This window comes from Melopsittacus undulatus, chromosome 2 (assembly GCF_012275295.1).
Source record: "Melopsittacus undulatus isolate bMelUnd1 chromosome 2, bMelUnd1.mat.Z, whole genome shotgun sequence".
In the NCBI taxonomy this organism is placed as follows: domain Eukaryota; kingdom Metazoa; phylum Chordata; class Aves; order Psittaciformes; family Psittaculidae; genus Melopsittacus; species Melopsittacus undulatus.
Window position 1 is genome coordinate 62,301,396 of NC_047528.1, and position 123,781 is coordinate 62,425,176.

The 123,781-nt window shown below is 42.3% G+C and overlaps 2 protein-coding genes across 5 annotated transcripts; one reads left to right on the plus strand and one right to left on the minus strand.

Annotated features, from left to right (window-relative positions):
* The first annotated feature begins 2,076 nt into the window (after positions 1–2,076).
* On the plus strand, positions 2,077–64,400 carry UXS1 (UDP-glucuronate decarboxylase 1). 4 transcript variants are annotated; one of them, XM_034059990.1, is made up of 15 exons: positions 2,077–2,235; positions 16,955–16,982; positions 20,507–20,555; positions 22,002–22,045; positions 26,010–26,070; positions 30,907–31,087; positions 39,207–39,311; positions 40,663–40,722; positions 42,745–42,866; positions 52,913–53,032; positions 54,965–55,008; positions 56,351–56,411; positions 57,701–57,758; positions 61,448–61,551; positions 63,550–64,400. In XM_034059990.1, exons 1-15 carry the CDS (start codon positions 2,139–2,141, stop codon positions 63,679–63,681), a joined length of 1,266 nt encoding a protein of 421 aa, XP_033915881.1. In that variant the 5' UTR covers positions 2,077–2,138; the 3' UTR covers positions 63,682–64,400. The 4 variants fall into 4 exon arrangements, with proteins under 4 accessions (XP_033915881.1, XP_033915882.1, XP_030907021.1 ...); XM_034059991.1 differs by lacking the exon at positions 26,010–26,070 and having other exon boundaries at positions 31,005–31,087; XM_034059992.1 differs by lacking the exons at positions 2,077–2,235; positions 16,955–16,982; positions 20,507–20,555; positions 22,002–22,045 and having other exon boundaries at positions 26,036–26,070; positions 30,848–31,087.
* A 5,993-nt stretch (positions 64,401–70,393) lies between these two features.
* ECRG4 (ECRG4 augurin precursor) lies at positions 70,394–90,243 on the minus strand. The gene is made up of 5 exons (XM_005151357.3): positions 89,855–90,243; positions 76,733–76,836; positions 75,965–76,012; positions 73,014–73,171; positions 70,394–70,768 (listed from the first exon to the last, which is right to left on the minus strand). Exons 2-5 carry the CDS (start codon positions 76,818–76,820, stop codon positions 70,607–70,609), a joined length of 456 nt encoding a protein of 151 aa, XP_005151414.1. The 5' UTR covers positions 76,821–76,836; positions 89,855–90,243; the 3' UTR covers positions 70,394–70,606.
* Positions 90,244–123,781: the final 33,538 nt, after the last annotated feature.

Genomic DNA, 123,781 nt, shown 5'->3' on the forward strand with positions numbered 1-123,781 from the left:
AGCTTAGGGCAGGGCAACAGTTAAAAGTGTCTTGCCTACCCCTAAAGGCTTATGGAATTAGTATTGTGCATGCAGATACCAGAATGGAAAATCCTAACTGAAAACAATGGGAGTTAGAGGTGCAGGGTGGGAATAATACTCTTGTAATACTGTCTAGCTTTCCTGCAATGCTGTTCAGCTATAGCTTTTTGAAGGCCAAATTTACTCCTTCTGTAAAAACTCTTACTATTTGAGTGATTACTACACAGACAAATTTGGTGCTAGACTGTGTTTATTCCCTTTTCTCCACATAGCTACAAGCAGTGGAATTAACAGGCAAGTAAAGTATATCAAATACAAAGCGAAGGAAACAAAAGTCAAGAGGAAAGGAGTGGCCTTATAATCAAAGCACATGGGTAGGAGTGAGGAAACTTCAGTTCTTAAGGCTTCCTGAATAAAGTCACTTCGCCTCGCTGGGCCACAGGGGGATATTCTTAATCACTCCGAACAGCACCTTCCTGCACTTACCCTTCTGAGACTCACACATTTGACTGACTTTACTCCTCCTAATGAGGGTGGGTTAACTTTTATCCACTGGATGAGTCTCTGTTTGGCCAATGTCATAGTTTCTGTGGTGTAAACAAGCTGTGTTTCTATACTGAAATTAAATGATTAAATCTAGTAATTTAACTCAAACACTTGTTCTTGCAGTCGTCTCCTGTGGGAGATGAGTGTGAGACAGAATACCCCATAGAAACTGTGTCAAGGCCATACAACTCAGGGGGAAGGTTGGGTTGTGGAGGAAAGATCTCTCTTCAGATTAAGTGGGTGTATTTTTCTGGCACAGGAACATGCTTTGACACGTGAAGAAGGTGCCTACTGTTCCAGGCAAATATGAGTCTGCAGTTTGCAACAGGCCACAGGGACTTTGGGTGAAAGTTGCCGTAGAAATCTAAAGCATTTTAAAGTAACTGCAATCTTGTTATCCTAAACAGAGGCAAGTTCATGAACTTTAGGGGGAAAAAAAATCTCAAATTCTTCATTTCAAATTCAAGATTTCCATTTCATTAGGGCTACACAGATGATTACAGGTCTGGAGCACCACTCTTAGGAGGAGAGACTGTGGGAGCTGGGTCTGTTTAGTCTAGAGAAGAGTGAGAGGGGATCTCATTAATGCATATAAATATCTCAAAGGTGGGTGCCAGGAGGATGGTGCCCAGGACAGGACGAGGAGAAATAGCCATCAACTAAAACACAAGAAGTTTCACCTCAACATGAGGAAGAACTTCTTTACATTGAGGATGGCAGAGCACTGGAACATGCAGACAAGAGGGGTTGTGGAATCTCGCTCTTTGGAGACATTCAAAAACCACCTGGATACATTCCTGTGTAGCCTGCTCTAGGCAGCCCTGCCTTGCAAGGGGGTCGGACTGGGTGATCTGCAGAAGTCTCTTTCAACCCCAACAATTATAAAGTCATTTGAAAGTAGCTGCAATCTTGTTATACAAAACACAGGCAAATTCATGAACTTTAGTGGACAAAATAACCCTGTTCTTTATTTATAATGGCAAAGAATGATATGCGTGCAGCATGGAAAGCACATTTAGGACGTGGCAAATGCTGCTTTCAACATACCGGCCGCAGAAGGTGACACCGTGACACACGCTGTACCCACGCTTGTACCCCTGCCTGCGTCTCCGTCCCTGTAGGTCACCACCCTGGGAGTGATGAGCATGCCGGGAGGCAACAGGTGACCAAGCTCTCCGAAGCACCCCGAAAGACGAGGCCAGGGTCAGGGAGAGGCAACGGGCCAGCTTCCCTATCCTCAGACACGCTCTGTGGGAAGCCTCCAGCCGAAAGCCCAGCACAACAGACACACCCCCCACCGCCTCATCCCACCCCGCGCACCGCTGCCCAGTGGGGCTCACACCACCCACCGGTACCGTCCCGCGCATGCGCCGCCGGCCGCATCCACCGTGGGGGGGAAGGCGGTGGAGGAGGAGGAGAGAGGGAGAGCGGGTGGATGCTGCTGCGCCTGCGCGGGTGGTTCCCGGGCAGCCCGGGCGGGGGGAGGCGAGCCGAGCGGTGGGTGGCCGCTCGCGTGCGCGCGCGAGCCCGGTGGCGCGTCCGGCGGGCGGTGCGTGCCGCTGCGGCGGGGCATGGTGAGCAAGGGGCCGGTGCTACGCCTGTTGACCGCCATCAACCGCAGGAGGATGAAGCTGCTCATGGGGCTCGCCTTCGTCGCCTATGTCGCTTGTGAGTGAGCACCGGGGGTTGGGGACGGGTATGGCTCCGCCATTCATTGCCCGTTGGCCGGGTACCCTCCGCTCCCCGTGCCCTCCGCCGCTCGCCGGGAAGAGGAGGAGGTGGTGGTTCCCCGTTGAGTTGCCCGGTTGCGAGGCGCCGCAGCGTGGCTGCTCTGACCCCGGTGGGGAAGGGGGCTCCCCCCGCTCTGGGCTGCCGGCTCCCTTCCTCCCGCCGCTTCCCCGCCCTGCTCAAACTTTCCCGAGTGCAGCGGGCAGCCGGCTAGGCCGTGGCGGAGGGCAGCCGGGTCGGCCGGGCACCCTGCCAGGCATCTTTCGTCTGCCCCGGCCCGATAGCTTGTGAGAGGAAGACCTACATCCCCCTCCTGCCCCCTCGGCGGCCGTTGCGGGAAGCGGTGGCTTTTGCGCTGCGGGCGGCCTCCTCCGGCTTCCCCTCTGTGCCCCGTGGGCAGGGGCGGCCGGGGCCCGCCGGCTTCGTGCGGCTGGCAGCCGGCCTTCGGGCTGAGCCCCGGGCGGTGAGGCCAGGGGGAGCGGTGTCAGCGAGACGTGGCTCAAGGAGTCAGTGTTTCCGCAGCCGCTCCCCAGAGCACTCGTAGCCCGCGTTAATCGTAACCAGGTAGCTGCGTGAGGTGAGCCGGCGAGGAAGTTTTCCAGGGCAGGCCTCGTGTCTGGTTATTGCAAAAAAAGAAAAGAAAAAAAAGATATCTTTCGGTGTCCTTCGGGGGCTAAATAAATAGTGGTTTGTTTTGTTTATTAGCTCAGCACGTAGCTGGAGTCTTAAGAGGCTGAAGAGAGGCACAAAGGTGTTTGTGAAGAATAACCACTGACAGGGATGTTTATGACTTCAATTATTAGGTATGAGTCAGATGGAGTCTAGGATTTACAATGCCATTCTGTCACCTCTCTTCCCTTTCTTGGCCAGGTTTTTCTGTTAGATTTTTTCATATTTAGTTTATGTTAGCCTGTCTTATTTTTAGGCTTGGATAGATTTTATGTAGATGACACATCATGAGGAAGGATCTTAGATGTTTTGTCAGCTTAGCTATGGACAAGTGATTCTCTGGATGCTTCACAACACATATAGGTGAGCTGGCTTTGGTGATGGGTGCATGCATCAGATTTAGGATCCTCTCTTTGCATTTGGGAGGTACAGCCGAAGAAATTGGCAGAAGGGGTGGTGTTTCCTACCCCACAAACACAACATAGGAATTCCCTTTACTACCATATGTTACTGCATTTGCAGGACCTCATTACTAGGTACTGCTGTTATCATTGAAGTTGTGTGCCAGCTCTGACTCTTAGGGTAGTTTGTCCAGGTGACTTCAGCTTCCATGTGTATGGAAGCAGGGCAGCTTAATGTGTGTTCTTATTTTGAAAGGTTTTTCTGTTTTGCCAAAAATAATACTTAATTTTGAAAATAAAGTTAATAGGCTGCTGTGGAAATATGGGAATTGAGTAGCAATTGACATGCTCATTAGGACCTGGCTATTTGTTAGATTCGGTGGACAGTAGTTGGTGCTTGTTTTCTAGCTTTATAAGTTAGCCTTAAGAAAGGAAAGGAAAAAAAAAAGCCATGTGATTTTTGTTGTCTGGGCTGTAAGTCATAGGAGTCTTCTCACTGCTTATTCCTGGTTGTTCTTTGGGATTCAGAAAAAAGAAATGGAGGAGAGGGACTGCAGAGCAATGTGGCAAAAAGCATCTTGAAAAGGGAATAGCTTGGTGTCTGATGTAAGGTTTTTGCAAATCTAATGTGTCAGATTGCTGTGCTTTTCAATCTTTTGACTAGAGGCAAAAGTAATGGAACCATTAGTTATGGCTCTGGCATCTTCAATAAGTTATGATATGCTAGCAGATGCTGATGATATAATAGATTCTAGAGAGACTGGGTTTTGTTTTTTGTGGAAGAGATTATGATCCCATCCCCCTATCCTGAAAGTGTACTCCTTGCAATATTACTGAATCATCACCGTGCTCTGGTTGCAGTCAGATAATGCCAGACTAAAATAGCACAGCATCTGAGAAAACTGAGCTGCTGCTGTAGGTGTATGTGCTGGCACTTCTTAACATGCCTTCTATCTCAAATACTCTCCAAGTGACTAAGTGTTTTCAGACTGTACACCTTCTTTCCATGAATTTCCGTTCAGTGTTAGTGCAGGAGGAATTGAGTTTGGAGCACATTATATTGCAGGGAATGAAATACTCGGCAAGTACATTACTTTTTTATGAACTAGAAGATAGGACTTTTTTGATAGTGCCATTTTGTCAGATTGTCTGTGAAACCCTGAGAGAATGTTTAGGGAGTATATTTGTAGAAAAAGTGCTTTATTTCATAAAAAGCTTCTGCCTTTGAATACAAATTTGTTACAAATGTGCCTAAAGAACCTCTCTGTGAGAGTCTGCAAACTAAAGGAAGAGCTTACAGGCAGTTGAAAGGCTCTCAGCTCTCACGCACTCTTAAGACTCCTTGAGTGGCTCTCTTGGTAGTTTCACAGTGTGAGGTGTTGGCCAGGCTGGTTTAGATATTCCTACTTCATATCTCCTGTTTCCCACCAGCATCCAGCATGTACAAAGACTTATATCACAGAAATTTGTAAAGGAACTGATGTGGACTAATGTTATAATTTAGGTTATAACAATTTGACAGTGTGGGCATTCAGAAAGATGTTTTGGTGCAACTGAGGAGGTGGTGCAGTGGTGAAATGACGAGCTGCAAGTGCTGTTGGCAACATCCTGTCGTGTGCTTTGCAGGTCTACAGTGTTAGTCTCTCACCTAAGGAGTCTTGTTGACTTGGGTTAAAGTACCATCCTGACATGAGGTGCACAGTCAGGTTCATGGTAAAGATAATTATAACTCCTTTTATGGATTTACTGGTTTCTCTAGTGGCACTGGGAGTAAGAAGGATCCTTACTTTACATCTAGGTTTGAGATAAAGTAATATTTCTTATTTCTTCAAGTATTATTATTAATAATATTTACTTAATTATTAAGTAAAAAAATTCACTTGAAGCTGTGTACTATGCATAGTTTGTGTGTATAAAAATAGAACTCAAAAAAAGCATTTCTATGCAGGAGGCAGTTAAAAGCTGTTATAACTTTAGCAATTGTTCCCTGGCAAAATTGAAGTGAACAGAGTTTATCTGTAGGCCCTGAGTGAAAGGGGTGATTTTGTTCCCCATCACCTGAATCAATTAGTCTAGAGATAATACAGATAGCAAGCTGTCTGAATTGCTCTGAATCTAGTGTGGTAGAATGCTACTTTATTTTATTCTCCTCAGAATGAGCTTGGTTGATTCACTTGCATTGCTATATCCTTCTGTGGACATTACATGGCTGTACTGTGCCACCTAAACTGGGAAGCCCTGGCCAAAGGTTGAATTTTTGTTGTGCTTTTTAAAGGGACAGAGTCTTCTGCTGCAGCTTTTTTTCTGATTTAACCACCAGCAAGGTACTGCAGGAGTGCTAGTGCTATAAAAAGGAGGTGGGGGTTACGTGGAGGTGGATTGAAACAAATCCTTTCAGTCATGGGCTGTACTTGAATCATCTGGAAGCCGTTGTGAAACCACAGCTTAAGAACGTGAGGTGATTATAAATACAAGTGAAGTAGATTTAATTGATTTTTGTTGTCTGTAGTGAGAAATGTGGACATATCATAACATCAATCAATTAAATAGATATTATTAAAAAAAATCAGTGTCACTGCAGTATGAGTAACATAGATGCAGGGTGAAAGTTCTGTTTTTAAAAGCCCACCTGTTTGTTCCTTGGTATAATAGACAACTTAAACTCATTCCCTTTGAAGATTTAAATGTTTATTCAGCTTTATGTGGATATACTGAGATGTTTCAGTGCAGCTGTCATTGTAGAATCAGGACTTTATTGAACTTGGAAAGAGCACTGTAAAATCTTGTAGCTGGGATTTAAAAACCAGAGCTCATCAATCTGCATAGTTTGCTTTAATCTCGATGCTACTGTAAATAATCGACTGATGTCCTGGTATAACAAGGGAGTTGCATGTTCTTAATGAAAATAAAGAGCTGGTAAAGTAGAATAGTTCTCTTTGCTCATATGTAGATCCCAGCATAGAAACATTGAATGGTTTTGGTTGGAAAGGACCTTAAGATCAGCTAGCTCCAGCCCATCTGCCATGGGCAGGGACACCTTCTACTAGATGAGGTTGCTCAAAGCCCTGTCCAACCTGGCCTTGAAACACTGCCAGGGATGGAACATTTACCACTTGTTTGGGCAACCTGTTCCAGCGTCTCACCACCCTCACAGTAAAGAACTTCTTCTTTATATCTAACCTGAACTTCCCGTGTTTAAGTTTTAACTCATTATCCCTTGTCCTATCACTACAGTCTCTGATGAGGAGACACTCCTGAGCATCCTTGTAGGCCCCCTTCAGATACTGGAAGGCCCCTATGAGGTCTCCACGCAGCCTTCTCTTCTCCAGGCTCAACAGCCACAATTTTCTCATCCTGTCTTCATACAGCAGGTGCTCCAGTCCCCTGATCATCCTCGTGGCCTCCTCTGGACTTGTTCTAACAGTTCCATGTCCTTTTTATGTTGAGGACACCAGAACTGCACACAATACTGCAAATGAGGTCTCACGAGAGCAGAGTAGAGGGGCAGCATCACCTCCTTGGACCTGCTGGTCACGCTCCTTTTGATGCAGCCCAGGATACGGTTGGCTTTCTGGGCTGTGAGTGCACACTGAAGCTGGCTCATGTTCATTTTCTCATTGACTAACACCCCCAAGTCCTTCTCCGCAGGGCTGCTCTGAATCTCTTCTCTGCCCAACCTGCACATGTGCCTGGGATTTCCCCAGCCCAGGTGTAGGATCTTGCCCTTGGCTTAGTTAAACTTCATGAGGTTGGCATCAGCCCTCCTCACAAGAGTGTCAAGGTCCCTGTGGGTAGCATTCGTTCCCTCCAGTATGTTGACAGCACCACACAGCTTGATGTCATCGGCAGACTTGCTGAGGGTGCACTCAATCCCACTATCCACGTGCTCATATGACAAAGATATTGAACAGGATCAGTCCCAAGACTGACCTGTTAGGAACACTGCTTGTCAGTGGCCTCCACATTGACATGGAGCCATTGACTGCAACTCTGTGGGCAGCCATCCAGCCATTTTTTTTATCCGCTGGGAGATCTGTCTATCAAGTACATGTGTCTCCAATTTAGAGACAAGGGTGTCATGTGGGGCAGTGTCAGACGCTTTGCACAAATCCAGATAGATGATGTCAGCTGCTCTTCCTCTATCCATCAGTTCTGTAGTCCCATCATAGAAGGCCACTAAATTAGTCAGGCATGAGTTGTCCTTAGTGAAGCCATGCTGGCTGTCACCAATCACCTAATTTTTCATAGTTCTCTGGAAGTATGTCAGTAATCTCGTTCCTTTTCCAAGGCAAGAAAGAAGGAGTGTTGTCAGGAGATCTGGGATTAAGACCTTGGTACCTTGTTATGATAAACTGCAGCACAGCTACTGAAACAACTTAAAATGTCAATATAATGTGAGGGAAATACATCCTGCAGTGTACTGGTTTGACTTATCCCAGAATTATTGGTTTCCATGGCTTTTATCCTTTGTTTTACAAGGTTAGCCATTTGTTTTTGTCAAATTTCCATCAGGTAGGAACAATGTAATCTGTTCTTCTCAGAATGTGTAGGTGTGAGTAAGCTTTTCAGTTTGAATCTTACCAGCCCCTTGCATGTTGCTTGTCTTGCATGTGCTCAAAGGCTACATGCTACTTAAAGTTGTGTTCTGATAAGGTTTTACTTTCACTTTTTATAATAGGAAAATAAATGCAAATTTGTTCCTGTCCTATTGATTCAGGCTAGCTGTCTGAAAGTTATTCAGCACTGTTGTGGAGGATACCAGTAGTCTTTCTTCTGCAGCTGTTTTCCAACTTGACAGAAGGATTGACTGACCATAGAGGAGTTAGAAGTGGTCTGATGTGACATCAGGCTTGCCTGCTTTTTGTATCAGCATGCCATGGGTTCTCCACAAAAAAAACCAAAACCAAACCTGAAAACATTTGCTTGTTGGCTTCATGTCCTGCAGAGCTGCCTTTCATCTGTGGTTTATGCAAATAGGTTTACTGTCTTCAGCAGCTTCCAGTTCTCTGCTTGTCAGACTTCCAACTTGCCGTAGCCTGGTAGCTTATGAAAATCTGTTCAAGATTCAGTTGAGCTTGTCAGTAGATGGTCTCCAGCTCTGCTTTGCTAGCCATTTCCACCCTTACAGTTCCCAGCTTATCTCCATTTAATATTTGTCTTTGGTATTTGTCTTTAATATTTTATATCCACTTAGTATTTGTATTCTCTTTTGCATGTGCAGGAGCTAGTGCTGTCATCAGTCTACTCAAGCACAAAAAGACTCTTAGAGCTTTCTTCTTCTTTCCCCTCTGTTTTTACAAAGTTGGAAATGCTTCTCCATCATTTCTATTGTTGTTACTTTTCTGTAAAAAAATTTGTTCAACTAACTCTACCGAACTACGGGAAAATCCTGCCTGACCAATTTGGTGGCCTTTTATGACGGGGCTACAAAAGTGATGGACAGGGGTGGAGCAGTTGACGTCATCTACCTGGACTTGTGCAAAGCGTTCGACACTGTCCCACATGACATCCTTGTCTCTAAATTGGAGTGTCATCAATTTGATAGGTGGACCACTCGGTGGATAAAGAACTGGCTGGATGGTCACACGCAAAGAGTTGTGGTCAATGGTTCAATGTCCTCCAGTGTAGGAGGACAGGCAGCTGCTGCACATGGAGCTACTGCCACTCTCGCTCCCCAAAATCCCACCAAATCCATGCAGTCATGACAGCTCTCCGTATTCTTACAGCTCCAGCAGTAGCCAGGAGACAAGAGCTGCAGATTTTCCTGTATTTCAAAGAACTGTCTTTACATTTTTAATTAGTTACACAAAGGAACAGAAGAGAGAATGAAATCCCTCCCGAGATGGAGCTGCCAACAGCAGCCTTCCAGTGTCTGAAGGGGGCCTATAGGGATGCTGGGGAGGCACTATTCATTAGGGACTGTAGTGATAGGACAAGGGGTAATGGGTTGAAACTTAAACAGCAGAGGTTTAGATTGGATATAAGGAAGAAATTCTTTACTATGAGGGTGGTGAGGTACTGGAATGGGTTGCCCAGGGAGGTAGTGAATGCTCCATCCCTGGCAGTGTTCAAGACCAGGTTGGATGAAGCCTTGGGTGATATGGTTTAGTGTGAGGTGTCCCTGCCCATGGGAGGGGGGTTGGAACTAGATGATCTTGAGGTCCTTTCCAATCCTAACTATTCTATGATTCTATGAAGTAGAGTTTAGTTGCAGCTGGTGGTTTTCAACTTCTCATTTGTGGATCCTGGGGAGAGAGAAGTGGATTGCATTCTGGGGTATTTTTTGTGTTGTAAATACTGTTTGGTTTTTTTCATTTTGTTTTCTTTGTAGCAATTAACAATTGGAATGCATTACTTGTATGTGGCAAAATATGATGAATAGAGAAAAATGGATGAGTAGTGGTAGAGGATGATGTGCTAAAGATATGAGATGTGAAGGAGTAGAAACACTGAACAGAGAACTGGAAAAAAATACTTAACAGTAGATTTGGAAAAAAATTGCCATTTGGGAAACGAAGAAAAGAGTTCTGTCATGAAGTGATGATGCTGTCTGAAATTTTAAAGTATTCATGATTAGCTCCCCATCCAGTATGAAGCTCCATTAAGCCTCGTAAAGAAAGAAAATTTGCATAATGTTATATCTCACAGCTGTAGGAGTGTATCAGTTTGCCAGAGCTTAAGTGTTCCTTCTTCAGAGAAGGTACAAAAGCATCCTGGTAACTATACTGCCTCTGCTTTGCTAGTTGATGACTAGCTGAGGTATTGACATAGAGTGATGTTCTTCAAGTTGAAGAGTGACCATCTTCCCCTTCAGAAAACCATGTATCCTGGTGTCTAGGGTACTTTCCATGTAGGAAAAGCTACAGTTCCTATCTGTTGTTTCTGATTTGGAGCAGGAACCTTACTTTTGAAGCCATCAGTTCAGGAAATACAACAGGAAGAACTACTTGCCATACAGAAATCTGTATAGACATAGCAAAGAAGTAGATTTTTTTAAATATTCAGATTATTGTACATTCCCCAAAGGCATAATCATAAGCTTCACCCAGGAAGGTGGCAGTTTGTAATGTAAAGTTATGATTAGTAGTTGTATGTTTTTACCTCCACTAATATTGCAACATGCTGTCATCAGTATAATAATTTTCTGAAGCAAATTAACAAATTACTGGAAGTACTAATAGTATACAGTTGAGGGTTTTTTTATTATTATTATGGAATCTAGACTATAAAATACAGTTTGAAATTCATTGGCAAAGTCACAGAATGGGTTGGATTGTAAGGGACCTTCAATTACCATCTAGTTCCAACGCCCTGCCTTGGACAGGAACATCTTTCACAAGATGAGGTTGTTCCCTGAACACGCTGACGGATGGGGCATTCACAACTTCTCTGGGCAACTTATGCCATGTCTCACCACCCTGGTAGTAAAGAATTGCTTTCTTGTATATAATTTAAGTCTGCTGTCTTTCAACACTGTTACTCCTTGTGCTATCCCTACAGGCCCTGGTAAAAAGTTTCTCTTTCTTGGTCTTATAAACCCTGTTTAAGTACTGAAAGGCTGCAGTAAGGTCTCCTGAGAGCCTTGTCTTCTCTAGGCTGAACAACCCTACTTCTCTCAGCTTGTCCCCGTAGCAGAGATGATCCAGCCATCTGACAATCTTTGTGTCTTCCCTTTGGATCCAGGTCCATGTTCTTGTACTGGGTTCCTTAGAGCTGAACACAATACTGCATGTAGGGTCTCACGAGAAGGGGGTGTCGGAATCGCCTCCTGTGGTCAGGTGGCCATGCTTCTGTTGATGCAGCTCAGGCTGTGATTGGCTTTCTAGGCTATAAACACACATTGCCACTTAGTGTTTAATTTTTCCTCCACCAGTATCTCCAGGTCCTTCTCTGAAAGGTGCCCACAGTCCATTTGTAACCTAGTCTGTATTGATATGATTGCCCTGACCTGGATGCAGAATCTTGCACTTGGCCTTGTTGAACTTCATGAGGTTCATATTTGCTCACTCAGCTCAGTATCATCTGCAAATTTACTGAGGGTGTACTTAATCCTACTGGGTAATTAATAAAGATACTGAACAGTACCAGTCATGGTACAGACCCCTGAGGCATACCACTTATGACTGATCTGCCTTTGGACATTGAACCAATAACTACAACTCTTTGCATGCAGCCACTCTGCCAGTTCCTTACCCAATTTAGCAACAAGGATGTTGTTTGGAAAATAATAGCTTCTTAAAGAAAACTTTTTTTTTCTTTGTATTAATTACAGATCTGATTGAGATCTGCAAATCAGATTAAGACTTTAATGTATCTGTAGTAATAAGCATTCTGAGTACTCTTTGCCTACTTTTCTTTTGTCAAGTTTTCCTCTGGAGACGAAAAGCTTATTTCTGCTAGGAGATTGAAGCTGCTGAGTGACAGTGGAGAGTCAGATTTAAGGAAAAAGCTTTGTTTTGAATTATATTGCATCTCTGAAATAGGAAGTTTGGCTGAAGCAATTCACTTTGGACATTCAGAGCTTACAATTTTGCTCTAGAAATTCAGGTTACAATTGCATTTCAGTTCATGCTGTTTCTGTTGATAGTCAGCTCTGTTTGAAATGAGTATCATCTTGTATTCTTTTTATTCTTATGATCAGCAGGGTAAGGAGGGTGATACAAGGAAAAAAATCCCGTGTTTTCAGCTGTATTTACTTAGACAAAAGTTTGTATAAAAATTTCTTTAACAGAATGTCTTGAAAATGCAAACAACAAAGCCATTGGGAAAGAAAATTAGTTGAAAAGAGATTGCATTGATTTTTGGTACAGTTGTATTTCAGTGGGCATCATGAGCTCTTTCTAAAACATCTGTTTTAAAATGTATGTGATGCTGAAACTAATATTGTCACTAATAATTTCAGATCATGACTGTTTATTATTGTCACTGCCATAAAGTCTGTGACTTTATCTTAATGTCATTTAAAGAGACCTAGAAAAAATGACTTCTCCTTTGAAATTCTCTTTTTTTTTTCCTCTGCCTTCAGATTGTGATAGTGTCATTTTTTCTGGTTCCCCAGCCCATTGTGGATTGCTTAATTACAGCATGCGAGGTTCTCAAAGTAGTAATCCGTGTTTTATAGAAAACTATGCAGTAAGTATTATTGCAGATTACAGACTCAAAAGACATCCAGGTAAAAACATGCATCTTGTCCTTATATTCTGAAGAAGAATAACTCTTGCCTGCTATTAAGTGCAGCTGATCAGAGCTTATGGTCTGGCTATGATAGATAGGGAAGTGTCCATTTAACAGCACATCTGCAACAGGAAACTGCTTGTGATTTCTGTTGTACCTTTTTGAGTATGATTTAACAGACTGGGGGTCAGTGTTTGGGTTCTTTTCTTAGACTTCATATAGGCAGGGTTGACTTGTGTCCAAAGGCTAACTCTTGGGATATTGCTTTCCTGAAAATAGCCTATCATTGTACTGCTCTGCATCCAGCGTGATCTCAGAAAGGGTCTTCTCTAGAAAAATTGAACAGACCTTTCTGTTTCTAGGAATATAAATGTATTCATTAGAAAGAAATCCATTCATCTGTGACTGACCGACTCTTGCTTAAGGTTGTTTTGAGAAGTCTTGGAAGTCTTCAACAATTCTGCTGTAAGGTTGTGCTTGCCAAATAGTTACAGCTTTATCTCTCAGAGGCTGGAGGGGAAAGAAAACAAGCAACAAACCAAACAAAAAAAGACAATTGGGGTTTTCTGAAAACCATGTGTGATTAATGTTAGTTGGCAAAATGTAAATACCTCTTTAATAATACTTTGATTAAGGCTTTAAGAAATATCGTCTTCTAAAAGTACAGCTCTTTATCGCTTCATCCAAGGCATGTCATTCTTTCTGGAAGCTGTCACTTTAAAGTGTAACATCTGTGGGAGTGTTTAATGTCTCTGATGTATCTTCACTGTACTTGCAATTAATCCTTGCAAAAATGCTACAATAAAAATGATTGCTCCCATTATTTTATGGAAGTGATGCAGAGGAAAAAAAACAACCCAGAACACAGACTCAAAATAGGACTATACCTTTTCCTACAAGTCATTAAACCAGGCTTTCATGTGTCTTAAAACAACCCAGATAATTCTGATATCTTACCTAATGACAACTTACCACTGCCTTAGTCACTGGGTAAGGTTTACAAATAGTCTTTGACAGAATAAACAGAACCTCTGTGTCTTCTCTCTTGTTAGGTGAGTGTCTTGTTTGGTTACAAGTCATCCTTCTGCCTCTCTAGTCCCAGTAAATCATGGGTTCTTCCCCTGCAGTAGATGGCAGGAAGACTCTCTGCTCAGAAATGCTCTCTAGTTGAATGACTAGAAAGTTCTTCGTGGACTATGTACTTTGTGTGGCCATGGAAGATGAGGGTATTAAATCTCTACTATTTGAGACTTGGCATAGGGCTGTTATCCTGGATGAATACCTCTTGCTTACAAGGTTTGGCTTTGGAATTTTTTTTTAATTGTATTTTTTTTTCTTTGCTCATTTTTTTTGAGACTGGCTTTTGTAGTGAGGTACTCAATTATATTAGTGTTTGCTCAAACTGGGTCTATGAGGAGTCTGATGCTTTTAAAAACTGGGTTCATGTGTAGTGCCTGATCATTGACCTTGCTGGCATGGAAGCTTTATTTAACCATTCACATCTGCAGCTTTTGGTACCTGAACTTGGTGCCTGTGAGGGTTTTCAGATCAGATTTAGGCTTGTAATTCTCATTCTGCTTGTGGATTCGGGCCCACTTGCTTTAATGTGTTTTCATCATTCTTGCCTGAATGTCACAGTGGCCTTGGCATAACCTTTAGGGCAAGGAAGTGACAAATGAAGGAAATCCTCCTTAAGCCATAGAGTCATCATACTGCTGGCTTTGCAGCTGTGTAAGCCCATTATTTAAACAATTGTGATGTGCATTTAGGGGGAAAAAAAGACCAAAGCAAACTAACAAAAACTTAATTACACCTTGCCTTAGGTGCAAAACCTTACCTCATTCCTTTAACCTTGACATAAACTGTATGTGAACACATAGTAATATTAGAGATCCTCCTTTGCATTGTGCATTCAGAATCCTTTGTGAGGGCAATATGTTCCAAGAGTTTCTGCAGCTATCTCTTCATGTGAGAGAGACTTCAGGGTTCTTCAGATCCCTCCATGTTTTATTTCCTATGTACTTTATTTTGCAGTTTCGTTCTTTTTTTGCAATGGTACAAAAATATGCTTCCTGGAAGCTTAATGGAAGGTCCTTTACTCTGGCAGAACTGGAATATCAAGCACAGTGTTTCTGGAAGTACACAGATGCCTTTCTGACCTCCCCTTCCCTGCTGCGGATTCTAGGCACACACAATTAAGGTGCTTTCTTTAGGAAGCCAGTTTCTTGCATGCAATGTAGCTGCACTGTCTTTGCAACAAAACTGTCAGGGTAGAATTTGTGGTGTAGCTGGCAGCCCATTTTTCATCAATTCCTGTTTCACCACCTAAGCCCAGATGTTTCCTGCCACCTTGTAAACAATACACTGCTATTTGTAGGGGTTTCTGCAGCCCTGAAAAATAACTGATTGTAAGGATAGTTGAGTAATATTTAACTTGAGAATTCTGTACCTGTAGTTGCCAGATGGTCATTACTGCCTGAAAAAAAAAATTTCCATTAATGTTATCAGAAATAAATCTAAAATCCTATCCGGAGGGTAAATAACTTGAATCCAGCTCAGTGCTCAACACTGTATCCTTTCTTCCTAAAGAATTCACTTTATCTACTTAGCATAAAATCCACAGTGTTCTTTAAATTCAGTTGGATTTTATTGATCATCTGTTCTAACATAAAGCTTCCTTATCTTGTCCTGGAAGATCACAGAAGTTTTATGATAAACCCACAAATATCACAGTGCCCTCCTACAGTTTGTTTAATAGTCTGTCATGGGTTCATTTAAGTTACTCCTTGAATAAGTCAGTAGTTAAAGACAGTTCATTAGCTTTGCCATCCCCTAAAGAGTGGGACAGTGACAGCATTACTGCATCCTTGCTCATCTTACCTGGGTACATTTCCTTTCTTGTCTTGTTTGGGAGGTGCCAGTGGATGTAGCAGCATTTTTTTGTTCTGTTGTTTCTGTAACACATCATCTGTCTGCTTGAGTTCAATAATAATCATGAAAGGGTATGTGCAAAGCCTGAATCTAGACACAGTACTTCATTAGCTGCTACTTGGGACCTGAAGCACAGCTTACAAAAACTGAGAACACTTCAGAATTTTTCTATATGTATGTTAGTACTGTGTATAAGTTACTTATCCTCCTTAAGACTCAGGGTAGTTTGGATCCTCAGGTTGGGCCTTATCTCTTAAAAAGCAATTACAGAATGATTTTTCTGGAGATATTTGGGGTATATTTTCTGTATCAGTTACTGTTGCACAGTCCTGTTCCATATTAACCTTGTTCGTCTTCAAAGTCTGAAGTTGTTAACTCTGGAATGTAGACTCATTTGTCTCATTTTTCCACTTTAAACCACGTTCTGTGTCCTAGTTGAAAGTTAAAAGGAAAATCAGTGTTCTCATGGTCTGTATAATCACTGAACTCCTGTACAGTTTCAAAAGAGGGTTTTTTTTTCTAGCAGAAAATAAATTACAGAGTCAGAGAATACCAGATTGGAAGGGACCTCAAAGATCATCTGTTCCAACATTTCCAGGCAAAGTATGACCTAGACTAGATGTCCCAGCACCTGTTCAGCTGAATCTTAAAAGTGTCTACATGGATCTTATAAGTATCCGAAATTGGGCAGAGGAAGTTTTTTTATGAGCACATATAAACCAGTGATACAAGTTTGCTGCTTAAAATTTTATACTGCAGTTTGTCTTCCTTAACATTCTTTTTCTATGCAAGCAGTTTAATGAGTGAGCTTGTCTTAGTGAGGCCTTTTGTGTCTGCATCATAATACATACATATTTAGAGAGAGAATGCATATGTACACAAACCTTTGCTACATTTAGTGCAGGACTCTTGTGGCACCTCTTGAGACTGGTTCTGCTATTGCCTGTAGCATGCAGTCATTTACTTGTCAGTCTGTAGTTTCCAGCTTGTGTAATTCAGGTCTATAGGACTCTTTTCTTGCTCTTACCAGTTTTGGGGTGGGTTTTTTTTTCAATAGCCCTAATAAACAAGTTCAAAGTTCTGGTTTGTTTAATCTGTGTGCAGTGGCAAACTGTATTTCAGAGAAGTCTTGTGTGTTTTGTGTATGTAATATACTGTGGGGATAATTATCAGAGAAGTGTATCTACTGTTTTGCTGTGGTAAGATAATTCCAGGTGTGTACTAGAATAGTCTAGTTCTTTTTGTATTTAATTATTGTATCCTCATACGATTTTATAATCTCATGTAATTTCATCAGAATTCCTCATATACTCTTAAACTGTGTTCTAGTCACTTCCTGTCTATGCATATTTATCTAACTTGCTTAGATAATTTGTGATTAGCATACTTATTATTGTTTTAAATTCCTTCTAATGATGATAGAAAAAAATTACCTCATGTACTGTTTTATGATATTCTAATGTTCTTTCTCTTCTTATTTCCAGCTGTATGGGGAAACTTTGTCAATATGAGGTAATGTATATCACTTTTGTATTGTATTTCCTTGTCTAAAAAAAGTAAAAATCCTGAACAACTAACTTACCATCAATATGTATCACTGTATGTCAAATAGGGGAAACAGAACAGCCGCTCACAGTGTTGTTTGGATGGTTGCTAAGCAGCTGATACCATTTTTAAAATATAAGGTGTTCAGTCTCAAAAAGGGCTTGTTTATCTGACACAGATATTGACGAGGATCTTCCTTGCACTTCGGCATCTGCCTTTCTTTACACAAATTTATGTTCTGATCTTTTGAGTTTTCAGACAAGGTGGTTGGCAGAGCTGGGCCACATAGGTTTGGATTCTGCTTTTCCTCAGTACAGATCTGGCCATGTCTCAGTAACAAAATAGGCTTAAATATTAAACAGAAGCAGATTCTCCACTGCTTGTCATAACTGTGTTTCTGTATCTAGATTTAGAAATGCAGTTTTGAGGGTTTTTCCTCTTCCACAATTAATTGGGAAAGAATCTGATAGTTTAACTGCTGAAAAGCAAAAAATATTCTGAACTGTCCCCCTAGAATTTTGCCTTTAGAAATAGGAAGGCATAATATATGCATGCAAACCATGTAGATTTTCACATTTCTTTTTGCATGTGAGTGTTTGTCTTCTGGGAAAATTCATCAGGAAGGAGCAACTAAAAAGAAAGTGAAGAGAAAACTGGGACAGTCTGTTCCCTACAACGAAGTCTTTGTGCATAGAGGACAAAATATTTCATGACGTTGTTTTGCTAGTAAAGGGTTTTGCTAATGTGTTGTCATGCTTAGCAGCACAGAGTAAAGAATGTTTGAAGCAAAGCAAGAAAAATATTGCCTTTTGTGTGAGTTCTGATTCACCCAGGACAGCTTACCCTGGAATCTGTTCCTGTCCCAAGCTGTCCACCTTACTCCTCTTGGAGTTTCCCAGCCTTGCTGCAGAGTGTGTTCAGCTGTTAGACAAACAGCTGTTGAGCTGCTGCAGCTTGCAGATGGAGGTATCATTTAGATAAAGTGCGTTACCGTGACCAGCAAGCTATGGCAGCTTAACATCTGATATGTGAGCAGCTGAGCACATCCAAAGGAAGGATGAGAAACTCAGTAGATTGGGCAACGTGTTCATTCCCTCATAAGCTGTCCTTCCAAATCTTGCCATTAGCTGTATCTGATGTCATGTTTGAGATGGTCAGTATAAAGCTATCAAGGGGGAAAACTTTGTTTCTGAAATTCTGATGTTGGTTCTAAGCCATTAAGATTGTTAGGAGGAAGAATGAGCTTATGAAAAACTAGACTGCAGAGTGCCAGTCTTTAAGTTCCCAGGATTTGTGAATAAACAATGCTAAGAACCATTTCTGAGGAGACTTCTTAATATTTTGAGGGGTTTTCCAAATTCTTTGCTCATTTAACAGAGAGGAAAGTCTATGTGTTCCACAGATTGTTCACATAGCTTCTTGTAAAGTTCTGTTATTTGGGAAAACCTTTTCAAAATTCACATGAATTATTTCATATTGTTTCCTTGTAGTATACTGTATAAACTGGAGGTGTTTTGTTTGCCACTGTTACAATCAATTACAATTTGTTTTGAAGAGATAGTTCAGGATCTGTATATTTTAGTGTAGGAATTTACTGTACTGATACAACAAGGTGAATCTGTTCAATAAGGTTTTTGCCCCAGCAGTAGTCTGAACTGACTTTTTAGTAAGAGAGCTTTACAGAGGAATATGAAGGGAATCATTGCTCTAACTTCTACTAGTATGGCATATATATATCTGCTGAACAAAGGATCTTCTGTTTCCCTAGGTGTAATGACTTCAGATCCCAAGTAAAGGAGCTCTGTTTTATTTGAAAGAGCTCCATTTTATGTTGGATACCCTTGAATCCTCTAGTATGCAAAAACATACTTCTGTAAGAGAAATAATTCCCCTTTCAGAAGGTTTTTTTTTTAAAAAGGCAAATTGAAGGAAAATTGTGTAGATTAGGTGTAAGAGAAAAATTTAAAAATATATATATTCTCCACTTTCAGAAGTTAAAGAATGAACAGAACTAGTAGAGGTAATTTACACAATTAAGTGGTAGGTAAGACTACAGAGATTTGTGCAAAACACCAACTTCTTGAGACAGTGCTCTATTTTCACCTTCATCCTTTGCTTCATTTCAAATGAGTAGCATTTGTGTGAGAAGTCAGTATGACCATCATATGGTCACTTAGGACAAGTTTTAGGTTTTCATTTGGGTTTTTTTTCTCCGTTTTTTCCCTTGGGTTTGGAGAAGTTCAAATTCAAAGCTAGATACGTATGCCCTTCTCTCTTTTTGATTGATACTACAGATACAGTTGTGGCATTAAGGGAAAATGTTTTGTTAGTATGCTTGTAGCATACAGTAAACAGAGACCCTGAAAGAGGAAACAGAATCATAGAATCATAGAATAGTTAGGATTGGAAAGGACCTCAAGATCATCTAGTTCCAACCCCCCTCCCATGGGCAGGGACACCTCACACTAAACCATATCACCCAAGGCTTCATCCAACCTGGTCTTGCACACTGCCAGGGATGGAGCATTCACTACCTCCCTGGGCAACCCATTCCAGTACCTCACCACCCTAACAGTAAAGAATTTCTTCCTTATATCAAGTCTAAACCTCTGCTGTTTAAGTTTCAACCCATTACCCCTTGTCCTATCACTACAGTGCCTAATGAATAGTCCCTTCCCACCATCCCTGTAGGCCCCCTTCAGATACTGGAAGGCTGCTATGAGGTCTCCATGCAGCCTTCTCTTCTCCAGGCTGAACAGCCCCAACTTTCTCAGCCTGTCTTCATCTGGGAGGTGCTCCAGTCCCCTGATCATCCTCGTGGCCCTCCTCTGGACTTGTTCTAACAGTTCCATGTCCTTTTTATGTTGAGGACACCAGAACTGCACACAATACTCCAAGTGAGGTCTCACGAGAGCAGAGTAGAGGGGCAGGATCACCTCCTTCGACCTGCTGGTCACGCTCCTTTTGATGCAGCCCAGGATACGGTTGGCTTTCTGGGCTGTGAGCGCACACTGAAGCTGGCTCATGTTCATTTTCTCATTGACTAACACCCCCAAGTTCTTCTCCGCAGGGCTGCACTGAATCTCTTCTCTGCATCTTAGGTTCTTATTGAACAGATTCACCTCGTTGTATCAGTAGAGTACAGTAAATTCATTTGCATAGTAAAGCTGCACTCAGAAACATTTCTGCTGACCGTACTTTAGTGCCGTGATTAGACACTTTTCTACAGTTGATTTTCTCTGTTAAATGAATGTAATTTTCATTACTCTTTTATGTGGCTTTTGTTCAGCTTCTGCCAAACTCAGTGACAAGACCAGTTGATTTCAGTGGAAATTGGGACATCTGCTTCCATTTGCCCTGTATGTCTTTGAAATAATACTAGCTAGGGATGCTCTGAAGATACTGTTTTAACAGGAAAAGCATGGTGCAAATGCAGTGGAACAACTGTTGCTTAGGTGTGGATTATGTGTTTTTTCTTTTCTTGCCAACAGGTCTCTTCAAGAAAATGGGGATCAAAAGGTGGAAAGTAAAATAGAGGAGGTTAGTTTGCTAGTAGTTGCAGTCTGTCTTGTTTTGAGGACCCCATCTCACTTATGCTTTTTAGTATTTAGTCCTATTTCATTATTCACAATTCCACTAAAACCATTCAAAGCCCTGGATTTGTGCCTGGTCACAAGTTTCTGAACTGTCCTTCACAAAGGTGGAGTCTAAGATAGATCTGTAGGGTTTCTTTTGTTTTATCTTTTCCCCTCTAAATGTTTCTGAAAGTAATGGCTCTACCATCTCATTTGCTGCAGAGGTTGTGGCACAGTTATCCTGAGAACTGCTTTTTGTTACAGAATGAAGGATATACATAGGTTCTTCCCTCTGTCACGCTTACAAAATGTTAAGCGCATTTATATTTCATTAAAAATTATAAACCTTCCAAAAATGCTTTGTTCTTAACTAATAGGTGTCTGTGGTCGGGATGGTGTGCAGTAGCAATGCTTTAAGCACAAGTCCTGCTATTTCTGGAGTTGATATGTATTGAACATGCTGGTGGTACTGTACTTCTGTACCCATACCTCTGAATTTCCATTTCAGCCTCAGTTTGTTGTGAAATATTAAGAATGTGTACAACAGATCTTTGTCCAAATGTTTTTAGAGTTCCAGTCTAATAACTATAAAGCTAATAATAGATACAAACGTCTTTAAGGTTGTACAATTTCAAGTGGTAACTATGATAGTAACAGTTTTAGTAAACTTAAAAATGAGTTCAGGGACTTGTTGAAATCTGGCACAACTGTTAGAAATTTGGGTCATCTGATAAAGTACCTGAAATTGATGCAGACTTCAGTGATTCTGTCCTTCAAGACATTGAAAATGCAAATAGAAGTCTTGGTCGATGAATTATCTTTTCTAACAAAACTTCCACTGTTTTTTTAAAGCTTTATAAATACCCTCAAATTATGATGTAAAACACATCTTGGATTTTTTAACATGGTGTTTCTTTAAATTCACATACCATGTTCTGAGGGAATTGTAGCCTTTGCACTGGAGCTAATGCCTCTGTGTAGTCTTAGGTATGTGTTTCAGCTGTGTACTTAAGTAGTTGAGGTTTTACTGATTGTCCTGTTGTGCTTTTGCTCAATATAGATTGCCTTTAACAAACTCAGACAAGTCACTTGTGACTTCACTTTGCCAGATACAAATTATAACATTGGGTATTCTTATCACCAAGGCTATGGTACTCAGCCTTGAAGTGTTTTCAGTAATTAGGGATTTCGCATTGTAATGGGTGATATGTTTTTTGGTGAAAAAGTTTCAAGAATTTTTTTGACATAAAGGATGCTTTAAGATGCAAGTTTCTTGGGGTATCTTCAGTGAAACTCTTCATAGGAGACTGTTTACCATTATTTTTGCTCTAAAGTAACTTCCTATATGCATGTTTTATGATACAAATCTTGTTCTATTCTTCAAAGATTAAAAGTTATTCCTTTATTTTAGGCGGTTGCACCGCTAAGGGAGAAAATCAAAGATCTAGAAAAAAGGTATGTATTGCTAAATTTGGGAAGCAGTTGAAAAGCACAGTCTCTGCTCTGTAGTGCTCAACTCTATTGTTGTAGGCTTGAGAAATGTTTTGTGTATACCCTTAGTACTCTTGGATTTTTATCATATTTGAGGATGGGACCTTGGATGCTGTAAAACATTAATACATTAAGGTGTTTAGGTTGATTAATTCCAGTAAAATAAACCAGAAGTGCTGGATTTTTGAGAAGTTCAAATCACTTGAATTTGCCAGTTTGAGTCCAAGCTGATGAACAGATTAGTTGGAACAGAACATGGTGTAGTAAAGCCAACACAGGTGTGTGCTAAAACATATTGGTTTCAACTTTGAGACTGAAAATACATTTTCCCACTTTTCCCACCCTTTTCATGAGTTACTACAGCTAATGTACAGATTTGCTTGTGAATCTTTGTGCATGTGTTTTGGATGAGCCTGACTGACTTGCTCTTCTCAGGATTTGCAAGTGAACATGTTATTGCAGATTAAACTAGATGATGCAATTGAGGAAAAGCAGACAACCTTTTGATAAACTGCAGCTACTGAATATGTATTGTAGTTCCACAAGCACCTTCAATTCTTTAAAAATAAAAATCCAAGCCTGTTCCATTTCTCCCTGGATTCTTGTGTGCTCCCTACAGCATGGTTTCTTCACTTTTATGCCAGCAGAATCATGTGAGTGCTGATAGTAACCTAGATGGGAAAACCAGACATTTCAATCTCTTTGATTTTTCTCCCTTCCCAACCTGGTTGCCTTTCCACCAGATCACTTCTCCCATCTGAGTGTCCTCATGGACAGATGCTTTTCATTACCAAATAAGCTCTGGAATAGGGGTAGAAATTTTCCATACTGGCAAGGACACTTGCTTTTGACAGTGACGCTTTCACAGGTGGCACTGTTGATGTTCCAAGTGAATAGCTAGCCAACAAAGCCACAGTACAAAGAGCTGAGTCTGGACTTATCCAGGCAGTACCAGTAAGCCTGGATCAGTATGTATGGCTTACTGGTGGTTGTATGGTGACCTAGTGGAGAGGGGGACAGAATCCCATTGCTCTTGGTCAGAGGTATGTTCAATGCCTGCGGTGTTTTGAGTTTTGTTTGTCAGCTAGCAGTTGCCCCTCCTTCTCCCACCTCCTGTGCTATAAAAAGAGGAAAAACACAGTTGTGAATTCTGTGGGGTTTTTCTGGGTTTAGTGTTTTTCTGTGTTTTTTTTTCCATTGATTTGAATGATTCAGTGACCTGCCACGTGCAATTTATTGCAGTGAAAATACCAATCTGATGTTCATCCCTTTCTAAGCATGTAAACTTCATGGGTTGAACTAGGTGATGTGTTTGCAACACAAACCAAATTGCAGACTGCATCACCTGTAGTATTTGCACATGATGCTACCATACCGATTATAGCAGTCAAATTATAAAGATTTAATGTTCAAATGAAAGTTTTGATGTACTATCTGTTCAGTTGATTGACTTAATCTTTTTTGACAGGCCAGTATGTCTTCAGCTTAAGTTAGCAATTTGGGTTATTTCCTTCTGCCATTCACAAAGGGCCTTTGTGGGAAGGTATCCTGAGTGGCTCTTTTTTTTTATAGTTATTTTTTTCCAAATGAGCAATGAGTTGTTGGGTGGAACCACAAAGTTGAAACTTCTCCCAGGAGCCATCTAACTGCTCTTTTCTTTTTGAATAGTGTTTGCACTGCATTGATGAATCTTTTTTCAGGTATCAATAAGAAGAAAGAATCAAAATATTTTTCTACCTCTGTATGAGCCAATCTGGGAATTACGCTTTCACAAAACGTAGGCTTTGGACTCTTTTGGCCCATACCAAAATATGGGCTCTTGCTGGCTTTGTTGTGTTTGGTTTGTTTGGTTTTTTTCAAATAGTGTAGGCATTTACCTGTGCTGGTTCAACTGCATATGGGTTGTTGCAGTTAGTAATTTTTGAATTTATATCTGAGTAAAGTGACAAAAAATACCTACTCGCTGTCAGGTGCCTGAAGGCTGATCCAGCTTGCAAGGCTTATTCTCTTGTGTCAATATTTTTTTCTTACCTCGTAAGCTGATAAAACCTGAAAGAAAGCCATCACTATGCCCTTGGGAAGCAAGAAAGACAAGAATTCCTTAATGTGAGTCTCATGACAAGAGACTGGTTAACTGAAGCTGAAATTTTAATTTTTATTAATGCTTTTGCTGTGCAAATTATTGTGTTGTAGTCGTCAAAGCAAGCATTAGGTCAGGATAAACTCAGTGTTGTTGCCAGATGAACGTTCAGCTGCATCAGTTCCAGACTCCTACCCAAGCTCTAACCTAGTACTGGTGTAATGGTAGGAACAAAAATGATGTCTCTTTGGCGGCAGTATGGTACCATGCTGGGTTAATGTGATCTTAAAATAGTGGTCTTAAAAATGGAAAAGACTGACTTTTACCTTGCTTCAAGTTATTTGGCACTTAATTTTTTGTTTTTCTCTCATAAGTCCATAAACCTCATTATTGGTGGATTTGCCTTTCTGTCATTGGAAAGTTGTTTGTTGCATGTCTGCATTACACTTGCACGCTGCTGTTTCTTATTGGTTTACCTTAAGTCAAAGAAATAGGGTTACTGTTAGTGACCCAGGTAGCAATATAAGGCAAATGTAGGTAAATTCTTATTTCACTCTTCCTGCATGGGTAACACTGGGAGATTCTGCTGCCATATTTCTCCTGTCCAGGAAACTGAAAATGGCTTTTGCTCTGGGATTAAAAGTTGGCACAAGTAAGGAAGCATTTGTACTTTGCCTCTGAAGAATTCCTGTTGAGCCAGTACTGCAGGTTGGAAGCAGAGGTGGTGCTTCAAGGTCACAAGTGTAGGGGTCAGTTTTGTCAGTCTGAATAAATCAAAAAGTAATCTCAGTGTGAACTCTTGGCATGTATGCCTCCAGCATGCTACATCAAATTGCATCTCTGGCATGTGGACTTACTGGAGGAGAAGAGCAACCATAGTTTGATTTCTGTCCAGTGTTGCACTGATATTTAGTTAAGAAAAACCTGAACTATTATCACAAAGACTACAGTGCTGCATTCTGAGATAAATAAAACTAAATTCACACCTTCCACATCTTCCTTTGAGGGAGTTTGTTGCTGTACACAGAATGCATTCCGGTAGGGGGAAAAAGAAGTGATATAATTCCATGTCCATAAAATCATCTAAGGTTCTCAGCGTCAAGAGCTTCAGAGGGCACCTAAGATCCATATATCACAATTTTATTTTAGGATGGTTTAGTTTTTTAAGTTCCTCTAAAGAATACAATGCAAAAAAAAAAAAAAGTGAAAGTAGCTTAAAGACCATCAAAACAGTGGTAGTCTAGCTATTTCTGAGAAGAAAAATTAAGATTAGCTTTCATACTGAATAAGCTTTCTGGTAAAAGTTGTTGAATATCTTAAGAGTTTCCTCAACATTCTGATTGTAAACTTCCCAATTACTGATTGATGTGAAACTTTAAGAAGAATTTAAACTTTGTATTGTAAACTTCACATTGAAATATTGAAAAGTGTTTGAAGTCAATGTGGAAAGTCAACACAAGATGCTTTCTTTTCTCGTATTTTTAAGAAGGTGGTTTACTTTTTAAAACATAAACAAATAAATAATTCCAGTGACTTGTGATGCCATTCCTGCTCTCAGAGTATAGAAGTTGGTTGATCCATTCTAGAAAATCTGTTAAGCAGAAATACTAAAAGCACTTTTTGCAGATCAATTTTGATATTTCTCATGGAGCTTTTACTAAACATAAACACTTTCTTATGTTGGCCCAGATCCTTCTTTACAAAAAGAGACTAAACATACCTGTAGCAGAACTTTAAGAATGGGAAGTTGTCAGAGTAGGTTTTCGTATTTTGAAGATAGATACGTGAAAGAAGCAGCAAGACTGAAACTTACGTAGTTCCTCTTCTTTGTCTTGAAATGTTCTGTAGTTTCACCCAGAAATACCCACCGGTGAAATTTTTGTCAGAAAAGGATCGTAAAAGAATCCTGGTAAGTTGGTATTTATTCAAGGGCTGTTTTGGGGAAATAAAAAATAAAAGTCTGTGGAATGTAATTAGTTCTGTAGGATTAATTAAAGACATGAGTAAATAAATAAAGTAAATTACCTTGTATATTCTATGTTGCACAGGGTTAAGAGTAATGCTTCACTTAATCTGTGTTGATGCTCTCAAGCTCAGCATATGGATAATAGACTTGGCTCTGGTTTGGAGATTTGACATGCCAATTAAGCTACTGCTCTCTGCTTGCAACATCTCAGGATTGTGTTGCCAAAAGGCCTTTGTGTGTGCTCACAGCTGGCTTAAACTTGCAGAGAAACTGGGAGACTTTTTAGGCACTTCTTGACCCAAAGCTTGGGCAAAATCAGGTCATAAGGCTAGAAGAGCAGCTGCTCTGCAGCTCCGTTAAGAAGGACCAGTTAACTAGACCAAGGGAATGTTCATCTCTTATCTTCTCTGTTGTTTCTGATATTTTGAAACTTCATAGGCATTTTGGGGTGGAAGAGGAGGGCAGGTTAAATCAGGACAAGTACTTATCCAGCGCATTCTTATACTCGGCAAATTGTGCTGTAACATCAGCTTTACAGTTTTGTCTACAAACACTTTTAAAATTAGTTGTGTCCTAAATTCTCCCTTGTTTCTGTCTGTGCTGGAGGAAAAAAAAAAAAAAAAGTCTTCCTAAATGTTGAAGAAGCAGAAAATGTATAGCTACTTGAGATGTGCAAATGTATATTATGAACTTCTGCCTCTGTAGTAGAAGGCAAAGACTGGGACAAATCCCTGCTAAAGTGCCTAACTTATCTGGTGTTCTTTTTTGCTTAGATTTCAAAATTTTGAAGAAAACCACTAAAAAGATGCAAATGAAAACAAATTTTGGTTTTACTGCTTTATTAAACAGTAGTCTTTATTTCTATTGCAAAACTTCATAAAGAATGTGCTCTTGAATTAATTTAGTTCTGCAATGTTTTTCTGTTGTGACAGTCTGAAGGAGATAGACCTGTAGGCTCTCTATTCCCTTGTTGAGTATGGAAGATACGCTGAGGAAAATAGCAGAGAGAAGCTTAAGTCTAAAAATTCCTAAATCATGCTCAGGTGTGCAAGGGTAATGAAGTTACCTTAGTGTCATGTTTTCTGTGTAAGCGAGAAGATGCTTTCAACTAAAGTATCTATGCAACTTGTTAATAGGCTATTGAGCTCTTAATAATAAGTTTTAGGCTTTTCTGCTGAAAAATACTTGATTTTGTTGAAATCTATTGCTTCAACAGAGATAGCAAGTAGTTGGGAGTAGGAGTATTTTCTGCTCACGTGTAGGTCTGTAGTTTTTTGTGGCCATGCATTTTTTGGAGTCTAATAAAAGAAAAGCTGGCCAAAAGAATGAGGGAATTGTTCAGTTTTTTCTTCTCTGTCATGGCTGGGGACTAGTTCAGTGTGAACTCAGATGAGCATTCACAAGCCTTCTGCCAGTGTGGGCAAATCGTAATATGACAGTGTTGTGGTCATAATCCTACAGGAAATAACAATCCATGTTCTTTTCAGTAGCTGAAGGCAGCATGTAAAAACCTCCTGTAGACCTTGCATGACACTTGGAAATGTCTCAAGAATTGGCAGGCCAAGTGAGCTTTGGTAGATAATTAACTTCTTATTTTGTTGATATTGCATCTTTTCCTAGAATCCATTCTGAATTCTGATATTTTTTTCCTCTGTGCACAGTTTCCAGCTAAAACCCAGAGATACCCACAGCATTGACCTGACCAGAGACAGTTTTAGCAATTTTTTTTCTATTACACTGCATCTGTTTTGAGGTGACTGCTAGTAGGGGTGGTGTTTCAGCTGAGACTAGATACTCTGGCATTCTCATTCAGAGGAGCTCAGGTCTTCAGCCTGTTGTGCATGATTTCTCTATTTTCTCAGTTCTCTGAAGTGGCTAGGCCACAGGTTTTTGTATGCAAGAGAAGAAATTCTGTTAATATTATGGAAGATACTGTTGATATTGGTTCAGTCTGTGGGTTTTTTTTTTCTTGAATTCAATATGGTAGACAGGTAAAACCATAAAATAAAAAAAAATATTTCCTCATTACACAATGGATGTCTTGAATCTGACTGCAGACAACAGAAATCAATCTGTGTAATGAATACACAAACTTTTCAGTGCCTCTAGTGGAGGAAATGGTCAGTAATACTTGTGACTTTTAGTAGATGCTAAAGTTACCATGCATATTGACACTACTAAGAAATATTTTTATTAGCAGTGGCTTATCAAATAATGCCTAGTTAAACCTCAGGTGCTGGTACTTCGGTTCTGATATGAAAATGATTCATGTGCAGTATATGATTTTGTAGATTAATATGTCATTGTGATTTGCAGGAAGTCATTTAGAAATGAAGTATATTGACCTTGCATTGAGTGATTACAGGAAGGTTATACAGAGAGCTTCAGTGATAAATCATCTTTTCTTTTTTAATGTAGCCTCCAGTAATGATAAAAACATAATTTACAGTTGTTTACTATTCCAGGGGAAATTCAGCTCCTTTTCCAAGTAGATCTTTATGTAACACCTATGGAAGTGATATGTTAATAAAGCTAGATCTATCATAAAAACTATTTATGGATTTAAAGTAATGAGAAACTTCTTTCCAAACAAAATTGGTTTGTGCTTTTTTTTGCATTCTTTGCTTGCATATAGCATAGAAGTGTGCTGTAAGCAGTGCTTGGTTTTGTTTGGTGTTTTCCAAAAGGGAGATCAGGAAGAAGAAACTTCATCACAGTGCACCAAAGGCATATTACAGGCATTGAGTTTCTCTTCTCTGGAATCTTGGACATAGAAATAGCAAGAGATTTCCTTGGGCCTCGGCTGAAGGAATAGGTTCAAAAAACTTTTGTCCTGGTTACCACAAAAAAGCAAACCCCTTGTACCATTCAGCAAGTCTGCAGCTTGCTTCCAGGTCAGAATAAGCTTATGGTAATAGGTTTTCCATGCATATTATTTTTCCCTTGGTAAGTAGTGGCACCTGGCAGAGGGCTGTTCTCCCTCAGTTACTGCTCTTCTTTCCTTGTTTACAGCATTCTGTGAGAAACCTGCTCTTCTCTCCTTTCTGTTCCAGGGTAGTAGGAGCCATGAAATTCTTTCTGTCTTTCAAAGAGGGTTCTCCTAAATCCTTTCTTCAGGTTTGTCAAGGAACTGAATCACATACCGAATCTGCTACAAGGAACCCCTGACAAATCCAGAAGAATACTAAATAGGCCAACTAAATGATTCTTTTATTAGCTGGTACTTACAATGTCTTTGACACAGTGGTGGCCCTGAATTTTTAATAAGAAAAGCGAGTGTGAGAATGCAAGATGTGGACATTCAAGTTTTTACAGAAGAAAACAGATGTATTTTTCTCTTTTTTTCCCCCTTTTTTGATAGCTTTCTCTTTGACTTTGTGTCTTTTCTGGTTTGGGGGTTTTTTGTTGGTGTGTTTTTGTTTCATCTAGTAATGAATCTAGTAAATAAATCTAGTAATCTGACTTTTTCCAGTAGTAGATGATGGAGGGGTGGACAGGATAAATGTTCAGGGTTTGGCTAGCCCAAAGTGCATCTTCAGACATCCACATCCTTTGCAACACAGCACTTTGTCATTGTAGCACACTGTCTATTCCTGGTTGACAGTCATGTCCTTTTGTTGTTTGGTTAGTTGTCACTGCATGTCATTGCAGTTGAAGAATGGAGATCAACAGCTGAATTACTTTCAAAATATGAATTTGATCATGCAGTCACATAATATAACTGATGCCACACGGGGCTTTTACAAGTCCATTTATTCTTTGAGAGTGGTGATCTGTCATGAGTGCGTTCTTGAAAACAGCCTGTGAAATGCAGAGAGAATAATTATTTCTGTGGATATGTCTGGCTGGATGTGTCGCACAGCTTTCAGTTCCACTTAGTTCACTGCTTCAATACAGAGGTAGTGATTTGTGGTTTTGTTTTTTATTTTGCTGTTAGAAGTCTGAGGTGCAGAAAGGGATAAACATAATGAACTTGCGGCTTCTACATCTGCAGTGGAACAAGAGTACAAGGTTTTATATATTTAATTTCTGCTTATTTCTTTGCAGTAAAACATCCTAAAGCTCCAAGATAGGCAGATGCTGGAGTGCAGAGCTAATGGTATAGAATAGGATATTTTCATTTTGAGAGGATCTGCTACGATCATCTAGACCAACTGCCTGACCACTTCAGGCCAGAATGATGGTGGGATATGGATGCATTAGAGCATAAAAAGAGGAATTTTGGTTTTAGCAGGTATCTCAAATGAGAGGTCTTCAAAGAATATACTTCCTTTCATTTTTTTTCTGAAAGGTGAAAGAATTTGTAGCACTTGGAACAACCAATGTTCTTCCATTTAAACTGGATAAAAGCTGGATTTGACATGTCTGATATTATAAATCTTGCATGAAAATGATGTGGTGTTCTGTCATCTTTTTTCTGAGAAATAAGAATTGCAGAAAATTCTCTTTTGGGGACTTGTTAGGCCTTGGTCCTGCATAAAAGGGCACAATCCAATTTGTAGGAAAAAAGAAAAATAATCTGAAAAAGAGATATATGGCTTTTTTTAGGTGAATGGTTAGCTGAACTTCTAGTCCAACAGTTGTGAAACATGTCAAGCATGTCTCTTGAAATTTTAAATGCTGTAAATATCAGGGAAAAAAAAAGCATGGAAATGGAGTTATTTCCCCTGGAGTAAGCAAAGATCTGAAAGCTACTGTTCTTCTGTCTTCATGTTTGTAGACTTTGTCTGGTATTTCTGTAAAAAGAAAAAGAAATTTATACCAACTGTCCTAACGCAGATAACTGGAGGAGCAGGGTTTGTGGGTTCTCATCTTACTGACAAACTAATGATGGATGGCCATGAGGTTACAGTTGTGGACAACTTCTTTACGGGCAGGAAAAGAAATGTGGAGCACTGGATTGGTCATGAGAACTTCGAACTGATAAATCATGATGTTGTTGAGCCCCTGTACATTGAGGGTGAGTAGTCTCTGTTTGGTATATGCACTTTATGGTGCTTTATCCTCCTAAGTACGTATGTCTATAAAGAAATGAAATTTATGCGCTGACTTTGGAATTCACCTAATACCAATACGCTTTGGGTTTTGTTAGCCTATTTTCTGTGACTGATGTGGAGTGGGAGGTTCAGAGCACTTTCGTCTTTGAAATTCTTTTCTGAGTGGACAGGAGAAAGAGAATCTTTAAAACTTCCTAATGTGACTGGTTCTGAGATGGCAAAATGGCAATCAGTCAGTCTATCCCATCCATTGTGCTGAGTGCCTGCATGGGCTTACACAGTCTGTGGTCTTGATGCATCATGAGCTGAGAAATTTAATTGAGGGCTGCAACTGTGTGTGGTCAGCTGAGGAGACAGCTCTTTCAGAAGGCAAATCAGCTCACTTTGCTTAGTTGCCTTAAGTGTCTTCTGTGAGAAACATTGCTCCTACTTTAGGTACAGGAATTGCACAGCCTCTAGAATAGAAAAACAGCAGCATTGAATTTCCCCAGTTTTCAACAACAAAAAAAAAAGACCAAAAAAAACCCCACACCAAACCAAGAACTCAGACTGTTATGCCAGGTTGTAAGACAGCATAACATAGATGCATTTGAAAGAGACATGCATTTATAAGCTTCTTTGAGACTATGTAGTGAATCAATAAAGATGTTACTCAAATTACACTGCAGTTCTGGTGGGTTTGCTCCATTGCTTTAAAACTTCGTTGCGATGTAGGTGTTGGATTTTTTAAACAAACAAAAAAGTACCTGGGGTTGTATTTTGGAGGGATTTTTGGTTTTGGTTTTGTTTTTTCTTAATTTTTGCTGACTTCTAATAGGTGAAATTTCACATGGAAAACCTCTAGCAATTGCATCTCTTGTATTACAGTGCTTGTGATGAATTGCTGACAACAGTACTGAAACAGTCCTGCAAACACATCCTCCTTTGCTCTGACAGTGCACTGGTTCAGTTATTGCATGCTATTTTGCTTCAGATTTGTTCCTTCACTGACAGGATAATGGGGCTAGGATCTTATTAATTGCCTTCAGCTCCTGGTAGCTTATACCTCAGTCAGTTCATTTTGTCAGCTTTCCTAATCTTTCCCCTGCGTTATCTTCTTGCTGACTGATCACACCTGGGACCTTCTCAGGGAATTATCATCATTGCTAATTCTGTTGCCCAGTTATTAGGCACTAATGAATGGGAATTCTGATATCCTTCAGCTGCCTCTCCCATGTTCTATGTAATTAAGACACCACTTCCCCATTTTGTACTGACAACAATTTATGTTATTCAGTGGGTAGTTTATTGAATGTCTTCTCATACTCCAGCAGTGTAAATTAAAGCTGACACAGCTAAATGTTAAAACAAAATTAACTTTGATATGCTAGTGCATATGTACATTATAAAACTTCATTTCATTGCAGAGTTTATAGTCCATGATGGGGGCGGCAGAAATTAGGCAGTGAGACATGGTTATTGTAACAGATTAAGAATTTGGCATACGCATCAATACCTTTTAGTCCCAGTTTCTCCTTTTTACTTCTAAATAGAAGTTGGAATGACTGTTGTGACAAAAGGTTTGTATCTAAAGAATTCCTGTTTATTTGCTGTCCTGTTTAAAGAAGGTCGTATAAGGTTGTTTGACACTTAAATTCCAGAGAAAGTAATTGGTGCTTTAGTTGTGAGAGACTTCATTTCTGATTTAGAAAAAAACAGTGCTTGCACTTTTGATATGGAAAATGAGTTTAGGCTCATGACACATAGATTTCACTAAATCTCTCGATGTATTTTTCTTTTTAGCTTCACTGTGATGCCTACGCACAATCTGCCTTGTCTGAGTCATTATCTTTGATCCATTACATGAAATGGCACTCAGCATTCTTGGATCTTAATCTAGATTGGCCAGAGACAGTATTAAATCACCTAAACACACATATACTAGCCCTGTGATAACTGTAGTGCTGAATGACTTTCTCCTCCATCACCAGGATTTCTTTGCTTCAGCATTTGTAGATGATGTCAGTAGAAATTGCACAGGAACATAGCTTTCACTTAAGTTTTTTTCAAGTGGAAAAACAAAGATCCTAAATTCTTTAATGGAATGAAAGTAATTTAGGAGTCTTGAAAGACAGAAAATAGGGGGGGAAGTAGTTTGCATAATAGTTGTATTAACCCTAATAACTAATAATTAACCCAGTGGTGTGTAAAATAATCTTTTATTACTCTATATTATCAATGAAAAGTATAGAAATACACCTTACCTTATTTTTGGCCCCATTCTCTACATTCAAGATTACAAACTCCTTGAGATAGTTACTTCAGAACACTGTGGCTCATGTTGCTGCAAACCACAGTATAAAGACTCAAAGATGCTAGTTGGAGAACAAATGAGAGTGAATACTCAATCTGTTGTTACTGTGATTTCAGGGTAATAGATATGATTGCATCTGAATTTTAAAGCCACCAAATTATGAATTTCTATTGTGAAATATGTTTATGCTTGAATATGTGTGGGTATAAAAAACAAAACAAACAACACAACAAAAAAAAAACCCGAACAAAACCTAACACCAATCCCCTCCTCCCAAAAAAACCTTTTTTTTTTGTTTGTTTGTACTACTCCTGTCATGAATTTGAAACAAAAACAGGCCTGAAGATGCTGCAGATTTCCAGTGAACAGAGGAAACAGTTGGCTCAGTTGTACTGAGTTAATTTTCCTAATCAGAAATGTGCAGGATGTTCTGAATACTTTTGTCATTTTATAAAAAATGTAGTTTAAAGATTTTCTTCTCTTGGAAAGATGTTCATTGTAGTCCTCAAGAATATGCTTTTAGACATAAGGCTTCACTCTAGAGATTATCCTTTTTCTTTCCAATTTAATTAGATCACACTGTCCACTTTGGTTTTGAACCAAAGGAGCACGGTTGCAGGAATTTTGTTGATGGCCTCCAATGTTTCATTTTTTAAACAGGAGCTCTTGGTAAAATATCAGTACAGTATTTCTAAACCTGCAGTCAGTGGCAGCTGGAGGCAAAATAGGGAATTTCTTTTTGTAAAGAACAGTTCCATTTTCATGCTCGAAGACTGATTTGTTAAAACAAAAGCAAGTACACTGCTGAATTAATGTAAGATGATGTGAAAGAAGAAGTGTTTGTAAGTAGTAGGTAAGGTTGACCCCTTCCGTCTCTTATGTCTTGAGATTAATTGTAATAATTGATGTGAAGGTCAGTCAAAGCTGTTTGGTTTTGGTTTTTCTTTATTAATACTAGCAGTCCAGTTTCTGGCAAAACATTCCTTAAATGCTGGCTCTATTTCCAGTGGCTGTTGTGAATGCAAAGGTAGTTTAGGATTTCCTGACTTTCACTGAAAAGCTTACAAAATGGTAGAATAAAGACATTTTGCAAATTGAGAGAAGTGCTGTGAGCTTGTGGCATGCATAGTCACAAGGAGATGGGCTTTCAGAGTTTTCAAAAGGTATGAAGTAAGTAGCAGGCATATAAGTATATGAAATAACATTATTTATAGAACTTTTAATAGATCATTGGCTTGACTGGAACTGAAAATGCTGGGGTTTTTTTTAAGGATTTTACTGGGTTTGGGTCTGATTTGCCTTTAAGGCTAAAACCAACAGTCTGACAAAATTGGCCAAAAGAATAGGCTATAGCCTTCTTGTGTATAACAGCCTTCCAGAAGTCAAAATTATAACATTTTATTAAACACTGCTTTACAATATCACAGAATTGTTCAGTCTCCAAGTCATTTCACAGGTAATTTAAGGCACATACAAATACAGCTTCTATTTTTTTTATGTGAGTGCCTTGGAGTACATTGCTTTTCTTTTGCTTCAGTACTTCCATCCCAGATTTTTATCCCCCTAGTCTTCATTCCCTCCGCCAGATACTTAATACATTCACCTTGAAGGATTTAAACTGTACGTTTAAGCAAAGTCACGGTAGGGCAGAAGATGCCACTTAATTTTGTTTTTCTGGAGCCAACTGCAGTGGTGCCTAGGTCTCTGCTGAAGCTCTTCAAAACCGCTCCAGTACAATCAGTATGGTAAACCTTCATAATTTTTTCGTAGTTTGCCTGAAGTTACAGGCAACACTTTTAACATAAGGAAATGAATTTGGATTTGTAGTCTTTTTTTTAGCTCAGTGCAATAGAAATGTCTCGCTCCACTGTGTCACCTTCTCTGGCCTGACCTACAGTAATGAAATTGGCATAGCTGTTTGTCACAAGAAAGGTCTGTATTTTTAAGCTGTAGAAACTTGTTTGTATGCTTTTGATCAAAGCTTTTCTGCTTGGTACTTCCTGACTAGTAAGTACAGTGATGGATGCAGGTGCTTAGTGGACTTAGTGACCCATTTAGTCTTCTGTGGTACCATGACACATGTTAAAGGCCGAAATTGAAGATGAAGGCCATTCCTTCACAGAAAGGAATGCAATTTCCTGTTGTAGGAAAGGTGATAGACTCAGCTCTTATTATTCACTTCGGAAGCATGCAGGACCCATGCAGTGATATAGTTGGAAATCAGAGATGAATGACATGAAGGAAGGTAGTTTTATTGCAGTGTTTTGTAAAAGCGAGGTGTTACATTGAACATATTTGTTTAGCATTAAGGAAAACACAAGACCTAGGATTTAGGTAATGCACATTCCATTACAGGGATTTTTGGTTTTGGGGGTTTTTGTTTGATTGGAGTTTTTTTAGCTTTTCACATAGAAAAGGGTGCAATTGACAAATTTTAGTTGCTCTTGATCCTGCAATATGTTACTAAAACTTTATGTTGATCATATATTTCCTGATGGCTTGAATGGTCATGCCATGTCTGTGCTATTTTGAAATTAATTACTTTTCTTCTTTCAGCAAAATTGTAACCTGAAAAAACTATTTCTTGTTTATTCTATCACTAGTCTGCCATCCTGTGCTTGATAAACTACTTGCTGCTGCGTTCACAGTGGCTTACAGAGTTCTAGCCCCTGATGTGCGTTACATACAGAGCTTGCAGAACTTTACTATCGTTTGTTCTTTTCTGGTCCTTACCTATCTACTTTGCGCAACCTTTCGCACGGTTATTTTTCAACCAATTGCACACAAAGTTGTCAGCCAAACAAGGTAGATGGCTTTGTCTGGGATGCCTGGTTGCCCTGCTGAATTCGTGAGACAAAAAAAATAAGCGTTTTTTAGGCCTGACAGTTAAAAGAGGGAAGATGTAAGGGAGAAGTAATTGTGCTTCCCTTGACATCTTCAGCTTGATAGCTCAAATGTGACCAATCTGGGGTAGAAACTTGTCTTTCCACCCTTATGAAATATCTGGTCTCTAAATATTTTTGAAAACCAGTGATGTTTTTAGTTGGCCTAAGGCTTGATATGCTAAAGACTCCTGCCTGGACAAGAGGGTACGGTCCTGGAGCTGCCTGGCTCCCTGTCTTTTTGACCCAGAAAATGTCCATCTGATACTTGCCAAATGCCCCATCTTCTGTCTGTCTGATAGTTCTGCTCTGGCTGAACCTTTTATCACAGAGGTCCATTTTTGCCTTTGTGCATATGAGAAAAAGTACACTGAGGCAAACCACAAAGGCAAGACTGTAGTTCTTGCTGCAGGCAAGGAAAACCACCTTCTTCACCCAGCTCCTCCTCTTGGCTTCATTAAAAAGCAATTGCCAGGTGGTAAACAAAAGGAGGAAGGACTAGGAGGAGGAGGAGAGTGCTTTCTGTTTGTGTTTTTGCTTTCTTTTTTTGGTTTTTTTTTTTTTTGAGGGCTCTCCATTACGCTTGGCTTCTTATTAATAAAAAATTAATTTGAACGTCATAAAGAACCTCTGGTGTTCTGTATTTTGTTTGCCTTTGTTTCTATCTAACAATTAATTATACCACCACTTGGATAAACACAGGCCTAACTATATTCAACAAAAAGGAAAGAGGTTTTGTGTGTATGCCGTGTGCCATTAGGGGAGCTGCTTCTCTAGGAGCTGCTGTGTGTAAAATTCAGCAGATACTTAAAACCCAACAAAACCCAAGTGGGTGCAGAGGGAGGAAGGAAAATGTTCACTTTGCTTTGACAGACTAGGTTTCACAGAATCCCAAGGGTTGGAAGGGACCTCAAAAGATCATCTAGTCCAACCCCCCTGCAAGAGCAGGGTAACCTAGAGTACATTACACTTGTCCAGGTGGGCCTTGAATATCTCCAGTGTAGGAGACTCCACAACCTCCCTGGGCAACCTGTTCCAGTGCTCTGTCACTCTTACAGAGTAAAGAAGTTCTTCCTGATGTTAACGTGGAACCTCCTATGCCCCAGTTCACACCCATTGCCCCTTGTCCTATCACTGGATATCACTGAAAAAAGCCCAGCTCCATCATCCTGACACCCACCCTTTACATATTTGTAAACACTGATGAGGTCAGCCCTCAGTCTCCTCCAAGCTAAAGAGACCCAGCTCCCTCAGCCTCTCCTCATAAGGGAGGTGTTCCACTCCCTTCATCATCTTTGTGGCTCTGCGCTGGACTCTTTCAAGCAATTCCCTGTCCTTCTTGAACTGAGGGGCCCAGAACTGGATGCAATATTCCAGATGTGGCCTCACCAAAGCAGAGTAGAGGGGGAGGAGAACCTCTCTTGCCCTACTAACCACACCCTTTCTAATGCACCCTAGGATGCCATTTGCCTTCTTGGCCACAAGGGCACATTTCTGGCTCATGGTCATCCTCCTATCCACCAGGACCCCCAGGTCCCTTTCCCCTTCACTACTTTCCAGCAGGTTTGGGCAACAAATACTGACAGACCACAATGCTTTTGACGCAACATTTTTCACTCTGCAAAAATTCCACCACAGCTTGTTGAAAATTAGATTTAGAAAGGGTTGTGAAGGAATAGGTAGAAAGAAACAGCATAAAGCTTAGGTCAGAGTTCAACTCTGAGTTGGCTGCAGGTGACTTCAGCTATTGCTTTGTTCATTTTTCTGAGCTACTGTGCTTGAATTACCTGTTACCTGCAAGCAGCAGTCAGCAGCTTCTCTGAATGTTTCTTTCATCAGCTTACAGTCTACCCCTTTTCTTTGATTTCATGACAGTATCATGCTATGATTAGGGGCCTCTCATGTTCAGAGGCATAACATGAGGCAGTCAGGGCTTATCTGTAAGAGGCATGTCAAAGTTCATTAGCCAAATTAAACTGTACCCCATGCTGTGTCTTTGCATTATTGCTGCAATGCAAGAAATCCTTTAAAGTAATGCATTAAATTTTTTTCACTGCTTAAGTCTGCAGTGACCAAAGCAAGAAGAAATTATTCCATGTCACGCATAACAATTAACTATCTTCACATTGCAGATGAAATCCTAAAAGTTGCAGTTGCATTAGCAATGCAGGCAGGGCTTTGGGTCCAGCTTGAGCTGGGAGCTCGCTTCCTCCAGCACTTGCTGTGTGAGGCTGTCACAGCACCCAGCAGGGGGCTGTTCTTGCTGTCATTTGCAACTGCTTGTTACTTTAAAAACACCTCAGAAGCTAGTTTAAAATGTTTGTTTGAGTGTACCATTTGAACAATGGTTCCTGTTCTAGGGCAAGACAGCCTTATGCCATGCAGTATTGTGTTCTGTCAGAATAGCAGCTAGCCTTGACTTCTCCAAGTTCTTTCTGGTTTTGGTGCCAAGTCTGTTTAAAAAAACAAACTTCCCTTTGTAAGACAAAGAAGGAATTTCCCTTTCTTCCATCCTGTGATTCTGATTCTTACCTCACCTTTTCACTAATTTTTTTGGGTTGACCTTGGTGCAGGGGATTTGTTCTTTCTTACGCATCACACTCTTTCATTGGATCTTAGGTGTAAATTTTTTGGTATTTGCTTATGCATGGGTTGGGGTTCGTCTGGTGTTTTTTGTTTGGGGTTTGTTTGTGGTTTTGGTGGGTTTTTTTTGTTTTTGTTTTTTTTTTTAAGTAGTTCTTTCTAACATTGATTCATGTTACATCCATAGGTAGCAATACAGGAAGTTCTGAGTTTTGACGTTAGGAAATGCAGGAGGAAGTACTTGTTTTTCAATTATAATACTTTCTCATTTAATGTATTACATGGGATAATAATAACACTTTCTTCCCCCCTGGTTTTCTGTAGTGGATCAGATCTATCATCTAGCATCTCCTGCTTCTCCTCCAAATTATATGTATAATCCTATAAAAACATTGAAGACCAACACTATTGGAACATTAAATATGTTGGGTAAGTGGAAATCTTTTTTTCTTACTTAACTTGATTAGACATAATATGACCTGGACAGAGTTACTGGGGAGAGGGGAGGATAGCACATGAGAGTTGTACATTTCAGAGAATTGGTTCTTTAAGAAATATAAGGTAGGGGGTGTCCTGCTTTGTAGACTTTCATACTTTAAATATATCTACAGATGAACTCTGACAACATGCAAGCTTGGCTGTCAAAGAAAAAGAACTTCATGCCTGTAACTTGGCTATGGACTGTGCTGTAATTATAGAAGTCATAGGAACAAGTAAAGGCATGGGATTTTTATAGCAAAGTTGTGTTCATGACAGCACTTTTCACTTCAGTAAAGTGGAACATTCCCACATTTACCATGAGTGACTCTTTCTGTCCATCACAGCAAACACTGAACTAGGCCAAACATCATTGGCTCTGTAAACCCTGAACATCAAGAGTACTGTACCCTCTTGTACATGCCCTGGCTAGCAAATTCTGCAAGAATGTTTAATGTCTGGCTTTGTGTTAGATAAATTCAAGGCAGCATTTTCAGCTTTGTCTGTTGGTTTGAATGCTGGGGGTGGGCCTATGAAAAGAACTCCTCAAGTCTTCACTACTTTTTTCTCCTATCTTTGAGCCATTTGGCATATCCTGAAATTGAACTGGCTGTCAGTGATCCTAAGAGTTGTTATGAGGCAAAAAAATGCCTAGACATTCAGTCAGCTGGGTTTCTCGTTTGAGTGGTACTCTACTGAGTACAATTCAGAGAATTAAGTGAGTTAGAAGCTATTGAGGTACCAGACGGTTGTACAGCATACGTGAGAGATTTCTTTGCTTGGCCATGCCAACTTGAAGTCCAGAAATGGAGTGCAGAATAATCTTGAGTAATGGGGTAGGATTATCCAGGCAATTTAAAGGGGCATAAGAAAGGGAAAATAATTAATTTTTGTCCTATAACGTGTTATTCTGTATAAATTTCTTATGTAGCTTATCTTTAAGCATTGGTTAGCATAATATATTGTGGTGTTTTTAAGATCCTGATTTCCTAACTGGAATGATTTATGCTTCCTTGTCCTTTATTTATGGTGTAATATATTAAGTCCTTGGATCTTGGTTCACTGTAACTTAGTTCCCGAAGTAAACACGTCTCATGCTGGGTGCTGCTCTGCTGTTTCTCAAGCTTCCTAGCTTTGGAGTGGGAGCTATGGATATGATTTACCGGTAGATTTATCCAGTGAGAGAAATTAAATTATCTTTTAAAATATGTGAAATAGAATTGCACTAAAGCAGTTAACATGACTGAAAAATTCCTGCACTTGTTCTAATTATGTTGTTCTTTCCCTGTTGCCCAAAATTTAGGGTTAGCTAAACGTGTTGGAGCACGACTGCTGCTGGCCTCTACATCAGAGGTATATGGAGGTAAGAAGGATAAAAAAGTGTTCAGAGTTCCTGAAATGTGACTGTGTAAAAGGGTATTTACAAACCATTTGTCAGATGATAGAATGATAAATTTTCATCACTGTCTTAGCATGATTTCTTTATCAGGTGTACTTTGACAGTTTAAAATGTAGACATTAGTACTTGCATTAAATCTCTAGTCAGAGTGGTAGAAGTAGACTTGGACTGTTGTCTATAACTGTGTTTTTTTCAAAGGGCTTGTTGGGGATTTTGAGTGTTGAACTCTTAATTAAAATCAGTATGCCATAATTGAAACCTGTGAAGAAAGAGAATTTCGTTAGTAAATCTGCATCTCTCTTTCCATTCATTTATGAACTGTATTGTTAGAATTTAGCAATCACTCTGGTGTGTAAAGGGATAAGGACATCACCTCCAAGCCAAGAAAGTAATGATTATGCATGCAGGCTCTTGTGGTGTCTTTTAAAATGTAATATTCAGCAATACTACCATATCTTTACATCTTTCACTGTTAGTAAGAAGTGAAGTAGTGAGAAAATGACTGATAGAACTGCTAAGCTGGGTGCAGGAAGAATCTGAAGAACTTCCTTGGGGCATGTAGCAGACCATGTGCCTACTAGAGAAACTTCCTGCTCTTGTGAACTTTTCCCTAATCGATAACAGCAGTGTTACAAGATTAATGGAGGTATGCAGGCAGAGTCCACCAGCTCAGCATCAGTAGTTGTGAGGGTCTAGTCTTTAAACAGCATCCAAACAAACAAGAAAATACTGATCTTTGTAACAAAACACAAAGCTTTGTGAGGAGAAAGTGGGGAAGGGCAAAGAACGTACCTCAAGGAATATATTTTTGGTGGATTAATTTCAGTCAAGAAGATTGAAAGCAAATACCCAAGCAAAAGATCACCAAGATGACCACCCAACCAAATAAGCAGCTTGAACCTGTGCAGCATTCCTACTGCCTTTGCCTTTGATTATCTATAGTCAGCCTCCACAGAATAAGGTGGAATACCCAAGAACTCTCTCTGTGAGCAAACTCTGTTCTGGAACAGGGGACCAACAGGCAAAAAAGAGCTTGAGTTCTGGAGTCTTGTTGCTCTGCTGCAATCTGTCTGCTGAAGTAAAAACCTGGAAATTTCCATTATCAGGCTTTGTTGTGTCAATAAATCCAGTGTATCAGGGCAAGTCTACTTACATTATACTCTGACTAAAAGGGCAAAGCAATTTTGCTGAGAAATGAAGGGCAGAAAATAGTCAGAAAATACGTTAGCTGTTTCCACAGGACTTCTCAAAGCAGTGTTGCATAGAGTTTCCATGTGCTTCGTAGAGCTGCCTGTGCCAGAAAGGAGACAGAAACTGAAGTGGCTTCCAGATTACAACAGCTTTTGGGGACCTATTAGGAATGTCATATGCTTTTATAATCACATAAAACTTCTCTGCATTTACCATTGCTCTGACTCTCAGCCAGAATTCCTATGTAATCATGTCTCTAAGCAGCATATGCTTAGGATAAACCAGAAGAAATATAGCAAGTACATTGTGGTACATTGCGTTATTCTTTAAGAAATGCAGTACTTTTTTCCCATTTTTCTTTCCCTGTTTCTTGTTTTATAAAACTTGAAAATGCTTTACAGTTTTTTCCAAATACAGTAAAAAATGCTGCCTACAAAACCTGTAATATCTCTTCTGGATTACATTAGATAAGAGTCGTATTTGCGTCCTCGAAATTGTCTGGTTTTTCAGAGGAGTTGAATTTAATCATCTGTTCACACACTCTTTTGGGGAAAGCAGATGATGGCTGTTGTTTGCTTGTATTCAGTTATCTTGCTTGCTGCATCTTCCTTAAGTGTCACTTTCATGCTTCCAGTGACTATGCTTAAAAGGAATGGTGTTCAAACATATTGTTTTTTAAATACATAGCTCAGAGATAAACTGTTGAATTATATAGCACTGATGATCTACTGGAAGATGATATATAGTCACCTTTTTACTAGAAGGTAATTTAAGGTGTTTTATTTTTTCCCATAGATCCTGAAGTTCACCCTCAAAATGAGGATTACTGGGGCCATGTGAATCCAATAGGTCCCAGAGCCTGCTATGATGAAGGAAAGAGGGTTGCAGAGACCATGTGCTATGCATACATGAAGCAGGTATTGAACTTGTATGAGATTCAATGGATTTTCTGTAATTAATGAAGGCTAAATGTATGGTAAAACTGGAATATGTGCACTTCAGGTGTAAGAGGGGAAATAATATCTTGAGTAGGAGCACTCATACTGTAGTTGCAAAATCTGTTTAATGCAAAAGTTTTATAGCATCCATCTATTGTGGTTTTTTTTTCAGATGAGCAGTGTTCTACAAGAAAATATGCTTTAGTCTTATTAGATGTGTTTTTCAGTATCGTAAATAGTTTTTAGACAGGTTAAACTGGGGTGAACTTCCTAATTTTGGGAGCTAGAGAAGAGTTGTTTCAAGTTGGACCTGTGCTGAGAAGTGCTTTGCTGAATAGGGCTATTACTGATAAATGTAGAATGCTTAATGGCATAATTGAAATCAGAATATACAGGTAACAATTAAGAACTTCTTCAGTGAGTATCTATATAGGAGCAAAATATTTTAAATCACCTTAGAAATGTTTTTAAATTGTGTAAGGATAAATACAGACCTTAATAGGAGATACGGATACTTAACTATATAATGCACTTTTCCAAAGAAATACAGTAACCTAAGATAGAAATACAATTTAAAACATTTTTGAAATTATACATGCCAGTTTCTCTGGGTTTAATAATCAGCGAGTAGAATCTTGTCATTAATTAACCCGCTCTTTACCTGTATGTTAGTCTTATGTAATTGCTGTCTCTGATAGACTGTGTGTCACACTAAAGAGTCATATCACTGTTTCTCAGTGTTTCTAACCTTAATGTACAAAGATACTAATCAAATGTAGTATATTCTGTAGAGTAGAAATTATGAAATAATAAGTACTTTTAAAAACCTTGACTATAGAATGATATTTAACTGTTAAAGACTGTAGGGATAGTGCTTTAGTACAAAGGTGGTAGTAAATTTTCTCTTCTGCCAGGCAGAGAAGGCAAAAGTTTGTGTCTCCTTTGCTCTCTTTCAAATCGATTAAGGTCCAGCATGGTGGCACTGCTTTTGTTCAAGATGATGTCTTCAGTACTTCACTGTAGCAAAATACTCCTCATAGGTCTGAATATTGTGGGGTTTATGAGATACTATTGTGCTGTAGGGTGTATTTTTTTGCAAGTTAATGGTACACACTGCAATATTATTTTAGAAAGACAAGACTGTAGGTCATTTTGAAAATCATGGGCTGTATCTTAAAGCCACAAGATGAGTCATGATACTATACCATAAATCTTATGCAGGATTTACAGAGGACAGTAAAGGTTTGTAAGGCAGAACTGTAGTGCACACATACGTTAAGTGAAAACTCATGATGCAAATGAGCTATCTGTCTTAGGGGCATCTCTAGGAGATATTTCTTGTACTTCATTATGGGTTGGTGAAGTTTGCCCAAGCATGTCCCATGTTCATATATATTCTGAAACACTGTTGAGCTGTTTTGGGGCTTTTTTTTTTTCAGTTTAGATGATACACTGTTATTAATGGAGGAAACTTTAGGAGGAAAGGTGTGACTTCTTTGAAAATAAGTATTACGCTTTTAAGAGGATTTTCAGATAGGAGTGACCTAGCCCAAACTATCTGGATTTACATGATTTCAGGCTAAAATATTTCCAGGATCTTCTCAGCTTCAAAAACAGTACAAGCAAATTTCTCTCTGCTTTTTGTTGTCATTTCTTCAAAAGATTTCAATCATCACACACATTCCTAGCTACCTTAAATACCTAATCATCTTCATAGCAGCCTTCCAGTATTTGAAGGGGGCCTACAGGGATGCTGGGGAGGGACTATTCATTAGGGACTGTAGTGATAGGACAAGGGGTAACGGGTTGAAACTTAAACAGCAGAGGTTTAGACTGGATATAAGGAAGAAATTCTTTACTGTGAGGGTGGTGAGGCACTGGAATGGGTTGCCCAGGGAGGCTGTGAATGCTCCATCCCTGGCAGTGTTCAAGGCCAGGTTGGACAAAGCCTTGGGTGATATGGTTTAGTGTGAGGTGTCCCTGCCCATGGCAGGGGTGTTGGAACTAGATGATCTTAAGGTCCTTTCCAACCCTAACTGTTCTATGATTCTATGATTCACAAAAAAATATAAAATAAAAATTGACTTCTGTATTATATTTCCAGGCAGGCTGTTTGAATCAGGATAGTTCTTGAATCTAGTCAAAGGTGACTCTTTTTTCACAGTTGTTAGAATTCCTCCATAGCTTTTCTGACCAAGATCTTTCTGGTGCACTCTTTTGTGCTGGCAGCATTGTTCTGTTCACTTATTTTGACCCTATGAATTATTTCTTGACTTCATCTCCTCTTTACCCTGCTGTCTTTAAACAAGCCCAGCAGTACTTCCTTATCAAAGAGTCCAAGGGCAGTAGTAGTGTTCAGTACTATATAGATGTCTGTTTGAAATAAGAGGTGGGGAGTGAAATATTTGCTGAAGAAAAGCAGGGCTCATAAATTCAAAGCATGTACACAAGTTCACCTCATCCCATGTGAGGCACCTGAGTGTGTGGGTTGAGAGATATTTGCTATAGGCTGCTGGGAACAGTTCTTCCATAAATTCACTGGGGAGCATAGGTAAGCATGTTCCTTAATGTGCATGGAAGTACCTCTTTCTGGAGCTTTTCTCAAGCTGCAGGCTGCTTTAGTTCCTTGCCCTGTTCATCTAGGAACAGACTTGCATCCTCTGGTTCAGACCTATTCGTAATTCCCTTCTCTTCATCTCTTTTTCAGTGCTTGCTAAGCACTCTCTCCTGGAAAGCCATTTTCAGTTCACTCAGTGCCTTAATTCAAATGCAAAACTTTGCCACTCAGTGCAAAACTATAGTTTAACAAGATGGAAGGTGTAGTTTTGAAACTCTCTTATAATAACAGCTTGTCAATCTGTTTGCTTTCTTCTTTCAATACTCTTATCTTTATTACTATTCTGCCTATCTTTCCCTGTCCTCCTGAAGGATATTTTTTGCATAAACTTCATATATAGATATGTGAGTGACTTGCTAAAGTTGTGATACCATCACACAGTTAGTAATTTTTCTCCTTCATAGAACTTCTGTTTTACTAGATAAGGTAATACCATCATTTTCCAAAATGAACAGTATTTTCCAAATGCAAGTAAAGTCCTCCTGGACATATCCAGGTGGAGAAAATGGGGTGTGCGTGGTGGAGAAAATAAAAGGTAGGAGGGGAGTTTCAGCACATAGTTTTGCATTGTGAATTTTGTGCCTTGTTCATGAGTTGCCATTCAGTATACATTTAACTTTTTTAATTGTGATTGGAATTGTGGAGCTACCTGGAAATCAGAATATTCATGTACCCTCCATCTCTGGCTTGATTTAAATACTAGTCAGAATCTGACACTTCCTTCATGGCAGGGATCTGGTAGGTTTACTTAGGTGTGTTGTAAATACAAATACACAGCACTTTAAACACTTAGCATATAAAGAATGTTTTGTGAACTAGTTTTAATTTCTTATACCATTGATCTGTAAGGAAATTCCCCAGAGCTGAAGGAACACTTCAGGTCACCGTAGAATGTTGCAGGGAAATTGTTCATCTCCTTCCACTTTCTTCATCTTTTTCTGATACCATCTGTGTGACTCTGCAAGTGTCAGTGGTAGCAAATGGGCTTAGTTGTACATGTGATAGTTTTCAAATTGCCTTAGAATGGCTTAGATCTTCCAATTAAGTATCCACTGTACACAAGCATATAGAAGTAACTCGAGGTATCACAATCAAATATTAATTATAACCTTCTTTTAGTGGACAAATGTTATGGTCTGCATTATAGAATGTTTTGTAACCAGGACTGTGGAGGTTCGAGGTGCCAAAAAATCTTAATAGGCAAGAACCTCTAACATGTTAGAAATGAAGTATATTATATTAGTGTGAGAGATTAACACATGCAAATTGATGCTGAATTTTGTTAAATATTGGAGTGCATTGCAACTGCAACACAAGGGTGATTTTCTGTTCTATATTAACTTGTGCTTTCCCCCTAATCTTTAATTCACAAATTGAGCTGGTTTCAGCAATCATAAAAAGCCTTGATGTAAATGTGGGGGTAATGAAAACTGTTGATTAAATTGCAACTGAAAAGGCATTGAATAGTGAATAACAAGATAGATGTTGAGTAATAAGATAGCATATAGCTATATTGAATTAAAGCTGTTTGCTTTAATGTCCTGGGGGAGTTTATCCTGTATTCCCTAATCATTACTTGTTTTCTTTCCTTGATATTCAACATAGAGTATTTTTAAGCACGCAGTACTATTTTTTGGTTTTGTCACTTGAAGTTTGCTAGCACTTTGCTTAAGAAAAGCTGAAGAATTGATGTTTTTGTGGAAGAATGAAATTGAATTGTTTTTGGTTTTGACAGCACAGCAGGAGAAGAGGAAGTATTGCATCTCCTCAGGGCAATGGTCAAAAGCCTAGACAACAGTTCTTTAATGGCACAGATGGTAATTACTGTTGGATGTGTACCAGGCCACAGCTAAATTATAGTGATAAGAGCTGTCATGGAGCCCTCTAGCTTTCTAGAAGCCATGAAGAAGATTTTCATATCCAGGAATATTAGCGAAACAGAGGTTGGAGAGGAGAGTCTATAAGATGCTACAGGCATTCAGCAACCATGGGTACTGCCTGTAAGGTAGAGCTGAGATGCTGCAGACTCTCACTGCTGACTGCAGGGGCGTTGACACCCTTGAAGTGCAGCACCACAACTGGTGTCCCATCTGAGTTGTTATATACAAAGTCAGGGAAATTTAGAAAGAAAAGAGTTGTCCACGTTTCCTTTCCGCTGCAAAGTCTGAGGTCACACACTCATAATTAATGTTTTCAATAAATGTGGCAGTTCCGTTGAAAGTTTGAAGTACTGTTTGTGGTTAGTTGTTTTTATCTTCCTGATTAGCTGGCTCCACTTTGAAAGGGGAAACAGTGCTGCTTTCAACCATTGTAACTGCAGGGTTCACAAATAGGCTTTTATGCTTTGGAAAAGAGAAACCACAGAGAAAAATCCTTCACCATAGTTCAATAAAGTTAAATCCTAATAATTTAGGAATTAAATAATGCTAAGCTTTTGAAACTGGCTTGTTCTGGTTACCGTTGTACAGTCCTTCTAGTAGTCCTGCCTTTTTCTAAAATCTGCTGGTATGTTTTCTCTGCGCTATTGGACTAATAGTTCTACACACTTTCTAATGAGTTATTAGAGCTGTTAAAATTTATTTTGCTGAGTAGGAGCTCTGTATGCGAACCAGAACATTGTGTTTGGTCTTGTACAATTGCAGAAGTAGAATAGTTTTCCAAAGCTACCTGTTGGTAACATTCAGTTGGAGTAATTGAGTTGAAAAGCAGAGAACACTGCAGTAACTGAGTATTCTGAAAATGCAAACTGATGTTTTATTGTGTCATTAGTAATAGGCGTCCTTCTGTAAGTGGAGTTTCATTATTTAAGTATCTGTTTCTAAATAGTAGTGTTTTACCTGAGTTGTCAGAACTTGCAAATACAAAGATAGCATGGATGTAATATAAGGATTTTTTTTTCTGACAGTGGAGCAGCACTTTCTAAATTATAAGAAAATAAAGCAGGACAAAAGTGTTGGAACCTCAGCCCCATATTCACACACAATGGTGTTGCTAATGCTCTAGTATCTATATCATTTCTATATGCTCTGTACTGTTAACAATTGCAAAATAACCTTGAACCCCAGACAACTGCAGAAGATTGTATTGCAGTGATTATCAGAGCCATGGACAGAACAAATACAGGCAGTTAATGTGCTGGTGGAACAGGCCTGTGGCTGTTTACATTGGCCATGTACAGTACATACAAGAGGTCTGTGAACTGGGGCAAGTGTTAGAAATAGGATGTATTTTTAGCAGGGAGATATAAATTATGGTATGAAGAGACCTCAAAGAGAAGGTGTTGCTTCTCTAATCTGGAAAGTATTGAACTATAAGCATGGTAATATTTCGGCCATAAGGTGAAAGTAGTGGAGGTACGCCTTGTTTGTGTTCAGAGACTTGTATTATGCCAAAATAAGAGTTTGGGCCATTGTGTTTGTCCTTCCTAGCTTGTTTAGGGGCATTACTGCTTATGAAATTCAGATCTCAGCTTTACTGTTTTTGCAAAACAGTGTTAAAAATCTATTAGTAACCAAAATCTTATTTTGCTAATACAATAGGCAGTACATACATACTTTGGACCAGCCTCAGTGTAGAGTATTGTAGCTTAAACACATCACAGATGGATATTGCTGAATACTGTGTTAGTATGTTTGCTGTGCTTACAGTTCAGGGTTTTGGGAACAATTTTGCAAGTTAGTTGATGATCTCTGAAACACGTGGGAAAGTATGTGAATCAGTAAAAGAGTGACTAAGAAAGCAAGAGATAGCAGCAGACATAGTAATTTTATAGGCTTTTAGCAGGTCAAAGTGATACCCATGCAACTGTCTGGGCTTTCCCTGTCAGATAGTTTGAACCCAGTTGTCTGCTGTAGAAGAAACAATTGCAACTTTCCCTTTCCTGATTTTTTTTTATGCAGGGCAATCTAGTTCATTCTTGCTGTTCAGATAGATCCATAGACTTTACAAAAAGTATGCTTAATTTGCAAGAAAATCTTGCCTGATATCCTTATGAATTACAGCTGCAGCATATGTTTGAGCTGTTTCAGTTAAAAGAACCTCTTGAAATTTAGTTGTATTCTGTATTGGTCTGTTTTCTGGGACAGTCAACATGAGGACATACCTTTTCTTAAAAGGCTCATAAAATTAAAATGTCTTTTCCAATTAAGATGGTGTTATAGCATCGTTGATGCTTCTGGAGCAGGGAGCTGTAGAGCTAAGTGGCAAAGAATCATGCTGAAGACTGTGGACAAGTTTGTTTTCCAGGGGAGACTGGATAATTAATGCTAGTTTTTGACTGACAGCTGTAGAATAGTATGAGTATTATTCAGAGGAGCTATCTGTGTAAGATTTTCTGTAAGTATTCCTTGCATCTTTTCTGTCTTCTCTCTCCATCTCTACAGGTACAGTCTCTGTGAACATGTCCATATAGTAAATAATAGTGAGCTGAAGTGTTTTGCTAGCTCACAGTGCTGCATTTTATTAACTTGATTTCAGGCTCTTTTTTTTTGATTGCTCAAGGAATTGCTCTAATTAGTTTTCTATAGGAAAGTATAGTCTTAAACCGTGGGGACAAAAGTCAGTTTATCACTTTTGATCTGAGTGTCAGGGATTACTTTCACACTGTCTCTTGTTTAGCAGTACAAATGTGGGACAAAGAAGTTTTTCTTTCTGTAGGGTAAAGTAAAATATTGTACATGACTTAATGGCTGCAAAACAGAGGAAGTGACTGGCTTCACTAGTGGGACTATGGTGGAGGTGTTCAGTCATGATTAACATCTTGCTGATAAACAGAATGACAGGACATAGGTAGGAGTTTGCCATAAGTATTTGTAGGCAGTTAATACAAAAAGGAGTAAAGTTAATAAGCATGAAAAAAAGGATCAATTCAAAAGAGATATTCAGGAAATGGCGAAAGAAAACTTAGAACAATTTTCAAGTTGTTATCTCCAAAGTCTGTCTGTGGAAGAGGAGGTTTTGGGTTTTTTTTTTAAGTAGACAGATCCCAGTTTTACAGGCACAAGTGAAAATTCAGCTGCACAGAAAACAGATTTTTCAAAGCAGTAGGATGCAGAGAAAAGCTTTGCTAGATGACACTATAAATAAAAAGTTCTTAATTTTAAAAGAGAACATTAGCATGGTGGAAGGGGAATAAATAGAAGGGAGAAGAAATGCTGGATTCACTGTGGCTATGAGTAAGTGCCTGTAGAGAATGTTTTGTTTTTCTTTTCTAGATCCCTTGCTAGTTTCCAGCCAGTACTGGGAAACAAGGCTGCTGCTGTAACTTGTGTAGTACCAAAGAGGCTTTTTCGTCAGCATTGTTTAATGAGCTATTTTTAACTTGAGTATTAGCTTCCAAGTGCCTCATTTTCTGTACTTGTTATTAATGGCAGTATCTGGAAAACCCACATGGAACACATTCCCTCCCTGAAGGAGACAGTGTCCTTTTTAAGACAGAGTGCTGGGCAAAAGGAAAAAAGCAGCAACTCCATCAGAGTGTGTATTTCCAGGTACTTGGAAGGCATTGGGAATGGCTCTGCCCCATGCTGCTGGAATTACATGTTTGATGTGTTACAATGTGCTGTGCTTTTTTAGCTAATGGGAAATAAAAAATATGTTCACAGCTGATGAATATTGCGTGGGAAGGGACTCCTGCTCCTTTCAGGGCCTCTCAGCAGGTCCAGGTGGATGTTGTGAGGTTATTTTTTTGGCTATGTTGCGGATGCAAGATGCCTGTGTGACAAAGACTCAAGACTGTAGCTTTTCCTATGGCACAATAATTACCTTTCTGGTTACTTTAAGCTTACAATTTAGTTGCAAATATAAACACCTGAAAGTGGTAACTAAAACCTTACCTGCAGTTAAACAGAACTGGATGTTGTTTGGCCTTCTGCATACTAGGAAGTGTTAGGCTTTACCTATACTACTTGGTGTTTCCCATTTCTCAACACCAATAGCCAAAGTGTTAAATGTGCCTTTTGCCTCTCTCTCTCTCATTTGTAAAAAGCTAATGAAATTGCTTTCACAGAACTTCTTTGAGATTTCATGTGCTCATGAATCACTTAGAGACCCAGGAGAGAAGATCAGATTTTCCTCCAAGTTTCTCTTGTACTTGTGAAGTATGTTTATTTTGAAGAAAAATGTGTTTCCAGATCTCTCTTGAATGAAGTATGCACAAGCTGTAGCCTTCAGGCACAGATGGACAAACACTACACTTCTTCCACCCACACTCTCATTGTCCAAGAAAATGGCAAGCATTGGTCTAAGCCTTATTAAAATACCTTAGTAAAAGGCATTGAAAATACAAGATGCTCTGTGAATCCTCCAAAGGAATAACTGGCTGTTTGCAACTCTAGAGCATTGTGTTTTATGACTTCAGTTTCTTCAGTTTAATCAGAAGCACAGTTTGCTTCAGATAAGAAGTGTTTCCTGTGACTGATAGAAAGATGGCTTTTTCTGGGAGGGTTGAGGATGGGGGAGTATGAGGAAGATGCATAGGCCTGAGGTGAAGTTGACACCTTCCTCCCTGCCTTGTGGTTATCAGCCTTGGATGATAGCATCTATCTGTTCATAGCATACCACACTGCTCTGAACTCATTGGGAGCCAAATGCATGCGTCAGCACATAAAGGCCAAACATCCTTCTTGGAGGCTTTATCATGAGCTGTGGCTTGTCAAAATGAGTGCTAACAAACAGAAAATACCTGGAGAGATTACTTGGTCCACAATCTCTCAGTGTTAAAATGTTTTGACCAGTCAAGTTTTCCAATTTCACGTATTTGTTTCATTTTGCTTTGAAAAATTGCAGAATATTCCACAGAAAGGACTTCTGGAATGATAGAGACGTTTCTTGAAAAAAACTAAGCTATTGAAGAGACCTGGACTCTGAATGTGTGAAATGTGTGAATTTATACAGCCTACTAAGTGTCAGGGAGCTAAGAAACATTGTAGCAGTGGTCACAAAGCCCCCTACTTTACGGCATTCATTAAGATATTTATCTGAAGTGTTCAACTTTTCTGATCTTTGGAAGTGCTACCTTGGTCTGATGATTGTGAGACTTCACTTATGTGCAAAATATGTAGATAAATACCAGGTGAAATAAGCTGTTGGAAGGGTACTATTGGAAAGTCTTTAAGTTCTTGCTGGCTGGAAGAAAATGCACATGCTGAGATCATCAGCTGTTCTAGCACAGATTTAGAATTTGCATTACAAATACTGAGAACCAGTATAAATTACCTTGCTCTACCCACTACTACAACCAGTAGCATTGAGGGGAGTTTAGAACTATTTCATGGTGAGAAAACAATGCTTGTTAAAGCTGTAAGAGAGATTGTTAAGAAAGCTTTTGGAGAGGGAGGATTAATTTGCACTTTTAGGACAAAAAGCACTTTTACTAAGGTAATAACAATTCTGTTTTCTTTGCCTACAGGAAGGAGTTGAAGTGAGGGTTGCCAGAATATTCAATACCTTTGGTCCTCGAATGCATATGAATGATGGTAGAGTTGTCAGTAATTTTATCCTACAAGCTCTCCAGGGAGAACCACTAACAGTAAGTAATGGCCATTCAATGACATGAAGAACTGTTTGTCTTTATATCCTATCCTCATGTGCTCTGAAAGAAAATGGATTTTAGAAAACACTGAGGTTTCTTGCCCCCAGACTCACAGAAGTCTGGAGTCAGTGCTGTTCTGTGGGAGGCAATATTGAGAGCTTTTTCTGTCATTATTACTGCAACTGCTGTGCTATCTAGACTTTATCAAGAATGTAATAGAGGATAAAATAGAACATTTTGCCCAACATCACCATTTTGTAGGAAGTAACTGATACTGAAAATTACTGAATATGACAAAAGGACTAAGGGGAGAGTTGTTTAGCTGCTCAGGTCAAATAAAGTGAATTATCAGCAATAAGTGGTAATTGTGAAAAAAAAATCCCCCTTGTATCATCACAGAATTTGGCTGACAGGAATACCAAGTGTCCACCTTTCCAGAAACTGAATGAACTCAATCTCTGTGTTCTCAAGAAATTATTTACTCCATTTGAACCATCTCTTTAATTTGAAGATATTCTAGCCTATGCAAACACACTCATTTTTGCTTTGTATTATTCTAAAGGAAAGGTTTATTAAGAAAATTAAGGATGTATCAAGAGAAACTGGGAGGAGGAGGAAACTACATTGTATTTTCTAGCTATTGCCTGCAAATAAGAAAGGTAGCCACATAGATGACTTTGCAAGAAACCATGCGCAAATGACTTAGTTCTGTAAAACTTACCCTACAAGCTAAAAGAAAAGAAGTGGAAAGCTCTATTTATCTATGTAAAATCTGTTTCCTGTTTGCTTTGGGAGTCCATCAGGCCATCAGTGTGCTCTCCTTCTGCATTCTCTCCAAATCAGTTATTGAGTAACATCTCAAACCCCGATCTTACCCAATATCTGCTAAAATGTGAACTCCCGATTCTGTATCTGCCTCAAGAGAGCAGCAGGTTTACCAAGTGACAAATTATGATGTGTATACCATTCGTATAGTCCTTCCTGTCCCCTGGGAAGACAAACATGGTTTCTGTCCTGTCCTTCCAAAAAGCTTTTCTGCTGTAGCAGGTTGATGTGTGTGTCCCCAGTTAACGTTCAGTGCTTTCGCCACTTAAATGTGCCTACTGATAGCCTTCAGAATTTTAAGTATTCATGTTCTAGGGACTTAAGTACAGCAGGCAATTAAACAGTGAAGAAAATAATGTTTTCTGATGCCATTATGTACACTGCAAGTATACTTTAATGTCTGGTTGAACTTTAGCAGCTTTCTTGCTCCAAAGTTGGCAGCACATAACCTGAGAAACCTTTCTATTTTTTCCCTTTTCATCTTAAGATTTTGATGCGAATCTGGGAGTCTCATCTTCTAGAAATTACTCACCTCCCATTTCCTCAAATAATACTATTTAGGGCCAAATGATTCCCCCTCCCTGCCCCTGATTGCTTTAAATGCGTACAGTGTTTGGGGTTGGTTTTTTTTGACAATTTTTTTTGAGACCACTAATATTTGGTAGTCTCTGAAGTTGGTTGTTTTTAAGAGCAAATAAAAATTCTAATCATAACCACTTCTTAGTAGTCTGAGGTTTGCTTTAAACATTTGGCTCTCTTTTCTGGCTGCATGTATGCTGCAGCTTCTTCCAGTGTTCCAGGAGAGACAAACCATGGCTCTGTCCTACATCCCTAAGTATGTTTCCTACATGCAGAGTTCTGGTTAATAAAATGCCTACAGTTCTGTTTACTGGAGACATGTCCAAGAGGAGGAAGAAAGACCTTCAAAGAACTGATACTTTACCAAAGGCTCTGCAGGCACATCTTTTTCCATTCCTGTAACCTTGAGCTTGTGTCTCAGGTGTTTGTCCTTGGAATGTTTTTCTAGAGTGGTGTGGAAAAGGTGATTGGGCGACAGAGAACTTCTGTGTTGATGTAACTTTCGTAATTTTCATCTGGTTTTAGGTCTATGGGCCTGGAACTCAGACGAGAGCTTTCCAGTATGTCAGGTAAGCCGTGTTTGTAACTGTCTGATATTTACTTCACTTGATGGTTCTTTGAGCTTGGCCAGCTTTGCATGCATGTATGTTTTAGTCAAAGAAACTTTGTTTATTCTTAGGCCAGATTTACTTTCAGAAGGGAGACACAGAAGTTTTTAAAAGTACCAAGAAACAAAATGTTAGCTGGTTTAGAGCTTTGAATTGAGATATTCATGTGTTCTTCCTGTCAAGGGGCAGCCAGTTAATGGGTAGGTAAGTTTTTCATGCTGAGCAGTTTGCCACTCCTTGCATTTTAATGCAATACTGCCACCTCGTGTCTTTGGGGGTGCTGTGATCAGTGTGCACAGTACATTCACATGTCCCCATCCTGGGAACGGAACCTGCTGAGGGGGTATTTGCGGTGTTAGCAATACTGCAGTGTACTTTGATATGAAAAAGAGAATCTGTTCCTCAGAATCTTCTGTCATGCTAGCTAAGCATCTATGTCAGGCTTCTGGGTTGGTTTAATGATTCTCTGCTTAAGACTGTTCTTTTCCTCTGCTGAAAGTAATAACAGCCAGTAATAGACATTATGGAAACTCTGAGAGTTCAAAGTAGCCACTTTGTTCCTGATTGTAAGTCATAATGAAAGGGATCTGGATTTGTATGTCCAGGGGCAAGTTGCTAAATTTGTTGCTGATAATCCAAAATAATTTTGGATTATTTTGCTGGAGGGAGGTAACACCAAATGCTCCATCCCTTCAGTGTTCAAGTCCGGTTTGGAGAGGGCGTTGAGCAACCTGGTCTGGTGTGAGGCATCCCTGCTCATGGTGGGGGGTGTTGGAACTAGATGGTCTTAAGGTCCCTTCCAACCGAAACCAGTCTATGATTCTGTGAAATACTGTTTTTTAACAAACCTTGTTTAAGAACTTATGAAATGGACAATTCAAACAACAAACTGCAAGAGAGGGGTTAAGGGGAGTGTGTCATGTGCATCTGTATAATTTGTTCTGTTTGAAATGTGTTGGAAATGGGCCTTCTAAATATGCCTGGGTACTGGAGGGAAGAAGAAGTTTTAATTATCTTTTGGTAATTTGATTTTTTTTTTCAATTGTCTTTGATATGATCAGGTGAACTATAGACAGTGTGTCCCAATGATAATCACCCTTTCAAACTAACCTCCAGTTCAGTACATCAACAGGGACTGTGGAACAAACAGCCAAGAAAGCATGCACCCATTGAAGTATGCACTGTATACACTGCTGCCTGATCTGCTTTACTGGAGCTCTGAGGAGGCAGCTCTCTTTTTAGACAAGAATATTATTTATAGGGAAGTGGAAATTGCCTCAATCTGTTCTTCCCATTTTTATAGCGATCTTGTGAACGGGTTGGTGGCGTTGATGAACAGCAATGTCAGCAGTCCTGTCAACTTGGTGAGTATGAGACCTTCACTCTACTGTGTTTACTGTGTGGTGGCCAGCATCACCTCTGTTTCCCTCCTTGTTACTGATGCTGATTTCTAGAAGAAATAAATGGAGCAAAAAAGCTCTTTCCATTAGGAATAATACATTCTTCCATGTATTCTCTTTATAAGCAAGACCCTAGATGTTGTGATTTTACAGTTCCAAGAACAGGATAACCCCCTCCCAAAAAAAACCCACAAAAAAACCCCAAAACAAGCAAACAAAAACAAGCAAACAAAAAAAATAACAAACATGGGGGATGTGCAGAATACACTAACAATTGTATGGTATAATTTTCTAATATTGATTACAGCTGCTTAGAACTTTTCTAATAAGATTTTTGTTCTCTCACCTTACTCTCAGCAGTGTATACAAGAACAGAAAAAGGATACATATGCTTGGTCATTTCCGTGTAGGCCAGCTCTTGCCAGGTCAGACATTTAACTCTGCAAGGCAGTTAGTTGTTCACTAGATTTCCTTTTTTACTGTGGTCAGGAATTCATTTCTATATTTCCATTCAAATGCTGATATTTTTCAAACCCTATCACGTTTTGTTTCCAGAAAACTCAGTATTTAAATCTATATGTACCCAAATATTCAGCTTTAAGTCAAACAAGATATAGTAAAGAGGTTTACAACAAGAAAAGCTAGGGATGGAGAGAATTAGTTTTGATGAAGGTAAGCTAATGCGAACAGTAAGCTTTTCATTTAGTGTTTTGTTCTGAAATGTTCATCTGGAGCTCACGTGCAAGTTGTTTAGAGAAAAAAATAAGGAATATTGTATAAGCAAGCAAGTAGCGCTTATACAGACTGATATGTCAGCTGTAGGAAATGTGGAAGTGATTGCTAGCAGCTAAATTAGTTTGGTTTCCTAACTTTGGATGAACTGAGAATTTAGCATACTTCATTGTATCATCTGTCCTTGACTCAGCAAAGTCCTTGAATCCAGATTTCAAACGGTGATGTAGTTGTGTGGGCTGCTGAGTGGTATATGCCTTTACTGTGATTGAAGTACATTTGCCCATACTTTACAGCCTGATTTTTTTTTTATGCCCCCCCTACATACATTGAATTAGTAAGGCAAATGTAATGGAAGGCAGCTTTTCTAGTAAATATGGAGCTGGTCAAAGTTAATTTTTATTTTTTCATCAAAGTAGGAATAAAGCATGACGTTTACCTCTTTCATAGCTTTACATGACCCTGTTGGAATCATATCAGAAATGAATTGTTATTGTCATGAATATCCCTTCCATTTCCAGGGAAACCCAGAAGAGCACACTATCTTAGAATTTGCCCAGTTAATTAAAAAGCTTGTTGGTGAGTATGATAAGTAATTCTTGGTAAAGCATATGAAGTACTTATTGTTGTTAGATGATTATTACTTGATTAGTGTGTGTAATATATGGATTGGTCTTTGTAATATATGTAATTGGTCTTTGGATTTCTTAATAATTTTATCAAAGGCATGTAATTGTATCCCAATCATATAATTAAATATTACTAAGATAATCCAAATCTTCTCAATTAGGTGTAAAATATTGCATGAACAGTAGGATTAATAATTCTTTCCTGTGTATCTGTGCAATCTATGCGAATCATTTTGTATAATGTTTATGCATTTCATCTTTGTTTTGGCACAAGGACATACCTAAATGAAATGTAAAATACATTAATGAAAATGTCTTGCATAATATCTCAGCCGAAAGGTGGTTCTTCACAATTATGTAGGCTGTTCTCCTCAGACTACGACTAAAAACCTCATGAAAGTGTCAGCACCATTCTAGTATATGTCTGGGAAGAAAACACTGGATTTCTCTTCATTCCTGCTCTGATATCTGTAGCAAATCAGAGCTCTCGAGAATGGAAGTGAATGACTATGCTTAGTCTTTTAATGTGGCTTCCTAATGAGATGAAACATACTGATTAGCCAAGGATTTTGAGTCTGTAGATTCCAGAACTACTTCTGGGGGATCTGAAAAAGCCAAATTCAGACATACAGTACAGAAGCTGCTGCATGTGATGTTCCTAGTAGCAGACTGTCCCCTCTGGAAAACTTTTATGAATCCACATATCAGGGAAGGAAATTGAAAATCACAGCACCAAACCCATCAGGCACATAGAATAATTGTTGTCTCTCTGTTCGCAAACAACGTGATCTTCTTCATCCTGCTCAGAGAGTTGGCTTTGGAGAAGGCTGAGGTTCTGAATGGCTTCTTTGCCTTGGTCTTCACTGGCAGAGGCTCTGACCACACCAACCAAGTCTTGGAAGGCAGATGCAGGGACTATGAGAATCAAGACCTTGGGCCCACTGTAAGAGAGGATCTGGTTCAGAACCATCTTAAGAACCTGATGGACCCAAGTCCATGGGACCTGGTGGAATCTATTCGGAGCTCCTGAAGGAGCTGGCAAATGAAGTTGCTAAGCCACTGGCCATCACAGTTGAAAAATCATGGCAGTCAGGTGAAGTTCCTGATGACTGGAAAAAGGGAAATATAACCCCCATTTTCAAGAAGGGGAAAACGGATGACCTGGGGAATTACAGACCAGTCAGTCTCACCTCTGTGCCTGGCAAAATCTGGGAGCAGATTCTCCTGAAAGGCATGCTAAGGTACATGAAAAACAACAAGGTGCTTGGTGACAGCCAGCATGGCTTTACTAGGGGGAAATCCTGCCTGACCAATTTGGTGGCCTTCTATGATGGGGCTATGAAACTGATGGACAGGGGAGGAGCAGTTGACGTCATCTACCTGGACTTGTGCAAAGCATTTGACACTGTCCCACATGACATCCTTGTCTCTAAATTGGAGAGACATCAGTTTGATAGGTGGACCACTCAGTGGATAAAGAGCTGGCTGGATGGGCGCACACAGAGTTGTGGTCAATGGGTCAATGCCAAGCTGGAGACCAGTAACAAGTGGTGTCCCTCAGGGATCGGTGTTGGGACCGGTCTTGTTTAACATCTTTGTTGGTGACATGGACAATGGAATTGAGTGTGCCCTCCGCAAGTTTGCCGATGACACCAAGCTGTGTGGTTCTGTTGATACGCTAGAGGGAAGGAATGCCATTCAGAGGGACCTTGACTCACTTGTGAGGTGGGCTGATGCCAACCTCATGAAGTTTAACCATGCCAAGTGCAAGGTCCTACACCTGGGTGGGAGCAATCCCAGGCACAGCTACAGGTTGGGCAAAAAGGAAACTCATGGTAGTCCTGCGGAAAAGGACTTGGGGGTGTTGGTTGATGAGAAAATGAACATGAGCCAGCTTCAGTGTGCGCTCACAACCCAGAAAGCCAACCGTATCCTGGGCTGCATCAAAAGGAGCATGACCAGCAGGTTGAAGGAGGTGATCCTGCCCCTCTACTCTGCTCTTGTGAGACCCCACTTGGAGTATTGTGTGCAGTTCTGGTGTCCTCAACATAGAAAGGACATGGTACTGTTAGAACAAGTCCAGAGGAGGGCCACAAGGATGATCAGGGGAGTGGAGCACCTCCCAGATGAAGAGGCTGAGAAAGTTGGGTCTGTTCAGCCTGGAGAAGAGAAGGCTGCGTGGAGACCTCATAGCAGCCTTCCAGTACCTGAAGGGGGCCTACAGGGATGCTGGGGAGGGACTATTCATTAGGGACTGTAGCGATAGGACAAGGGGTAACGGGTTGAAACTTAAACAGCAGAGGTTTAGACTGGATAAAAGGAAGAAATTCTTTACTGTCAGTGTGGTGAGGCACACAGAAGTGGGTTGCTGAGGGAAGCTGTGAATGCTCCATTAGTGTTTCAAGGCCAGGTTGGACAGGGCTTTGAGCAACCTCATCTAGTAGAAGGTGTCCCTGACTGTGGCAGATGGGCTGGAGCTAGCTGATCTTAAGGTCCTTTCCAACCCTAACTATTCTATGATTCTTAGTTCTACATCCATAAAATCCCATGGTAATATGGCATATAAACTATTTGCTAGATTCAGTTAGAGAAGTGGGTTTTGTTTCTGTATATTGTCATGAGGAAAGGCAAGTACTATGTTGGCTCAGGCTGTAGAGTATGGGTAAAGAGGAGGTGAAGTCCTAAAATGCTAAAGTGCTAACAATCACAGAATTGTTGAGGTTCAGAGGAACCTCTGAAGATCATTTGGTCCCAACCCTTCTGCTCAAGCCGGGCCAACTACAACCAGCAGTGGCTCAGAACCATGTCCAGACTCCATCTGAATATTTCCAGGGATGGAGACTCCACAGCTTCACTAGGCAACTTATACCAGTGCTTGGTCACCCTCAGTAAAACAGCATTTCCTGATACTCAGGGGAGGCCTCATTTTGTGGTCTTTGCCTCTGGTCCTGTCACTGAGCATCACTGAAAAGAGCCTGGCTCCTTCTTTCCTACTCCTCCCATCAGGTATTTTCCACATGGATAAAATCCTCCTGATCCTTCCCTTCTCCAGACTGAACAGTCCCAGCTCTCTCAGCCTCATCTCACAGGATAGGGGATCCAGTCCCTTCATCGTCATGGCCCTTTGTTGGATTTCCTACAGTATGTCCATGTCTCTCTTGTACTGGGGAGCCCAGAACTGGTGTCAGCACTTCAGATATATCACACTAGTGCTGGGTAGAGGGCAAAGATCATCTACCTCACCCATCTGGCAGCATTCCTCCTACTGCAGTCCAGGATACAATTTGACACCTTTGTGGCAAAGGCACATGACTGGCTAACATGCAAGTTGGTGTCCACCTAGAACCTACCTGAGCAGTCATTTCATCATAGAAGGTTATTTGACTGGTCAAACATAACTTCCTTTATGTGAATCCATGTCAAAATCTGTGTGAAATGCTTTGTGAATCCATGTTGCTGTGGAACAGCTGATGCACCCAGCTGTTGCCTGCAGTGCAGCTATGTCTGTGGAAAGCAGTTCAGTGGTAGAATTAAGAAGGAAAAAGCTGCAGAAAGACCTGATGCTCCAATAGGTAGGAAAGATGTAAATGTAAAGCATAGTGAATTGCAGATGATGACACATAGTCTCTTGTTTAATAGGCAGTGGGAGTGAAATCCAATTTCTCTCAGAAGCACAGGATGACCCTCAGAAACGAAAACCTGACATCAGAAAAGCCAAGTTGTTGCTTGGCTGGGAACCTGTGGTACGTACAGCTGTATTACTGTTGTATGCAGAAAGACAGAGTGGCAGAGGGGGATGGAGGACTACAATATTATGATACGTTTTGGTTATCAGAATATCTGCTTGACACAGTCTCCAGGACAATTGTTTAAAGGCCTGTCTCTTATATGTTGCCCTAGCTCATGATTCAGGTACTGATGGGCAAGACTGTATGGCTTGTGCCATGCAGAAGAGCAGATTACCATTAGCATTTGTAATACATTTAAGTAGGAAGAAAACATTGTATAGATAACAATTTTAACTTTTCACATGCATGGTATGCAGTGTCTGCCTTTCTGTAAGCCAGGTGAATCCTTTGAAATATGTGGTACACAGTTATGGGAGCTAATGAGTTAGCTGCTGTTTTGCTGTGGTAACATGCCTTATGGAAGGGAAAAAATGCATTTATTTAATTAAAATATTTTTTGTACTTCTTTGGAGTAAGACCATTTTTAAGATTACCTGTAACAGCATGTAACCAAAAAAAGTTTTGTTTGGATTGATAGGGAGAAATATGAGCACCAGAAAAATGTGTCTTTTAGAATCTGTTTAAAGGGAAATATGGGGAACTCAAGCAAAACAGAAGCTAATCAGGGAGATGACACTTCTTTATTTTTTTATTCTGTTGGACTAAAGTAAACCTGAATAAGAAGCCCTTATTTTGGACTACAAGTATTACATGTAGAGGTGTTTGGGGCTTGTTCTGAATGTTGGTAAGCTTGAAATGTTCTCATGGTTAGCCTAACATCTCACCACCCACAATAATGTCTGTCCACCTCTAAAGCTTAGTTACCAGCCACCTGAGGTGATGTTAAGGTTGTGGTGGTTCTGCACAGCTAAAATGCCCGTGGTTGCTAGTTTTTCCTTTCTCAACCTTTTTGGTGAAGTTAACTGTGTCGAACCAGGCATAGCTGATGATAAGAGCTGGTTTCCTTGAGGAAGCAAGGTCTACTTAATCCCCAGAAAATGTGTGACTTTTTTAGGTCCCCTTCTGGCTAGCACAGTGGTTTGTAGGGTTTTTTAGATTTGCAGACAAAATGCTTTCCAGGAAACATGTGAACTTACCTAGTAAATGTAAGGCTGTTAATAGAAAAAGGCAACTCCAGACCATTCTGAAAAAGGATTCACAGAGGCACCTGTCATAAATAGACTGTGCCTGAAAGCACAAGCACAATGGCAAGTGTTATAATCACAACAGGTTTAAAATAGTGAACATTTTACTTCTGGCCTTCTGTGTTTGGCACAGTCGGTAACAACACTTACTCTGAAGTAGCAGTTGCGGTGTTGGTGCATCAAGGCAAGTAGTTCTTGTGCTGTTATTTTATCCTCCTGTATTGCTGATATTATCAGTGAGCATGTCACAGCATATGGCTCCTGAGAAAAGTGGGTAGTATTTCTGTTGTTCCCATATGTAAATCATAGTGTTTAAATTACAGACATAAAATATGAAGAATTGCAATTACTTGTATAGGATTTAAGGGCACCAGATGAGATACTGGGTGATAATTTGTATCTCTTTTTCTGTATATCAGTGGAGCACTGAAGAAGTAAAAACAAAAAAACAGATCCAAAAACCAAACAAAACCCACCACCTTTATAACCAGTCAGTGAGATTCTGTGAAAGAGGATCTTCAGTCATTAATAACAGAAGGGGCTTCAATTTCTACATGCTTGTCTCTTTCAGTGCATTAGGATTTGAAGGCACAATTATGTATAAGCAGACCAATCATAACCACCTGATGGGGATTTAAATTTGTTGGAGTTTTTGACTTACTATGTCAGAAAATATATCTGATGATTAAAAGCTAACATGCATCAGCAGTGCTAAGAAGTAACCAGAATGTGGTGCTGTTAATACTTACATTGGCTGAGAATGACACTTCTAGCAGTCTTTTCATAGCTGTATTAAAAAATATGCTGTTGTGAAAAGGGCTGATATGAACTCAGAGTGATATGATTCTCTCCTTGCTTTTGGGAACAGGTCCCACTGGAAGAAGGTTTGAATAAAGCAATTCACTACTTCCGTAAAGAACTTGAGTATCAGGCAAACAATCAGTATATTCCCAAACCAAAACCCGCAAGGATGAAAAAAGGAAGAACAAGACATAACTGAAGGCTGTTGGCTGGACGGGAAGTTCCTTGCTTGACATTTGACGGATGTAATTTTTTGTTTCTTCTTTTATTTTATTTTATTTTTTTTTAATTTGGGAGACTTTGAAACACAGGTATCATGAAGAACAAACTGGAATTTCATTCTGAAGCTTGCTTTAAAGAAGTGGATGTGCCTAAAAATAACAAATATTCCCCTCCCCCTGCAAATCTTGCCTTGCACTTTTTAAATCTGTCTTTTTATGTAAAATAGAGTAGAAGCATCTTTTAGTATCTTCAAGTTTTATATCTTGCTGTGAGATCATTTTGTTGTGACTGTCCTTGACAGTTTTATTTACTGGTTTCTTTGTGAAGCTGAAGATAAACACAAATGGAATGGAAAATGCCAATTTATTTATAAAATGGGTACTATAAAATATGAGATGTTCTACTATGCATAAGAAAAAAGCTAGTGGTATGTCAGGTGAGAGACATTGATGTCTACGTATAGAGGAATTTAAAAGAATTCTGTATGAGAGCTTTATGTATTCTTTAAAGGAGAGATTTTTTTCAAAGGTTTAGTTTTAGTTGTACACTTGAATTTGAGATATTTTCATTGATTACCATGGATAAGGATATTTTGAATCACTACTGTGTTGTGCGTACTCTGGGAATAAAGTTAATGTATAATTGGTTACAGTGGTTGAATATGCTATTTTAATAAAATATTGAAACTTCTCTTTACTGGTTTCAGGGCTTCACTGTGGGCACTTCTCTAGCATTACACATCTGTGCATTCAGTGTGTATTAATTAGAAAGTAAGTCTGTAAATTATTAGCTCGAAGTTAGTAACTTCAGGTTTTCATTGCTTGTCTCTCAACAGAGATGCAGGAAGGGCTGCAGGATCTCTGTTGAAATAGATTAGCCAAAACCATCATGATTTATTCCAAGTCAGCTACCTGATAGTGATGCAGGAGTATAGGACTTTCTTTAAACTGTAGAGTCTAACTGCAACCTCTCTGTCTGAGGAAATGATTTCATTTTAAGCTTGCCAGTAAATGCTTTCAAACAAAAAAACCATGCAAATAACAAAAAAAAAAAACCAAAAACAAACCAGCCCACCAACCAAAAAGATCCAATTCCTTTTATTTTTAATAGTGCCTCTTTAGTTTTAATCTAGGAGGTGGGGATTGGTAGAGAGTTTCTAAAAGGTATTTTGGCTTAGTGCCACTTCAAAATGCTAAATTTTAGCAAGCAAAGTGATTTGACTTTATCTCATTGAAGTTTGATGTTTTATTAGCTTTTGAGTATCTTTAGAGTGATGGTCAAAGTGGGAGTTACCTGTAGTGCTGATGTGATGCCCTGACCAAGGGAAGACTCTACAAGCAGTGTGGTGTTTAGGCCCCATTGTTCAAGTACGTCATGCATCAGAGCCTCCTGGTGCTTGCAAGGCTTGGAGTCCCATCCAGTCTGGTAAAGTTCTCCAAGGACTCCAGCAATGATGGGGCTGCTGAGTTTGTTTGTGTGCCCTGTCTGGGCTGGGTCTGCAGCAAACCTTTCAAGACAAAACAGTTTCTTCCCTGCTTACCTGCACAAGTTTTATTCCAGTGGAAGTCTTATGTTGTAACTAAGATGGGGAGCCAAGCACCATTTTCCTGTCTGGACTCAGAGGTAGAATATAGATACTACACATTGCCTTCGTGTTTTCTAGAGCTGAGCAGCTTGAGGTCTCCTTTTTTGTTTGAAGCCTTTTCCTAGGTACTACTTGATCTTCCATATTAAATTGCCCGAGAAGTACACCGTGGTGTGCATACTCCAAATGTGCCTGTAAACTGCCATTACTGATACACAGTGCACAAAGCACAGCTGGATATATGTGCAAGCAGTGCCCACTTCAGTAGTTCTGTGTTGAGGATTGTTCATCAGCTCCCAGCATGGTGGTTTTAACCCTTAAGATCAAGATTATGTCTGGGAGAAGGTGCTCTTTCCCCTTATATTTTACTCATGCAAATCATGCCATTGTATGCCAAGGCATCTATGAAGAGGTGGTGGACAAGGGTGCAACCTTAGTCTAACATTTAGAGCAGACAGTGAGAATAAATGGGAACTGTGTTTACTAGTTGTTACTTCCAGAGCTCATTTTCATTTGATGACATCTTCAGTGCAAAATACATACACTACTGGAATAAGCATGCTTCTGGAGATCCCTTACAAAGTCTGAATGTTTCAATAGTATAGATAGGAATTTAAAAGCTTTTTAGGTTACTTCACCGCCTGACTTCCTTCATAAAAAAAAAGCAAATCAGAGAGAGGGCAAATGGCTGATACCAATGCAGCTGATCTGTAAGTGTGTGGCATGCATCCCGCTGTGCCTGAGCAGCAGGCTGTATTGATTTGCTACTCTCCTTGTACTGTTCCTAGCTTTTGTTTCAGAAGTCCTTGGTTCAGTTCACATCTTCATTCTAAATTGTGTCTTCCAGAAACAGCAGCTGAGGCAGCTGTTGCCACTCTTCGTATCTGAAGCCAGTGACTGGCCTTCTAGCTGATTCGAAAGGCATGAATCGTGGCTGTTAAAACAGACTCCTCAGGTGCTTAAGACTGAAAGTCTGGGATAACTTCAAATTTTATCTGGTCTGAACTGAGTCTTTGAGAAGGCAGATACTCTCTGCTCCCATCTGGGGTTACACGTCTCAGTAGGAGAAGGAAGTAATCACGTTTGCAGGGAACCACAGGTAAGAAGCGGTGGCTGCCTTGCCAGAAGAGCCACTTCTGTTGGACAGCAGTTGAATACAGCACTGAAAGCTTGGAAACATGGGAGCTGGAAGTAAATGAAGCTGAGATGTGTTCTCATTTCCATGCCAGAACACAATGTATTGTAATTGGGGGTTTTTTTCAGGAAATCTGAGAATTGGGATTTTCTGCTGACACCTGGGCAGGCAGGCAAGGTAAAACTAGCATGACATATAAATGGATGCTTTGAAGTGCTTATTTAGTCATAGTGATCTACATGAACAGGCTGCTCAGCTGGTGTTGGATGCATGTCCTCTTCTCTTAGTACAGACTATGCAGTGTAGCAGAGGTCTGTGATGAAATGCAGGCTTGGTGCTGGCGAGTGAGATCAGCCTTCTAGATGTGTGCAAGGCATCCAGTGCTGTGGGTTGCTTGAACCTCACAAGAAGGACTACCCTTGATGCTGGAAGTTACCACAGTGGGAGATCCACAGTTGGATTTTATGATTTTTTTTAAACCATTATGTCCTGTTGCTTTATTTCTGTAAGCAGGCTGCTCAGGAGCACTGTAAACCACATTGCTGCTCTACAGACAAGATATAGTGGGGCTTGGAGACCAAATTTATTTCAAGTAGTTCTGTGAATATATAGTCTAGAGAAGTCTCATGTCTATCTTTATGTTAGATTTTTTGCTGTATGGGGAAATAATGATCTGATCTGACAGTCTTCCTGTGTCTAGGGTGTTTGCAGTTCTCCTAATGTATATGGACACTTCGTAGCCAGTGAGCGCATTGCCCTCTGGCATTTATGAATGTCTCTGTCATCTGTTTTTAATGCATTTCCAGGAGTCCAGTATATTTGAAAAAACTTTCACTTCAGTCAGGGTTAGAGTTGAGTTTCAAAGTTGAGAGAAAAGGCAAGGGAGCAGGGGGAAGACACAGTTGCATAAATTCATTAGCCTTAGAGACCAGGATAACAGAGGACAAACCCGAGCTTTGATTAGTGTGATACATTGAGCTAGTCCCCAGTCTTACTAGTATTGAGTTAACGCTGCTTGAGGCCAAGAAGCCCTTGAAGATTGTTAGAGGCTGATCAGAGAAGACCCATCCACGGGAAGAAGTGCTTTGTTAATAGCAGGGGAAGTGTGTACTCAGCATTGCTAGTCCATCTGTACAACCCCTTCCAGAAATCAGTGGGAATGCAGCCACCATAAATCTGTAGTTGCTCTACTGCAAATGTATCCTTGTGCTTGGATCAAAAGTGGCAGCAGAAGAGAATGCCCTATTTGTGGCTCTGACTCCTTAGAGCTACCAGGAACAGTAGCAATTGCTCTGAAGAAAAACATGGCTCCTCTTGTATGACAGCAGATTCCTGAATGTGATGCCATAACAGGGAGGTTTTTTCTGAGATAAGACTTCATATTTCCTGCAAAAAAACCCCAAACCCTGGTTCTCTAGTCCTTTTCCTATTCCCTTTCCCCACTCTCCCTTGCTTATCCCATAATAACAAATGTGGCAACAACTTCTTGTCCACCTTGTTTCCCTTTACAGGCTGAAACAAGCATCAGCTGGTTCATGCTTGATTTTTTCCCTCGTTTCTGACACTCTTCTCTGTAGCGAGGGGGATCCTCTGAAACCCTTCACCATGCCATGGCTGACATAGCTGGAAGGTCCAAATCATTGAAGCACAGGGAACTTTGGGGTGGCCTGAAGTACTATCAAAGCCAAGTGCAGCAACCTGGGCTCTGCCCCACTGCAGAGAAAGCTGCTTTGAGCAAGGAAACGCATCTTCCACCTGGGAAGCTGTCCTGTGATAAAATGCCCAGTCCCTCACCCTCAACATTTTGTTACAAATAGGAATTTAAGGGGAATTAAGACCCTCCCCACTGTGGGACGGCTGGGGGTAATGATACTGCAAAGCACTCTGTGCTGTCTTGCACAGCATAGTGGAGAAGCTGTGAGGGGATGCAGTTTTTGTCTGTTTTGGGGCAGAAAAAAATGACAGGAAATTAACTTTGTTAATGCAGTTAACTTAGGAGCAGTCCAGCACACTGCCAGACTCTGTTTTCTAATGGCCTTCCTCCTTTTGCCCAAACCTGTGACAGCTCGTACTTGCTTTCTCTGTAACTTAGTGCATGTACTTTTGCATCATCACCACCGCTGCATCGCACTGCAGGTGCACCTCTCTGCAAGAAGGTGGGTGCCCTCTCCTCAGAAGAGAGAGATCGTAGTTTTGTGAGCCTGCAAGTCATGGAAAGCTGCTGAGCTGAGTCAGTCTGCAGAGCAGACACAGCTTACAAAGGCCTTGGAGGAGCTGGTGTTTATTTACACACTTTATTTTTCCCTATTCAGCAGGTCTGAATTCCCAATCGTAAATTCTGGGAACTGATGGAAATGATCAGCATGGTTCAAATGGCACCAAATTCAGTGCATTTTTCTGCTAGGACACAAAAACTGAAGTATTCTTCTAGGAATAGGTGTTTTCCAGCTGTGCAAAAGAGTGTGTGCTTGACCCAGAATGTGATATTCCATATTTGGAATGAAGGCTCTTCTACCAATACACCAGTTTTAAAGTGATGAAACTGGCAAGGGTTCTGCTAAGAGCAAGCCCTCCAAAACCTATGGGAAGCTGAGGTTTTGGAGCATGTAACTCCAGCGTGTATCTGTACGTGCAGAGGAGAAGTGACTAACATGTTTGTTCAGTTTGGATCCCTCAGCAAAGAGCTGCCTCCCTGGAAGCATTCCTGCAGGGAGCTGGATGTTGCTGGGCTGCCTGTCCTAGACACCACTCCATCATCACACAGTGGGGGCTTTAAGTGGAAGATTAGGAATGACACTCAGAGTTAAGAAACAAGTGAAGTGTAAAGAATGGTGTTACCATGATCCATGCTTTGGAAATTCCTGGTAAGCTTTAGATGACAGACAGCTGAAACATCCCTGCTGTCCTTTCTGCCAGCTGGAGTTTGCAGTACACATTTCATCTCTCTTTATCCTGATGTTTCAGCTCCAGAAGCTGTGGAGGAGCCACCCTTTCTCACCTGCCCAATCTCTTTCCCCCCCAAAGCTCCTCCTGAAGCCCCTGACAGTTGAAATCTCCCTCCTAGACTTCATGAGCACTTCACAGTAATGAGAGAGAAGCAGCAGTGTGGCTGACATTGCTGTGGTAGAGAAGCTGGTTGTATTTTGGGAATCTTAACCCCACTAACCAACCCCCCTCTAATCCATTATACTTCATTAACAAATGCCCAGGCTCTGATGCATTTTGGTAATGTATAGACTTCCGTTTGAATTGGGGATAGAGGGAACTTCATGGTAGGAAAATTGTGGTTGGGGACTGTGTTGGATGCTATCTGATACTAACCTCATTTTAAATAGCTTTGTTTGTTATTGTATTCCATTTTGAGCTAGCCTCGAAGCCTGTAGCTCAGTGGAAAGGACACAAAGGGGAGTATTCATCAAAAATAACCTTCAGGTTATCGGGTTATCATGCCTGAGAGAGGTTGGGGCCACTCAGGCTATATGCTGTGCAATTGCTTCTGTAGTCAGATTCCTGCATTGAGCCCCTTCCCTGGAGGATGCTTTCCTTTCACAGGCTGTGCAGGTAGGGGAGCTCCTCCACACTGAATTTAGCTTTTGTGAAGATCTGTCCTTGCCCCAGCAGGAGCTGCAGAAGTGCCATGTCACACCAGTCTGAAGGGCTGTATGTGGTAGGTACAGAAATAGAAGAGCACTTCGACAAGTGCAGCAAGGCAGCACTTCAGCTGGAAGGAACATTTGGGTGGTTTTACTTTTCCCCCCAAGGGTAACTGGATTTATCTGTTGGCACAAACCTGAATGAGCTGGCACATCTGAAATGCATTGGCTTACATTGTGCCAAACTAGATGATATAATGTAGTTTTGTGGTTGATTGCAGGAAAACAAATGAAAGAGCCCTTTAAAAAGGAATCTGTAGTAATACAGTTGGAATGAAATATGGTGTTACAAACTCTACTAAATAATGGCAACCTCTTTATCAAAAAAGCTTTATTTCTATAACACTTTATATAAAGTGTGCTACTAAGTAACAATAATTAAAAAGTCGTGTTGCTTTTGTCGGAATCTGGCAGTTCCTTTGCTCTTGCTGTTTTACATGAATGGAAGGGAAGCAAGGCTGAGGGAGAAGGGCTCAGTCTCACGCAGTGCAGCTGTGTAGGCACCAGCTGTAGCAGGGTGTAAATGGCATTAGTAATCATCATAGTTGACACCTGCTCCGTGCCTGAAAGTGTGTGGATTTCGTGGACCAATCGGTGCATCTTCATCATAGTGGTGTTGGTAGTACCCACCGTAGTATTCATTACGAGCACGCCCTAAGTTGGTCCAGTAGGACATGTCATCCTCAAATTTCTGTGGAAAAAAGAGAATACTTTCCTAACCTAAACTTCACAACAGAGAGAGAGGGAAACAGAAATGGTGCAACAGGTCCATTTTGTCTCTTTCAGAAATACAGATCCTTTGTGTGCCTGTCAAAATGAAATCTCTAGCGTTCTGGGACTTGTACCTACCTTCTCTATGGGCTTTATCAGGGTCCTAAGTGCAGGAATTGTCCTGCCCGCATGGGACTCATCCCAACACCCACTGCCCCCTGTAAAGTGCTTAAACTGAGACACGCATTGAGCACCTTTAGTATTTCTGTTACCTTTTCCATGGCTGATGATGAAAACCTTTCAATGTCTTGCTCTTAAAAATCTAAAGGTTTGGTTCCCCATTGCCCCATGCCTTTAATCAAAACGTCACTGACTGCAGAGTGGGTACAACGGGCTTTTGCTTTATGCCTGTGATCTTTTGCTTCTATTTTACATGGGTAAAATGAAGGTACAGTGCAGCCTTCTAGCTATGGAAACGCAATAAGCAGTTCAATTCTGCTCACAACAGCAGAGGAAAAACTGTGCAAGGATATCAAATACTTGCCAAGCCAAAGCCTTTCCATCTGAATGACTCTTTGGAAATATTTTTGGCTGAGATTTGGAAAAAAAGTTTTGCAAAATCCACAATGGGTAAGCATGGCCCAAGTCCTTTGCTTGGAACAGTTATTTCATTGTTAAAATTGTGTCTTAATACTCAAGAAAACCTACTAAGCAGATTCATTGTATCCCACAACAGGCTTCATTTCAGTCTTCGAAATGCACACAGGAGCACAGAGGAGAATTTGTCTTATCTACGTGGTTTGTCCTTATTACTTGATATTTGCCCCAGTCTTTAGTTTCTGATGCATAAAATCACTTTGCCTATTCTTCCTATTCTTGTGGGGGCAGGGTGCTGTAGCCCTGATGTTAAAAAGTCACTTTTATCTGCATAATGCCCAGGGGATAAAACAAAAAAGTATCCTTCATCATTTCAGTCCAAGCAAAGGATTATTTTTCTAATTGTTCCGGCTTTGAAAATGAGTGCATTCATCTTCTAAGCAATCCACATAGCATGAAGGTCCAAAATGTTCTCCAGCTTGCCTGTGCCAATGCAATCTCATTAAACACATTCATGCAGCTAACAGAAGCCAAAACTTCAGCATCTATAACTATTTTTACCTCTTATTAACACAGAAATTATTCTAGAAGTGAGACTGCAATAAATGCACATTTTTCACCCTATTTCAGCATCTGTTTACTAAAGCTTTGTGCAGAGCTCCAAACACTTGATTCCACTCCAGTGTTTTTGCAAATTAACTGGGTTCATTATCCTTCCATATCTGAAGGGGGCCTACAAGGATGCTGGGGATGGACTCTTCATTAGGGATTGTAGTGATAGGACAAGGGGAGTGGGTTAAAACTTAAACAGGGGAAGTTTAGATTGAATATAAGGAATATGTTCCTTCCTTTAAGGGGTGGTGAGGTACTGGAATGGGTTGCCCAGGGAGGTGGTGAATGCTCCATCCCTGGCAGTGTTCAAGGCCAGACTGGATGAAGCCTTGGGTGATATGGTTTAGTGTGAGGTGTCCCTGCCCATGGCAGGTGGGTTGGAACTAGATGATCTTAAGGTCCTTTCCAACCCAAACCATTCTGTGATTCTCATTTGAAGGGAGGTTGGCTGCACATTGTCAAATGGCTTTCCTTTCACATTTAGAGCTGAGGCACAGCAGCCAGTGCTCACAATGCAGTCAGGAGCTGCCTGCACCATGAAGGCCCAGGCATGCAGTAGGTACATATTGTCAGTGCAATTTCACTGAGGAATGCCAATCATGACAAGCTTGGTGTGGATTTCTCAGAGTGTTTAAAAGTAGATTGATGAGGTTGAGGCTGCCAAATTAATTTCCTGAAATGCGATTGATTGCTTTGGGTCTCACCGCCTATTTCTCAAAGCAAGCTTTGTTTATACATCCATTTGCAATTTATTAAGCTATGTTCAGTCACAGCCAAGACCTCCACACACGATTTGAATGTCAATTTTTCCTATTAACAAAATACGGAAGAATTCTCTAACAAATAACGGAGCTTACATATTTCTGTGCAATATTTTGCTACTTTGCAAACAGAAACCACAGTATCTGTGCCCAGAAGTGGGCAACTTCTGTCTCTGGTTGTCCCCACGGCTGTGCATCCACGCTCACAGCCACACACCCTGAAGCTCTACTGACCCTGGAAAGCTTTTTACTCACCGCCTCATCAAACCCCAGGTACAGGAACTGCTGGTACCACTGCTGTACATCAGGCTGGCTCCTGTCCCACAGCTGGCGCCTCTGGCGTCTCAGGCTATTTAGGAACTCCTTGGCTGTTGTTTCTTTCATTGACAGCTCGGGCTTCGTGGCAACAGGGGCTGAAATTAACCCCCCCATCCCCAAAGGACATGGCAGGAAAGTTTTAGTCATCCTGAAGCTTGCAGCAAGTAAGAAAATGTTTCTCACATCGTGCCATCACCTTTGTGCTTGACAGCGCGATGTGTGACAGCAGCAGCAGGAATAAACCCAGCAATCATCAATGTAATAGGATTCCTCAGCTACACCCGTTCACTTGGCCTTTTGAAAAGCTGTTCTGAGCTCAAAGACAGAAGCTAAGTGCGGAATTTAAATAAATAAACCCAAACTCCAAGAGCATATACACAACGGGTTTGTGCTTTGAGGAGAGGAGACTGGCCTCTGTGCTGCTGCTGCAGAAATGGGAATGGAGATGTGAGGTGCAGTTAAAAAGCCTGAACAGCCTGGAGAAACACTGTTAGCTTACTAGGGTGACGGGAGGCACACATAAAAAGGTAGATTTTTTGAATCTGCTGTTTAAAATGTAGCTTTTAAATAACGAGTGCTACTAAATGCCCTATATGCCTGAAAATAAAACCCCATCAGACTTCCATAGGACACTGCTTGGTGGATGCATGGGAATGCCCTCAACCTCCTAGACCCAGATGTGCCATCTCACTTGCCCCATGCCTAGGGGCCGGCAGTTTTCTATGGCTGCTAGATGAAATTATGTACCTCCAAAAGGTGTGTATGTGAGGATGGACTAGCCCCCTGCCATGCACTAAAATGATAAAACATGGCATGATGTTTTGTTTTCCCCATGAAACATCTTGTTTATGTGTATGAATCGGAGGAACATCTTGCCTTTAGAAGGTTTGCTGCGATGAAGGAGAGACCCAGGAACTTGGATAGGGATTTTTGGAGGATGTGAGGGAAGAGGCTGGGGCAGACAGGAAAGCCAGGTGGAGATGTGAAAACCATTGAAGGAGGAGGTGGGCAGACCCACAGTGGGAGGTGGAGGACTGCAGAGGGAAGGAGATTCAAGAGGTCAAAGTGATTGATAGATGAGCTGTCGCAGGAAGAGTGGGAAGCAGAGGCTGCCCTGCGGTGATGAGTTGGAAATTGATAACTCCCTGTGCGCTCAACTTGGGTGTTGTGACTGTTCAGCAGGACTGCTGAACAAATGTCATGTCAATGAGCCCTGCAGAAGGGACACTGTCAGGGAAGGAACCAGCATTGTGCGCTTAGCCTGCACATTTTGGCACAACTGCAGAAGGGGGGTGAGGCTGGAATTAAGGGGTTACATATTCCCTCCATCGTCAGTGCAAGGCTTTGCAGTTCTCCTTGCTCTAGGCCATGATGCTTGCACACTGCAAAAGCCTTGCTTTGGGAGGTCCCTCCCATCAGGGGACCCAAACAAACAAGTGGACTGCTGCTGAGGCACAGGGAGGGTTGCTGTGGCAAGCAGTCACTCCTATCTGCATGCAAGCACTGCAGAATGGTAAGGCAGGGAACCCATGTGCAAGGCAAACATCTGTGGATGAGACACATATTTTGGGGCTGGCAAAGAGGTGGTGGGTGACTCCAGGAAAAACCCAGTGGGAAGTTCGGCAGCCTTGCAAAAAGTGGGATTCTGCTCTGTGAGGGTTGTAAATCCTTTGCCTTAGACATGGAGCAGGCTGAGGGGAGGACACCAGAACTTCTAGGATGCTTCAGCCTGCCTCCATCTGCTGCAGTGCTGCTTGTCCCAAGCCAGCTGTTTCCACTCCTTTGTTTCCACTCCTCAACCAGCAAGCCATTCAGTGCATCTGCCCACTGGGCCCTTGGCCATCATCTCTCCTGTAGAGAAGCAGTCTTCCAAGAAGGAAGCACACACAGAGCCCAGGGGACAAAGGGAACAAGTCATGAGCAAGCCCAGTTTGCACATTTTCTTCACTGCACCTGAGCCAGCAGTATTTCTATGTGTTGCAATTCCTTGGAAAAGATTGTGACTTCCCAGAATAAACCAGCTAAATGCCACGTCTGCCATGTGTACACTGGAAAAGGTAGATGCTATACACTGCACAGAGCAATATGCCAGCATGCTGCCTGGGGTGGAGGAACCTGGTTTTCAAAAGGGGCTCTGATGAGCTGAGCCTCCAGCCTTGCCAGTACCACATCCCAAACAGACATAAGACCCCACCTGGAGTACTGCATACAGATCTGGGGAGCCCCAACATAAAAAGGACATGGCCCTGTTGGAGCAAGTCCAGAGAAGGATTACAGAGATGACCAGAGGGCTGGAGCACCTCTGCTATGAAGACAGGTTGAGATAGTTCATTCTGGAGAAGGGAAGGCTTCAGGCACACTTTATAGCAGCTTTCCAGTACCTAAAGGGGGCCTTTAGAAGAGGCTGGAGAGGGGGTTTTTGCAAGGGTATGACAGGACAAGAGAGAATGGTTTTAAACTAAAAGAGGGGAGATTAAGATTAGGTATTAGAAAGAAGTTCTTCCCTGCGAGGGTGGTGAGGCCCTGGCACAATTTGCCCAGAGAAGCTGTGGCTGCCCCATCCCTGGCAGTGTTCAAGGCCAGGCTTGACAGGGCTTTGAGCAACCTGGTCTGGTGGAAGGTGTTCCTGCTTATGGCAGGGGGTTGGAACTGGAGCTTTAAGGTCCCTTCCAACCCAAACCATTCTGTGATTCTAGTTGGGTAGCTTTTGGTTTGGCATGCAGAGAGAGCAGCTGTGTGCTACCAGCTTTGAACTGGGCACTTGTCCACTGCTCCTCTGGCTGTCTGCCTTGAGCTGTGAATTCAGTGGCAACATGTTGGCAGCTTTGACTGACATCAGCTGGCTAAAGGAAAAATAAGGGGAAGCACTTCACGGTCTCTTCACTTACCTTCTCGTTTCTGAAGCATCTCTTTAAGCTTATTCCCCCTTGAAACATCTAGACAAGTAAAAATAAAACATACGTTTACTAAGAAGGAAAAGGCAAAAAAAGGTTTGCATCTCAGAGAACACTGAAAGTAGTTTTGTCATAGCTCCAGACCAAGAGCCAAAACTCTGTAGCAAGTTTCTCCCATTGCCTCCCGTTGCTCCCGTTTCCAGAATCCAGCACAACATTCGCTGCAGGGAAGTTTCTGACATCCACTCCCCAGCTTTTCTTGGCAAGAAAACCCCAATAGTGGCCTCTTCACCAGTTAAATCATATTTCTCGTCAGAAGACTGCAGCCAGTGTCGATATTGTGACACAGTGTACGGGCAGCACAGTAACCCTGGGAACCCCAGGTCACTGAGCGAGGGGCATGCCAATGACCTGGCTACTTCAGAACTGTGCCTGGCAGCCTGTCGCAAAGCACACCAAAGCTGTTCCTACTGAAGCCGTTTCTCAGAAGGGATCCGAGGCTTTAGCCCGCTGCCGGGCAGTGCAGCAGGTCTGACCTCCAAGAGCTCTGCTGCTCTGGAAAACGAGCTCTTTCAATTCAATTCAATTCATTCAATTCAATTCATTCAATTTGCACAAGTTTTGGCGTGACCGAAGGTGTTCGCTCATGCAGGACACCAGGGGAAGGCTCCTTCCTCTCCCCAGGACGCTTCGGGTTGTGTTTTCCCTCCCCTCATCCCGCATCCATCCCGCACCCCATCCCGACCGCGGGGGCTCACTCACCGGGGGCTGCGCAGAGCAGTGGGAGGAGGAGGAGGAGAAAGAGGAGGGAGGCCCCGGGCAGGGCTCCGCGGGGATACGGCGGCAGCATGGCAGGGGAGAGACACCTGGGATGGAGGAAACGGGAGGGTGAGGATGGGGATGGAGACGGAGTGGAGGGAAGGGGTGCTCCGGCCCGCCCCGGCCCGACGCCACGGGGAGGGGCGGAGAGGCGGCCGAGGTGAGTGGGGGGAGTGAGGACAGCCGCGGAGCGCCCCGTAGCCAGCGGCCGGTTTGCCAGTTGCCAGCAGTGATTTTGTTTTGTGGTTACACATAATCCAGCGCAACCGGTAAAGACCTTTCTTCAGTTCATGCAGAGTTTTCTCACAGGGAATTAAAACATAGCGGTAGCACATAATTTAGCATTTCTGTATGTATAAAGCCAGTTTGTCACTTGGCTGGAACAGCAGAGGGAAATTCAGAGGTTGTCTTGGTGGAAAAATGAATTAGAATCAACCAAAGGTGACCCAGTTCAAGGTTTTTTCTCTCTCCCTTCCTCTCACCCCACCAACTCCCCCAAGTCCGCAGTGTACATCAATGCATTTTAACTGGTCAGCTCTAAAACTAATTCTGATTTCTTTTTCTGCATATAGACAGGTTTAGCTTATAGCAAAAACTCAGGGACCAAAAGCCAGACTCACAAACTATATAAAACTGCTTGTTCAGCAGTATCCTAACTGTAATGGTGCATAAACTTAACTTGGTCTCTTCCTCATTCAGACTTAAGTTTCTCTCTGTGAAGTCACCGTCTCTCTGCTTCAGAAGCAGCCCAGATGAGACAAAGCACAGAGAAATCCCTGCCCATGCTCGGACACAAGCCTCTCTCTTCCATCCCAGCACTGACTCACAACACTCAGGGGATGGTTATGGGCATCTCGCCTGCTGTTGAAGGTGTGCCAGGGTACAGAGGCACACAGGAGGGATATAGGGGGAAGCCAGGGTGAGCAGGGGTGAGCTGAGCTCTCTCTGTAACCTACTCGTAAGAATTCTGGCAAGCACAGAGGCCTTGGCTCCCTGATCCAAGGACTGCTTCCAGATTGGTTACAGATGAAGATACACACACACACTGCATCTATTGTAATCTTATAGAAATATGTGTATTGACTACGTGTGTGTATATGTACATAGACGTGCATGTGTGGTGAGGGAGCTGTGCACTGGTGTGGCAACTCCCTGTGACGAGGTGAGGAGCCTGTCAGTGTTATTTCAGGCACAGCTAATTGTGGTGGTGGGACAAGACCCTCTGCCTGACTTTACCACTCACAGTAAAATACAAAAGCAGCACCAGCAAGGGCTGATCCCTCAGCAGTTCCCCAGCCACAACCTGATCATTGCTTCAGGTGACTGCTTCTGACTGCGCCACACATCTTTCCCCTTGTGAAAAAGCACTTGGAGCTGTACTCAAAGTGTTCCCTCTTCTTCTTTCCATCCCCCAGCACCCTCAGGGTTATCCTCAGGCCTCTCTGCTCATCACAGTTGAAGCAGCATCAGCACCAGCTTGAAAAAGCGTACAGTCACTCCAGCCCAAGTATCCTTTGCTCTCTGTGAGAGCCACAGCTTTGGGGGCAGAGCAGGAGGCAGCAGCACCTCCCAGGCTCCTGTCTGTGATGGAAGCACTCCCATAGGAGGCTTCAGTTCAGTGCAAATGGGAACCAAAATTAGCTTACCCTTTCTGTCACTGCTTTTGAGTGGTTTCTCTCCACAACCCCATGTATAAAGTGTCAGCAGATTTAATGGCATGTGTTGGAGCAAACACCCCTTCTTCTGAATCAATACACTCTTTCATCAGCTTAATGCTGACAGCCTCTTTACTAAAACCATCTGAGGTTTCTGAATGACTAGTTGCAGAACACAGCTAGAAGGGACAGCAGTGAAGATCACATATGTAAGGCTACATGAAACAGGCATGATGTAGATAATTTAGAAGGTGATAAGACATGAATATTTATGGTCTACTGCTATACTGGTAGTCGCAGAGGGTGTTGCTTTCACCTGACCAGTTTGTAACACACCTTTTGTGGGAACTGGGGTTCTGCAGAACTTCAGGTACTTGGTGCCTCTGGGCCAAAAGGATACAAAACACAAAACCTCCTCTGGATACCAACTATAACACCATGACTCAAGGAATTACAGATATAAAATGCTATCTGGTAAAACCCAAGGAACAGATTGACTCAAGTGCAAGGTTATTGTAGGAAATCGTTGCTCTAGTGGTGGAAGAAGTGACTGGCAGAAGAATATAATGCTCAGGGTTAAACTGAGTGCAGTATCTTCCCAGAAGAGGTCACTTTCTCAGTTCAGGGGATGAAAGTTGTAGGCATAAAGAAAGAAGATGAGTTAAAATATAACACCACTTCTTTTCAAAGGCAGCGGCAAAAGGTGGCTGATATTTTTCCAGCAGCAATCTTTCTTTCTGTTCCAGCTTGTTTTAAGGACTGAGGCACTGTTGCTCTCCTGTTGTAGTAAGACATTTCTTTCTGCTGAGCTTGCAGCTGCTGCATCATGATTGGAAATGTTCACCCTCAAGTGAGTATCTGTGTTTATTGGCACACCTGCAGTACCCCTTTCTGCTATTTGTCGTGTAAAACCACAGCCTCTGTGCGTGTGACTTGGGTGCTGCAGTGTTTCTCTGGGATCTCTCCATCAGCAGTGACATCACTCTTTCTAAAACATCCTCTTCTTTAGCATGGAGGAGTTTAATGCTTGTCTTAGGGCTTAGTTTGCCTCCACTAGCACACCAGTGCTGAGAGCTCTCTGCCAGCAAGACTGTGCAACACCCCTAAGGGGACTAGGTAAGCAAGCCTGCACTAATGACATCATTTGCTTAAATGTCTTTCATCACCACTAGTGACAATTGTAGACTCTTGGCATTGAAGCATTATTGAAAGATGTTAACTAATGTTGTCAGCGGGAGCCTTCCCCAGACAGCTCCAGGATGAGTGGTGAGCAGGGCATGGTATAAAATTCCATCAAGATCCTTAGCATAATGGGGACCACTAGTTGGAGGGATGCCGTAACAGGAGAGCAGGATGGAGCTGTTGGGTTTCATTGCTTCCCTAGCATGGGGCTTGACAAAGGTCTGAAGCCTGGGGAAGAGAACTGGGAGCAATCCAACAGAAAGTCACTCTAAACCTCACCTTGAGAAAAAAAGTGGGCAGGAACCAGGCGAGGAGCTCACTGGAGCCAGAGAAATCCTGATTGCAGAGCCTGCTGCTGTCCAGCATTGCTTTTGGAGCCTGCAGGACTTTGTGTGTGTTATCTGGGATAGGCAAAGAAGATCCAAGCTGATTTAGTAAATATTTCTGCAACTCACTGTGCGTTTGGTGACCGCTCAGGTGACCCCATTTCATCTGTGTGATGCTGTCTGAGTTCATGCTTAGTGGTTTTAAACCCAGTGGTTCCTACAGGTAGATAAAGTGAGCATGTGTGGCTGTTTAACTGATCTGAATGAGAGGAGGAGTGGGGAAATCTCTGCCTCAAAGCAACACTGAATTTTTGTTTGATTTTTTTAATTATTGTTGTACATTTTGACTAAAATTAAGTACTGAGAGATGCCTGAATAGCAGAGACACCTCTGCTTTTGCATCTCATCACAGTAGCTGTCAAGAGAACTGTGGTGTACTCATTAAAAGGGAAGAGATAGTATCAGTAATGGTCATTCAAGGATATTCAGTAATTCAGAGCACAAAAAAATGTGTTAAAAAGATTGATCTCAGTTTCTTTCCTTCTTCTTTTAGTAGGCTTCACATTTTCAAGCATTTCAACACAATAATGTTCTTAAATGCAATGCAGATTAAATATTTATACAACCACAGGAGCCCCAAAGCTGGATTTTCAAGGAAAGAAACACGAGACACGATAAAATATTACGACCTGGCACCAGCCTAATTTTGTAGGCAAATAGATATATTGGAAATCAGCCAGGGATTGCAGGAGATGACGCTTCATCTTCTCACAATGAAGCACCATGAAAATTTTAATGATCCACTAAAACAACCCATTTGATCGAGAATGCGGCAGCACTGAACAGCACTCCCAGCACCCAGAAAATGACTATTTTCTGCTACGTGAGGTTTTTACAGAATCTCCCAGCCATATTCACCCAGTCACAAGCCTTAGGACAGAGGCACTTGGCATTCCAGATAGTTTTGTGCAGCCTTTCCCAAGAAAACTTCAGGAGTCATGTTTTCCTTCCAAACAGAAGTCATCAATCAGTTCTTCCCAAAACATTTGGAGTTTCATACTATTTTTTCCACTGCTCCAGAGACCTCCTGATAGGGACAGGACCAGCCCCAAGTCTTAGGACAAACATTCCTTTAGGTAAAGTTTAATTTTTGCTTGCTATGAGTCTTGCTGGCCTCGACACATGGCTGGGACACATTCCATCCATTGTGTCTCAACTGGTTGCACCACTACTTTGGTCCATGTTAGCAACAAATATTAGTGTTCATATTTTCCATAGAAAATCCCTTAAAACATGTTCTTTCTTTTTTTCCCCTCTGTGTTTGGCTACTTGATAATATTTTTTGCACCTTCTGGCTGATCCTGTCGGGTAAGAAATGGTTTCTGTTGCTCTGTCCATCCTCCTCCCTTCATTGACTGACAGGACTTTGCTGCCCTCACTACAGAATTAACCTCTCGTGATAAGCACAGTGAGAAGCAGATTAGTTGGGCACCGTTATCTGATCATGGCTGATTCCTTTTGGCAAAGGGATCAAAAAAATTCTTTCTCTAACAAATCCTTCTCCTCTTTCACTGCATCCAGTGTATCTTTACAATAAACCTGGAAGTATACGGCAAGTCTGCAATTCAGATCTAACAGGAAGGGAGGTGGAGGCAGACTGTAGGACATTACAACGTGTCTTTTTATCATGGCCTGATTTTATTCAAATCATTGTTTCTCAAACTGCTGTCTCTTGGGACTCTTTATGCTTCAAAATATTTTTTATGAACTCTAATTCCTGAGCTATTTCTGACTTGTTTTTATTCCCTCACTGTCCGACACTCACTTTATTAGTCCCATCCAGAATGCATGCACGCTAGTTAAAAACAAACAAACAAGCAACAAAACCCCCAAAACAGCAAAACCCCCAAACACAACAAATGAGTTGCAAATACTCAAAAATTAGTAAATGCAAGGTCTTAAAAATCTTAAATTTAGCAATTTGGTTTTAGCATCCCTCTTCCTACACATTACTGCTGTCTTAATGGTTTGTACACACAGTCCTTTCCCCAGAACTCTGGGCTTACTCATGGAATGGGTGCCATTCATATAATAAAATAAAGCTATCTATCTGGATACTGCATTGTGTCATCAGTGACCACCGCTATTCAGGGATCAAGCCCTTTCCTGAAGAGTGTCCCATACCAGTGCCCACTGGCAGTTTCCCTGTCTTCCCAGGTCCCCAAACAAATCCTCATCACAGGAACACTATTTCCTCCCTCATGCTTCACCAGAGAGCTGGTTTGCACCACCACATCAGCGACTGCAAGACCAGGGGAAGCTGTGAAGAGCTTCTTGCAAGCCCAGTCACCTTCAAACACTTGGGCACCTTCATCATGGCTGGAAAAATACATCTCTCCTCACCCCTGCAGCTCTAACCCCCTTCACAGAACAGTGCACATGAATGTCTTCCTTTGTGAAGAGCATTAAAGGAGAAGCCAGCCTTTCCAACACCCAGTTCAGTACCTTACGATGAATCCAGCACAAATTGGAGGGTGGCTGGAAACCAGGTTGTGCTTCCCGAGGCAGCTGCCTTACCCTTAAGAGCTTAAGTCAATGTGATGGCTTGCTACCACCAAGATGGTGAAGTCCCTCTTCTCCCTGCTACCTCATCCTGCCCTCTCTTATCTGCACTGGCTCTAGTACTTTTTGGAGCCAATTCAGTTTGATAAAAAGGCAGACTCAGTTTACTTTTGCTGTGCTAGTTATCTTAAGGACTAGTGAGATGTGATGGCTCGGGTGGCTGATTTGCAAGAGCTGAGGCCAAGAAGGAGGTGGGAGAGTACGGCCAGAGGGGGAATGTGGTGGAACTGGTGAAACAGAACTCCGTTTGGCAGAGGAGAGTATTATGTCTACCACATCCTGAGGAATAGCTGCTCTTGGGCTCACTTGATGCTTCTTAAACATTATCCCTGGAGGAGGACACTGTGGAGAGAGGGGCAACCTGAATCCACACTGATCCCATCCCACCTGAGCAGCCCAGTTAGATCACTCCTTCCTCCTGTCTCACATTTGAGGCCTTAGCAGTGCCTACAACTGGTCCTTGTGGGCCAGCTTGGTGTCTTCATGACTCCTTAGTGATGACTCAGATGCCTGTTAAATCTGGGCATGATTCACAGTGGATTTCTGCTGGTGCAGGGTAGTTTGCTAGCAGAACACATTTGCTTGCTAAGGAGCAAAGGGCTTTAGACATAGACAGGACAGTTCCACCCAAGGTTTTCCTCCCTGTACCTCTGTCCCTTCAGCCCCAGCAGCATTGTATGACAGCTTGGGTGGCAGGGCAAGCCCTAGACATCTCTGCTGCAACCTCACCATTGTGGACATAAGTCTCAGAGACCTGTAGGGACGCAAGGCGCCTGCCCTGAGCATGTGCTTTTAAACTAATTTGTTTTTAATTGGCAGTGGGAGAAAGTGGGTGCATTTTCATGGGAAGGAAAAGGGGAGCATCCTCAGCTGCTGCTGCTATTGCTCAGTCTGAAGCCTGTTTCAAAGCACAGGAGCCAGAACATTGCCTGAAGGCTGCCAGGCTTTCTCAGCATAAACAGAACAAACTGCTGTCCCCCGCCTGCCTTCTCAGGCAGGTAGGAACCACATGGGCTGCAACTTCCAGCAGCACTGCCAGCCTGCCCGAGGCAGGACCCTGGTACACAGACTGTCTGCCCAAATGGTTGAAATATGGCAAAGTCACCTGCAGCGGAGGGCAGGTGATTGCTCACTCTTCAGGTCGAACACAGCCTTTGGGAGCCTTAATAATACGTAGCACGTCCCAGCTTGGAGCACAATTCTAGGTTATCAGAGCAGAAACCTCACTTGTCTTCCTGACGTTATCATGTGTGCCCTTACACCTCTCTTGATCTGCTCTGTGGCTGCTCTCGCTGGGTCTGCTTTATACCTGGGCTTTCCAATTTCACCAGTGCCCTGCCTAAGCTTTGCCTGTGAACAAGCCTGTGCCTCCTCTTGTCTGGTGTTGGATTACCTTTCTGATTTAGAGTTCGGTTTGTTTCCAGGACAATGCACTTTCTGTAGTCTCTTTGTGCTGCTGCTCCTGCTGCTGCTCAGTAACACCTTTAATCTTCCTGTGTGAAGCCCCACTGCACCCGGCTGTCCTTGGATGCCAGTGACTTCAAAGGGTGTGTGTACTAACCTGGCAGCACAATGGCTGAGGGGAACAGAGATTTGAGGGGATGTTTTTTGCTTGATGCAATCATTTAGGTGTGTATCCTGCAAGCACTCATGCATACATGTATTTTTAATCACAAAAGCCCTACAGAATCCCATTTGTCTGTGAAAGTTTAAATACCAGTTTGCTGTTGCTATGCCTGGATCTTGCAAAATGCCATCATACAGATGCTCCACTGGAAAGGCAGGGGCTTCATCCCTGGCTCTTTGCTCTCCTAGAGTTGTGTTTGTTGGGTGGCAGAGGGATGTTCTGGGCTCTGATCCCAAAGCCTGGCACAGAACCTGACCCATGTCACAGCAGGGCCCATTAGCTCTGTGTTAATAGGGCTTCATGACTTCTGAACCCACACTGGCTGCCCTTCACCCAAGCAGAAGAACCTGCCTGCATTTGTTGATGTAGACAGGCCTCTGAAGTCCCTGCTAGCTCCTCTAGGCATTGACATAATTGCTCTTATGCCCTGAAACTCTTGCCATGAGGGATGGCTGTGGCACAGAGGAGCTAATATGCTACTGTCCATCTCCAGCATTTGTTTCCTCTGCATCAAAAATGACCTGGGGGGAAAACAGCCCTGTTTTGAGCCAGATCACTCAGTCTGGGGCCAAATCAAATACAGACTTTAGCCAGAAAGCTTATCTGCTTCAGAAATAGGGATTCTGAAATGGCATTTACTCAAGGTGAGGTGAGAAATTTAATCTCTTACTTCTGCCAAAACTAAAGTCTTTTGCCTCCTCCTTTCTGAAGATCTGCCATTATAAACCTTTGTGACCAACTCCTTGTTTTTAGAGAAGACCACAACGATTTTTGCCTCAAGGACATTTTTCTGCTCTAACATCTCCTCACACCCTGCGTAGCAGATCTGTAGTGCTCTTTGTAAGGGAAGGACAGTGACTGCCTTTCTATTAGCTAACCACTAAACGCACCACACCTACAAGCCTTTCATGTACCCCCAGAGATGGTGACTCTACCACTTCCCTGGGCAGCAGGGAGGAGATGGGTGCACATAGGAGGCTTGCTGCCTTATTTCAACAAAGAGAAAGCAGGGGCAGCACAGATACTTTGAAGCAAGCAGTAACCAATATGTGAGCACATTTTTCAGAGACCTCAGAGGCCTGCTGCTGTGAGCAAATGAACAAGAAGAATCCTGGTGTTGCTGCTTCAAATACAACAACTATCCTTGGGTTTAGTAAAGTCAACACTTTACCATTGATTCTTTCATATGAAATTTGTGTCATGGGGTTTGGGTTGGCCATTTAATGAGGTATAGTGTTCCACCGAACAATAAAAAGCAAGCCCAGTATAACCAAATCATGGAATCATTACAAAGCCTCTACATATGCCCACAGAAGAGCTTTTCCATAGTACTAACTTTGCACGACTTCATCATTTATTTTGTAATTTAAACAAGCCAAGCTGAAATGTTTAAAGATGAAGAAGAGAAAACACAGAGAAAAAAATAGAAACATGCACCAGAAAGAAGAGAGAAATACATAGCATAAAGAGGACCTTTCATCTAAAAAAAAGAGCAAATGTTATAAGGTATCTGGTTTAGTAAAGAAGCCAAAGCACTCAAATCTGCACTACTGTCACCATTCCTATACAGTTCCCATCAAACCTACAGTCTTAATATGTGAAACAATCCATCAGTCTCCCTTTGCTATGGAGAGGTCCCACTGCCCAAAGCACAGATTAATTTCCCTGCAAGTGCACAGATGACTCCAGGCTAGGCTAAAAAAAAGAAACAAACTAAAGCAAAGGCTGACAGAATATGTTCATTTTGGTATCATTATGGACAAAATCCACCTCTTCTTACTTCATCAGAGGTTTCTCTCCCATATTCATCTCTTGTTTCCATTTAAACATCATATATTTCCATTTAAGAATAAGCTCTTACACACAGAGATCTAAACTTTTACATGTGAATAAATAATACCAACCAGGAGTACGATCCAAAGATCTAAGCATATTCTCTTCATAGCATTATATTGAAAAATGTATCTGCCTTTTTTCATCCCAGACTATGTAAGCTGCTTCAGGAATAAATTACCCAAAATGATCTGAGGCTGAGTTTGTGACAAGAACAATTACAGTTATGAAACATATTTTGTTTACTAATATTTTCATTCTGTGTATGAGTGATGCATATGCAGGTAGTGGAGCAGCCTCCCTTCTGGAGTGCTTGTGTCCTAACTGGATGTGTAGTGGGCTCAGAGACTAACTTCTGAGGGGAAATATCAGATGGGTGTTAACAAGCATATAGAAGGTATAAGACATTTTTCTTGGACAACACTGGAACAACAATGCCATTCAGAGGGACCTTGACACACTTGTGAGGTGGGCTGATGCCAACCTCATGAAGTTTAACCATGCCATGTGCAAGGTCCTACACCTGGGTGGGAGCAATCCCAGGCACAGCTACAGGTTGGGCAGAGAAGAGATTCAGAGCAGCCCTGCAGAGAAGGACTTGGGGGTGTTGGTCAGTGGGGAAATGAACATGAGCCAGCTTCTGTGTGCACTCACAGCCCAGAAAGCCAACCGTATCCTGGGCTGCATCAAAAGAAGTGTTAGCAGCAGGGCAAAGGAGGTGATCCTGCCCCTCTACTCTGCTCTCATGAGACCTCATTTGCAGTATTGTGTGCAGTTCTGGTGTCCTCAACATAAAAAGGACATGGAACTGTTAGAACAAGTCCAGAGGAGGGCCACAAGGATGATCAGGGGACTGGAGCACCTCCCATATGAAGACAGGCTGAGAAAGTTGGGGCTGTTCAGCCTGGAGAAGAGAAGGCTGCGTGGAGACCTCATAGCAGCCTTCCAGTATCTGAAGGGGGCCTACAGGGATGCTGAGGAGGCACTATTCATTAGGGACTGTAGTGACAGGACAAGGGGTAACGGGTTGAAACTTAAACAGCAGAGGTTTAGATTGGATATAAGGAAGAAATTCTTTACTGTTAGGGTGGTGAGGCACTGGAATGGGTTGCCCAGGGAGGTAGTGAATGCTCCATCCCTGGCAGTGTTCAAGACCAGGTTGGATGAAGCCTTGGGTGATATGGTTTAGTGTGAGGTGTCCCTGCCCATGGCAGGGGGGTTGGAACTAGATGATCTTGAAGTCCTTTCCAACCCTAACTATTCTATTCTATTCTGTTCTATTCTAACTCCAGAAGGATTGTCTTGGACTATGTGGATCTTTCTTAATCAAGGGAAGGGGGTTTATTCCTTGCTAAAAGACAGTCTCTGTCACAAGTACACTTCTTGATCCTGAAACATCAGTTTATATAGGGATGCCAGAGGATCTTAATTATGCAGGTGATCAGGCCAGATTGATGTCCTCTAGCCTTAAAATCAATGTACCACTCTTGGATGTGAAAGGAAGGAAAAGTCAGGTGGAGTCTGTACACTTACAAATCACATATGAAATTGATTGCTCCGAATTAATACAAAAATTTCAGCTGAAGCCATCTTTCCTTCAACCTCACAGTTACTATTTTCTCATCAATTGCACAGCAGTGGCTTCAGGCAATATCTGAAGGTCAACAGTTGACAACAGTGCTACAAGGAGCGGAGGAGCTGCAGGTAAGCAACAGAGCAGGCAAAGGCTGATGATAGTGTAACAGATTGGAAAGACTAAGGTGCAAGAGCAGGACTCAATTCTGCAAATTACATTGACTCCCAGAAGTTAAAAACTTGTGCTTGTGTCTCCTGCTGAGGATGAAAGCTGTGTGATGAGTGGTAAGAATATTCTCTGTAAGCACAGCCTTCACAAAGCAGAGTAACAAAGATGTGCATTTTCCCATCACTGCACCGAGACGCAACCATCAGACTGGCTGACTGGCACAGGGATAGACTGATATAACGGCTTATCCTTCCTATAACTGAAAATCCAGGCTCAATCCACACTCTGTTAACTATTCAGCTCCAAAGGTTTCAGCATCTTTTCTCAGTAGCCACACTTGGTGATCAATATCCTCAGAGGTCTTTGACACAACCTTAAAGGCATCCCATTTGCATCTCATCTCCACATATCCACATTAGCATTCACAGAGAATGAAGCCATATTAAAAAAAGACACTAAGTATGAGACCTATGAATAATACCTGAATAGATATATCCGTAGACAGAATATCAGTGTGTTGCAATACCCAAATGAACATTCAGGAGAGAAGCCCTGGGTAACATCAGATGCTGCACAGTTTCCTCCAGACAGCCCTTCTGTCCATCATTAAGTCTTACCTATAGTAACTCAAGCCAAACACAGCATGCAAAAATTCCTGTATTCCAGCCTGTGGTAAATAAATGGGTTTTTTAATCTTGTTTTTTAATGACAGATGTTTCCCTTTGACTCTTTGTACTAGCATACGTCATTCTACTGTCACCTTAAAATTCTGCACATGTACATGAATGCAGGTGAATAAACTTCAGTGGTCAAACATGTAGACAAGTGAATAGAACTCTGCATGACAATTATTTCTAAAAAACACTGTCTGTCCATCACTGTTCCCTCTACTTGTTAGGAGACAATATTCTTCCATCTTACCCTTATATTAAGAATTTCCTTAACCAGCTAGATTCCTAAAACTGCTAAGACTCAGACTTATTTTCGGAGAGTGTATTAGGCATTTGTTTGAGGCCAACAGCATAACTTGGTCTAAAGCAAGACCTTGACAGGTCTTGGCAAGAGTACAGTTCAAAGAGTTTAGGAGAAGTCCATACCTGATTTAACCATATGCTTCCAAATGGCAAACACAAAGCAGACTGCCTTGTCCCCAGCCCCCCTGCCCAGCCTGCCAGCCCAGCACTTCCCTGCACAGCTGCATTAGTCAGAGAAGTGGTGAATTGTCACTTCTGACCATTTCAATCAGTCCAACCAGAGGAATGCCACACCTGGGCTGGGACACACGTGCCCTGGAGCCACTACAGCTACAACTGCAGTGCTGTTCTGGCAAAGCACAGCTTCTGCAGATCTGGCTGAAGTCCTCAGGCTATCTCTCTGGACTATGAGCTGGTAAAAAACAGTCTTCGAGGGGTGCAACCTAGTTTTTACAAACATTAACTGATGATCAGATTTGCTTGCTTTCAGGAATCACAGTGAAGCTGAGCTACTCAATTGTCAAGTTTGCTTTTCTTAAAGATACTTTCCCTTTAACTCCCCAGACATGGCATTCTTAATTGCACCTATAAATTACTTCTCCAGTCCTCTTGTGAAACAGCATGAAAGGCAAGTTTTGAAACGGAATCTGGCAAATTTACACAAGTACATAAGCCGTAACGCGTCTGTGCTACAAACTGCAGCTTTCATTGAAGTATTCATTTTTAGTGATTCCTTTTTGGTCAGCTGCAATAAAGAAAATATTAAGAAGCAAACAAATAGCATTACCAAAGACTGCTGATATCCCTCTATGTCTACTTACTTCTAACATTTTCAGCCATTGCCTCTGCCATGGCGTGTGCATTCACATCCCCATGAGCACACACACACGTGCATGCACGGACGGACAAAGAGCATCCTTCCAGCAAGGAAAATACCCTGCATGAATCTACGGACCGCTGAGGGCTGAAACATTTCTTTCCAACACCTTGCAGCTGTTTTCAGGGCAGCAGTAAGACACCACAATAACTTTCTCTAAAGAATACTGACATGTTTCCGACATTCCTCCCCTTCCTCCAGCAAACAAATATTTGATCGTTTTACCTTTAAAATAATACGCTTCCTGTCTCCTTCCCAAAGGCCTGGCCAGAAGAAATGACCTTTCCTGCCACAGAACAAGTTTCTCTTTATTTCAGCGTGTCTTGCCTCCTGCAAGCAGGGCAAGAAGTGACCAAGGCTGCAAGCGCAGGAGCCACGGGACTGCTGGGGATGCCGGGCGTGAAAGGCGCGTTTATTCTGCCTCTGCCGAATCCCAGCCCCTTGGCTGCGGGTGTCTGCCAAGCACTCCTTGGACCAAGTGTGGAGAATCACATTTCTGCTTAATCAGGCCGGCTGCCTGGAGAAAGATGATTGCAAGCAGATGTACCCGTGTTCTCATGTGAAAGGAATCCGGGCTTTTGTGCCGGCTGTACGATGAGCGACTGGCCACGTGGAGTATTTTAGTGCTCTTTAATTTCTTGCAGGTGCTGGGAGCCCGTATGTGCTGGTGCAGCAGAGCATCCAGGAGGTGCATGGAGGAGTGGCTCACCTAGGGTCAGCAGGAGAGCCCAAGGGAGAAGGCATAGCCGCGGGCTCACCTTACTGCAGGAAACAAGGCTCCCTTTTGGAAAGACCAAGGTAAATGCCAGCCATGCTCAAAACCGCACAGCAACAAAACTATGTTTTATTTCAGGTGCAGTGTTTTTTCCTCTTATTATGGATAATCCAAGAGGAATAAACAAGATGGACATTAGTAATATCAAAATAATTTCTCTGAATCCGTGACTAGTCAGGGACAGGCATCAACCGTGGCATCTGCACCTTAAAAACTTCTGATTTTCAGTGGGACATCCCAGTAATGTTGCAAAGGGCCTAAAGAAATCACAATTGATTTAAAGAAACTTTTGATTCAGTTACAGCCATATTTTGGAGGTACATTATGTATTTTTAGCACCAGAACACTTAAGACAAGATACATGTCCAGGCATTCAGTGGAAATGAATGTACCTTGTTGATCATACCTCAGTATGTCTGGCCCCATGAGAGTGAATATCCATGGCCATGGCACATATCTGGACTTACAGTGGCAAAGTAGCTCTTTGCAATTATGGACTGCAAAGGGCTCAAATACTCCATGGGGACTCACCTACAGGCAACCAGCCACACGTCTGCATTCGCGTAGGAGTACTGAGACGTGAGGCTGTAATTACTGCTGCAACTTGGAAGTAACATGATCATGCAGACCTCAGAAATACCATTACTGTGGCTTGCTGCTTACTGTGCAAAACCCAGTCACACAGAATCACAGAATCTAGCATGGACATTTAAACCTAAATGAACAGGACTTGGAAACCTACAAAAGCTTCTTCTTTTTGCTTTGCTGACTCCACAGGAAACATGCACACTGACTTGAAGAGATGCCCTCTTAGAAAACCAAAATTTAGCTTCAGATCTGGTTGTTGAGGCTCTGATGAGTAAACATTTTAACAGCAGAGATGGGTTAAGCAACCCCTGCCCTGCCTTCCTCCACAATGTTATGTCAGTCTACACAGCTCTTCATATGCAGCAGTCTGGATCAGTAAGGGGCTTTGGCTGCAAGTACCCCAAGGGGTAAAAGAGAACCTTTTATCACTTCACTTGATCTCCTAATCCACCTTGTCACTGACTAAATGAGCCACAGCACAGTGGACAGGAGGGTGTCATACAGGGATGAGAACTAAGTTGGATGAGACTGAGCCACCCTGATGTCTCACCACCATGATCACCCTCTCTTCTCCCTTCATCCCTTCCAGGAGCTACTCTCACTGCTTATGCCACCCAGGCTCCAACAGTGCATCTCTTCACCTAGCCAGTTTAGCTCACTAAGGTGGCAGAAGTATAACCTAGCAGAAGGCTAACACAGCAGCAACAGAGCTGGTCTGCTCTCCTAGCTGGCTTTGTGAGCAGAACATGATGACATGCCCAACAAGCGTATGACATGGGATCAGGGAAGACATGGATAATGAGCAGCTGAACTTGAGCAATGGGGAACTCCTTTGAGCAGCAGCAACCGGTAAGATTGTTCCAGCCAACTGACAGAACATTATCCCTCGGAAAAGAGGTGAGTTAGGAATCATTGCCACCCAGAATGGTGGTGTGGCCATGGCGGTGACCACCAACAGTGAAATCAGACAGTCTGGATTCGTCCCTGATTTAATTGTGCAGTGGCAGCAGCCAAATCCTTCAAATTCCTGTGTGATGTACTCCAGGTTACCCTGCTCTTGCAGGGGAGTTGGACTAGATGATCTTTTGAGGTCCCTTCCAACCTTTGGGATTCTGGGATTCTGTGATTCTGTGACTCTGTGACAAGGGCTGTGCAAACACAAAGGGATGCACAATGCCTCTTGCTCAAAGGTATTCCTAAAGAGGCTCTTATGAGTCTTCTGCCTGGTTTTCTGGCAGGTAGAGAAGCCTCTGCAGAGACATCTGCTCAAAAGCAAAGGCTTATAAAATCTCTGGCCCTCAATTCTGCTCAAAGGTCTTGTCCTTGAAGTCATTTCCCTACAGTAGGTGAAGGGCTGCCAACTAGAGCAGTTTGGGGAGAGAAATCCAGCCCGTCGAAGGTTTCTTGGCTGGGAGGAAGAGGGACAAATGTGCCAGTGGTATCAATCTTACAGCAACAGGAACAAAAAAGGTCTCCAGTGGCTTTTATCATCTTGTTAACTCCAATTTTTGCAGCAAGAAGATAGTACACATCCCTGTGTATCTTCATGCAGGTTTCTGTTTGTACTCACCTTATTGGGTATTTAGAGACTAAAGCATGCACCAAGGGGTTGCCTTTGTAGTACATTATGGCAGCATAGAGAAGACATCTGTCTGTGTGTCTGCACAGATGGGGCTTCATGCAGCTCTCCTCTGCTCTATGCACCTGGCTCATAGTGCCCCAACCCTTACTGTCCATGTGCCACAGAGCAGGAGATGCTTAGGGCACCCAAACCTTTGCCATAGGTCCTCATGCATAACTGGTTATGTTGATGTGGCTGAAGACCACCAGTGAGGGACCTTCATTGCCCCCTGCTCTTGGCTGCCATGTCCCACAGCACTGTCCCCTAGCTAGAACAGCTCAATGGTGCCTAGGCATGCCATAACCAGAGGAGGCAGTGGGACAGCTTGTGGGGGGAAGCTACATTGGAAAGACACCACAGCAAAGCTCACAAGCAAGAACAGTCTTGGAGTATGGCCTGATCCAGGCTCCTTGCATGGGCTGCGTTTCCCAGCCTGAACATTTGGCATGTGGATGATACAAGTCACCTATCAAACAGAAACCAATTCCCTGCCTGTCTGGATAAAACACTGATAGGTAGCAGCTCTGGGAGAAACCTTCCACAATGGAATAACTGAAATATCAACTAAGTGAAAACTCTGTCTAAAAGGATTTCTGATAGCCACCTTTCCTACAGTCTGTGACTATAAGTCTGCATTTTGCATTACCAAAACTTTCCTCCAGAGGTTCAGCATCCGGGAGAACAGCTCTGAAGGAATAGCCCTATTCAGAGCCACAAATCTTTGAGTGTTACAATCAGGCTTTGGGATTTTATTTAATAACTAACAAAATAAGGATTATGAAAACAGTCATGAGACAAAACAAGTAGGACTGGGTGAGAATTGCACCTCAGTAGATAGCCTTGTGTTATTAAACCAGTAACTGGAGCAGAAAGCTACTTCTAGACAGATGCAAAAGGAAGAATTAAGGGAAAAAAAAGGGTGTTGACAAGTCATTAGTCTGAATTACTAGAAAACAGGCAGCAAAGTGACAGGTAGCTTCCAGCAAATTTCTATGTAAAGGTTTTGTAGACCCTTCCCAACCAAAGCTTTGAGAGGAGTTTCATTTCTGATCACTAAGAAAGGATTAGACATTAGCCTAAGGAAGCTTTGATATTTAGAAATCTGATGATGCAACCGTGATGGGGAAATGTCAGCAGAAGGAGGCTGCTTTTAGCACCATGGGAGACAGACAAGAAGGGAAGGAACACAAGTCCTGTTCATGAAGATATTTTACTTTAGATTTCTTGACCCATATTATTTAAATAGCACGTCAGCCCCAATCAGAGAGAGAGACAGTTTCTTTTTTTACATGTGCGATTTTGCCTCATGTTGCCTGTAATAGCAGTAAACAAATCCTGCAGTTACTGAGCTGTACAGTAACTAAATCAGCTATTTTGGGGAAATTCTTCCCGTTCTCCTGCGGACTCTGCCTCTTTTGGCTGGTCCCCCAGCCTCCTCACATTCCAGCCATGGCTCTGTTTATACACCTGTATTTTACAGTACCAGGAACTCAGACTGGAATGCATTTGTACCTCTGACCATGCTATGAATGGTCCTCCTTCTTGTGAAGGCACGTGCGAGCTCTCAGAGCAGAGCAGCATTTTGTTGAAGGCAATAGCACACAGGTACCCTGCTGCCAGCTTTATTCCATAAATAACTGCAGCAGCATTTCATTTTTGGGGGGATGGAATACCCACAGCACTCTCCATCCCAGTTAAATGAGTGAATTCCATCAAAATCCTCCCCCCTTCGCACTTCAATACTTGTCTAAAGCAGATGGCCCATAAATAATACATCCTAGGAAACCTGATCAACTACCTCTGGGATATGCTCAAGCTCCTGTCTCTCATCATATCATCACTAGATTAGCTCTGGGAATTCTTTAAATTGAATCCTTTTAACAGGTCATGTGCAGAAGAAGCAGTGACTGGGAAATTAGATGTGTTCAGTTGGGCTACATCATTGGTAATCTGCAGCTGGCAAGTCCCTACTCGCTGTTTTCAGGGGTATTTGCTGCTGCACTTGGCTGCTGACCCCCTGCTGCCCGAGCCTGAGGCAAGGGAGCCCAGGGTTGATGTGGGTGAACATGATAAGACTGGGAAAGAAGAGCCAGGGGTAGTGTCTGAGCAGTGCAGTCACATATAGCCAGGGTGTTAAGCGGGGAAAACGGTCCTTTGAGCAAGGAGGCACTTGCTGTCTTCTCAGGGAGTTGAAAATGTGATTTATTTTAGGATGCAAGACAACTCTTTGTCTTTAGAACCCCCTGCTTTTTCAAATCACTGAATTTTAGCAGTTGTTCAGAGAGGTCCCATAGGATTTATTCTCACCTTCGCCCAACCTCACTCCAGGCCCATGGGCAGAAATACCAAGTACCAGTGATCATAGAATTATAGAATCAGACAATCACAGAATAGTTAGGATTGGAAAGGACATTCAAAGCTCATCTAGTCCAACCCCCCTGCAATGAGCAGGGATATCTTCAACTAGGTCAGGTTGCCCAGAACCACATCAAGCCTGGCCTTCAATGCCTCGAGGGATGGCACATCCACCACCTCTCTGGGCAATCTGTGCCAGTGTTTTACCACCCCCATTGTCAAGAATATATTCCTCATGTCCAGCCTGGATCTCTCCTCTTTTAGTTCAAAATCATTGCCCCTTGTCATATTCACAAAAGCCTCTCCCCTTCTTTCTTACAGGCCTCTTTTAAGAACTGATAAATGGTTGCAATAAGGTGGCCCTGGAGTGTTCCTTTCTAAGGGGGTGGGTCCCTGTTACAGTTACTCCCATCCTCTTCTCCTCCCTCCCCTGCTACAGGTTTAGTTCTACACATATTGGCAAAATTGGCATCAGGGCAGTCCCTGCTTTGCTGGTCAGGTCCTTTACAAAGCTGAATTTCATCTGCCCAACCTCCACTGCACTGGGAAACATGTTTACAGAGCTGCTCTGTGAACAGCTTCACCAAAATGACCCCAACTAGAAAAAAACATCCCTTCCTCAAAGCAAAGCAAGCAAAGAAAAACCTCTGTTTGCTATTGTTAAGCTGGAGCTTCCTGTATTTTCCCAAGGACTTGGTGGACAGAGCTGCTGCCATTTTTCACTCACACAGTTCAGGCAGCAGCAAACTGTGATGCAGAGGATGGAGAAATGGGGCTCTTCTGAGTGGTTTCCCTGCCAAGAAAATAGCATTGCAGACTTACACCCTGACACTGCAGTCCTGGCACGAAGCTTATGAGTCCATGGGAACCACAAACCAGCCCACTACCCTCAATGTCATTCATTCCCAATCCCCTGGCTCCTCCCAGGCACGTGTGAAGGGTGAAGCTGAAGCCCTGGCCAGGTTTGTGTTACCTTCATTGCACACACCCAGAAGGATGGATGTGTGGGATGAAACCAGGGAGGAATTGTGTATGTACATTTGGGTGAGAAGGGAAAACACAGGGCCTGCTTTTCATACCTCCATGTCTGCAGAGACACAGCCTGGTCCCTGCCATCACAGGCTGCAACGTGCAAGCTCAAAGACCCATTTCCAAAGGGGTTGGAAACCACTCTGCTTCTTTAAAGAATGGGACCGGAAAAGAAAAGCTGGGCTTGAGTCCTTATCTGGAAATGCCTGCAGGGTGCAAGTATTTGAAAGTAGCACTGCTAAACCAGAATGGCTTTTAAATCATAACAAATCATATCTTGCATTTCTCTAATGCCTTTCATCCTATGTTCTCTTCACAAACATAAACACAGGGAGTTCAACAACACATCTGGCAAAGTATTGTGCTGTGTAGGAGCTTTTGAATCCCAGCTGGGTAGATGAGCAGACATGTGGGGTCAGTAGTGACCCCCTGTCCTGTGTCAGACAGGATATCTGAGGCAGCAGTTGGAATGAGACCAAGATCTCCTGACCACCAGCCTTATGGTCAAGTTGGGAGATATCTTTCCCTGGTATCCCTGTGGATTTAATTGTCAAGAGACAGGGTCACAGATCCAGAACATAAAATTTTAAGGGGGGAAGACTGCAGAGACAGAACAAACCCATCTTTTCCAACTGTCTTTTTTGAGCTACTGAGTGTCTATCCAGTACATTGGCAATGCAGAGATGTCACCTCATTTAGGTTTCTGTCTCTTGCATGCCCGGTTGGTATCCTACTGGAAAGTGATTATCAAGAGATGCATTTACTGTGTGGCAAATCAGAATTTGTTATTATCACCACCCCATTAATTTCCACACACATCTGCTGGAGTACTTGTTTCTGCCTGTGTCTCACATTTATCTTCATCTAATCCTCTTTTTACTGCCCTTGTCTTAGTGCCAGTAACTATGATGAGGCACTGTAAACACTTGTTAGTTAACCATTTGCAATCGCCAGCTCTTCAAACTCCACATTATGCTACTCATTGGAGTTTAGTGGGTTTACTTTCTGCAGTGTCATGATTATTTATGCAATAACTCATAGGTAAGCATCCCGAGCCAGTCTCAGCCCCCCCAGGGACAGGAGCGGAGAAGAAGTTTGGGATTTTCAAGAAGGTGCAGGAATTAAGGAGCTCAGTTCTTCCTGGATGTTGGTGGGGCTGGGCTGTGCTTGGCCTGTGCCAGCTTATTCTAGAACGATCAGCTTACATCCTTTGATAAGCAAATAAGTCAGGAGGCTTTGCATGTCCTAAGCCTTCTTCAGGTCCAACGCCAGCCTAAACATGCCCTGGCAGCCTCCACTACACTGGGTGCTGCCACCCCTCCGATGAGCAGGAAGGTGCTGCTGGCTGGTATGAAACCTCAGCCTCAGCAGCCTTTCATCTCCTCTTTCGGCCACTGTCGAAATAAGACACATCCCCAACAAAGGGGAAATGCTGCTGAGAAGACAACACATCCCGTTCTCAGACATGTCAGCTTCCTACCTTTGCTTGCCACCTACAGAGACCCCCAGGTGGAAATGATTTCTGCTGAATCGAAGATAATTTCTCACATACTACCTGACAGCTTCTTTTCCTCTATCAAATGTAATTAGCTTTCCCTAATTAAAGGGCTGCAGCCAGGCTCAGCAGGAAGGTGGAGGAGCTCCGTGCTCAACCAACAGCTTTTCATTTCTGCACAGCATCCAGGTAGACAAGGGCCAGGAAGCCCACACTGATCTCTTCCATAGGACCACATTGTGTTTGGCATCTCTCATCTGGAGACATGGGAAGAGCCTGGGCTGCAGCAGCTGAGGAGGCTGTGCTGTTGTCAGGAAGGGGTGGGCAGCAAGAGGACAGAGCCTGCAGGACACCATGATAGCAGGTGGTCTGTGCTCCACTGGGTGTACACCAGCAGATGTTATCCACAAGGGTTCTTCTGGTCTAATTCCTTATCCGTTAATGGGATAAAAAGAACATAAAAGAAGTCTTGATACCATTTCCCAGAACCAAATTGCCTTGGTGTGCTGTGATCTGCCCTGTTCAGATTTATTGTGCCCACTTGGAGTTAAATTTCTTCTTTCTGCCTGCATCTGCAATATATACCTATTAGTCATGCACTGACAGGACAAAAGTAATCCCCCCCTCAGACCCCCTTGGGCAACTGCACAAAGCCTGGATGCAGGGAGGTTCGTTGCACTAATGGCCTTAGCAACACATGCTAGCACTATCCAGCCACAGAGCGCTTCCCAGCCTCTCTGTGGAGCAAGGAGACAGAAACCAGGGGGAATCATCATATTTTCATCTGTACAGCCATCCGTAGCAGTGCAAATAATAATATGCATGTGTCTGTGCCAGAATCTCCTCTGCCCCAGTTTCCCTTCTGCACTGATTCCCTGCAGCTTGCTCCCTCTTGTCTGCTTGCCCCTCCATGACTCTGTACAGATTATGTGCAGTTGATTTTAAGAGAGCAGCATTTTGTAAAGGGCATGTCTTATCGCAAACTGACAGAGGTGCCTAGTGTGGCTGTGAAATGGAGTCCACCTCCTCCCCTATTCAGGCACTCCGACATCCCATTAACTTCAGCAGTAGGAAATTACATCTTGTGTCAAGGTTGAATTCATCTGACTCCAATTTCTTCCCACCGGATCTTGTTATCCCCTTGTCTGCAACTTCATACCACCCCACCATGCCTTTATCGGATAGATTTTTCTGTGGGTAAGAATGTGGGCCACTGTCCAGCTTCCTCCTCAGTGGGAAAGCCAGACTATCTGAAGTCACACCTTCAAGGCTTGGTCTCTAGGATGAGGGTCACCCTCACTGTGCTCCTGTGGACTCCCCCCAGTATTTCCTCACCCTCCATGCAGCATGGCCCTATAACTGGGCATTTCACTCAAGAAGTTGCCTCATGCATGCTGCATAGAAGCACAGCAACGTGTTTGCTTCTGTTTGATGACCCTCGTCTTGTGCAGCATTGCCCTGGGAAGTCGTGTTGAGGACTTTATTCATCACCATTCTCACAGCCTTCCTGAGACAGACTCTCCTGTCTTACAGATAGTCCTTATATTTTCCAAGCTCACATTTCCCTCTACTTCAGAACTATTCAAACATGGTTTGGATGGTGATTATTAACTGTACACTGTCCTTTCTCAGTAACCTGTCGTTATCACTGTATATTTGACCACTTTCTTTCACACAGTGCATTTCATTTTACAGCACAGGTTGATTGTAGCACTTAAAGATTTAAATATTAGATGAAATTTTTCAGTGTTTTGAGTGTTTTTATTTCCACAGGTATTCTTGACTACAGTTAAATATGTGTCTCTTCCTCTTCAAATCTGTTTCTGGTGGTGGCTTAGACTATAATGCTGGCTGTCATAATGATGCTACAGGCTCTTGTACTGTAGAAGACAAGAAGACTGTTGATCTCCATGCCAAAACTAAATCCCAGCAGCTTATTTAGAAGCAATTTAGCTTGTAAAGTTAAAGTTTAATTACTAAAGTACCTGTACATTTACCAGCTTAATTAGACAGGATCAGCAAAATATCATTCAGATGTAGTGGTTTCCTTATTTCCATTCAGATATGGATCTCTTTCAGCTTCAATGGATTCTGCTGTGAACCTTCATGTCCAAGTCAGCAAAAATGCCTGCAGCCTTTTTTCTCTTCTCACTTGCTTGCTTTTTTTTTCCTTTCCAATTTTTGTCAGTGTTGATTACATAGTGGTACTCTGCTTCACTCCGAAGGCTTAGTTCTATCTGAAACTCACTGAAGCTGATGAAAGTCCTTCCATTGGTCTCAGAAGGACCCAACTGAGGCTCATAATCTATGCATTACCTTGGCTTTAAGCATCTGAGGCACGTACAGAATATAATCTCTTTCTATCATGTCTACTTTTTGTTCCTTTTTTTTTTCCTAAATGCCATACAAGCTGTTAATGGAACAAATGACATGGAAACATAATCTGTATTCCTGCAGGTTTTGTGGCTCTGCTTGCTGCTTATTCCTTATCACCCAAAGCGATAAAGCCATGTTGGTGATACCATAATTGAGTTTAGTGGAAGCGATTTATCAGGATGCTAACAGAGAATGAAAACTTGGGAGGGGGGTAGGGGAGAAGGCAAGCAGCAGGAAAATATTAACTTTTCAGAAACAAGAATCTTGTTTTTTATGCAAATGGTTGTGTTAATGAGAACCAAGGGGAAAAAACCCATAGTCACAACAATTTTGCTTACAGAGCAGATGATAGCTTATCTAAGGAAAAAAGATTTCAAAGTTCTTCCTGAGATGTCATCTGGGTTTCATTATCTCTCTGATAATGCCTGGTGTGTAGGATGTGTTCTTCACTCTTTGCTGTTAACTGATGAATAATAAGTCTATAATTCTTGATTATGCAGAGAAAACATGGAAGAGTCCTATACAGGAGCAACACATTTTTAGTGTGTTTTTTCCCTGGAAAACCAAGACTTTTCTCAAGAGCCAAATCAAAGTCCTAATGGGCTCAAAAGAAAGGCCTCACCGATTTCAACAGAGTTTGAACCAAGCTTTTGCATAGTTTATTTTCCTATTCAGACTTATATGAATTATCATTTAATATTTGCATTGTAGGAGCACTCAAAAGCCCCAGACTCTGGGCCTATTGTGCTGAGCATCAAATAAGCATAGAATCATAGAACAATAGAATGATTTGGGTTGGAAGGGACCTTAAGATCATCCAGTTCCAACCCCCTGCCATGGGCAGGGTCACCTAACACCAGACCAGGTTGCTCAAGGTCCCATCCAACCTGGCCTTGAACACTGCCAGGGATGGGGCATTCACATTTTCCTTGGGCAGCTTCTCAGTCTCATCAGTCTCATAGTAAATAAAGTTTCCCTTATATCTAACCTGAACTTCCCCTCTGTAAGTTTAAACCCATTACCCCTTGTCCTATCACTACAGTCCCTGGTGAAGAGTCCCTCTCTGGCATCCTTGCAGGTGCCCTTCAGGTCTCCATGCAGCTTCTCTTCTTCAGGCTGAACAACCCCAACTTTCTTAGCTGGTCTTTCTATGGGAGGTGCTCCAGCCCCATTACCAAGACATCAAGCTTTGTAAATTAATGCATGCCCAATGGCTGCTGGAGGTTGCAAAGATGCAGAGCCCTGCAGCCATCCTCAGCAGCCTCAGGTCTGGTGGCTTCCGCTCCGCTGGGGCCAAGGAGAAAAGTCACATCTCTCAGCAGGGGCTGCTGCGGGGACCACAGCCACCATCACCTCCCGAGGGTGACACCACCCTGCAGAGGGAGCATGTGGTCAGATGGCCAGTACCTGTGGCCATGTGTTTGGTGAAACTGCACCTCAGCAGTTAATCAGTGAGCAAACAAGTTAAAATTAAGCCAGTGCTTCAAAGTGATGCTGAATGGCTTAGTGCTGAGACCTGCACTGATAATTTAGCAATGCTCCAGACTGAAAGCTCATAGTTTCTGGGTGCTGGTGTCTTTGTATGATGCTTGCCTTCTGAGCTCTCTAACTCCCTCACCAAGCCCAAAAGAAATGCATTATCACAATAGATTCAATCTTATTTGACTGGGTAAGTATCATTTTGGAGAAATTCTCCCTTTTGTTTCATTAATTGTTTTGTTTTCCTCTCTAAAGGTAGAGGAACTGTGAAATAGCCCTTGAAATTCTTGAAATCAAGAATTTCTAATTTTGATAAATTAATCATCTCCCTGTGGAGTGATCAATTATAGGCAACACTGGGAAAAGCACTTGCACGTTTCAGAATGTCTCAAATTCATTAGCTATTCTGCTTGAGTTATGAGTTAGTGAGCAAGAGAAAAAAATGACTTTGGAATAACTCCTTGCAGGTCCTGTGTTTTTAAAGAGGCAGCTAACAATTTAACATCTCCCCCTTTTCAGCTGTTTGCTTTATTTAAACTAAATGGGTTATTAAACTTAAAATTTAATTAAGTTTATAAAGCTTATTAAACCAAAGTTGCTGAGGGAGGGGAACCTCAGCCTACAATCCAACCCATTCCTACCAGTTTGATGCCAGTGCCAGTGAGAGCCTGAAGAGGGATTACAGCAGGAGAGCACCTGAAGAGCAGCATAAAGGAATTCCAGCCACTCCAACAGCTAAGTCAGCTTCATTGGAGGCCCAACTTAAATGCCTCTGTGCAAATGTGTGTAGCATGGGGAATAAACATAAGGAGGTAGAGATGTGTACACACGTACAAGGCTACAATCTGATGGGCATTATGAAGACATGGTAGGATGACTCCAGTGACTGGAGTGCTGGAATGGAAGGATACAGGCTCTTCAGGAAGGACAGGCACAAGAGACAAGAGAGAGCATTGCCCTATGTGTCAGTAACCAGCTGGAGTGCATGGAGCTCTGCCTGTGGATGGACGAGGAGTCTACTGACAGCTGATGGGTCAGGATTAAAGAGAGGGCAGGGACAGATGACTGTGGGGGTTTGCTACCAGCCACCTGAGCAGGGCTACCATGTGGATGAGGCCCTCAACAAACAGACAGGAGCAGCTTCCCCCTTCCCAAACCCTGGTCTTCATAGGGGACTTCAACCATTGCAGTATCTATTGCAGGGCATAATCAATCCAGGAGGTTTCTGAAATGCATTGATGACAACCTCATTCTCCAAGTTATAGAGAAGTCAATGAGAAAAGGTTCTGTGCTGGACCTTGTTTTCACCAACACGGTGGGGAATGTGAAGCTCAAGGGCAGCCTGGGCTGCAGTAACCAGTGATTTTAAGGTCACTTCCAATCCAAACCATCCTATGGTTTCATGATTTTTCATATGAAAGAGAATGTAATCATCTTTTCCTGATATCCAGAAAGAGGAGAAACACCAGGCATAGCATCTTGTCCAAACTTTCCCTAATCCCCACAGCTAAACTGAGCATCGAGGGAAGACATGGGCCCTCAAAGAAACATCAGGAGCATGGAATTAATTAATCTTTATCCCACCTTGTCAGGAGTTACAGCCAATGGAGCATTTTGCCAGAGAATCTGTGTCTGATGATCTACTTGTTTTTTTATAATTAACCCTGATTTGAAAGTTTAAATCTTGAACCATTGTTGATCATCTCATACTGAGACATGAAAGCCCTGGGAAGTCACACTGCAAGCAAGGAACGTGGTAGGTAGGAGGCCTGTTGCCTGCCGAGTTAATTTATTCAGGGACACACAGTTCAAGTCAGAGTTTAAGTAAGCAAAAAGTAAAAATCAGGGCACCTTTAAAAGTTTTTCAGCTCCTGCTGTTATTTTTCCTGCAGGATGTCATGTCCTTCTCGTTTTCAGATGGTAAACAATTCCACAGCAACGACTTTGATTTCACAAACAGAAAATAATGATTCCGGGAGAGGGATGAATCAGGAGCAGATGACCTCTTTAAAAGTAATAATAATAAAAATAATCTCATTTTTTCTGCAAACACCTTGGGCATTAAAAACCCAGAAGAAGAGAAATAAAAAAAAATAAATATAGTGATATACAAGTCCCAGAACTGTCTCTGAAGACTGCAGTTTGTTTTAAAGCCTCCAAACAAGACATAAGTGGGTCTTTTACCCTGTAGCTATTGCTGCCTCCAAAAAAGCCAAAACAAGATAAAAATGTTCCTCCTTCTACTGTGGAATTCTGAGCAGAACATGGTCTTAAGCAGCACATCAGTACAGTTCCCACAGCAGACAAGGTCAGAGTTTGACCCTTCACTTTATTTTTAAACACACTTTTTTGCATTTGAACATGTAAGAAGTAGTAGTTTAAGGGGGGGGGGAAATAAAAAGGTCCTGATTCTTAATGAAATGTCAGCACAGAATCAGTTGATTCTGCTTCAGTCAATGCATTTAATGTCCGCACTGCAAGGGCAGACAACCACAGTTCACTTTCAGAGGGACAAGTGCGCCCCAGTAGATACATTATTTCATGAGGGTGGAATAAATGTCTGAGAAAATGTCAGAATTGAAAGAAAAGGAAAAACAAACCCAACAGATCATAAATTAGGGCAAATTAATGATCTGCCTCTACTCAAGAGAATACACAGGCTAAATCAGGGGGGATAGAAGGATGATATATGCAGTTCTGAAGGTGGGCAAGAGAAGACTTTCATTGAAGTTCCTTGAAAGAAAGAAGACTTGGGAAAGAAAAGCTTCTTAAACAACAAAAGATAAAGGACACCAATCAGGCTTAGAGAGTTAGTCTTTGAAATGTGGTACCAACTTCCAAGTCAGCAAAACATGCATAGATTGAAGTATAACAGCGCATTGTTCTCTTGTACTTCTGAAAAGTTACTTTTGCAAATGAGACTGCATGCCTCTATTAACAGAATTCCTTTTTCTGCAGTCTGAGTGTCCAAAAATACACAAGTAAAGCAGAAAATCCTCATGTTGACAGAAATTAAGACTAAGCTGCCTATTGAAAATCTTTCCCAAAGTTGGATGCATCCCCTTGCTTATATATACTAGTGCACATCCAATTGCTGCAGATAACAACCCAATTGCAGTATATAAGTCAGATACTTTTGCAGCCCAGATTGAGTACATTGGGTTGAACATGGAGCACCTTCCCACCATTGCTTTCAGCCTCCTGTTGAGGATATTTTAGCACTAAAATGGCAGAGAGCAGTTCAAGGAGCAAGGGGAGAACAGCCAATGTGCTGGTTTTCTTGCTCAGCTGCTGAGTCTACAGCAACCAAAGGGGTGACACATTTAAAACAACCACACCTATCCAGGTGCACACACACATCTGTATTATCAGCTTCCAGGAGATAAAGGGAGAGATAAACAGTATGGTTTCACTTCCAGCCTGCAGGAGATGATTGCAGACAACTCGGAGAACAGGACTGCTGAAGTGATGAAGAACGTTTTCCAAAGGCACTTCCATGCAGGCAGCAGAAAGAAAAGCACACTGAACTTTGTAAGAGGAGCTGGAGAAGCATATATTGTGCCATACGTATATCACTGCACAAATGCAATCCCTGAAAGACTTCTCTCTGCTCCAGCAGGAAAGTTACCAGCAGCCCTGTGGTGCATATGAGGCGATGGAGAGTGGTGCTTCCTCAAGCTGCCCCATGGGATGGGACAAGCGTGGCTGCCTTCCCCTTTTGGGAAGATTTCTCAGAGAAAAAATTCCACAAATCCAAGGGAGCAGGACACAGAGGCCTGTTCTCTATAAGAAAGCATTATAATTTTGTTCTGGTACTGCTATGAAGCCTGAATAACGGATCGACAGAAGGAGATATTTACCTATTAAAAATAAATGATTCAGACATGAATATTTGAGGCTTGCACCATATGGCTGGAAAACTTCTCTGGGAAAAAGAAAAACCCTCCTGAGACTGAGTTTCCTTTTGATAGCAACTTGAGCAAGGGTGTGCTAGCTGGGAGCCTTTAAACACTCCTTGTCAAAGCAGATGCCTGGCTGCTTACCTATGACAATGACACATGGCTTTTCCTTTCATCAGAGATTTGGTTAATGTTTGAGTGGCTCTGTTTATAGCTCTTCAAGGACTTCAAAATACATGACTTGTCGGTTCTCTTCCTATGCACTGCTCTTTCAAGCAAAGACTAGACAGCATGCAAACCACATGCTAAGTAACATTTAAACACATGTTGTCTTTAGTACCCCATTTTTGGGAGGCAGCTTGGTGCCAGGGTGACCTCCACAAGGTGCTTTGGGAGGAAAGAGGGAAAGAAAGGCTTCAGGCACTACACTACCAGTATGCCAGGATTCAGGATCAGACAGGGAGAGAGCATCGACTGTTTCTCTCCCTAAGACCTTCATCTCTCCCCCACGCTGGGGAACAGGCAGTACATTGAAGCAGAGGGGCTGTTTTACTCCATCCTTTGACTTGCATTTTGGATGTGGAAGGTTTCAGCAGGGAGCTGGGGAAGAACAAAATCTGAGACCTGCATGGGGTTTTGGCTCAGACATCCCACTGATGTTTTATCAGATCAATGACGAGGTAGAGAGTGGAGAAGGGAGGCACTTGGGAGGCAAGAGATGATACCTGCTGAGGAGAGAGGGGTTCTGACATCCCATCCTGCAAAGAATGGGTAAAAAGCATGTGACAGACAAGGTCATGTATGCTTTTTAATTATGTGTCATTTACTGCTTGAATCCAAAATTGTCGGGGTCCTGCTCAGGCCAATGGACTGCAGAATACCAAAGGAAAAACTGTCTTTGGGAGAAGGCTGTAGGACTTAGCTGGGATGAGTGGTGGGGAAGAGGCTACAGCCGCTGTATGTCAGTGACACATGGGGTGGGGGGCGTGGGATGTAATGTAGCTGATGCAGGTCTGCTGTGGAAAGATCAGCTACTGTGCAGTAGCTGTTTCAGCCTTCGGAGGGGCTGTATGCATCCCCTGCGGTGCTCTTTGGCCTTCTGGCTGTCACTCCTAGAGAGGCTCATGGAGCTGAGAGCAAGCTAATGGCTTTTCAAAGACAGCTAAGCCTGGGGTGAAGGAGGGCAGCATGAAGCTCTCTGGCCGCACGATGTGGTTATACCCCAATTCTTTAGAAAGCAAAGATAGATGAGAGGTCTCAGCTCAGGTCAAACTATCTTAACACAGTCTCTTGGGGATGGCAATTAATCAGTGATTGGCACACTTACACACGAAAAGGCCATAGGAGGTGGGGGATGGGAGATCATCCGGGTGCATTCAGATCTATCCCTGTTTCATGCTCCCCTCCCCGGATGCAGGACTCGCAGCCCTGCCAGATCCCCAGCCACTGCACAAACCCCGGACACGCTTCGGGCTGTACAGCCTTTGTTCACAGGAGCCTGGGGGCTTTCAGCATGGTGTTACATCTCCTGGCTGCTTTCCCTGCCCCCAGCCTGCTGCTGCTTTTTAAGGCAGTTTCTGAAAGGGGGATCCATTCCCCGGGATGGCCGGTGCATTCCCAGGAGTGGTATTACTGCTTGGATGGCGAGATGCCATGTCCTGGGGGTACGGGCACAGCCCTGCAGTGCAAGGACACGTGGCAAGCTGTGGGACCTGGATTCTTCTGTTTAGTGTTTTTCTGTGTCTTACACAAAGCTGTACATACAGCAAGGGTGGACACATCCCATCATGCGATGCTTAGCTCTCTCCTGCTGCCCCAAAAGTCCAATCTTGCTGTGATTTCCAGCAACAGGACAACAGGGCCTTTTGTCTGGGTTTGCTTTGGACAGCTGGGGCTCTGAAATATGAATGCATGTATTTTCCCCTCTTTCTTCTCCTTCTCCCTTTCTCAGTAGCCTTAGCTGAATTGCTCTCATAACAGACTGTGCCTCTGGAATTCGGGCATTTGTGCCCCTTTCTCTGCTTTTCTCCCAAGACAACTTCATACCTCCCCCCCTCCCCCCCCAGCCAGGGTGATTGCTTTGTCATCACATAGTTGCAGGCAGAACCAGACTGTCTGAGACAGTGATTGCAGGTTACGAAGTAGTATCTGCATCTCGTCATTGCTTTATTCGACATGTGGTGATCAGGTAGCTGTCACCACCTCTCTTGCTCTCCCTGTGGCAGATGATAGATGTATCTGTGTCCCCAGTGCCATCAGGCCCTGCTGGTGCCTGTATCTGCCACTTTTTCAGGTGACACCTTCCATTTTCTTCTGCTTCTATCAGCAAAAGCATTAACGTTTCTTTTGCTGCTCCTTCCCTTCACTCGTTCTGCTTTTCTGCCAATGTGTATTTGCCACACAGGTCTCCCCTCGCTCCCCCAAATGACAAACTATGTTAGTAAAGATCCAGCTGCAAGAAAACCCCAGTGCTGCAGAAGCTGTAACGGGGCCTTTTGCCCTTACCCTGATGATTATAAGCTATTAGTCAAGTACCTGAATGTATTGAGTTACGCAGAAAGATCATTGCTTTGTTTTCGATTTGCCTTTTCTCCTGTGCAAGCTTTCTTGCACAGCAGTCAGATGCCAAACTCCTACCCATGCACTTAATTTTCAGTATAGATGCCTAGCAAGCGAGAAGCTAGATTGGAAACCCTTCTTCACTGCCTCATCTGGTAAACATTATCAGCTAGGGGTCTGCAGCTTTGATTCAGGTCAGCTGGCATCAAAGGAGGCTCAGGAGTGTTTGCTTTCAATTCCAAGGGTGAACAAAATAATCTCTTCTAAAGCTCAGGTCTCCGCCTGCCCTTCATCAGGGGTCACTTCGCATGGGAGGTGGAATAGGAGAGAGGAGAAATGGTGTGCTGAGTAAAAGACTCAGCTTTGTTCCTCTGTGTGAAAGGAGGCGTCCGCAGACCTCTGACGGAGGGAGGCACCCACGCTGCCACTTGTGCAAATACGTTGAATAATAAAGGTGTTAGTTTAATAAATCTCCCAGAGGAGGAGGAGTTCCCCTACTTCAGCATTCTCCCTTTGAGCCTGGAGGAGCTGTGACCAGTGGTTCGTGACCCAAGAGCACGGGCAAAGGGGAGATGGGGATGAAGATTTAGCTTTTGTAAGAGGTTTTGTTTGGTTTTGCTTTTGGACATGGCAGTCACTACTGCCATTTCTTCCCCATCTGCTGCCTCCTTAAACACCCAGTGGCAATATGCAAAGCTGGAAACAAATCACTTTCCCAGTCCAGACTCCACTTTGTCCCAGCCATTTACCTTCCTGATGAGGAAAATTCTGCATCTGGAAACGCTGATCATTTTCAGCACATTTGCATATTCTTTTCTTCTCATCATTTCCCCACATTTTACATTTATTTTGTGCAAAGGGAATTATTCACCCTGATTTTTGAGCATCAGCTGTGCTATTGCCTAGGCAGAGCTGAACAGGCTGTAACCCTTCATTCCTGGTTCTGATGGAGAGGAAAAAGAGGGGTCTTGAAGGGGTAGCAGGCTATGACTCCAGTTATCCAGGTTACCTTCCTCAGTGTCCTTCTGCCTCACTTGTGGAGAGCAGGGCCAGCAGATCTCCTGCCCTTTTGGAGGTGCAAGAGGCAAAACTGATCAGAAAAGTGGTCACATCTCAATGTGATCCATGCAGCTGTCAACAGTAAATTCTTCCTTTTCTCCTTCTTCTTTTTCTCCTTGTTCTTCTTGTTATCATTATTATTGCCTTATGTTTGCTCTTTTTTTTCTCTAGGCAAGTGACTACTCAAGCAAAGTGGAGCAGCTTCAACAAGAAGGTTGAGAGACACACCCAGGGAGCCCAAGGCAGAGAGGAGGAAGCTAACCCATATCTTCCACATTCTGCATTAATGCTGGTGCTTTTTGAGAGGATAAGGCCCTCTTCTTCCTCCTGCTGTACTATTTGAGAAAGTAATGCTTAGCAAATACATTTCATCCGGTGCATCCCCCTCAGGCAAAGGGACCCTGCGCTGTAGAACAGGGAATGCAACAAGGCTCTGCCCTGACACTGAATGCAAACCCCACTCAGAGAAATCAGGGGAACCAATGGCCACTTACTCCTGGAAGGATAAAACCTACCTCCATGCAGCCACCCATTTCCAGGCTCATGAGATTTCCTTGGGCTTTCTGAATGTCACCCAAACACTCTAACCAGAGAGGACCATCATTTAAAAGCACGTTTTCAGCTCGTTATGTGAGTGGCGATCATACATGCCCTTCATGCCTCCCGCTGAAAGTGCCTTTCAGAAGCTTCCTAACAAATGTAATGCAGCAGTACAAAAGGACCTCTAGAAGTGCTGAGAATGGGCATGTTGCTTTTTGTGGATATATAACCTGATAAACTCTGTCTCTTTTCTAGTATAGAAAAAAATGTTCCTCAGCTTAGTTCAGTCCTGTGAGTAGGTTGTGATCTTCTGTAAACTTCTGCAAATGCTGTTAGACAAAATACATCACAATAACAATGGCAAACTGTTGCTTTTCCTGCTTCCTCATCTATTTCTCTCTTCTTTACATGACCAGAGGTTCGACAGCATCATCGTAAGGCCATCGAAGCCCTCACTCCAACCTGCCCATTCACAACACCTCAACACCCATTAAAATAATGCTATTTTAAGCTCTTTTTTTTTTTTCCTTTAGCTGCTTCTTTCATATTCTGATCTGGTGGCACAGCCACATCCCCAGGGACAGGGGACTGCTGTCCTGTATCACTGGTGCTCCGTCAGATCACAGCCTACTTGTTAATTCATTTATGTCACATGGCAAAGTGAAAGGCTCAGGAATAAATGCTATGTCTTGCTCCAAAGTGTTATTGCTACTAAAACACAGCACATTTCAGGATACAACAGTCTGATGAATAAGCCTTCTGTCTCCGACCTAGTGAGCGAATGAAATGGTCAGTGCTGAAGATTTATGGCTTTCCGATATGCTGCCAACTGCTTCACCCGTGTGTCCACTCCACATTCATTCCTCCCCTCAGCACCCTCCCTGTTGCTGTCTCCTACAGCTGGAGAGCCTGTTGGCAACTCCAGCCTTGCCAAACTCTCCCTTAGATCCTGCTTCTTTCGGGCTGCCTGTTAAGCTGCGTGACAACAGCTCCACAGTGTGCACAGCTCAGCTTCGGTGTGCTGTGCTAAGGGCAGCTCTTCCACCTTAGCTCACCCTACCTTTCCCTTGTTCTGCTACATGAGGATCCATGTATCCCTCTGGCTCTTGCCTTCAAGGAGCCAGAAAGAGGAACATGCAGTGAAACAAAGCTTGTCCTTTTAAAATTATGATGTATGGATTGATTTGGGTTTTTTTTAGTTATTTACCCTTAGGTAGAGAGTTGTGATTTACTGCCATTGTCATCACAATGGTATCAGACTTTGTGTGGGTCATGGTGGTATTAGCTTGGAGCTCTTCTCATCCATGTAGCCTTCTCTGCTGACGTGTGGGAATCAGGTCCTGTTTGTGTAACTGCATCCATGCCAGAGGGCTGTCCTGATTTAATTGTTACAGATGGAGTTAAAGCACTGCCAAAAACATTTAGGTAAGTCCTTCCTGAATGCATAGCAGAGCTTTTCCTGTTGAATGAGGATGCTCAGTGTAATCTATTACTTTCCACCCCGCAATAACCCACACACAAGACTTGGGCAGTTATCATTCATCACAACTTGACCTTGTATTCACCTATGGAAATCCATAATACAGCAATTTTCTTTTATATCAGTGACTCCATTTCCCCTCCAACTTTCAGTCATCCTCCCATCGTGGTCTCGTATCTTCAAGCTTTTTGAAAAAGCAGTTGCACATGCTGCAAGTTTACCTTGGTTTCTATTGCAATAGTCTAAATTCAATCCTAAAGCTTTGAGTTGTGGTTCAGATTAGGGACTTACAGTCTTAGATGCAGCTGGGCTGATCTGAAGAAGCAGGTTTACTTGGTTTGCTAAGGATCTGAGAAGCTACAAGAGATAACCCTCATAACCCTCAAAGTCAAGGGGCCATGTGAAATACACACCACAGGGTAAGGATCTGTTAACATTCACTGTTCAATTTTCCAAACACATGGCTCATTCTTTTTCCTGATGGAAAATATTAGTCTTGCTGCTTACTTTCTCCAGCTGGCTACCCAACACCATCTCCGTGTGTCTCTTTATTCAGGATGATATGTATCCCCTCACACCCCCAGAGTTTGAGCTTGGGAATATATGACATTGATTGCTTCCCCCACAGAGTGGAAGAAAACAAGAGTCTCAGGATGAGGAGCAATGGTTTTACATTAAAAAAGAGGAGATTCAGGCTGGACATAAGACAAAAATGCTTTACATTGAGGTTGGTACAGTACTGGCACAGGTTGCCCACAGAGGTCGTGGATGCACCATCCTTGGAGACATTCAAGGCCAGGTTGGATAGGGCTTTGAGCAACTTGATCTAGTTGAAGATGTCCCTGCCTATTGCAGTGGGGTTGGACTAGATGAGCTTCAAATGTCCCTTCCTATCCAAACTATTCTACAATTCTATGAAGTCATAAGCAGACCTGCTGGGGCTGACAGCTCCTGCCTAGCAGTGTGCTCCACCTCAGAAAGCCCCAAATCCTCCACAGTCCAGATATCTCCATTGACACAGGAGTGAATTTGGTGTGTGTTTAAGAACATCACATGGTATAAGGTCTCCCACATGGATGTGATGGCTATCATTTTGGGGCAGATGAGTGCTGAGGTTTCTGTATGTGCCCTTTCCCAGCATTAAAGCACAATAGAGGAGATCTAGAGGCCACCAGCTGGTCTTCTGTGACTTGAGCATATGGGAACATATTGCACCAGGAGTTACAAAAACTAATCTCTCCTAATATGGGAAGCCTTTTATGTTATTATTAAGTTAATTTCCAGCATGGGCACACAGAGTTGGAAAGGCGGAAAGGGAAATTGCTTGCAGGATTCAGATGGTGTGGATCCATGTCTTGCTCCAGCTGACGGGTGGGAGACACTACATGACAATAAATATGCAGTCTTCCTCTCAGCTCTATTGGCAGGAACAGCAAGAGCCGGATGCAAAAGAACAGGGAGCTGGTTTGATCCTTCTGTTATGCCCAGCTGGATGCTGGGGTACAGTCTTCAAGAGGGGGTGGAAATGGTGCCTGGCCTGCACCAGAACAAGCAGGAAGATACTTGGTGTCTGGAGTCCATGTTATCACCACTTCATCACACAGCCATACCATTCAACATGGATTAGTGGATAAATGCACCCATCCAAAATGCACCCATCCACACCATGGTTAATCACAGGCACAGAATTGCTACATGGAAAAGGATTATTATTTTATTTTCTTTTAATTAGAGAGGAAAACCCCAAAGTGGTGCTCACAAACACACCAGTAACACGTGGCTATGTTAATAATTATGCTATGCCTAGCTGTGGAATGAAAACAGAGTCAAAAGGAAAACAGGCCTTAAAGAATAAAAGCCAGTCACTATAGCTAGAAGGAAGACTGGAGACTGCCAGCATATCTGTGCTGCAATAACCCAGGTAACTCTTGCATAGCCCAGTTTAGGGATAGGGTTAAAGTTTATAATCCAGGTTGCAGTAACATTAATGGTTGAAGAAAAGCCTAAAGCTCCAGCGGGCACTGGACTACCAAAGCAATGTGTAGGCTATAAAAACATGTATCCTCTGACAGCTTTATCCTCTGGTCCACAGATGCAGGCCTTTGGCTGCAGATGAGCTAAAGTAAGAGTCTGGGGAATGGTTAGGGTTGGAATAGGAAAAGGCGTGAGAGTTGAGAGAGAAGCTCTGGGTGGCATAGGGCTGCCAAGGGGCTTCCAAAGTAAGGAGGGAGCAGCAAAACGTTTCTTCCCAGGTAATTTTTCATTTAAATGATGTCTCCAGGCTCATTCCACAGTTAATGTTAGGGTTAAGGTATGGGTTACCTGGAAGCTTGTTCCTCTGACATCTTCATAGGGACCATGGCTGGTTGTCCCTAACTATAGCTAACTCAAGGCCAGGCTTTAGCTTTAGCCAGGAGAGAAGCCCTGAAGCTTCAGTCAATGTTGCATTTCCTACAAGCTGCCAGAAGAAGTAGCAGTCTCCTAAAAGATCATTCCTTTGATAACTCCTTGATTTGAGCTTTGGGTCCTTGGCAAAGAGTTTATCATATTCACAGTGTTAGAATTGGATTTAGTGTTGGGAAAGGGACAAAGCCTAAAGCTCCAGTTAGCACTGCACTGCTGAGGGGTTTCCAAAGGAAAGTAAGGGCCACAGAAAGACTTCTCCTGTGATCACTTTTTCACCTGGACTATTGCTCTGGGTGCCTGGCTAAGGATCAGTGCTCAGACTTTAGGGCTAGGGATGGAAGAGGAACAAACCCTAGAGCTCCAGGTGGCATGAGCCTGAAAAAGGTTGGGAAAAGGCTGGAATGAACAGCAAAAAAAATACCCCCCTGCTGAATCTTTTATCTCAGCCATGGCTGAGTGTTCTTACCTATGGAGCAGCCCTAATCCTATGGCTTAGGGTTACAGTAAGGACACTTACAGGTCCTGTAGCTGCAGCTGACATGGGGTTGATAATGCATTGCCAAAGAAAGGAGAGGCTGCAAAGAATTTTCTCCCCTCACAACCACTTTATCTTGGCCATGGCTTGGTCTCTTTGGCAAATGCTCAGCACATACACATGGTTTAGGGTTAGGTTCAGGAGAACATGAGAGCCTAGAGCTCCATGTGGTGTGGAGCTGCCAAGTTGCTCCCTCAGAGAGAGGGACCAGTTTCATTAGGGTTTTATCTCTGGAAATTTCATCATTGGTGTGGCTTGTGCTACATGGTGATAGCTCAGCCAAGGTCAGTGCTCTGTGCTAGGGTTAGGAGAGGGAAAATCCCAAATTCCAGTTGGATTCTGGCTGAAAAGGGAGAGTGCAAAAATATTTCTCCTCTGGTAGCCTCTTGATTTCTTCTGCAGCTTGTGGTCTTTGGAAAAAGGGTCAGCCCATGCCTATGCTTAGGGTTTGGGTTGGGAGAGGGACCAAGTTTAGAGCTTCCATCAGTTTGGGGCTGCAAAAGGGAAGCACAGGCTGCAAAAACACCTCTCTGGGAACTTTTTTCATCTGGACCCATGGCTTAGTGTCCTTGATTATGCCTCACTCCAGTCCATTTGTCAAGGGATGTCAGTTGATGCTTTTCTCTCTAAGTCAGTGCGAGTTGGATCATGCCTATTTGTTGTATTTTCCTCCTCGGGGTTCAAATCAAACCTTATTTAGATGCTACACAGAAGTCCTTTGAAATCAAACCACCCAAATCTCACAAACTTGGATGTATCCAGAGATTGCTCACAGTGTTTCCAAGGAGGAAAGTAGCATTGATGTGAGCTAGAGAACACAGGTAAATCCATGGAACTGACGCTTCTTGGCTATGCAAACCAGAGGATAAGATAGTCAGACAAATCCATCTTTTCCTTAAGGTGAACAGAAGTGTACCAGAACTTGCTCATGAGCAGATTCAGCTTGTAACTTCACACTTGCAAGGCTGTTGGCATTTTCACTTAAGCAGCACCAAGTAAGTCCCTCCTGGGACACGGCCAGTTCGATACTGTATTGCCACAACAACTGAGCTCTTCAGTGGACAGTCATGCATGCAAGAGGTTCAGCCAGATGGGTTACAGTACTCATGTTTTGCCAGGACAAGAAAACATATAGCCTTCAGTTTTATGCTCAACAGAATCAGCGAGAGGGTTGACTAGCCCCTATACCTGGACAATGCCTACTAAGTGTGTTTCTTCAACCAGGGAGTGGAAGGAAATAAAGTAATAGTGTACTTTTTACAACCTGGCTCTGCTAAGAAGGTGATGGGGTGATGCAGAGCTCACTTCGAGGTGCTGCAATTTGAGTACAACAATAAATCAGCAAAGCACTTGAAGATAAATCAATTCTTCCTGGAAGAAAATTTTGAATTAAGGAGAAATGAGGGAATAATAGAAGGGTGAAATTAGGAGAAAAGGTATCTGTGGGGAAAGAGATGGCCAAGGGGTCCTGCTGAGGGAAAAGGGTAGAGATCAGAGTGGGTGTGAGACACAGGAGACCCTTCAGAGCTACCTCCTGCCTACATCTGCAGCTGTAAAGGGGTCAAGGAGCACTGCCTGTTGCACTGCCCAGCTGCCCCATCAAGCACCCAGCAGAACCACTCTCATGGATAAAATGCCACAGGTTAGTTAAGTCACAGGAGGAAAACCCTCTTTGGAGATCAGACAGAGCAATGCAGGGACTTGTATCTTAATTTGGTATTTCCTGGTTTGCCACCATGGGCTTGGTGCTTTGGAAAGATGTTTGTACTCGGCACTAACAAAGGCTGGGCTGGCAGGCACAGAGGTTGTTTTTCATTGAAAATCCAGTTTAGCACACAGCAAGATGTGCTAGTAGGTCCCATCAGGTGCTTGCACCTGCACGCAGTTAAACGGTTTGTTGGATCAAGGCCACAAGGAAAACATTTGCTGGAATGGAAGAAGAGAAGAACAAAAAATACAAGATCAAAACAATGCACTTGACACTAGGATCAGGAACCTGTTTTGGTGCCACAAGGATCTCAGCTCTTCCCAAAGGCGTACAGGGCTCAGGGTGCAACCCATTTCAGATCAAGCTGCAATCTCAGCCACATTACAGGTCTGCAAGTGCCAGAGCCAGTTTCAGTTTTCAAAAGCTTGGATGCAAAGCTAACATGAACCAAAAATAAGTTGTTTATGCCCTCCCTTGAAAACATGACATTCAAATCCTATTCAGAATTAGCCCTACAAAAAATGAAGCAAACTTAATAGCTTATATCAAAGTTGGCCTCACTTCAGGAAAATTTCTGTTGCCTTTGTAAACACAGCTGAACCTCCATTTTCCCCCTTCCTATTGGCAATGTACTTTGCTTGCTTAAATAAAGATGTCTAAACAATATCTCTTTGTACAATAATTTTTATGCTGTCCCCATCAGTCTATTTCAGCCCCTACTCCATGCAGTACAGTGCAAAGCAGCACTCAGAGCATGCATGAAAATGGTTGGGATTTTGGTCAAGATACTAACGGGAAAAAGCACTTTCTGTGTGTAAGTGCAGGGTGAAAGCAAGCCCATCTTCCATCATGTCTCTCTGTGAGACTATGTCCTGCTACTGTTTCCATTACAAGTATCTCATTTTTCTGGACAGAACTAATGGTACCAATTTACTCCAGCATAAAATCTACTGTTCAGAATCTGCCAAAAAAAATCTTTTCCATGTGTAAAATATTTCTCTATTTTGTATCCTAAAATCACTACTGCTCAAAACCCAGTTATTTTTGCAACACAAACACTCACTTCATAAAGAAATTGCTTTTATTTTTGCCTTCCCTTGGAACTCCCTGCAACCAATTTCCATTCATCCCCACCCCCAGAGGGGAGTTATCCTGTGCAGAAACATCTGCTGAGGGAGAACTGGAAACTGACAGCTTTTTCTGCCCAGCTATTTCAGACGTTATGCCAATGAGCAGAAATCACTGTTCAGCAGACTGACTAAAGACTTTATCAGGTGTTTGGGCTGAGGGCAATCCCAGCAGCAGTCACTCAGCCCAGGCAGTGCTCTGAAGCAATTTGCCAGCTTCTCCAGCAATCCAACAGCCAACGATGGTGTGTAATAATGGTATGTGAGGGAAAAAATGTTAGACAATATTAGGGATATGAGGCAGAAATTCTTCACTATGTGGGTGGTGAGGCCCTGGCACAGGGTGCCCAGAAAAGCTGTGGCTGCCCCATCCCTGGCAGTGTTCAAGGACAGGCTGGACAGGGCTTTGAGCAACCTGGGCTAGTGGAAGGTGTCCCTGACATGGCAGGGGTATTGGAATTAGGTAATCATTAAGGCCCCTTCTAACCCAAACCATTCTGTGATTCTATGGTACCTAAAAAAGTATGAAACTTCTCCCTGCACTTCCAGCTGCAAGGGGCAGCATTGCTGCACCCATCCTGAATTTCTGCCAGGTACTATCCTAAAAAGCAAGAGCATCAATTAGCTGTGAATGCAGGTGGGCTAGGTCAGACTCTTCATGTAATCCAGCCTTAGTCCAGTGATTTCCCATGTGTCAAACCAACCCCAGATTTTCCCTAAAGATCATCCTTAGATGAGGAGAAACCCTTGTGAAACAAATTGTTATGCTGCTGGTGTAGCCTGGTTGCCATTAAAATGAAATGAGGGATGATGATGGGAGGGCACACACAGTGCTAGATTAAGAGGGAAGAAAACTGTGTGCTTACTAATGGTATCATCTGAACAGCAACATGGACTCTGCAACTGATACATAACATCTTAAGCATGTGTAAGTCCTTCTCACGTGCTGCAGGGGAAAAGCAGCTCTCCTGAGACTTGGGAAGAAGGGTATATTTGTCGCCCTATGCCTCAGCTCCATTAGCTTGATTTAAGTGACTGAAGACAGCACATGGTTACCATCCAATCTACACAAAGACATGATCCGGTTAATAAAACCCAAGCCATTGTCATTTCCATCGGAGAACGAGCGCTCCTCACTTCACCAGCTGCACAGGCAGACCTTTGTTCCATAACCCCTACGCACATTTTCAGGGGCCAGCCCAGAGGGACAGATTGTGCCTGGCAGAGAGAGGATGGATGTGGAGAGCATCCCACTGGCGTGCCAGCCCACTGCCTAGCCACAGTCAGGATCTGGGGCAGAGAAACTGTGCAGGTCTGTGTGAGCTGCCAGATTTCCTTAAAGGAGGATGGTTTTCCCTACCTGCCAAGTTAGACCAAGTTTTGGCCCCCAGTGAATGTGCTGTGTTGGCAGTCATTACCCAGCTGTTGCAAGGCTTGTAATTCAGTTCCGTGCTGCGATCATTGTGAAAGAGGTGAGAAAGAAAAGCCACCTACAGAGGAACATTGATTTTTAAATGGCATTTTGTTTCATGGTAATGCTCAATTAGAAAAGATTGGAACATCTCCCATTAGGCCTTTGGAAAAGGAAACTCCCGTGGTTTTGATAGCACCAGGCAGAGGCAAGTTCACTCCAGCACTTCATGTCATCCCAATGTGAGGGGCAGCCCACACCAGCTCCCACCAGGGACTGGTATGAGATGGGAATCCCGCACAGAAACGGCTCATTCCACAGGCTGGGGCTGCACAGAAGAGATGGCTGTGCTCTGTCTCCAGCTCTGTGCACAACAGTCTTGATCCTTATGCTAGACATATGCCATTGTCTTTATGTTTCAACAGAGAAGACAGTGCGCATCAGGATAGAGGAAGATCAAAGGTCTGCCTGACTTTCTGTATCATGTTCCGTTTCAAAAGGGTGTCAGAAAGGCTTTTTCCCCCATGAGAAGATAGAAAGAGCCTAGAAATAAGCACCAGTTATTAGCTCCATCTGTACTCATGTTGCTGGAAATAATTCTGAATTACAAATGTACTAAGGTCACCTTGGGCTTTCACTGAAGCAGCACCACCCATGGAGTCATTCAAAAGGAAAAGGTTTTGGTTTAGCCTTCAAGTTGCACTCACTGCTTAAACAGCCTCTCTTAGGATCCAAGCCCCCACCATCCCTGTTTTGTTTCTAATGCAAATAACAGAAAATACATAAAAATGCACAAAGTTTAAGATTAGACAACAGGAATTTTCCTCAGCAGACATTTTACTGAAGCCCAGCAGATCCAGAAAGTAGGAAACCTGCTAGGAACAGGGGTAAAAAGGGAGGGTTTTATAACCACTGAGGACAGGGACGGAAGAACAGCAATACCACCAATCAGTTCACTTCATTCAGCAGCATAACTTCTGCATCATAGAAGTTCATGCTTGTACTGGATACACAATTGCTAACTCCCTCCATTGGCATGAAGGTTTCTTTGGATCAGATCAGTGGTGCTCAAGTAAAATTAAACTAGCAATTTAACTGTGCTACTGTACAGTGCCTGCTTTATGAGCAGAGAGCATCTGCATCTGGAACTGTCAACCCAAACCTTTCAATTTACTAAGAACTGAAAGCGTAAGATTTTATACAGAAGGGGAATAAGAAGGGCCCATGGCAATGCCTCACGTTACAAACATGTATCTGTAAAATTATAATCAGAATGCCTCGAACACAATGTTGATTTTACACAGAAGTAGAATGGCTCCAGAAATGAAACAGAACAATGTCCTTTTCTGGTCTTTTTCTGGCTCTTCTACTTGCATTGGACATGCAAACTGCACTCATTTGCTTTTCCAAACAAACACGTGGGAGACAATGAAGCAAGCTTGTCCATGGCAGGTGCTGGGTGCCTATTAACTTGTTTTACTGAGCTTCGCCAAGCAGCCTTTAAGCTGAGCCAGCAGAGAAGACATGGTAAAAGGCCCAGGTTCATGAACTACGGCTGATGCCACCAAGCCAGATGCTCTGTGACACCAGGACCTGGGTGCTCGCTGTTCACCTCTCTTCTCAGCAGAGCAGGGACCATCCTGAGTGCTGACAACTCACATGAAAGCAGTGGGTGGCTGCCAGTAGAGGCTGCTCCTCCAGTTCTTGCCTATGGTTGTGAATGCTTCATCCCTGGCAGTGTTCATGGCCAGGTTGGATGAAGCCTTGGGTGATATGGTTTAGTGTGAGGTGTCCCTGCCCATGGCAGGGGGGTTGGAAATTGATGATCTTAAGGTCCTTTCCAACCCTAACTATTCTACGATTCTATGGTACAGAAACTCAGGGCACACAGAGCGAGATGTGCTTTTACAGCACACCATGAGAAGGGCTTTTAGCTGCAGCCTTGCTTAAAGGTTTAAAGACTTCAGAGCAAGATGAAAGACAGAGATTGAAGCTGACTTTGTAGGCCTGGCGGGGAGCTGGAGTCAAGGAAGAGAGGGAGGAAGATCTCAGACTTCCCAAAACATCTCACACCTTGGACTGCAGGGAGAAGAAACAACCATCAAAAGGAAATTGATACAAGTGCATCAGCAATTTCTGTCTCAGACTGTTTTGAGTGCTTGTCAAGTAATAAAAGAGAGCTGTTTTCAGAAAGCCTTCCCAAGTGGCTGGTCAATAACTTGACAAACAACCCTGCAATTGTGAGGTCGACCTGGCTGTGCACGGAGCAGCTCCACATACGGCTATGAGAAAGCCCTGAGCTTTCAGCAAATGTGTTCTCAAAAGGGGATGCTTTCCGTTACCTCTCCAAAAGCTTTTCCAAGGCTCTCCAGAGTCATAACATTCCATCCTGTTAATAGACACCAATCTGACTATGATTGGTTTTACTTCCAAAACGTCCTCACAGAATGACTCAATTCCTGCTATTAGCACTTGATGTGACTGACTGGTTTTCCCAACACAACTGCAGCTCCACACAGGGCTCAGGCAATCCCCCAGAGAGGAATCCTGAGATGTTCCGGCAGCTCAGTCACACCTGAGCAAGCTGTGTCTCACCTCTGGGTCTGGATCGCTACCAGAGCTATCTATCGATCTGTAAGGACCAATACCAGTGACTGGAAGATGCATGGTGTTCCCATGTAGCAACCGTGACACTAGCCAGCTCCCAAAATTGTTGGCATCTATCTGCTCACCCATCACATGTATTAGCTTTCTCACTACTGGCTGCTGGGATGATTCAGATCTAAAAGGCTCCACTGCTGCGTTGTACATCTTAAATTATACATGCAGTGCTCTGCCACAGGAGAAGAGCAATCAAAGTGATTTATTTCTGGGTGAGCAGAAAGCATCCCCTTTGTCTCAAAACAGTAATTACCGCAGGCCACATTCCAATGCTAGCCTTAGTTAGGGCAGAAGTTACTAGAGCAGAGATTATTTGTGGCGTAACGTATTCCTCAGCAGGTATCAGGATGTTGGTTTTCAGCCCTAAAGCATCCATGTGAAATACCACATCTTTAATTATTTCAATTTATCATTAATCAAACGATGTGTAGCTGCAGTGCCTCCCTTTCTCTTTGCTGATAGCTGCTCCCATAGATACACAGAGAAGCAATTAATTACTGCAAATTTGAGAACAGAAATAGCTATGCAGATATCCTTGAAGATGGTAAAAATGTCAGGAGAAAAGCAAGATAAATGCCAAAGGTATTAAAAAATAAACATTTACTTAATGAAACATTTACCTAAATGTTTGCCAGGAAAACAGTAAATACAGAATATAAAGCCTGATGCAGCACAATTACATAGGGAGGCTCAGAGGATAAACTCCACCCCTGCACTGAAAGGCAGCCTGAGATGAAAATCTCCTTCCAAGCCTTGATATCATCTGGGCTAGCCCTCTGCACAAAAGTGGATTTTATCCAACATACAGTGACTTTGTAAACAACCCACTTCCTTTTACCAATACTGAGCTTAGTTTCCTCATGTTTCCTTCCACATCCACAACGGTGCCTTATCAAACCCCACACCGTGGCAAAGCGCCAGGATCTAGACTCCCTTTTTCCATTCATTGGGGCCTTGCCATTGCTGCTCTGCAGGACCAAAGCCCCAGGCCTCTGCAAGACCTGAGCTCTAAATACAAGCCCCTGTACAGGGCAAATAATAAATGAGCATTTCTTACATTCTCCCAGTTTATCAAATAATGCAGGGGGCTCTTCCAGGGAGCCGAGTTATCCATCACATCTGCAGTCCCCAGCCTGCCTGCGTATCTACAAACATTATCAGTAATGATTTTATGTTTCTAGCAAGCTACTGATACAAGTGTTAAACAGTGAAAGGCCAGCAAACGATCCCCGAGGAACCCCGCTGTACACACAGCAGCTCAGAGATGATTCCCTCCATCCATCTCCATTTGGAAAGCTGTCAATGTCAAAACCATTTTCTGTTGAACATCACTCATTTTGTCTCTGGATCAAGACGTGAAGGAGACCCACTCAGAAGTCTGCTGCATCTTTTATCAGGCACGCTTGTAACCTTGGTAAAGTAAAACACATCAAACTGATTTGACAAGATCCGTTTTCCTTACACTCAGGTAGATGTATGCTAAAAAAAGGTCCTCCCTTAATTTGATATTAAAGGGGCCCTATTTCAGTTCTTCCATTGTTTTGCTTCCTATCGATGTGAAGCTGACAGACCTATACTTACCTGATTTTCACAACGTGCTTTTTTTCCACTCACTGACTAAAATGCATCATTCAGAGGTCAACAGAACTCCTCTCCGCAGGTCTTTAAAAATTCCCAAATATGAATTTCTTGGATTTAATGATTCTGAAATGCTCAGACTCAGCAGCATCCCGTATAACCTTCTCTAGCTGATGTCTCACTGGAAAATACTTCAATTTCATCTTCATGATAGAACTGCATCATCTATTTGCTAGGCTGTGCAAAACTGTGCATCAGCACTGGCTTGAATACCATTCTCAGCAGAAAGCAGCAAAATTGAGCCAGTCTCCAGGTTGAACATTCGAAGCTTCCACCTGAAAATCTCCTGGAAGCCAGTTTCAGCTCTGCACAAGCTCACCCTCTCAGCTCCATGAGAATAAGTTATATTCTAGAACATCTTTAAGCATTCTGGTTGAGCTATAACAATGTCTTTGATGCTTGTGTGATGGACTAGGAGGGAGTATAGAGGGCTTCATGGCAGAGTTAAACCTCTTCTAAACTAGAATAAAGTAAAAGCTTTGTTCTACCTAATTTAGGTTATGAACAAGGCCTTGGATCACCTCCTAATTCAGCCAGCCTGCTTTATTCCCCCCAGGAAGCCTTGCTGGAAGCAATCACCCTAACACCAGGGTAATGCTCAACTTCACATATATTGCAAGTGCAGTGACAGAAACCAGCAAATGTCCTCACATGCACTGGCAGCTTTTAAACCTGCAGGGGTTGGACAGCCTGACAGGGAGAGAGCTGGGACCCTGACACTGTTCAGACTAATAAGCACATGCTTGACTGCAGTTCGAACAGCAGCTGTAATTGCCACCTGCATTATTTTCTTCCACTGTGTACAAACAGTGGCAGGCCCACATTTCAAGGAGGAGAATATTCAAGGAGGAAGCTCAAGATGTTGATCCCCTCACAGGCTGGGGGTCAGAGTACCCAGCCATGTTACCCATTCTTTTTCACATGCCAAACCACCCTTGTTGCATCACTTCTGACAAAGTGATGCTCCAGCTCAGTCTTCTGTGAAGTTTCCAGCAAGTTGTGAAAACTTATCTTGCAGACCATAAAGATTGCATTTGCATAGCCTAGATATTATCAGCTAGTATGAAAACATAATATCTCTTCTTTGTATCCCAGTAATATCCAACCCATCCTAATTTCCTGTTGTTTCTTTCAAGAGACAGCACGTCAGAACAGCTGTGGCAGAAAATTCAGCTGCAGATGTTGCACGGAGTGCTCCTGCACTCACATTGTGGGAGTTTTCAGGGAATGGCTTCCATTAGATGTCTATTAGCAATCCTTCCCTTTGCATGGCTTCAGCTGCTTGATGCAGAACAACAGCAATGGTCTATAGCCAGATTCGATTAAACAACATAGTTCTGCTTAAGGAGAAGTTTGCACTGTCAGAGATCCAACTCTTCATCCCTTTCACAGGAAAGCCACCACCGTTTTA

What these genes read in the sequence shown, in the direction of transcription:
- UXS1 (XM_034059990.1), top strand. Translation starts at nt 2,139, where the DNA reads ATGGTGAGCAAGGGGCCGGTGCTACGCCTGTTGACCGCCATCAACCGC. An exon ending in CTTCGTCGCCTATGTCGCTT is followed by an intron (nt 2,236 to 16,954) that starts GTGAGTGAGCAC and finishes TCTTATTTCCAG; the next exon opens with CTGTATGGGGAAACTTTGTC. An exon ending in GTTAATTAAAAAGCTTGTTG is followed by an intron (nt 57,759 to 61,447) that starts GTGAGTATGATA and finishes CTTGTTTAATAG; the next exon opens with GCAGTGGGAGTGAAATCCAA.
- ECRG4 (XM_005151357.3), bottom strand. Translation starts at nt 76,820, where the DNA reads ATGCTGCCGCCGTATCCCCGCGGAGCCCTGCCCGGGGCCTCCCTCCTC. An exon ending in ACTGCTCTGCGCAGCCCCCG is followed by an intron (nt 76,013 to 76,732) that starts GTGAGTGAGCCC and finishes TTACTTGTCTAG; the next exon opens with ATGTTTCAAGGGGGAATAAG. An exon ending in ACCTGGGGTTTGATGAGGCG is followed by an intron (nt 70,769 to 73,013) that starts GTGAGTAAAAAG and finishes TTTTTTCCACAG; the next exon opens with AAATTTGAGGATGACATGTC.